Here is a 144,179-nt window from a genome sequence, read left to right as displayed (position 1 = left end):
TGAGGGAGGAAGAATGTTTCTGTTCCCATCTTAAGTTTAGCTGTTGAGAGGTGAATAGCAGGAAGCAAGTAGAAGAGTTTAAGTTTGGGGAGTAGCATTAAAAGGAAAAACTTGGGAGAGTTTTATTAGTCAAATGAAGGCATTGTCAAGAATAAATAACCTCAGAAACTCTTGTTTACAATTCCCCCACAAGGGAGATTTTCTTGTACAACTCCACTCACCAGGAAAGGTTTATAAAAGACTGAAGAATGAGATACAACGTGGTCCTTTCAAGTTGCCCAAATTGCACTTGGGAAAGATGTTAAGAGATGTAAAGAAGCAGGAATAAAGAATTCCTACCTGGAGACACTGCCAGTACTTGAAAGCTCATGCTAAATTGTTGTTGCTATTTGGATTTTTTTTTTTTTTTTTTTTTTTTTTTTGAGATAGGGTGTCTCTTTATAACCCTGGCTGTCTTGGAATTAGCTGTGTAGACCAGACTGGCCTCAACTTTCAGAGATCCACCTGTCACTGACTCCTGAGTGCTGGTATTAAAGGTGTGAGCCACCACGCCCAGCTCACATTAAAAAAAATATTAAAGACAAAATTAATTATGACTCTTTTTTCACAGAAACCTTGGATGGGGGGACACAGGAACCCAGTAGAAGCTGCAAGGGGTGATAGCTTTTGATGGCTACATCACACACAGTGCTGAAGTGAGGAAAGAGATTTGTAAGTAGCTTATGAGAATCAGGAAGTGGACTGAAAATGGACCACTTAACCTGGGTTGACATCTGAGCTTGGAGCAATACCATGGCCCACACGTGTCATGATTAAATAAGTGCCATCAAGAGAATACTTCTAGAGACTAGCAGTTTCCTCCCCAATTCTCTGGGCCTTCAAATCTAATTGTCAGTGTCCCCAGCTTAGACACAGCAGGCAGATTTACTTGTGGCATACAGAATGGCTGCCAGTGAATTTTAAAAATGCATGCTTCAATCCTTGTGTGTAGAGTGTATTAAAAAGCAGCAGTTAAAAATAACCTGGGAATCCATGCCTGTGCTGGATCTTTTCTGTCCTTTCTTTCCTGTCTGTTCCACTTATTGCTCATCCTAGAAGATAGGCCTGTATAGATGATGGCATCAACCCATCCACTGACCCCTCAATTCCTGTGAGCACTGTGATATCCCCACATTTCAGTGAAAGGAGTTGAGCAAAAGAACCCCAGTTAAGCTCATTAACCAACCTCCAACAAGGACAAGAGTCTTATATGGCTTGCAGGTGTGTGTGTGTGTGTGTGTGTGTGTGTGTGTGTGTGTGTGTGTGTGTGTGTGTGTGACTAACTCAAAAGCTAGGAATGTCATTAATGGCATCTTGGGCCTGTAGAAAAGCTCCCCCATCTTGCTGTATCCACCTATCTGATGGACTCACCAATGGGATTCTAAACTTGCCTTGATGTATAACTTCCTTTGTTCTATAAAACTATAAAACGTTACAAAACTGCTTCCACGTTGGGATATGGAATTTGGGGTACCTAAATCTGTGTTCCTGAGCCATGGGCACTCACAATGGCTCCAAAAGAAAGTGTCTCTTATTCCCTTTAAGATGAGAGCTGTGATTTTCCCATAGGTACAAACAAACAAAACACTTTAAGCAATAGAAAAATAGTTTAAATGAATGTAAAAACACCCTAGTCTGCTCAGTCCTTGACCCCAAATCACAAATCACCTTAATGCCACTCCCAAGGAGTAATCATTGTTTAAACATATAATAAAAAAGGAGAGAGAGAGAGAGAGAGAGAGAGAGAGAGAGAGAAAAGAGCCCATAGCTTGCCCAATTAAAATGAACAGAAAGGGATAGCACCTAAGTGAAATGGACTCAAGTTCAGAAGGATGCTCACAAAATGGGAAGCGGAAAGGAAAGGAGGTGAGGTTAGAAGAACAAGGCAGAGGAAATGCACCCACAGAGAGGAATTCAGCTCACTGGGGGGGGGGGGGGACTAAGAAGGGACTCGGTATCACCAAGTTTTAAGAATTGAAACTTCCAGAGAGAAGTAGAGACAGAGTGTGGTTCACATCACATGGGATTGTGAGGGCTTCTGCCGGACATGATAGGGTCTCCTGTGGCTGGATCCGGACGAGGGCTGGATCTCATTGCTGGGTATTCAATTTTAACAACAGCTGGGCACAGTCTACTCAGTGGCAGAAAGGAAGCAGTGGGGTGGGCTGAAAACAATTAGTAATACGATGTTAGGCACACAAGGAAACATCCTGCAAGGCGATGCTGATGCTGGTGACTTCCATGGTGCATTGTTGCTGTTTAATGGTTGAGGGATGATGATTATGTTTACAGGGTGTGGCTAAAAAAAGACCAAGATGTTTATCAAGTACTGCACATATGGAATTTTTACTGTTTGAATTTATGAGTACAACTTCTCATGGGGTATATTGTCTAAGGAGATTTATAAGTAGGCTTGTTTGGACTTCTTCCCCCAGATAACCAAAGCTAAAAGTATTTTTAGAGATCATTGCATTGGGATTGGGGCCCCACAGCCAGTTTGCATGAGCACAGAGGATACCAAGGTCCCACTCACTTTCACAGGACTAATTATGGGCTGCAACCCCTGCAGGAGAGACAGAGAAATCTTGAGGGGGAAGTGGGAAGAAAAATGAGGAACAAAACTGCAAGAAAGAGGTAGAGGAGAGATGTTTATGTTGGCTAACTTTTCATTATTGGTGCCTGAGTATGTTAAAAAAAAATTAATAGGTGCTGAACAAATAGGAAGCAGTAAGAGTAGAGAAAAGAATGGCTCCTCGCTATTTTATTACCATTGCTATTACATGGGAATTATTCAGGCTTGGAGATGGCCCAATCAGTAGAGTGCTGTATGCGTGCAGACCCTAGTTCAGAGCCCCAGTACCCATGTAAACAGCTGGGCCTGGCAGTACAAGTGGTAACCCCAGAGATGCAGATCACAGGCATATGGGAGACCAGCAAATCCTTGAAGTCTGTCAGCCAGTCAGCCTAGATGAACTCATGAGCTTCAGGTCCCGGGAGAGACCCTGCCTCAAAAAACAGACATGGAGAATGATCAGGGGATCGTTAACCTCTGGCATTAACCTCTACCTCATTTTATGCTTGCGTGCACATATATGTGTATGTCACATGCACTCTACACACAAAACGCTCATGTACACCATGCACATACAACATAAGGCACATACCCTACCCCCCACCCCCCCCTCCACCCCCCACCCCACCCCATCCCCCGCCAAATCCAATACAAACAAAACAAACACCAACTGAACTAGTGTTGCTGAAAAATTGAAAGATCACCTTTCTTGATTTAGGTGAGCTAATGTTAGGGTACTGCCCTCCAAGCACCTTCCAGAAAACCAAAGGAGACAAGAAGAATGTTAAGGGGAAGTTCAATGAAACTGGAGTATAGGAAAACAACAGCTTGCTTTGCAAGAGGTAGGAGGGCAGGCAAACTAGGAAATTAACCAAAAACTAATTGCCTGTGTCCACCAAGTCTTTGTCCATTGAGGCTCTCACTAACCTGGGCACATTCTGTCTAGGTCTATGTATTCCTTGAACATAAAACTTTTGCTCCACTCCCCTTGGCCGACCTAGGAAGAAGTGATTAACCATGCCCTGGTACCATCAGTTTGAATTTTGCAGCTGGCTAACAGCTGTTCTGAGAGAGTTCATCTTGTTTGTTGCTGTGACTTTACAGTTTAGTTTGTGTCAGCATTGGGCCATGGATAATTAATTCTTTTTAACGGTGTCCGTTGATCCTTCAGTTTCAGGCTGGCTTAAAGCCCCTGATGTTGGTCATCTCTGGCTCCACAGCTACAGGCCCCAGGATGCTCTTCTGGTCCATTTCTCACTAAGCAGCCAAGAGGACTGCTTGTTAAATGGTTAATGGTGGAAATTGCCAGTTTGAAGTGCCCAGAGAACACAGAGAACCAGCCTACTTTCTCCATAGATCTCCTGCCTCCCCCCAACACACACACACACACTTAAGTATAGGAACTAGGAAGCTAAAAGGCACAGTGTCTAGGAAGACACGTGCTGTCTTGTTTTATCTGACTTCTTTTCTAACACTTTCCTAACTTAAATGTATTTCAGCATTGGGTTAAATTTGGCTTTGGAAAGTTACCAGCTTGAATTCACACTAGTTATTCTGTACATGGATGCTCAACTGAGGAGCAGCGAACACCAGGAATTCCAAGCCAGCATTCCTCAAATGAGCAGATGAAGGTCAGTGAACAGGGATGCATACTGAAACATTAGCTATTTCCACTTGTAGACCTCAGTGATGTACATGTATGCAGACTATCAAATGGTGAAGGTCAATTGATCTGCTGGGTACAAACCACGCCCCTTCTCATTTTATTTTTGTTTTCCAATTATTTTGACTGAGGCTAGCCTTGAACTCTTGGACTCAAGGAATCCTCTGCCTCAGCCTCTTCAATAGCTAGGACTATAGGTATAAACTACCAAAGGACCTCTTGAATGAATTTAAATTTTGCTTTTAAAGGCTTGCTTGTCTTACAGCCTGTTGAACATCAAGAGTCCCTATTGGAGTTAGGGCTGTTCTGGTAGTTGGGGCAGCAAGACCGTAGACACCCCCAGCAGTCTGGTTGCTAAGGCCAAGGGGAGGTGGGAGCAAGCCAGCTGTGCCCGTGGCTGCCCTCCTGTCCTCTCTCCTCAGTCCCTTCCTCCTCACCCTGCCCAGCTAACCTCCTCTTCCCACCTTCTTGGGAATTCTCTTCCTTCCTTTGTCTATTCAGCTGGTCCCAAATCCCCTGCATGGCTCTGGATACTCCAGGCCTTCCCCCATCCTCCTTTGCATAGGCTGCAGTTGACCTTCAGTTGTTCCCTCTTCCCCTAGGTCCCTGGTCCTCCTCTTAGATGCAGCCTCTTTCATGCAGATTCCGAAGACTAGGACACTTGAGCTCCCAGGACACTGGTGGTAAACATTCCATCCTGAGCATTTCCACTCTGTATTTCAACTGCCTGACCGCCTCCCTCCCTCCACCCCACCTCGCCACCACCTCTCTCAGAGCAGGGGCTGTCCTTCATCTTCCGGTGTTTTATAGACAGCATAGAAACGTGTGTGAATGGCATCCTCCAGGGGGATGCAGAGCCCGTGTAACCTGGGGCTCCGTCAATATTTACTGAATAAGGGAGTATGTGACTGCTTGAGTCTGTTATTCACGTTTCTGTGTTACACGCCTGTTGTTTATGCTGTTTGTCTCACATTTTTCTTCCTTATTTAGGACATGTGTCAGATTTGTTTGAGTCTAGACAGAGTTGAAGTTCAGAATTCTGTAGAGCAAGCGATTGCAGGTCTAGTGCTAAGTAAAAAATCATAGCAGGAGAGTGCCTGGCTCATTTCTTGTGGTGGATTACTGACCAAGAATTCCAGCAGCAGATGCTATCTATCCCAGTTGGCTGGGAAACCACGCTTTCAGAGACACTCACAAAACTGGCTTTGTACGTCCCCGGGAGACAAGTTGTGCTTCGGATGTCAAATGACTCAACTGGTCGGTCTTCCTCCCCCCAGACTCTAACTCTCAGCTGGAGAAATTCACAGCACAGAGACAGCCATGTCTTGTGTTTCATATGTTCATGACCTGAGGAATGTTCCTAGAGACACATCCCTTTCAACAGACTCACAGACTTGGGTTTCACCCCAGCTCTTCACTGAGACTTCAGAAACAGGTTTTTAATGTTTCTGATTTGACCTAATCACAGTCTGCGAGCTCCGTGACTTGCCCCATATACACAATATAAAAATGGTCCATTTCAGTTACTGGTTTCTCCAAGAGTTCATTTCTATTCGCTTCAAATGAGGCTCACACTCACTTGAAGAAAGAGGGTGAAGGGTGGTTTTGAACCCGGCGTATTTCACAGTCTAGTACAGGCAATCCCATTCAAGCCCTCTTCTGTAAGTGCCAGATCTCATTTCTGAGCCCCACTGACATGGTCCCATGGGGGACTTATTATGAATTCTATGCATGCTAATGTCAAGGAAATTGTGTTCTCTCTCAAGCTGGAGGTAGGAAAGGCAGTGGGGTTTCCCCCTCAACATTCAAGGGGCACATTTTTAACTCACATGATTTTGTTGTCACTATTCTTCAGGTCCAAATGCCCTTAAGTACGAGAACCCCGTTTTTAGTCATTTTGAACTCTGTGCCAGCTTGAGAATTAATTTCGCCCTCGGCTGGTTCCATCACACTTGACCACAGGTTATATTTCTTGCTCGATCATCCTTCAACTCAAAATAAAATTTAAAAAGGAAACTGCATGAAAGCCTGATGGACACTTTCACATATGAGCTAAGAAAGTCTCTCAGAGACAAATATGGTTCTGGGGTGGGAAGAACAGAGACAGGGTCAAGCCACTCTTGATTAAACATGGCCAGTTAGACAGCAAGCCTGAGAAATAGATAATTACATGGGACTTTTGTTTATGATAGGAAGCTATGTGGCTAGCCACTGAGTATTTTGTTTTATTAATTTTGGTTTACAGATACACGTTTGTTTTGGATTTGACAAAAGCTGAAAAGGGGTAGCTTGTAATTAAATTATTTCCTTTTATAGTATAAATAACCCAACTGGTAGTATGTTGGCTGGTGGCCAGCTCCACTCACAAAGGTCCAAGCCAAGAGTTACTCTTTCCTTCTTTTCCAAAACTGTGGTTAGGAGCAACTGCGTGCCTTTTTCCCTTATAAAGGCTTGAGCTATAAAGGAATGAAGGGGAAAGGGCTTGTCTGTCAGCAGGAGCACTGATTATTCCATTCTAGAAAGCCAACTGGCACTCAGTCTGTCATTCAGAGTGGAAAGGCCGTGAGACACCTGGATCAGGTGCATCCTTCCTGAGTTAACAGACATATTCAGCCACTCTCAACAGCCTCCCAAATTCCCCTGCAAATCATCTGCCAGGCATCATCAGGTGGCTCCAAGAATAGCTTTTGAAGCAAAAATATCCACCCTTGTTTCCTGTCTCTCATGCTCAAAATATCAGCATTAAGTATTTCTGTGTGCATATCGAAGAGTCAAATTCACAAGCCAGAGGCTTGGACCCTGCTTTGCAATTGTGGCAAGTCAAATTATCTCATGTGTATAAAATCTGATTTATAATACCATTCTTCCGGTCATTGTGAGCTTTAAATGAGATGTTAGCTGCTTCCAAGCTCTCCACATATAAACATTATCTTGGGGGTTTGTTCCAAGTGTTAATTATTAGATTTCCTTCACATGATAGTGTAGACCAACTTCTTTTGTAAGTGCAAAGAGATGTAAATGTCTGAATAATTGCTCTCATCTGGTGTTATTCCTGGACTGGTTAATATTTTGAGTGGTGAGTGGCTCGTTTTGGTCTATCTTCTGTTCATGTAACAGAATACCTGGGATATTTGTAAAAAAAAAAGTTTATCTGTCACTGTCTTAGAGGACAGTAGTCATCATTTGAGGGCTTCCTGCTAGGGAGGACTTTGCAGAGACCCCGGCAACAGAGGGCTTCAGAGAGTGAGATGGAACAAGCCTGCCAGAAGCAGGTTCTTTTACAAAACCACTCTACCCATAACCACCATTCCAGGAGCTCAAAAAGAGACGAATCCATTCACTAGAACGCTGGCAATCACCTTCCCCAGGTCCTGCTTCTCAAATACCTTTAATATATGATTTTGGGGTTGTTTCCAACATGTGAAATTTCAGGAAACCTTCAAATTGTACACAGTCCGTTGCTCATCAGGGAAGAGTGGACTAAAGAAACAGTCCGCAGCCTTTGTCCAGTGGATTATATGACGTAGTTGCCAGTGCCCCGATTTTACAGATGGGGAAACCAGAAGCAAGGCTGAGGGAAGTTGAAACTCTTGTTCCCTATCATCATCTGAACAAGCTGACAAATGACAAGGTCAGTCTGTGAACCCACTTTTACTTGTTGCAAATATCCAATCTCTTTCCACTTTCTAGAGCTAATTTATTGATAAAATACAGAGCCTTTCTGATTTTTAAAAAGGATTTATTAATGGGTATGGGTATTTTTCCTGCATGCATGTATGTGTACCATGTGTAACCCTGGTGGCTGAGGAGGCCAGAAGAGGGCATCAGATCCCCTGGAACTGGAGTTGTGGATGGTTGGGAGCCACTGTGCAGGTTCTGGGAACTGAACCTAGGTCCGCTGCAACAGCAGCCAGTGCTCTTAACTGCTGAGCCATCTCTCCAGTCCCACAGAGCCTTTCTAAAAGGATGTTCTCTTTATATATATATATATATATATATATATATATATACATATATATATATATATATGTGTGTGTGTGTGTGTGTATGTGTATGTATATGTATGTATATATATTAAATAACATTTAAAAAATTTATTTTACATACCAACCAATTTCTCCTCCCTGCTCTCCTCCAGTTTTCCCATCTACCCTCCTCCCCATCCACCCCTTCTCCATCTCCATCTCCATTCGGAAAGGGACAGGTCTCCCATAGGCTTGTACAGAGTGTGGCCTATCAATTGGAGGCAGGACCAAGTTCCTCCCCTTATGGTGATTAAAGAATTACATAAACTAGAGGGTCTCGAGTGTGGGTCTCAAGTCCTTGACACCACACCAGAGGCTTGTTAGAAATGATTGATTTTAAGTCCTTCTAGACTTTCTGGATCATAAACTTTGGATGTACAGCTATGAAATTAGGGGCTTAGTAAGACCCCCCCCCCCATGATCCCAATACATACTCATGTCTGATGACAGCTGCTAGACCTGACATTCTGAGGGTGCACGTGTGACTTTGTTGTGTGTAGCAGGGGTGATGGTGGCGGTGGTGGTGGGGATTCTGGGAAGCAATACGAAGCGGAAGTCACTCTGAACAGAGAGAAGGTGAGTGAAGATGGAGATGGGCAACTCCAAGTAGATTCCAGGATCAAGTTCTAGTTCACATGCTCTATGCCAAGGAATGAAAGAATGGCAAGAAAGAAGTTTCTATAATATACCGATTAGCCGATTAGCTACTCTTTGATTTTAGTCACAGGAGATTTAGAGCAAGCCCACCAAATTTAACTCAATATCAGAATGACATCATAGTGAATGGAAACAGACACACACACACACACACACACACACACACACACACACACGAGAGAGAGAGAGAGAGAGAGAGAGAGAGAGAGAGAGAAAGGGAGAGAAGGAGAGAAAGTGAAAGAGAGAGAGAAAGGGAGAGAGAGAGAGAAAGGGAGAGAGAGAATGATCTTCTTTTCTTCATATTTTTAATATCACCTTTCCTATAATGTCAGGTCAGCACTAACAAGACTTCCTTTCAAATCTAAGAGTTCTTCCCTCAAAAAGTTAATTGAAGTTTAAAACCTGTGAACACAGAGATCAGTGATCAAAGGCACAAGTTCGCTTTAAAGAACATCGAAAGAACTCGCCAGTGGAATAACTAAAATGTAATTTTTGAGCTAGTTGGCTAAAGCATCAAACTTAACTAATGTGGTAGGAGTAGGCAGGCTTTCCATTTAAATTCTTCATATTTAAAATTTGTAGATTGGAGCAAGTGACCATATTGGCATAGTTCAGAAAATTTGAAGTTCAGAGAGGGTACAGGAAAGTCTAAGGCCATGGCCATGTACCTTCTCTCTCCACAGGTCACTGAGGCTATCAGCTTGTCATCCATTTCTCTCTGGAGACACTCTGCCCTACACATTTAGACAATTTGCCATGGTTTTCGGGAGGCCTTAGAGTTTGCCTCATTTCTTAAGCCTAATGATACATCTCTCAGCTCATTGAGATGAAGGATTCTGTATGAAAGCCGATCGTTCTACCAGTGCTCCCAGAAGAAGACAGATGTGAGAAGGAGCTCTCCCCAAAGCACTCCTCTGTGAGTGTCCTGCCTCTGCTGCTCAAGACAAGAGAGAACCGAGCAGCATCTCAGAGGAACATGCTTTGGTGAAGACCCAGTGCCTGAACAAGAAGGGGCTGCCATATGCTAGCATCCACTCCATATCCTGTTCTATCAGGAATTGGCCCAGCTCAGTGAGACTCCCAGAGAAAATTTATAAGCACCTATCCATTTTCTGTATTTTATTTATTTGGTTTTTTTTTTGTTTGTTTGTTTGAGACAGGGTCTCTCTGTGTGGCCCTGGCTGTCCTGCCACTCTCCCTATGGACCAGATTGGTCTTGGATTCAGAGATCCGCCTACCTCTGCCTCCCAATTACTGTGATTGAAGACATGTGCCACTACTGTTCTGTGAGGTTAACAAGCCACAAGACATGTGCCCAATTACTGTGATTGAAGACATGTGCCACTACTGTTCTGCGAGGTAACAAGCCACAAGCCTCATGATAAAATATAAACTAATAGAAATGGGTTAATTTAACTGTGAGAGCTAGTCAGTAACATGCCTGAGCCATTGGCCAGGCAATTATAATTAATATTAAGCCTCGGAGTGATTATTTTAGAATCACATGAAGAACTGGACAGAGTGCATAAAAGCTTCCCTTTACACCACTAGACTATTTATATTTAATTAATTTTATATGTTTGAATGTTTTGCTTATATATATGTCTGTATACTGACATGCATGTTCCATGCCCATGAGGCTAGAAGAGGGTGTCAGATGTCTTGGAACTGGAAGAGTGGCAGATGGTTGCCAGCACCATGTGGGGGCTCGGAAGTGAAAAGGGCTGGGCTGGGGTCCTATAGAAAAGCAGTCAGCACTTGTAACTGCTGAGCCATCTCTAATGCTTGTCCATTTTAAACAAGGCTCAAAAGAGTCAGGACTCCTATTGGAGCATCTCTCTAGGTGTCTGTAGAGAAAACCAAATTACTGTTCACAGAGTATTTGGTGAAGGTAAATCAAGCCCAGAGGCATTAATTGATCACATTTTTGCTACCCTACTTTGAGATAAGGAAGCTCTGGAACAGCTAATTTTTCAGACTACATAGTTATCATATATGCTTGTTATAATCAAACACTAGCCTCTCCTTACTCTAGCTGCCTTCATATAATGCCTTGAGTAAGTCTTAATATCCATGTTACAGATGAAGAAGGCTAAGAAGGGTTGAAGTGCTGCTGAGGAGTAGCCCATTCCTATAATCCCAGCACTTGGGAGGCAGAGGCAGGAGTACCAGGAATTCAAGACCATTGTCAGTTGCAGAGTGAGTTCAAGGCCAGCCTGGGCTGCATATGACACTGTCTAATAAAACAAAATGCAAGCAGACAACAGCAAAGGGGCTAAACAACTTTTGAAACTCAGACAAAACTCCTAGCTAGCTCTCTCCACTCCTTTGTAATCTCTGTGCACACCTGTCTGCTAATGCATCCACTGCTTTCACACGCTGAGGACTCTCCCAGGTCTTAGTGTTCCTTATTCCATCCTGCTACTGTGACACGGCTGGCTTTCTAGCAAGGGCTCATGCACGTACCCTGCATCGCATTGGGTACTAGAGATACAGATCAAAGGGCTCCAGTTGAGTGCCCTTGTCTGATGGTGTAGAAAAATCAATGTAGAGCGAAGGAAGCTTTTACAGAGGAGGCATATAAATGTTACCCTCAGATGTCACAAACGCTTCTGGTGGCTGACACGTCTTAAGTGTTTGTTACGTGACAGGCACTAATCTAGGTTCTTCTTTTAAGCATTTACTCAATCTTCTAAAAAAATCTCCCCAGGGAGGAGGGGAAGTCAACGAGACAGCAGTCACCTGGAGGCTATGTAACTGCCAATCATGGCACACATCGTAAGCTAAGCGTCATCTGTCGGGTTTTTCTCTCAGTTCAGTTCAGAGAAAAATATGTCTGACTTGTGGCATGTTCTCATGACCTTTGTGAGAAAAATGTGCTATGGCACTTGTAGTGAGATACTCACTCTGTCCACACCTGTGGCACAGACCACGCCCATTGGGGGTGGAGACAGGAGCGGACGTTACCTGGGGGAACTAAGTCTGAGGAAGGGTCTCCAGGAGCTCTCTTGCTTGCAGCACCGGCACAGCAGAATATCCGGAGGCAGCCTTGGGACCAGGAACCTGCTGGTGCTCATCTGTCTATGTTGTAAGTTATTACTCCATGAATAAACATCTATTCGGCCTATTTGTTTCTCCTGGTCCTTATTAAACATCAACAGGCACTTAGTGTTTGATGATGTGTTTGCTAACACAATTTCTACAGAGGAAGAATAAAATATGAAGATGACAATGTAAGAAGTATGGTTTTTCCGCCTGCCGCCGCTGGTCTTGGCCCTCCGCCGCGCCAGCCCCAATTAACACACAGAGACTCTGTATTAGATATTATACTGTTGGCCAGTTACTACTTTCTTATCGGCTAGCTCTGTCTTAAATATTAACCCATTTCTATGTATTTCCACGTGGTCTCCTTACCGGGGAGTGAGGCAGGCGTTTGGTCTGCCCGGTCTCTCCATGCTGACTCCTCCTTCCTACTTCCTCTTTCCTCCTTGTCTCCTAGTCCCACCTATCTTCCTTTGCTATTGGCCAACAGTGCTTTATTCAGTAACCAGTATGAGAAACATATATACAGAATGACATCTCCCATCATGACAAAAAAAACTGCTTTGATTTTTTTTTTTTTTTTTTTTTTTTGCACCTGGTAATTCATTCTATATAGGCTATAGAATCCATTAAGAATAACTTTCTCTCTCTGTGCCCCCTGGTCAGCCCCTCCCACCAGGAAGAGCCTTCTTTTGCAGTTAGCCTGTGCATGGTATCAGTCATTTACTCCTCCCCCCCCCCCCCCACTCGGTCATAGCAGCCTCAAAAGAAACTAATTCAAGCGACTTACCGTGACCTGTTGCTGCCACTAGAAAAGTAATCCAAAGCGGGATGTACGAGCTCTGGTTTCCCAGTGTCATTTGTACAAAAAAGCAGTGACATCCTAAAGGAGTTCCCTCCAGAATGGGAGTTTCACAGGAGTGACATGGGAGCCAGATGAACACAGTCAGAGACTCACATGGCTGAGACCCTTGGGGAAGGGGATGCAGGAAGCTTTTCAGGAATGGCTTGGTCTGTAAGGGAGTGTGAGGGTGGAGAAGGGCAGGCAGGAATGGCTTGTCTTAGAAGTTCCCAGGTTAGACTGTAATGAAAGGCGTCAGGAGAGTAGAGGCCCCTTGTTGAGATTTGGATATAAACTGTCCCACACAGAGTGGTGTTTTGAATGCTTGTTCTCCAGCTGGTGGTGCTGTCTTGGGAGTCTGTGGCCTCTTTAGGAGGCAGGGGCTAGCCCCAGGGAGTAGTCTCTTGGGGCTGACTTGCAGCAGTTACAGCCCGGCCCCAGATTCCTGGCTGGTGCAGAGCTTCCTGGTCTGCCATGATGTGAACGGTGTCTGTCATGTGTCACCAAGTGGGCCGCTCCCCTTTTACCACTGCCGTGCATGGAAATGCTTAAAAACCATCAGTCAGGGTAAATCGTTCCTCCCTCGTTCCAGGCAGGCATGTTGGCCACTTGTGTAAACCAACACGGAAAATTGATACCAGAGAAATAAGGAAATTGCTGTGACCACATCTGACTATTGTAGTCACAAGCCTTGGCAACTGGTTATAGAATTTGGAAAAGCTGGGAGAGGTACACTAGAAAATCCATAGAATTCTATGACCTGAAGTGAAGGGTGACTCTGATAGAAACTCAGAATGCCATAAGGTGTGCAGACAGTAAAGACTGCAGTCATGAGATTTCAGATGGGAACAAAGACCCTGCTGGGAACGAGATGCCATTCATGTTACTTTACTTTCTCTTAAAAAAAAAAAAAAAAAGTCTGCATTTTTCCCATGCCCTTGAAGATTTGACTGCAGCTGGACTCAAAAGCAATGGGACAATTAGTAATAATTAATAATTAAGATGGAATTTCACAGCATCACATCATTCAGATTGCAACATGGCTGTTGCCTGGCTGCTTTTAGCAGGGTTACAGTGAGGACCAAGAGTAAACAGCAGAGGGATTTTCAAATGTTCAGTCTGTCCAGAAAAGGAACAAGATGAAAGCTGTGGACCACACGTTGGTTTCTGTCCGGTATTTTGGTCCTAGTGAAACAATACTAAGACATTGACCTCTCCTTAGAGAATCAGATTCCCTTCACACATAGGGCCCTCACTTACTGTGCTGATTGATGTGGCCCTCCCCTTTCTAACCAGTTAACTTGGCAGAGCCAGTCAGGCTTGTCTCTGAGGGTTTCTCAAGTTCGAAATAAGAATTACAGACTGAAGTCCAGGGTTGGAGTTGTTGCTAATGACTGAAGCTGCCCCGTATCAAGCTGTCTTGCCGGCTGGTTGTCTAGCTTTTCTTTCCTGCTTGTTTATGTTTAAGCTAACTGACTTTAGTTCTATAACTTGAAACTAGCAGAGCTTTATCCAAAACAGCAAGAAAACTGGAAATATCTCTTCAGGCTTCAATGGTATATTCTCAGCTTTGAAAAAAAAAAAAAAAGATTTCTTCTAAGAAAGATTGACAGGTCAATTAGTTAAAAACTAAGAGTTCATTAGGGGTTGAAACTACTTGAGAGTGAAATCCAAGAAAAAATGGCTTACTCATTTTCCTTAAACCATTCCCGATTCAGGTAATAAGATTAGGGTCCCATTCTGACTACACCAACTAGGGTGTTGAAAACCTCACTACTCCATGATCTCCAGAAGACATTACTATTGTCTAAACCAGAGTTAATGGATCAGAATTGCCCCCCTCCACAGGGCCCCAGGAACCTGCATTGTAAGAAGTTCTCCCATTAACTTCTATGCCATTATTTAGACAAATTATATTTGGGGTGAACCCAGCTTTTCAGAAATGATTGCTAGCCACTAGCTTACTGTTTCACTTCCCAGGGTTTCCTAAACAAGTGAACACAAGCTAGGTCTCAAGCTCTGAAATTTGCCACAGATGCTAGCACTTGCTCTTCCCGGGGGAAGACTGCTTCCCAAGTCTGTGTCTAAACACATTTCAAACAAAGCAATCCATTAACACATGGTAGAGTCAGACCAAAGACTATGTCGTCTTAAGTAAATAAAGACTTCTAGGAGCCCTGGAAAGGAAGCGTAGGAAGTAGTTTTACGTCCATACGCAGCAGTGTGTTAGGGACAGCATGTCCCTTTGCCCCCGGTCCCTGGGCTCAGGCTCCCTTAGAGCATAGCATCAGAGGCCTAGCAAATCAAAGGTGCAGATGGCTCTGGAGTTCCCGTCACTGGACTCTTGATTTGTATCCCATTTCCCCAGATTACTTGAGTGATGACAGAGAGAGAATTGTATAGTCACTGTAAGGAGTCAGAGGAATTTTGCTGTTATGTGAGACTTTTGAGTTCCAGAACACGCAAAAAGTCTGATTTCTCTCTCTCTCTCTCTCTCTCTCTCTCTCTCTCTCTCTCTCTCTCTCTCTCTCTCTCACCAATATTAAAGAAGTAATGAATTTGAGAAGAAATGTAGGAGACATAAGAAGAGGATTGGGTAAAAATTACATAAACATAGTACTCATGCATAAAATTCTCAGAAAAAAATGTTTTTATTTTTGAGTGTTTGGTTTTTTTTTAAAGCTGGGCACGATGGCACACACTTGTATTCCCAGCAATGAGGAGGTGGAGGCAGGGGCCTACGGGCCAGGCAGCCTAGCCCACCTGATGAGATCCAGGTCAATGATAAACCTTCAAGACCAAGGTGACAGTTCCCAAGGATTAATACCCAAAGCTGAGTTCTGGCCTCCACTTGCACACACACATATGTGCTCCCAAATTAACACTTGCCTGTCCCTCATACACGATGATACCAGCCTAGGGATAAAGTGTTTGAGAGTAGATACCAAGTTATTTGTAAATACACCATTGTATAAAGGACTTGAGCAATGATAGACACTAATGTTGGTGCAGGTGTAACTTAGGACACCTGCAGGACCAAGGCTAAGGGAACTTGGAGGGAGAGATAAAGGTACTGAAATGTGACTGTTCTCAAGGGCTGCAGGAGAGCAGGCTCATGATATCTACACATGCGGAGCTTTTCTCGTTTAAGCTTTGATTTGATTGAACCAATCCTTCCTTCTATTCCTAACCTAACTGCTCAAAAGGAAACCTCCATTACAGTGGACTGAGACCCCAGCCCAGACTGGAAGTGCTGGGGTATTTCCAATCCTACTTCCCCTATTCAACACATCTCAGTCACTGATGGAGATGCCCAGAAGAGGCCTACAGATCCTTTCCCTGCTCTGCCCTGTGTGGATATTCCTATCGACCTGATCCTACCACCCCAAGCTCTGAGACTTGAGAGAGCTGTAAGGAAAAAGAACTTCTAGTCTTAGACTGAGCAAATAGGTCACTCAAATCTTTACCAGATTCTTACAGTTCAGGTTTTGCTCCAGGTACTGAGGGTGCAAAGTGGACATGGCAAATCCCTTCTTTACTACACAGACTTAACATCTCAGAGAGACAGACAACGCGTCCATCAACAGATTGTATTTCTCACTGCCCTGCAGTGAGCAAACAGCTTTGTTAGAATACATTTTGGAGGATCAGCTTTTCCATAATGTTTGCGAAGGAGCAGTTTCTTGAGACTGTGTTTCTGCGGCTCTTGCTCATCTCATAGGAGATGTCAGCAAGCACAGTGGATAAGGAAGTATGGGTGTGATGTCACAGGCAGGGAAAGTCTCTCTGTTAAGTGACATTTGAGCAGAAAACAAGAGCAAGCAGGAGAATGAATCATGGAACAGCCGAGGACAGAACATTCTAGGTAGAGGGCATGCTAAGGACAAGGGCCCTCAGTCTAGAGTAAACTATGACTGGTTTGGAGAGCAGCAAGGTCAGAGTGAGTGGGACACAAGGAGGCAGGAGTCTGTGACAGCTCTCCCCAGGGATGAATGCCGTGGCTTGAACTCAGGTAGTAATAGCAGGAGTGGCAGAAATAGGGACCGATTCACAGGATACTTAGGAGGCAGAACTTTTCAAGGTTCGATAATTTATAGGAGTACAGGAGATCAATAAGTTACACACACACACACACACACACACACACTGAGTGTTTCTTTGAGATACTGTTTATGTATTCAATCAGGCATGTAGAGAAGGCAGTAGACCTTACAGGCCTGGAGATACTAGCCTGAGACTTAAGAATATATATGTAAAGATAGGCTTTCATTTAAGACCAGGCTCGGTGGCACACAACTTTAATCCCAGCACTTGGGAGGCAGAGGCAGGAAGATCTCTGTGAATTCAAGACCAGCCTGGTCTACATAGAGAGTTCCAGCCCAGTCAGAACTACACAGTGGGGCTGTCTCAAACAAACAGAAAAACAAATATTGGACTGTTGTAGAGGATACCTAACAGCCAGAGGTCAGTAGGGTAAGAGGGACCAGGAGAGCAGATAGAGAACATGTCATTGATGAAGGAGGCAGAAAGAGGACACAGAGAGACCCAACACAAAGTCAGAAGGGTGTGACCTACCAATGCTGAGCAGAGAGTCAAAGAGGCCCAAGGATGGGGCAGGGACATGCATGGAGGAGGCTCAAACAAAGTGAAAGGGAGGCTTCACACAGGACAGGCAAAGGTTTGCTCTCCACCAGAAGAGAAAATGGAGCAAAGCTAAAAATGGCCAGGGAGTTTGTATTTATGGAGTGACATTATTAATATTTTTCTCACAGGTACTGCTCATTTATTTGTCATAAGAGGAAGACATGTTTGTTACAGTAACACTACAAAATTGATAAGGGAAACAAGAAGAAATTTTCTGAGAAAAACAAACAAACAAACCCTGTAACCCTATCATGACATTTGACCTCTGTAGCGTTTTGGTATGCAGCCTCCTAGACTTTTCTCCATGTTGTTCAAGTTGCATTGACATCACATTCTAAATACCCTTTTATGTCATGGCACATACTATCATCTTTATTAATGGCTAATTCTTATTTATTTGAATATACCTAGATCTACTCAACTGAGTATTTACATTGGTATTTCTCAGTGCTACCCTATTTCTTTGTATCTGCATTTAGTTGCATGTGTTTAGCAATTTCCTTAGGGTAAACCTGAGAAACTTAATTGCTGGAAGACAGTAGCAGTGTCCTCCTTGGCTTCTATTTTTCAAGAGAAAAACCAGTGTGCCATGAATAGTCCCAGGGTTTGAAATTCAGAAATTAAAATTAATCTAAAGGTCCCAAGGTTTTAAATCTCAGGAACCCAAAAGTTCTTTCTTTCTCCTACAATTCTGGAAACCAAGGATCTCATAAGAAACATTCCCCTATTTTACCTTCAAATATAAGAGTTTCTCGATGCTGAGGCAATCCCTAGTCCTCTGAGAATAAGGCCTCTTGGTTGTGTATGTGCACACATGCACTTATGTGTGTATGTGATCTCATTGAAGCATATAAAACTGCTCCAATATAAGAATAAAATACCTCACAGCCTTGCCTTTATCTGTGTGAAGAGAGTAGAGCCCTATGTGTTTCCTTGGAAAAATCTAGAGTGAGAGGAAGAAGACACACAGAAGACCACACTGTTACAAACACACATCTGTTACATGAGTTCCAGATTCAAAATTGGGTCTCATCTGGATTTCAAAGCTGAAGTAGTTGTTATCCAAGAGGAAAGGGTGGGCAGCAACGAAGAGGAAAGAATTCGTGTGAATGGAGATATGGAGGTGGTCTCCATAGTGCTGTCACAGGCCTGAGTGCCAGCCTGAGTGCTAAGTGCTGGACATTACTGGACAAGTGGACAGAATCACTGGGGTTCTAACATCTTTTCCCACTACAGACCTGTTTCTATGACGCCTTGTGTGTGATACCTCACCTAGATAGTGTCTGCTTCTTTGGAAGGCAGTTCACTGAATTTTCTGGAATATTAAAGCCAATATGGTACTCAACCTCCGGGCTCCAGGCACACAGCCTTCACAGCTGGAATTGCTAAACCCACTCACTGAGGGCTATTGAGGAACCCAGCTTGAAGGGTCCTCAAATTCAAACTTCTGTACTTCCATATCAAGGTGTTACAGGAGGCTCCATTTTACCTGTATTCCCTTGCCATATGACTAATGATGCAGACTATATTAGCTCACAAATGCAAGTGTCAGAGCTACCATTTAAAGGAATGTGTGTGGTGTTAATCCTTATAGCTACTCCTTTAAGTGGACACAAAGCTAGCAGAGCTAAGAGTTAAACTTAGATCGTCTGGCTGTATAGTCCATATGCTCAGTCCCTGGGGTGGTTTGAATGTGAATGGCTCCCACAGGCTCGTATATTTGAATATTTGGTTCCCAGTCCATGGAACCAAAGTTTGGGAAAGCTTAAGAGGTGTGGTCTTGTTGAAGGAGGTTTGTCGATGTGGGTGGGCTTTGAGGTTTCAAAAGACTTTTCCCATTCCTGGTCTCTTTCTTTCTTCCCTCTATCCCTCACTCCATCCCTCCCTCCCTCCTTCAATCTCTCCCTCCCTCTCTTATGGTTGTGTCTCAAGATGGGAGCTCTCAGCTACTGTTCTAATGCCTGGCCTGCCTGACTGCTACAGTGCCTCCCACCATGATGGTCAAAAACTCTAACCCTCTGAAACTCTAAGCCTCAAATAAACTCATTCCTCCTTAAATTGTGGTGGTCATGCTGTCTTATAGCAGGGGAAAAGTAGCTAATAGAGTCCCACAAGTTGGTAATCTTCAAACTTGATCATGCATTAGGATTTCAGAAGGTCTGCTCAGACAAATTGCTGGGAATCTCTGGCTCCTAGGTTGTAAGGAAGGGGGTGGGGAATTTTCATTTCTGACTAGTTACTATGTGATGTTTGTGGTGCTAGTTAGGAAACCACAATTCAAGAACTACAAGGTCAATGCTAACTGCCTTGACTTTCCACTCTCTTTTGAGACAGGGTCTCTCTATGTAGCCATGGTTGCCCTGGAACTCACTATGCACACTATAGAGATCCACACACCTCTGCCTCCTGAGTACTGATTTTAAAGACATGTGCCACCAAACTCCATGTTTCTCTTGAATCCCATTTCTTAATAGACTCCTTCCTTTGTTGCCTGTTTGGTATCCCAACTCCTTAGGGACTGGGTGGTTACCTCTCACTTTTAGATCTTCCAGAATGTTTCTGGGTCCATACTACATTGTCAGATGTACCTAACAGGACTGGCATTCATGACTTATGTTGTTATCTTCTGATGGGGGATGTCCTTCTGTATGCTGTGAATATGCTTTTCTTATTGGCTGATGAATAAAGTTGTTTCAGTCAATGGACAGGCAGGATGTAGCCATGCAGAAAGTATAGGCAGGGCTACCAGAATAGGAGAATTCTGGGAAGAGGGACACAGAGAGTGAGGAGAGAGAGAGGGGGCAGGGATATGTAGCTACTGGGAAAATAGGACTCTCTGGTAAGGCAAGACCACATGGATAGAAACTCCATTTGCAATTTTCAAGATGGTTCCTCCTGTTTTCTACCCACTTTCCCAGGCTTTCAGATGTTGGAAACTTCTCCAGCTGTAGTCACTCACAGTGAGCCCTTCAAGTCTGTGTCTCCAACTATGTCCTTTCCCATGACAAGTCTGTTATATGACAGTTATCACGTATATTTTTCTTTCCTTAATGTTCTCTGCTCCATCACAGTTGATCTAAGACACATACTTTCAGGTGACAGGGTCTTCAAACTTACCTGTCTTCTATTCCTGCTTTGGACTGACAATGCCCATATTAGTAAATGACACTCAGAACTTGTCACAGTGTTCCTTATGAGTTCTGACCATACCTCACTAAGCCATTGTAGTCTTTCTCCAAAACTTTTGGTGTGTGTGTGTGTGTGTGTGTGTGTGTGTGTGTGTGTGTGTGTGTGTGTGTGTGCGCGCGCGCAGACACGTGGGTATGGAGGCAAAAGGTCAACCTCATATGTTGCTTCTCAGTATGCAGTCCACCATGTTTTTTGGATACAGAACCTTTCAGTGGACTAAATACTCACTGTTTCAGCTAGGCTGTCTCACTAGTGAGCCCCAGGGAGCTAACTGCCTGTTTCTACCTACACTGGGATTACATGGCTTTAAATTTTCCTTCCTTCCTTCTTTCTTTCTTTCTCCCTCCCTCCTCTCTCTTATTTATTTATTTTTGAGAGAAAGAAAGCGCTATGGGGTCAAAGGAAAACTTGCAACACCTGGTTCTCCCCTTTGTCATGTGGAAGCCTGAACCCAGATAACCAGGCACGCCTGCAAGTGTCTTCACCCACGGAACCATTCTTCTAGCCAGCCTTGCCTTTTAAAACACTTGTTCTGAGTGCATGATGCATCCAGCTGTCCCTCTAGAAAGCACTAATGGGCTAAAGACTTCCCAACATTCCTCTCGGACACACCTTACCTCTTGCTCTCGCTTATGGAACTACACTTGGGCCAGGACTTTACTGCTATCCACACAGTTCATCTGGCTTATTTTTATAATATTTCAACTAATGGATCTTTTCTTTTTAATGTATCTTTTTAAATAGTATCTTCTTGTGAGAGGAATACTCATTGCAAGTTTATAAAGTGGAGATGAGCAGAAAGAACATTAGTATTTGTATTAAGCCACCCACTCAGTGTTGATCATTACGAACACTTTGATGTTCATCTTTCCAGAACCTCAATAAATGGCTTTTCAGTAGCCCACTAACTGATGCATCTCTGTACATGAATGACGCATAGAAGCCATTTTGTGACGTGTTTGTATATGAAGTGTACAGGCTGTTCCTTCTAGCGGAGTCAGTCTCAGAGTGGCTCCAGTATTCTGAGAGAGTTCTGTGGGGTGGGTAAGCCCAGACTCCTGCAGCACTGTCCACCGCCCACCCTCCTGAGCTGCTGACTCATCATGCAACACACATTGGGTGGGAGTTACCAACCAGGTAGAGCTGTGTTCAGACATTGTCTATGCTGTCCCGAAGGACAACACAAGGGGTTCTGTCTGTTTAAATCGGGGTAATCACTGTGAACCTGCAGAATTAGGACCCTTGGTGTCATAATTCTCAACTAATCAGGTCTGATGATGTTACATTGGTTACTTGTAGATCCCAACAACCCCCCCACCCCCATTCACCACCCTAACTTCTTTCAGAAATAAATCGTTTTCCAGCTGCAGCTTTCAGGCACTTGTCCCTATTCGTTCCTATTTCTCCAAAAAGAAACTGCAACAGTTCTGCATGTCTTTGTCTAATTACCTCAGCATCATGGGGTGGAATTCACCTGGGTCTGCAGAATGGAGCTCCTTGCAGACCCTGTTCTCAGACTCCCAGACTTCATGATGAATGTTCTACCCATCCTGATCCGAAGAAAGGCTTTCATTTTCACCGAGCAGACAGAAACGGGGAAGCATAAGAAAGTCCTCTCCCTCTCTCTCTCTCTGTATGTGTGTGTGTTCCTTTCTCCCCCCCCCCACTATCCATCAGCTTTGGAAACTGAGCCTCAGTGCACAGTGCTGCCCAGTTTTGCTCTAGCCACATCCAACAAAATACTATTTTAATGGTTCTAGATATTTTCTTTCTTTCTTTTATTTTTTTCTTCTTCTGGGTCTGACCTGACCATCAGACATTCATATTCCTGTCCTTCTTCCTTTACACTAAGATAATTTTAAAGATAATTTTCCATAGCTTTCCTAAGTCTTAAGCTATTCCTACAGTCATAGGTTCCAGCACTATCAACATATCTATGTCTGGCTAGAGTATTTGAATCAGATGACCACCTCAGAACTCCCCACTCTCCTCTTGGCTATCACAACATGGAACACTGTAGGCCTTTCATATGCAATAAGATTGCTAGGCTCATAGCAACAGAAACAGAGCATGGCTAAGTCAAAATGGAATTTGTTGGGAGCCTACGATGGTAAACATAACTGTGATGGTAAAAGTCAGAACTGAGCTCCAGTCAACCAAAGATGACTCTAGGACTCCACTACCTTCTAGGACCCTAGGACTCTAGGACTGATCTGCCTTCATGCCAACAAACCCAAGATTAGAAGTCCTAAGGGACAGAGTCTGAATGGTCAAGCTTCATTCCGATATGTGTCCCTTGGTCAGGGAATAGCAGGGAACTGTAAGACTACTTGTACTGGGAGAGAGACTATGTTCCTGGGAGGGACTGGGATAAATTACTCCTAGTGGGGCTGATATATGACAGACTGCTGTAGATCAAGCAATGTCCATTACCACTCCCAGAGTTCCCTTCACTTCATTTCCAGTTGACTGTTAAATTCTACCTTTTTGCTCAGAATTGAGTGTTGATTATGTTGCTTTTATTGATTTGTCTGCTTCTGGAAAAAATGTGTTACTAGTGAAAAACACCAGAAGTTTATGAGCACTTCCTTAATCAGAGCCATGCTTCCTGCAAGTATCTTACTAGGAGAAATCCCAGGAGCCAGCAACTTCCTCTCCTCTTCTAACAACAGTTATGTAATTCTATTGTCCTGAACATCAACAAACAAATGCATTTACCTCAGACTGACATATTGAATGAGCCTGGACAGTTGGCTCAGTGGCTAAGAGCATGCACTACTCTTGAAGTGGTCCTGGGTTTGGTTCCTAGCCCTCATGCACCATCATGTAACTCACAATTGCTCAGAACTTCAGTTCTAGGAGATCTGACTCTCTCTGACCCATGTGGCCAACTGAAAACACATGATGCACATAAATTCATAAACACACACACACATGCACATAGATAACACATACATCTTTTAAAAAGAAGTATTAAATCACTTTAACAGGCAAATTTTGGATTATTATATAGACCTGAGAAAAATTAATATTTGTAAGGAGTTGGGTTTTTCTGCCCGCCGCTGGTCTGGTCCTGCCGCCACGCCAGCCCCAAATTAACACACTGAGACTCTGTATTTGATATAATTCTGTTGGCCCAGTACTAGTTTCTTATCGGCTAGCTCTGTCTTAAGTATTAACCCATTTCTGCTTATCTATGTATTTCTCTTACCGGGGAGCCGGCCGGCATTCTGCTTTCTCCAGACTCTCCATCTTGACTCCTTCCCTTCCTCCTTCCTCTTTCCTCCTTGTCTCCTAGTCCCACCTATCTTGCTTTCCTATTGGCCAACAGTGCTTTATTCATTAACCAGTATGAGAAACATATACAGAATGACATCTCCCATCAAATATTGTTCCTAAACTTTATTATTATTTCTTCCTAAAGTTATTAACTTCCTCTTGGAATGATTAATTGTCCCTTTAGTGCCCATCTGGTTGTATGTTCCTAACAGTCTTCAATCTTTCAGCATGTCTAATGTACTTCACAACATTTAATTTGATAGTTTTTCCTAGGCTCTTCCTTCTTCTGCAACGTTTCAGAATTTCATTTATCTTTCCCTTATTATTTCTTCAAGACCTCATAAGTGACCTTTGACTTCTGCCAGAAACTTACCTTGATCTATGGTAGTTCAGCCCTGTGTCCAACCATTCTCTTCTCATGACCATGTCGGTTTAAATTTGGATGTCAACAAGAAGGGTTAGAATGTATACATAGTGGCACCTTGTCTTTAAACTTCCTAGTGAGAATTGGAGGTGAATGTCTCTCCTGGCCCAGTCATGAGCACACATGAGCGCATGAGCACACAGATACATGGTGGCTGACTTAGGCCAGGATGTGCATTCTAAACAGCTCCAAACAGACATTATTTATTCTAAATTGGCCAGGTTAACTGCAGGTGTATCATCACCATGGATACATTTCATAAAACACAGAACGTCAGTGTGCATGTAGCTATTGGAGGAATAAATGGCATGATCAGAACCATTGAGTCAAATGGGACTTTGTGGGAATGGTGGTAGGAAGCATGGGATTAATAAAAGAATATGATAACAGGAAAGAACAAATTACTTATTCAATTTTTAAAAAAATATTTTATGTATAGGAGTGTTTTGCCTGCAATTCTGTCTGGGCACTATGTGGGTATTTGATGCTGCAGAGGCCAGAAGAGGGCATTAGATTCCCCTGGAACTGGAGTTAAAACTGGTTATAAGCCACTATGTCAATGCTGGGAATTGACCCAATGCTCTGCAAAGCTTCAAATACTCTTAACTGATGAGCCATCTCTCAAGGCCCAAATCTCCCTATTAATGAGTTTTCTCTTGCTATCCCAGAGCTCTACTCCTTTACAATCATAATCAAGAACATTGTTGTAAAGCTTTCTGGTTTCCAGGTATTATTTTGAAAATGAGGCAGAGCACACAAATAGTCCCAAATGCCATATGCAGAGTCCTCATCCCCATGAAGGGTAAACCATAATGTCAGCTGATTTAAGTCTCCTGACGTTGGGATTTGTCACTAGAGTGACCCTTTTGTTTCATAGTTATCTTATGTGGACATCTGGGACTTGCTCATCATTTAGTTTTCATTTTCAGCCATCTATAATGAAGTTACAAGATCTGATCCTGGCCAAGCAGATATCCCAAGGCTTTGGCACTTAATAGACAAAGCAATTTTTTAACTGCTAGGTCACAATAATGATACAGAGACTTAATACTAATTTATGAAGCTTGGTCTTAGCATGGGCTTTTTCCCATCTAGCTCTTATAACTTAAAATTAACCTGTTTTTATTCATCAACATTTTGCCATGTGACTGTTTACCTTTTCTCTGCACCATATGTCTGACTTCTTTAGTGTCTGGCTGCCATCTCTCGGAAGCCTAGATTCCTCCTCAGGAAGCCTAGATTCCTCCCCAGTTCCTCTTTCTGCTCAGAAGTCCCACCTATTCTCTCCTGCATAGCTATTGGCCATTGAGCTCTTTATTAAACCAATCACAGTGGCACATATTCATACAGTGTAAACAAACACTATGCAGCAGCTAGGCTATGGGTACACAGAGAGCTGAGGGCAAAATACAGTTTGAGAGACTGCCAAGTGTGACTGTGGAGGAATATGATCCAGGGATTCAAGAAAAACTTAAGAGTAGAAAAGACAAGAATAATGAAATGCCATTTCTGCCATGAGCAGAGCTGGGGGACTTCAGCGCCCTCTTTTATATGAATGACTGCTAGGTCATGGCTAGGTCAGCCTGGGTTAAAGGCATCAGGTAATTTTCGTAAGGACCACTGTTTCCAAACAAAGAAGCAGTCTTCATTTTCTTTACCTGCAGCAAAGTACAATTCAAGAAACTCTGGAATCCCAGTGAGCAATGCACCCTAGAGCAGAAGTGGAAGTCAATGGCATGGTCTGCCTTAACGTATGCTCAAACCAGTAGCGGTCTTTGACATTTTTATAGATTTAGTTGGACTGTGCACTTTTATTTAGGTGGCTTGACACTTGCTGGAAATTAGATCAGATGGCCAGGGCCTCTAGCCCATCTTTTGTATCACTGTTTTTCACAACAGAATTCTTTACTTCAACCATGAGTAAGTCTTGCTGGAAAATATGTGGAGAGTCCATTCCGTATGGGTAATGCAAGAGCATCTTTATTGTTTTCTGTATGGACTATTCCACATCCACATAGTCTTTCCACATAGAGCGTAGTAGGAAGTGTTTCACTGAATGGAGCTAGTGTGCCAGTCAGCTTCCTTTCTCAAACAAACCTCAAACCTGAGGTGATCTAAAAGCAAAAGGCACTTTGGCTTTCCATCCAAGGCTGATTGGCACTGTAGGCCAGGCAGCACTTGGTAGTGGTAGCACATGGCAAAACTATTTACCTCACAGCTGGGCTGAAAAGGAAAATGAGAGGCTAGGAGTCCTGTAACCCTCTTCAGTGCCATGCCTTATCATGACTTAAGTAGTCCCACCAGGTCCCAGCACTTGAAAGGTCCATTGCTTCCTAGTGGCCTTATGGTGAACATTCCAGATCTAAACTATACAGGTGGGCATCATGATTGATTTAGATAATTACCCATGGATCGACACTGAGATTACTTTGACATTTCAAAGTATACTTCAAAGTAACATGTATACACAAGGTACATACATATCTGTGTGCCAATGTGTCTAAAAGCATTCAAGAAATCCCGAGAATTAGAAGTGTAGGTCGCAAGCTTTCCACCCATGATCTAGTGCTAATTTCTAGGAGTTACCACATCTTTTACCCACTGTCTACTTACCCTTGCTTCTCAACTAAGTTCTGAAACTTCTCAACTTCCTGGAGAATTCACTGTACCCATTAAACAGGAGCTCAGAGGAAACACCTGAAGATGGTCTGGGTGTGTTCCATTTCAACTCCATTTCAACATGCCATCAGTGTGTGCCACATAGATATCAGGCCAGTAAGAGTGCCCCAACAGTTTCCAGGGTAAGACCCAGAGAGATCAGTTCTGATCTGCACTCTTCAGGAGCAGAAACTCTATCCACTTCTTGGGACCCAGAAGGCTAAGTCTGTAAGCTGGATTTTTTTTTTTCTTCTCCCTGACATGGTTCTAGTTATCAGACGAGAAACTGCCATCATTCTATGAGGTAGACACTGTGGTAGACCTTCCCTCCTATGTGTAACAATATAAACAGAAGACATTAACTGAATGACAGGATTTTCTTATTGTCACACACTCCTTCAATCCTGAGTGAGTTTTGTTGCTTCAGTAAAAATGTCACATGTGTACTTCTCTGTGTCCAGCATTCAAGTGACTTTCAAACTGCTTTGATCATAGCCAACATTAAGAAAAAAACTTTTGACAATGTAATCCATCTCCATTGCCACACATCCAGACCCGAACCTCATCAAGAGTGTTTGGCTTTACGGTATTTTCTGGCATTTTCTACTGTAGTCTATTTTGTTTTGTAAAAATGTTGCTCTCCACCCACTTGATTTCATGGTCCTTTAATGAGTCGTGGATGTTTCAGAAACGATACTCTTTGTGCCGCCCACGGGTCTGACATATAATCCAGGTGTTTGCCTGTGTAACAGAAACTGAAAAATCTCCTGCCATCTGCCTGCTAAATTTGTCCTTTCTTTAAAAGTTAAGAGTTCCTCCAACCCAAGCGTACCAGTACCAAATGTACCAGAAGCAGCATCTCTACCTGAGGCTTTCTCCCTTACAGACACATTATTGTGCAGTCACCGTACAAGTATCAGCGAGTGCACCTGGTGATGCCATTCCGCTTGATTGTCTGTCACAGCTGGGAAGTTGTTTTCCCTGCAGATGCCCTTTGATGCATCTCAAAGGGAAGGGATGAATACAGATTGGAGCCAGCCCCAGCCAGGGATCCATCTCCCACAGCTGACTGGGCTCTTGACAGAAGGAGGCTTGTGTTGCTGTCACTCAGAGGAGAGATCTGCTTCGGGGAGAGGTCTGTGGCCTGGAGTACAAGGAGAAGGTGTGTGAGAGAGAGAGAGAGAGAGAGAGAGAGAGAGAGAGAGAGAGAGAGAGAGAGAGAGATGCAGACAGACCTGTGTGGATTCTCCCTTCTCTACACCTCTGCCCCAAGGCGGGGGAAGGATCTCACACTTGGAATTAAGTTCAGCTCTAGGACATGGGAAAAAGGCGGAGAGGATCACATGGTTAATGGCATCACCTGTGTCAGGGATCTCTCTCTGGCTCACACACCTACTGCGTGACCAGCGTAGTAAGTACAGCAAGGACTAACTTTTGCTTAAGTGTTTACAAGCATTCTCCCATTGCAACCTCACATCTCCATGCAACACAGCTACCTAGGTGAGAAAACCGAAGACTTCATGGCCAACCACCATTGTCCAAGGCCTGCATAGCTAGTACGAGATGGGGTCCAGACTAGGGCCTAGGCCTGTGCCTACCAGCACCATCTGCCATTATCTTTAGATTATAAATAGGAAGCCAGCTCAGAAACATTAAGCCATATGTTCAAGGTTCACAGCTAAGAGGTGACAGAACCTAGGTCCACACAAAATTTGCATTGACACCAAGTACCATGTTCTTTCAGCAAAACCTCCCAGCTCCTCCGAATCCACAAAGAACTGGGGGAATGTGGTTTCAAGCTTGAGTATATTAGGAAGAAGCAGGGTTGCTACAAAGACCCCTGTCTTGCTTGGTTAACTCTCTGCCGGTTTGCTGAGATGGAGAATATAAGAATAAGTCTCCCTGAAATGATTTCCTGTCTTCAGAGGAGTAACTGCCTAAGCTGGAGGACTTCTCTCAACTCCTTAAAGATCAAAACAAATCTGTAAGTGTAAAGCTTGATTCTCATAGTCCCTTTTTGAACTACCCGCTCGCTTTACAAGAGGTCAAGAAAAACATTACACTTGTTGCACGCAGATAAATAAAAGTAAACTGGTTATGGGCAAGAGAGCCTTGTTATGTGGTTCTTCGAATACTCAGCATCCAAAACTCCATTTCTGGTGGGTAAGTATAGCATTGATGATTAAATGACTCACAGTGGCCCCAAGCTAGGTGATCTTAAACAGTCAAGGTAACAATGAAAATTAGTCACCACAGGGCATCTCTTAGAGACAACATGCCCTTCAGTTAAAGTCATGGAACCCACAGCTTCTGTCTAGGCAGGATAATAAATGGCCCAGGTGCTGCAGGAGTGAAGGTGTGGATCTCCCCTCCAGCTGAGACTAAGAGAGTAGTGGAAGGCTTAGTGAAGAGTAATTATAAATGCTCAGTAAGGACACATGACCAGTTCCAGAAACAAGGATCTCAACTGTCCCGTGTGCTTCTTTCTTACTTGTTAAGAATGTCTGCACCCATATATTATTTGTGTATATTAAGCCTGTATCTTTGCCTTCTTGCCTCGCCTGGTCCTGCCATATAATGCAACATTGATTGAGCCGATGTCAGCACTTAGCTGTTTTTAAATCTATATTACTGTGTGTAAACTGTGGGATGTTAAAATAGTAAGCATTGCTCAGGGGACTTTCTATTTTGAGAGGATTAGCATATTTTCCGTTCATGATGGGATAATTATATTGGGCTAAGTGGAATTATGACCTTGTAATTGTCTTTATTTGGAACTTGATCATGGTATGAGGGGTTAGGGTTGGGTGTCAAGTCGCCAGGGAGTGGACCTGTGGAAACTGGTTTTGATAATCACCAGACACTTAGGAGTCCACCTCTGAACTTGTGGTTCTAGAGAAGATGAACTCAGGGAGAAGACCCACCCTCAAGGTGAGCCACACACCTTCCGGGGGAGAGCACGGCCATGAGGAGGTCCAGGGAAAGGGCAGCACATGCCTACCTTGGCTGTTTTTCTGAACGAGTGTGTCCACAACTGTCACCATCCGACACCCTCCACTGACATCACATTACAGCGTCTTCAGCCTTCCAGCATGGACTCAGTATCAGTGACTTCCAGGGGGTTTCCAGCCCATCAGCACTGGATTAGGATTGCTGATTCATCCAGGTTCATGACTGTCTACTGAGATCTCAGCCCCTCCAGAGTCTAGCTCCTATTATTTAAGGCTCTCTCTCTCTCTCTCTCTCTGTGTGTGTGTGTGTGTGTGTGTGTGTGTGTGTGTGTGTGTATGTGTGTGTGTGTATCCCTCTCCCTCCCTCAGTTCTGTTCCTTTGGATAATTCTGCCTAATAGATAGGTATAAAGTTTTTCTTCAGAATGATGCAAATTTCTTGGCAATGGATAGAGATGATGGTTATATACCACTGTGTGAATATACTTAATACCAGTGAACTTTTCACTAAAAATAGTCAAAATGGTGAACAATATAGCCTGTGTAACTCAACACAAATACATGGTAAAAACCTGTGATTTTAGTAATTACACTCACAGTATTGTACGGCCAGTTTCTCAAGCTGGCTCCTGACGGTACCCATCTCCTACAGCACAGAGCTGGGGAAATGGATGTGCCAATTTTGCCTGGCAACTCAGTTGACTTAGAATACCTGCCTTTCCCAACAAACTAGGTGAGGTGGGAGTTTCCCAGGTCAACTCCTTCCTGTTGAGCCAGGTCTGCAGATGGGGTGGTGATACACAACATCTGGCTTCTTATTCATGGTATTGCTTTTCCCGGTGGAGTTAGGAGATGGAAGTTATCTCTTGCCTCACTAAACTCATCTTCTATGATATTAAAATGGCAGGTGGGGAGCAGGCAGCCCCTGATCCATGATAGCCTCTTCCTATTCTTACTGAGTTGATACAGTTGATAACCTATCTCTTATACTGTTTGGTTAATCACCAGATCTTTGAATGGAGTGTGTATGCAAATTTCTACCTATTTTTATATGATGTCTCAGGTGGAGCAATGTTTCTAGATTCCTCATGCCAGTGTTCTGGAAGTTTTATCCAAACCCCACACAGTTTGAATTCAGCATTCTGAGGGACTAAGGATATAGCTAAGACGGTAGAGTGCTTGCTTAGCCCTGAATTGGAGCCTAGCACCCACATAAACTAGGCATGATGAAGCATCTCTGTAAGTGTCAGGACTCATGGGGTAGAGGCGGGAGGACCAGGAGTTCAAGGTCATTCTTGGCTATATTTTGAAGTTCAAGACCAACCTGAGTTACAATAGACCCTGTGTCAAAAAATTGCCATAGTGAAAGATGTGTTGTTTTGAATAAAAGCATTTTGTGTAAATCCTCTTGAAGACTCCCAGGTAAGTTCATACACCCATCTGTCAGTATTCTGACAATATCCCAGGAGGAGATCAGAGAGAGTGGCTCTGGCCAATGTCCAATTGCTCTAAAACCTGGCCAGGCTCTTTGCCCAGTGTGCTGACATCCGGAGTAAAGCAAAACATTTGAGTATAAAACTGAGATCAAAAGTATAGATCTCTGTGAGTTCGAGGCCAGCCTGGTCTACAGAGAGAGAGAGAGAGAGAGAGAGAGAGAGAGAGAGAGAGAGAGTTCCAAGACAGCCATTGCTGTAACACAACAAGAAAACATATTCAGCTTCGTGAATAGATGAACAGTGGGAAACACCCAAGCCCTTGACAATCCAGAAAATTATCTGCATCTTCAGATGTTGGCTTAGGATGACTCGGGCTCCGTCAGTTGTGTTCTCTTCAGAGCAATGCATCGTCACTTGATAAATGATTATTGAACATCCCCTAGAAAGTGGCTTTGTCACAAGCTGTTTCTAAAGTTCTGCACAACCTTGCCTGGGTTTTTGCTTTTTCTTCCCATAAGTAATTTTTCCACTACCAAAGAAATCATATTTCTTTTATTTTCAATTGACTTTTAAAGTGTAAGAAAGGGCAACTGACTCCAATTTGTATGTATACCATCTTGCAAAATGACAGCCAAGTGCTATATATATTATTCTGGCTAGAATAACCTGCCACTCCTTGTGAAGCCAATTTCTTCACTAGACTTGCTACAGGTTGGAAGGGAAGCCCTCTGTAGACCATGAATGACACAGTGACTGTCTCTGTAAATCCAGTGTGATTAATAGGATTTACCTCATGCATCCTCTCTTCTGACACAAGATTGGAGAATGGTTTTGCTCTTCCCACTTTCTAGAGGAAGAAACAAAATTATTCACCAGCTTAATATGATGAGTCACTAGCCTGGAAGCAATAGGCTTGTGATTCTTCCAGATGCCTCTTAATGTATCTCTTTTCCTTCCAAAGACCATTTGTTTATTAAGATCCACTATGTGAAAAGTCGTGCTACGTAAGCCAAGCATTGGTTAAAAAGGGTTCTTAGGTAGCACGCCAGAACAGCCCTCCCCCTTCACATGTCCTCTATCTTTATGGATAATTCCGCCAACCCCTCACCCTGCCTGTCACCTCCCCTGCCTAGGAGCTCTGTGGCTAACAATAAGTTGGGCTTGGATGTCTCCTTTGGGTCAGAGGATGTTCTTGCATTTCTTTCATCATGCAGTAAAGATGGAAGGTGGAGGTTGGGGGAAGTCTTAGAGATGAAGGTCAAATTGAGATCTTTGATTCTCGGCCATGGCTCCTTCTCTTTCCCTGACATAGAGATATTATTCTACCCATGTTTCCCCGTGCAAATCACTTTGGTACAGCATGACAATGCAACAGATACACAAGGACTTTTCCCACATCACACTACAAACACAGTCACCCTCTCTGGGGAACATAAGAGAAGTTTTTGGGCTACCACTTCCCCTCCATTTGTTTGAAGGATCAAGAGAACACAGTCCTCTTTCAACAAAAATTTAAAAAGGAAAATCATGAAAAGAGCCAACTTCTTTTTTTTCCTCTCTTCTCCCTTAATATATTGTTGCATCCAGGGAAGAGGAAGCAGTGAGCGCCACTGATACTGGGCCCCCAGGGATCCCGTAAGGGTCACGCCCCAGCTGCTACCACAGGGGCTCGTCTTTCTCCACTTGCAGAGGGAGTTTGTAATATGGGTGTGGAGGTTGCTCTTGGCTCTGCACTGATGGGAAACAAAGAAAAAAGAAAGAAGAAAAAGAAATGGGAGGGTGTAGGGTGTGTGTATATGTGGTGTGATGTGTGTGTGTGTGTGTGTGTGTGTGTGTGTGTGTGTGGTATGTGTGTATGATATGGTGTGTATGTGTGGTATGTATGATGTATGGTGTGTGTATGGTATGTAATGTGTATGTGTGTGTATGTAAGGATGGTGTGTGTGGTGTGTAATGTATGCAAGTGTGTGTGGTATATTGTGATGTGGTATGTGTGTGTGTGTGTGTGTGTGTGTGTGTGTGTGTCAGAGAGAGAGATGGTATGTGTGTGATGTGGTATATGTATATGGTGTATGTATGTGGTGTGTAATGTGTGTGGTATGTGTGATGTGGCATGTGTATGTGTATGGTATGTATGTGTGTGGTGTGTAATGTGTGTGTGATATGTGTGATGTTGTGGTATGTGTATGGTGTGTGTGTGGTAATGTGTAATGAATGGTGTGTGTGTGTGTGTGTGTGTGTGTGTGTGACAATGCTTCAGGTAAAGCAGGCTGTGAACACACCTAGGTTTCCATAGGGCAGAGAATCTTAGATGTAAGGCTCTGGGGATTTGGAGAAGGAACTCTACAGAGTCTTTAGCTATGTCCTGCTGTTCTCTGCCGTCTGGCTCAGATTTATGTGTTCCTTAAGGGTGGGGACAAATTCCTTCCCCATGTTTTTGTTTTTGGTTTCTTCTTAAAGTGCTATCAGGATGTCCAGGGACAATTGTCTCTGTGATTTGTAACATAACAACATTGTGTTGTGTTTATTTCTCACTTACTAAGGTGTAAGATGTGCATTGGACCAACATTTCTGCATAGCTAGCCTAGACTTGCAGAACCGAGATAGGTAGGTGTGTGTGTGTGTGTGTGTGTGTGTGTGTGTGTGTGTGTGTGTGTGTATTTGGGCAGTGAATTCTCATTTAAGAATGAAAGCTCATTCTCATGCGCTTGTTTTCCTGGCTGGACCACAAGTAGCTTCGAGAGCCATGGAGATGAAAAGGTCCTTCCCAGATGCTTAGGGTCTAGCTCTGCCCACTGGTCTTGTGGCTTTTCTAACTCTGTGCTCTACCGTTTCTTTCCAGCACTGTACCTGGGAAATCCTCATCTACTTCAGTTTTCACCTACTGAAGTCTGGAAGAGAACGGAACAGATGGGCTTAATTCTGTATGTGCATACACATGTATATGTTCATATGTGTGCATGTGTAAAGGCTACTCTCCATCAGGTGCCATCTACCTGGGTTTTTGAGACAGGGTTCGTTATTGGTCTGGCTTGGAGCTTGCCGAATTGCCTCATCCGGCTGGCCAGCAAGCACAGGTAGCTCACCACCTTTCCTGCTCTAGATTATACGCACAACTGCATCCAGACCCCGCCCCCAACCCTGCCCCTGCTCAGGGCCATCAAACTTAGGTGTTTATGCTTGCAAGACAAGCACTTACCAACTGACACGTCATCCAGCCCTCTTTTGGTTTTTGCTGTTAATTTGCCATGAGTATAATAAGTCAAGGGTATGTAGAATTCTCTCTCTCTCCTCTCTCTCTCCTCCCTGAAAAAGGCTTACCATACATGTAGCTCAGGCTGCTATTGAACACTCATCATCTTGCCTTAGCCTCCTGAGTTCTGGGATTACAGATACATGCCATTGTACCTATTTTTTTTTTAATTCTTTGTTATCACCTTATTCTAATATTATCTCTCACAGGATATTAAAGCTGCCTCTTGAGTATCTCCCAGCATCCTTCTGGCTACCTTTCAAACCATTCTCTTATATGGTAGCTAAAATGAGTTTTAAAAAATGTGAATATTATACTTTGCTCGATGACTTTTTATCGTCCTCACCGTGTGTTACTGTCCCTTTCCTATGTCCATGTCTTTCCTATGCCATACTTCTTCATACCACAGGACCTTGCCTACATGGTAGAAACCACCTAGAAAGTCCTTCTGTCCTTTTTCCCATTCTGTCCGTCAGTTTTCAAGTTAAATGTCATTTACTCAGAGAGGAGATTGCGATCCATGATTTCCCGACCATGGCAGACATGAAACTATAAGCCAAAGCAAACCCTCCCAACCTCAAGTTGCTTGGTGGCTGTGGTGATTTGAATAAGAATGGGCCTCATAGGCTCATGTATTTGAATGCTTAGTCATCAGGGAGTGACACTATTTGGAAGGATTAGAAGGATTAGGAGGTGTGGACTTGTTGGAGTTTGTCATTGGGGGTGAACTTTGAGGTTCAAAAGTCCATGTTATTCCCAGAGTCTCTCTCTGCCTGCAGATCAGGGTGTAGCTCTCAGCAAGTGCTCCAGAATCTGACTAAACAAAGTCATGCTCTATACCATGAGGGTAATAGACCAAACCTCTGAAACTGTAAACCAGCCCCAATTAAATGCCTTCTTTTGTTAAGAATTACCTTGGTCACAGTGTGTCTTCATAGCAATAGAATACTAAGACAGTCATGGTGTTTGTCACAAAAATAAGAAAAGTAACTAATACAGAAAACTTATGTCAAGAAGTGGGGCTGTTGCTGTGACTATGTGGTTCTTAGACCTTTGGAACCAATTTGGAGGAGGAATGCATAAGAATTTGAGATGTTGGGCTAGAAAAGCCATCAAATGCTCTGATTGGAGATTCACCATTGTGGTAAGAGTTAGGACTGTAAGAATTCTTAGAGAAATATGGACACTGGAGGTCCAGTTCCTAATGTTTAAGTGGGATACAGAGACTCTATCCAGAACTGAGCTACAGGTTATGCTTGCTACATTCTGGGGGCGGGGGAATGCAGTAGTAGTATTCATTACCTCCCAGCTATGTGAATGTGTGAAAATGAATAAAAGTATGAAAATCCTTGTATAACATGTTAATACCTGTCACTGAAGAGACATTCAGTAACATGTCAGCTAAAACAACCTTGCCAGTGGCCATCAGCCTCTGTCAATAGCTATTATAGTACTGGAATGAAGACCATATGGGGTGAAGTAGCCACAGCAGCAGAGGTGGGGGGTAGCCTGTAGGCTTGGCAGCCTGGACTGCGCAGATCAAGATCTAACTAGTTGCTCCCATTCTTGAATGGACCAGTAAAGAGGGATGCTGACCCCACTGCTCAAGAAGAAGAGCCAATCATTTGATGCCAAGTTTACCTTTCACCATGAAGGGCCAGCAGGAACAGACAGATTCCTGGTGTAAGTTGTTTTTTGCTGCATGCAAGAACTTAGCCATGTACTACTGTGCAAGTCAGCGATGGTGTGTTGGTTCTATTAGCACAGAAGGTCACACACCATCACATCAAACCATGAGCTTGACTTTATGGTAAAGCCAAGAGATGGGCCCACTGGCTCTATCACACATACATGATACCCAGGAGTGAATGCTCCAGAGTGCTTCTTAGAGGAAATAGTGTGTGAGGACTGGGTCCCATCCTTCAGTATATTCATGGATCAAAGGCTTTCAAGGTTGTTGTGTATCAGTAGGAAGCCTGACTTGCACTGGGACTAGGAGTGGAAGCAGGAACATCCCCACATTGATGCACTGCAGGTATAAGGGCTGCAGTTTACTTTCATCTTCCTCTTTTGAGATGCCATCTTGAAGAAAAGCCTACCAGACCGTGCCAGAGGAGGCCCATGAAGTGTCCTGGAGTGATCCCAGAGGTGGTATCACTGAGAAGCCCCTCTCCTCAGCTTCCCTCCAAGGAAAGGCGGGAAGCTGCCTTGAGAATGACAGCCTCCAGCAGTTCACCCCCAGGCTGAGTCTCAAATGCTGGGGTGTGCTCATCTCAGGGCAGCCCACCTCTGGTGATGAGTGCGGGTTGAAGATAGCTGGAGTGATGGACGTACGGAAGGCCTGCTGGTTTCATGTGTGTTAGTCTTAATAAACATCTTACCTCCATATCTGCCTTAGCATCTGCTTCTAGGGACCAACACTGTACCGGGTTACGTGCTTTGAGGCACATAAGAAAAAATTTAGTAATTAATTTTTAGGGACAAATTGTTTCCTTATTAGTAACATTAGTTTGAAAGGGATAATGTTAGCTTCCCGGGTTGTCAGGCTAAGATGAAATCTACTGTGTGAACTACCCTGCACAGTGCCTGGAATATGGCAGAGCATGTGTTGCACATCTACAGCGGTTTTAAAGGCAGCTCCTTGAAACAGGTGCCCACCTGTGCTAATGTGGGTTCTCAGTAGAGGAGAGAGAATGGAACTCTTCATTTTCTGGCCACAGTGTTGACCATTACATGCTGAACTCTTTCATAGCATAAACTGTGAGCCCAAGATGGTCTCATGTCCTCTGTCTTAGTCCTTTAACCCATATAATAACCAAATGAAGAACATATAACTCCTAGTCCTGGTCTACAGATGAAGAAACTGACACACATTGAGGTTCATGGATTGGTCTCAGGTCACAGAGGTTTAAAGCTGGAAGTCTGAACCAAACAGCTTGGACTAGAACCAGGGGCCCTGCTCTGATTTTGGAGTCTTCTGCCTCTTGTCTTAATTTCATTTTATAAAGCATTGGATGCAGATTGAGATCATCTTACCTCTTAACTCCATGAACCTGGAATGGGCTAAAACAATGACTATAATGTCATCTGTCTACACATGGGCTGACATTCATTCATCTTTTCCAAAGTCTTGGGGCAGGAGAATCCCAAATCCCTGCCTCCAGGCAGACAGAGCAATGACAGGATCGAAATACTGACAGTGGCAGCTTATGGCCCAATTTTCAAATACATGCAAATAGGTAACAGTTCTTTTCAACATTTTTTTTATTTGCTTAAATTAACAAAATAAAGGTTACATGCCATTTCCAGGTAGACTGCCTGAAAACAGGAAGCAATATTCACAACTTGAGGTGCTAGACACTTGGAGGCTTAGTTTTTAACTGACAAGCCAAAATTTTGTATAAAAAGCAACATTTTGGTGTCCAAGTATATGAAGGATTTCAAATGTTAGCCCGGTTACATTTTGTTTTAGCAAAGCAGACAAAGATCATAAATCAAAACACAATGTTAATATTTTATTGAATGTCTTTGTGGCTCAATAAATACAGTATGCCCACTGAGCTTTCTCCTGCAGATATATATATATATATATATATATATATATATATATATATATATATATCCAGATTTACCCGTTAACTCCTTTTGGCCTAGGAAAGGTTGGCTCCAGTGCCATGCCCAAAGGGATATACAAGTTTACAAGTTTAAAGAAAAGAAAAGAATGAAAAAGGGTTACAAAAGCAATGAGGAGAACCATCATACGCCTGGATCAAAAGGGTAAGAGACAAACGTGCCACTCGGCTGGATTGTTAGTTGGTTCCAAGTGATGATGGTCAAAGGCCTAGAAAGCATTCAGTTCTGATCCATTTCCAGAATTCTGTAATGCGACAAAGAGCATGACTTTGGAGTGTGGGTGACCTTGGATGAGCTTATTCTTTGGTTCTCTGAGGTAGGCCCCATAAGCCATACTTCAGATTTGTGCCTGGTTAGTCAGATCATGGATCAAGGTTGGCCGCAACTTTTCCAAACATACTGGGATACCTTGAGAAGTAAGGGACCAATGATAGTGGCTATCTTGGGCTAACGGGAGTAAAGGAAGACTGGCCACCTCTTCCACACATGAAACCTGGGGCTAGCTTCATTTTGGGGTCAGTGTTAGGTTGGTTTAAGACTAAGTCTTTTATACCTAGAAGTAGAATCTAGAGCCGATATTAGCATAGACCATACTACCATGTTGTTACTTTCCCGGAATCTTTCTTCTCCCTCCATGAAATCTTATTCAGGATGCTAACACCTATTCAGGATGCTAACACCACACAGAGGAAGCCAGCTGGAGTGAAATGGGCCTAGGGCTTGGGTATCTCCTTCCTTAGCAGCCCTGGAGAGCCCTGTGATGAGACTTCTCACTCTTCAAAACATGCTCGTGAACCACCATTCTAGATCACCCTTTGTCTGACACAACTGGTTCCTCAAACAGTCCCATAGGATTTGTTTGGGATGGACTGGATTCTGCATCTCTAGATTCTCATGCTTTCTCCTATTCTAACAGGACATACCCAGAAGCACCTGGAAGTATGTGGAACTGGTGTAAGGCACTGCACATAGTAGGTCCTCAACTCTTAGTTTCTGAATGAAGTCTCCTTGGCACTTTCATCAAAGACAACGAAAAGCTTCCTTCATTGTAAATGGAAGGAATCTTGCCCATCTGAAGACCGGCAACAATTCTGTGTCCCCATCACACACCCTTTGTAGGTATTGGGTCCTAGGGGTGTGCACAGGTGGCAGTAGGAAATGCATTAAGCGTTTGTACTTCTTCACAGTGGTAGTCATGACAGAGAAATGAATTGTAGGCAGGAGAAACAAGAGGTTGTCAAAGCACGTAGGTGAAAGGATTGGGGTCATGGAGATGCAGCTTGGCTGACAGGGAACACTGCATCCAGTTGGAGTTAGCCCAGATCTTCTAAAGGAATGTGCTGGCAGGAAGTCAGTCACTAGAACCTGGCTCTACCAAGAATGTTGACACTCAACCAAGAGGCAGGTTTTATACAAACACAGTCTTGTACCCATGAATGCAATGAATGCCATGAATGCAACCTCCTGTCAGTACTGCTCGCCACGGCGGTGGCGTCTAAGAAGGCCCACCCAATAGGCCCAACATGTCCATCGTAATGCTCACAGGTCACCACAACAACGGTTCAAGCTCCTGGGTGAGAATAAGAGTGGTCCCGCATCTTTCAACACACTGGTGCCTACAAACCTCATAGGCATTGTCTTCTAGTACACGCACCCAAAATGTGTATCTACCGTGTGTGTGTGTGTGTGTGTGTGTGTGTGTGTGTCCGTCCGTCCTTGGGGACAGTGACAGAATAAGAACAAAGGCATTGTGGTTGCAGGTCTCCTGTCCTCCTTGGTGAGTCTGAAGTCAGGATCAGAAATATGTACAAACAGTAGGAAGGAGTCCCAGCAGAAAAAACAGTGTGCGTCTTTTTCAAGAGGCACCTACAGGTGATGTGGACACTCCCAGTGCTGGGCCCCTACTCCAGATGTGTTAAACCAGAGCCTTACAGGATTTTGCTTTCTCTTTCTCCTCTCTCTCTCTCTCTCTCTCTCTCTCTCTCTCCTTTCTTAAGAGGTTCTACTTTGTAGCACAGGCTGATTTCAAATATGAGGCAATCCTTCTGACTTAGTGCTGTAATCCCATGTGCTGGGATTACAGTTGTGAGCTACCATGCCTAGCTATCAGTGCTTTCTAGATGTTCTTCTGGTTGATTCTCACATGTAGCCAGGTCTGAGAGCATACCTCAGGCCCTGCTTATAGCAATTGTTAGGTGGTCATTCCTCTACCCTAAGTAAGTCAGATCTTGTTTTAGGGAGAAGTCCAGACCCCTATTTCATAGCTCAATCTCCACTTCTCGGGGCATGAGGTCTCAGAACAAGGTGGCGATGGTTTCTGTGAGGAGGTTCTTCTTGGGAGAGGGATTTGTTCTGAAGAGTTGGAACCCCCAAAGCATTGTCCAGATATCTACAGGGGTACTACAAATCTCCCACTGACCAGGGAAGCTGAAGCAGGACAGAGTACCCATCCAGGCATCTGAGCTCTTGGTCAAAACGATTTACCTTCTCCTGAAACCCTAGCTCAGGTCTATAGGAACCACTTAAGAACAGGCTTCCCAACAGCTCATCTCTTGCATCACTTCCTGTGTTTCTATTATTTAATAGAGGCTATTATTATATACAACTGCTAATATTTTCATCTATGATATTGTAACCTTCATAAATGCAACTAAATAGTCACTGATAAGGTAACATGAGCACCACTGTTTTGCAATTAGAAAGACATTTGTCCGATTGCATGTTAGAAGAAAACAGTTACTGAAAGCACCTTGCGGTTCAGCTTGCAGTTAGGTATCTAGATGAAGCAGAGTTCACCATGTGGGTGATGTGTAAAATAACACCGAGGGGCCCTGAACCTGTATGAAATCGCCAAGTGCCCAAGTAATGAGCCGAGAAGCATTTGTGTAACCTGCACATTTAGTCTGAGCCATTTGTGAAGACCCACACCACTCACCTGTCCCCAGAAAATGGCAGTTCGGCAGAAAGCTATATTTGAACTGCCTAGATCTCGTTTTCCAAATGTGATTTTAAAGCCTTCCACTTAGATACCCAAAAGGACTGCTTGTTTTTCCATTTTCCTCTCCAGTAATTCTTTTAAACCCTCATCTCTGTGCTTGAAGTATACGTAATCAGAAAACGAGGGACCCTGCCCACCGCTGCCCAGGCGCTCGTCTCTGAGGTTGCAGTCTATGTCCCTGCCCTCGCGGTCCTCACCACTCTCCTCCTGCTGCTCTTCTGGAGCATCCTGGTCCCTGCATCCTTCCCCAGGGCCTCGGAGGACCTGCTCCTGCTTGGTGGACAGATCCTCTGGTGTGCAGAGCTGCTGGCTCTCCGGGGCTAGGCTGGGGCTGTAGGGCGCCACCTCATAGCAGTTGTCCTCATCCCCATCCTCCTCTTCCTCGTGGTAGACGCAGCCCCGTGTGCTGTCCACATCGGGCTGGAACACTGGCCCCTTCACATTGCGCTTTTGGGAGAGGTCAAATGGCTCCTCCTGCCCCAGGTTCCTCAGGACAGCAGTGGACTGCGCCAGGACAAGTCGTCCTCTGCCCAGACCTGCAGGACCAGAGCAGACTTTATGTGCCTGAGGGCATCCTGGTTGTCCATTTTTAAAACAGGGCGGAGCAGGGGGCGTGGTTCCCATTAAGGACGCAGAATGGGACACTTGCAGTCCTTGCAACCCATTAAGGCAAACCTAGCAATATATGCCTGACTTAGCAATATCTCTACTGAGAATTTAAAATATGAAAAAGTAGTGGGGCAGGGCAGGAGCACCACGTACTGTGAATTTTTTTCATTATAATGAAAATGTAAAAAAAAAAAAGTATCTAAAGTTTGGTTAAACACATAAAGTCTTCACTGACTGGGGCCTAGAGCCTTGGAGATAAATAAACAAGAGCTCTCCATTAGTTCAGCAAAGACTGGGCAGGAGAGACACAAACCCCTGCTCAGTAGGAGCTGGGACAATAGGGAAACTGCTCTTGAGTGAACAGGGAGGGAAACATAGCCCACTGCGAACACGTCTGCTGGTGCAGAGTATGCAGACCTCCTTTGTTTTGTCCTGGTTGTTTGCTTTTTTTTTTTTAAATGGAAGAAAAGTCCCATGTCTTCTAGCACTATGAGAAGTAGATCTAATAAAGTTGGAGTTGAAAAGGTCTGGGTTCAAATCCTGACTCTGTTTCTTTTTCATGGAGTAACTTTGGAGGTCTCCGATTCCCAACCTACAAAACGGAAACTATGGAAGTTCTCCAGCTGGGAGTGCTGTGAGGGTTTAAAAAGATAAAGTACTCCACGCAGCGTGTGAGACAGGAACAAAGGTACCACTGGCATCATTACTGTGACTTTTGCTCATGCCTGTCTGCTGTGATCATTAAAACACATCCGCTGTTTGGGGCAAGAATAACCCCACCCCTAAGAAATGCCCCCATAAGAGCACAGTCTTCTTCTATGTGCCACCCCCTGGGTTTGATGGGCAGGGCTCCCAACCAGGGTGGAGGGAGTACCTTGAGCATGAAGGCCTCGCTCCATCACTCCATGCTTGACCTTCATGTGGCGGGTCAGGTTCCCCTTCAGGGTGAACTTGCTGGGGCAGTAGAGGCACTTGAAGGGCTTGCTGTCTGAGTGCAGGTGCATATGGCCCATCAGGTTGTGCATCCGGTTGAATTCCTTCCCACACAGCTGTTGGGGACAGAGACCAGGACACAATGATCTTGCCAGGGAGAGCCTGTGTTCTAGTGGCAGGGGATGGGCAAGCAGTGGCCACACCTGCTCTGTGCTACAACTACTTCCAAAGACAATGTCCCCCCGGAAGTCAGGGAGGGGCCAGCAGTGGATCAGGGGGACTGGGTTTGTAAGACACGGGTGTCCAGTATCTCTAACTCAAGGACCAGATCTCAACACTTCTAAATTAAAGCTTGTTTTGTTTTGTGGTGGGGTCTCATGTAGTCCAGGCTGGCTAAGTAAAAGAAATCTAAGAAAGGGGTTATCTTTTCTCTGGGTAGAAATCTAAAGAAGTGATTTTTTTTTGGGGGGGGGGAGGAGTTGAGATAGAAAAAAAGCAAACATTAAAAAATATGTGTCTGTGTGTATGTCTGAGTCTGTGTACGTGTACCTGTGTGCACCTATGTGCATGTAGGTGACCAAGCAGTTGTGAGCCACCAATATGGATGCATAGACGATGGATCTCAAGAGTGGATCTGACACTTCCCTGCAGAAGAAAGTGCACAAGAGTGACTCTAGAGCACATTTTGTCCCTCTGCCTCAGGAGGGCAATGTTTGGGAGCTCCAGTCCGTCCTTGGTTGTGCTAAGAGGAAGACAAAGAAGGATTCTGCGGTTTTGCTTCATCCATTGTGTTACTCGATGGCAGAGCAGCCTCCTCCATCCTCAGCCTCTGAGGGGCAGTGGAGCCGTGGCGGCAGTGTGTGGTGAGATGTGGCACAGGGAGGGTGTGAGGCGCAGCATCTCCCGGGGCTTGCATAAGCTCTCTCTTCTCACTGAGAGAGATCATCACGGCCAAAGTGGAAGATTCTAGGCTGATTTTCTATCACCAAAGACACTATTTTCTTTAGGGAAGGGCAGTGGAGGTAACCTCGGAAGAATGGGCACAGCTCAAGATTGACCTTGGGAGGCTAGCACAGGGATGCTGGGTAAGAGGGGGCAGCTTGGGGCTGCACAGCGGACCCAAATAGTCCACATATAGACGATGAGTGGCTGGATCAGTATTGTTGAATGATTTGTGGTTGAAGATTTGAAGCACATTTCTCCCCTTGGATTCCTGGCCAGCAAGGACGAATTTGGTATCCTAGAAAGACTTCCAAGCTCAGAGTAACTACACCACACACATTAGAAGATGGTGATGCCCGAAGCCTGGGAGTGAACCTCAGGGGTACAGTGCTTCCATACATTTGTAAGCCACAGGGTTGAACCCCAGGATGGAGTGAGGGGAAAGAACAAAAGACCACACCCCAAGAGGTGGAAAGGATGAGAAAACGGATCTAATTCCAGCTGCCACTGGAGAAGCCACGGGAGGGATCAATTCTTTCCTTATTCCCACCAGACAGAATTCATGATGACACTGAGCTGTGCTCAGTTTTGCAGATGTCTAAAGGTTTTTGTAAAGTTATAATCTTTAGCTTAGTTTACCCACTTCCACTTCTCTATGATAGCTAAGGAAAAAGAAAACCCCCTCAGACCTAAAGATCCACATTACCTTTTGAGGAAAAGAAGCCCCCCATTATGTTTTGTGGGATGCTTCCTGGGTGTTTGGAGGTGTGTCACTGGTGCAGTTGTGGGACCAGCACTTGGTCAATACTAAAAGTATGCTTCCCACCCAGCAGGCTGAGTCAGTGAAGGCTCTGCCCGCCTTTTGATTGCAAGGTGCCTTGTGGGTGCTTGACACACAACAGGTCCTCAGTGCGGTGGGACATGTTGCAGGAGAAGAATTTTAAAAGCCCCAAGTGGGAGAGAGAAGCCAAAAGCAGAGGATGGGTTCGATCGCTGGGCAAGTCCAGGCATAGATGGTCAGATGCTCCACTCAAAGCAGACAGACAGCATTGAAATGACAGGGTGAAGGCCGTCTGCACTGGCTTCTGTGGTGTGAGACATCCCTCTTCCAGTCCTTATCTCACTGCTCAGGTGTCAGACTCTGGAGTAGGTTGAAACACTCCATTAGAGAGGTGGATCTGGGGCATCAGCTTGGCTGGTAAAATGTTTGCTGTCCAAGCTCGGGGACCAGAGTTGAACTCCAAGCACCTTTGTCAAAAGCTGAGTGGGGTGACATACCTCTGCGACCATAGTGCAGAGGAGGTGGAGGGAGGGAGAGGAGGAAGGAGGGAAGCAGAGAGAGAGAGAGAGAGAGAGAGAGAGAGAGAGAGAGAGAGAGAGAGAGAGAGAGAGAGGAAGATGGAGAGGAAAAGTCAGATAGATCCTGGTAAATGACATCTGAGGTTGTCTTATGGCCTCTACAAGAACATGTGCCAAACACACACACACACACACACACACACCACACCACACACACACACACACACACACACACACACACACACGAGCACACACTTGAGTAGTTTAGCCCTTACTTGAAGTATGTGTGGTGTGTCCTTTACTTTTTGCCTTGGCACAAGTATCAAGAAGTATCAAGGGATCTTCATAACTATTTGTAGATTCTTCAGTCTACATCACAGGTAAGGGAACTACTGCTGCTGTGGTGAGGACCAACTGCTCATGGCTGTCTTATCCATCCAAGACAAGGTCCTGCAGTTCATCTGTCCCATGGTCCCACCTATCAACCATCAAAGGTTCCACTTGTCAATCTCTCTTGCCACAAGTCTATGCTCAGAGGTGTGTGTTCATCATAATGGCCACCTTTGGGGTTCTGCAGGTTCTCCTTCAGTCTCAGACAACTGTGCTAGATAGATTTATGTCAACTTGGCACAAGCTAGAGTTATCTGAAACAAGGGAAAGGCAATTGAGAAAATGTTGCCATGAGATCTGGCTGTAGGGCAATTTCTTAATTAGTGATTGATGGGGCAGGGTCCAGCCCATTGTGGACCTGAGCAAGCCAGGGGGAGAAAGCCAGTAAGCATCACTCCTCCATGGCCTCTGCATCAGCTCCTGCCTCCAGGTTCCTGTCCTGACTTTCCTCGGGAATGAACTGTTATCTAGAAGTATAAACTGAAAAATAAATCCTTTCCCGTCCAACTTACTTTGGTCATGGTGTTTCATCACAACAACAGTATCTAGTATAGACAAGCTACCTTTTTGATCTTTTTTGAAAGCCTAGTGAATTGTCCTGTGCTACAGATTTTCTGGCCCAATTCTTTCAATATAAAACTTCTTGGGACATTTTATTGGTATGTGGGTACATTATATTTGTATTTAAATTTACATTGGACTTTAAATTACAATGTCAGATCTCTGTAAGTTTAAGGCCAGCCTGGTCTATACAATGAATTCCATGACAGACAATACTACAAAGAGAGACTCTGCCGCAAAACACAGAACAAAACAAGACACATTACATTGTCCTCCAAAGAAATTCCAATGGTCTGAAGGAAAGCCCGCTGTGGAACATGACAGGTCAGCTCTATTATGTCTGATGGTAAAAGAGGCTATATTTTGTCCTATAGGCAAGCTTCACTTTTTTTTATAATAGAGTTACCCAGCATGACTGATGGTAGCCATTGGGTGTCACAATGAAGATCAGTGGAGGCAAGTCAACTCTGAACTCCCAAAGTGTCCCAGGGAGTTTTCAGTTCAAGGGTTACCTCAATCTTCTTTGCAACCAAGCTCAATATCAGGCACAGGGCTACATGCACAATACCCTCAATGAGTAGTTAAACATTAGGCTGGGAGAATATATAAACGAGTCAGGAAATACTATCACCCCGTACAAAATCTTAAAGACTTTACTGGTCCCCACGAGCCTACAGGCACCAGTCTGTAGACTGAAACCCTCAATGACAGAAGGATGGAGACAGGTCACAAAGACCAGGAGCACATGGGCTCCATTCACACATCAGCTGTAGCTACTCAGCCTCTTCCTCCACCTCTGACCTCCAGAGCCCTGTGGTCCTCATCCACAACACTTGCTTCTCCATTGTTCCCAGAAGAGTGTCCTCACACGGCAATGCCCAAGTGTAGAGAGGTTGTCGTTTGTTTGTTCATCTAAGTCTGTGACACACAGAGCCAGACCCCTCAGACAGTGAAGAGAGGTTAGAGAAAGAGCCTGGGCTCTGCTCTTGATAGAGTCCTGGGGTATCAGCTCTAAGCAGAACTGGTCCTTGCAGCTGGGGAGGAGAACTAGACAGGAAGGAGAAGATTGTGGAGGGAACGGCAAAGCTCATTTCTTCTCTAGGAGAAGTCAGTAGCTGAAGTGAAGGCTTCCCTTAATCTTGAGTTGAAAATATAAGCACATTCCCAAGCGGGCACTGGATGAACGATCTAACAAAGTCTGCGTTAAAGTAAGAGAGACGCTGGTGCGGGTGTGGTGGAGGGCTGCAGACTTGGCTTCTGTCTTTCCAGATGTGAGCCACAGGACCCCAGCAAGGGTGCTGTTCTTTTCAAACATCAAAGGAACGGAAAGGGAATCTTCTGGCTAACCCCTGCCAGGTGACCTGGGACTGAATAGAAGCTCAGGCAGGAGGAGTCCTGGGTGGAAACTAAAGATTCCCTATAGATTCACAGGCTTTGGGGGAGCCCACCACATGGCTCTCTGATGTCCAGGGTGCCCTGGAAACAGCTGCCACGTGTCCTCTTTGCTTCAGTCTCCCTGCTCTGGCCTTCTGGTGCCCTTCCCATCCACCACCCCAAGGTACAGGGTCTGGAGTAACTGGCTTCCCATGAGCCCCTGCGGCAGCAGCTGCCATGGAGGTCAGCCGTGGGCAGAGATGGGGCAATGGTAGCAGCAGCCACTTGGCTGAGTCCAGAGGCAGAAGGCCAAGCAGCACGGGGCCTGGCTACAACTGTCTGAGGTGAGCTTCAGAGCTAAGGCGTCCCAGGAAGCTTTTCTTCCTATTCTGAGAAGAAAGGTCAAAGAGCTCCAGCCAGCCCAAGAGAATGGCCTCGGCTCAACTGCCCTTCCCTTACATTCTTTTCCCTCTCCCTCTTTAATAAGAAGGGTGTTCCTTTCCTCAAAGGGAGCGGGAGGGAGGGAGGGAGGGAGAGAGAGACTGTAAACTGTCCAAAAGGACCGTGAGAAAACAGGAAGCTCTGAAAAGTACAAGAGAAAGCAAGATGAAATCTATTTGCAGGCGGGCCCCTGGGGACATGCTAGGCATTGTTAAGCAGGCAGTTCATACAGCTATATCCTTCCTTCTGCCTAGGAGGAGGGCTTTGCTGCCAAAGGGCTGCTATCTGGTCACAGCCTTAACTCCCTCCATGCCAGCCTGAAAACTCTGACCCCAGGCACCGAGTCCCTGCAAACTGCCCAGTCTGGTCGCTCCCTTTCTGGAGCACCAAACAGCCGACAGTCGATTGGGAGAAGTCAAGACCATTTCCGAGGTGACTTCACCCCTCTGTTCCACTCACAGGCCTCCAGCCCTCAGCTCTCTGCTGTTGAAAAGTCTGTAGATGCCTGTGATTCATAACTTAGGCAGCTCCGGGCTTCACCCATCTCAAAAGAGAATTTGTCCCGGAAATTCTGGATGGAAGCTTTTCCTGGACAGGTTTTCCAAAGACGGCAGCTGGTTCTTTGCTATTATGGAGTGTGGCCACTACAAGGATAGTATCCAAATCAAGGCCCGTGTGCTTACGCAGAATCTGGGAAGAGTATTTGTGAAACATAGCTTAAGTCTACAGGCTGGGTCTCTGGATTAACTCCAGCTGGCTCCCAGGAGCAAAGAGTCTAGAAGTTGGGCCAATAGCAAGAGTCCAGAAGGGCAGTCATAAATAAATGTATGACATATATAAGTGTGTGTGTGTGTGTGTGTGTGTGTGTGTGTGTGTGTGTGTAAGAAAGAAACACAGAATGGAAACACTAATTTTCCATCCTGTTGTTAATGCTTAATTCTAGTGAACGTCTCTGCTCACTGGGGACAGCTGTTTCCAATGAGAGCTCGCCATGCTCCAGCAGGGGGAAGGATTTACATTGAGGAAGGTGTTTTAATGGCGAAAATCCCAAGAAATTAGACACTATTACTAAAAGAATCTTTCTTGTTGCAAATTTTGGGGGAGAGGCAATAGAACCAGCTCGCTGCTGAAGGGAAGCAAGCCTGGTCCTTTTCCCCAGCCATATCAATCATGGGATGAAACTAACTATCCTATGTTATGACTATCATGCTTGGGTGTAACTGCTTACACTTCTTCCCATCATCATCGCTATGTCCCTGGCCAGACATTTGTCTCAGCTGCTTATGAAGTGCGTGGCAATGAACAAGTGGCCTCCATCTCTCGTCTAACCCTTCCAATCCCCCACAACCTTCCACCCAGGGCCAGATTTCCATCCAGCTGAAAATGGATAGGAAGCAAAGTCCACAGGACATCTCAAGATCATCCTGCCCTTCTGAGTCCTGAACTGGGCCTTAAGCTCTGCACATCTCTTGAACTGGTGGTTCTCATGTACATAGACAAACCTGTATGACATGTAACCCATGCATGCCAGGCACATCTGGAGAAATAACAAAGACAGATGGTACCAAAGGCTAGTTCAGAGAATGTTCCAGCAAGGAAGCAGAGGGGAGAAGAAGGAGACCCTGGTGCATGTGTCTGGAGCTTTCAGGAAGACAGGGCTTGGTCAAGGTGATGCATGTGGACTGCTATTTCAGAAATGTCTAAGCGTTGGAGCAGGGCCAGCCAAGTTTGATGAGAATGCCTTTTATCTAACAGATAACACTCAGGGTGAAAAGCTGTATTCTGGCCTTCTGACAGGACCCAAACACCACGTAGAAGCCCTCAAAGCTGGGAGTTCACTTTTTTATGGGATCTGGTGATGTGGGCCAGACATCAAGAGAGCCCAAGTAACCCTAAAGGGAGAGATAAAATGAAGTTTCTGAGCCACACAGCTGACTACCCCATGCTCTTGGGACCATGTATGATGTACCATGGTTGGAGAGGAGAAGGGCAGAGGCTAAAACATCCATCGAGGATGGCTCACTGCAGCACTAGGCCCAACATGCACTGCTCTGTACACTTTCTGTGCTCTGGTTCGACAGAGAACTTTCTAGATGCTCACATACTATCAGGCCCAAGAGATCTTTGAAACAGTCCCTGATCCCACATTGCTTAGGCAGGCTCTGCCCTGACTTCCACTTCAGGCGCTCCCCCTAGACTGTATATCTGCACTGACCTGCCCCTCCATCTCAGGGGCTTAACCCCCAAGACAGGATCTTTGCCCTGACCTACCACTCCATCTCAGGGGCTCGCCCTAATTATGTCTCTTCCCTCATCTATCCCTCCATCTCAGGGAGGGATATCTCTACGGAGGGGTCAGAGGAGACACAGTAAGATGGGAGATGGCTTGACTGAGAGAGTGTATGTGTCTTTCGAGAAGAAACTAAGAGGTAGTTCCCTTTAAAGAATAACAATTGTACTCCAGCCACCAGTTGGTAAGATAATTAATGCAATTCATGCTTGACATCTAGGCATAAGACAGCATGCCTGCACCTCCACGCATAGGAGATAGTAAAATCTCTGCAGGAAGAGCCCCTGTAGATGTTGAGGAACTCGGAGGAGTCAACAGAGTAAGAAGGGAGTGGAGGAGTATCTGGAGAGAGAGAAGGATACTGGTAGGGCCCAGTGACTTGGAGCTGCATGCGCTTCTTCATCAGGCGGGTCTTGCCTTTGAATTAATGCTTTTCTTGCTCTTGAGATGGCGTGTCCCCTGCAAAGAAGCCTTGCCTTTCCATTCCCCACTGGGCCTTCCTGAAAGTGATGTCCCCATCGGACACACTGGTCTCTCCTTCTTTAACTGACACACTCAAGATGGACATAATGTGACTTTCAAAGGACAGAAAGCTTGGAGAAAAGAAGGGGAAACAGAGGTGGGTGGCAGGAAAAGGAGTGGGGGGGAGAAGGCCCCCTCCAGACAATGTCCGCACGGCCTAGGGAAGCTCTGCTTCCTGACCCCTCACCCTGCGGACAAGCTGCCAGCACAGGAAAAAAGTCGACTTCACAGGGGGTTCCTTCAAGTGGGGGCCACACTGCCCAGGGATGAAAGCAGCTACCCCCTCCTGGAAGGAGGGAATCCCATTGCAGGGATGCAGATTTGCAAAGTGAGTCACCCTCACTCTAGTCAACAAGCAGTACCAGGAAAGGAAAACTTAGATTTCACCCAGACACACTCTACTGTCTGAATGCATTATGCCTTCTTCCCGCTCTGCTCTCTCTTCCTGAGTGGGATGGCACCCACCCCTACAGTCTCCCATCCATCTAGGCCTAAGCAATCCTCTTGAGACAGCCCTGGGGCAGGGCAGCCTTGGGAAGCCAGGGTCTTGTAAGATCTCACTATCCTCTCAGCTGATAAAATAAGAATGAACAAAAGTAATCTGATGCAGCATCTGCAAAGGTCCTTAGACCCTGGGCCATGTGGTACTTAAGAATAAAGGAAAAACACTCTAGAAGCTGAGTTGCTCCTCAGTCCACACAGCTTTTCTGGGGTCGTTTGAAGGGTTAGCTTTGGATTCTACTTTTTCAGTATTTAGAATTGACACAAAGTAACTGTACATGTATGTTGGATATAGTATAATATTTAGATTCATGTATAGAACATGTGGTGAGTACATCATGGTCATTAGTACACTCAGAACCATATCTTGATATTGGGGTTGCTCAAAATCTATCTTTTAGGGAAATATCCAACAAAGTCTTGGTAACCAGCCACCTTGCTGTATTGTGGAACACTGGACCATACTCCCCCCATCTCCAGTGTCTGTCTCCTCTCCTTCCTCCCCTTCCTGGCTTTTAGTAACCACTGTTCTCAGTTCTACTTTTATGAAATCAATTTAACTCTTACATATGAGTGAGCGATGATATGCAATATTTGTCTCTCTCTGCCTGGCTTATTGCCCTCCAATATGGTCTTTATTCATGTTTGACATAGATCTAGGGTTTTGTTCCCTTTATGGCCGAGTAGTACTCCATCATGTATAAGGAGCATCTTCTCTTCACCTCATCCTTTTAAGGTGGTTCCACACCTCAGCTATTATGGTTAGTGCTGCAACTATCTTAAGAATTAGCAATCTATCCAGATAGAAGGAAGTTGGCACACCAGAATCCTCTTTGGGATGTCTACTTTCATGTTATAAGATTTAGCCCAAGTGTCAAGAGGGGAGGAGGGAAGACAAGGAAGGGACTCTCTCTCTCTCCCCCCCCCCTCTCTCTCTCTCTCTGTGTGTGTGTGTGTGTGTGTGTGTGTGTATGTGTGTGTGTGTGTGTGTGTGTGTGTTAGGTTTTCAGATTCCTTTTTATGCCAGCTCATTAGCTTATAATGGAAACAGGGTCAGCCTAGTTTTTCCACTCTAGACTTCCTCCTCTTCCAAGTCATTCTACAGTGAGCTTTCTATACCCAGACTTTTCATGACTGCCTGCCTACCCCATCCCCAACCCAAACACTAATGCCACAGTCACTTAAACAGGGACCAGCTAAGAATTACTGTGAACATGCATGGCAGAAACAGAGGCAACATGGTGGGTGTGACTTGAACTTGGCCACAGACCTACTGTGAGCCTCAGAGGAGAAGTTTCCCCGAGGTCTTGCCTGTCCAACCTTTGCATAGCCCCTGGGGTCCTCTCCCTTCTTCCTACCTTGCATTTGAAAGGCTTCACATCAGAGTGGACAATCATGTGTGCCTTGAGGGTCTGCTTCTGCACGAAGCTCTTGTAGCAGAGGTGACACTGATAGGCTCGGATGTTAGTGTGGATCAACACATGTCTCTTCATGTTGGCCAGCAGGGTGAACTCACGCCCACAGATCCCACATTTGTGCTCCTTCACACCCTGTGGAGAGGAAGGTTCAAAACAGTGAGTGTTCAATGTGTTCCAGGCTTCCATGAGAGCTGTAGAATGGGCCTCTTTGACACATGAATCCACAAGAACCTTGGAGACAAATGAGAACATCCAAATGGCACAGCTTCAGCCATGTTAAGTTGTGATTTCCTTGGAAGGTGATTACATAATCTACTATTCCCCCCCTCCAAACATCATAAACTAGCTGACCACTATAAGAAAAGAAAGCCACCGTGGTGTTCCACTACTGATGGGGTTAATTCTACAGCAACAGATTGGGAGGATTAATATAATTTTGGTAAGAGCCCTGCAGAATGATAAGAAATGAGTCTATAATTTGCCTTTGATGATGATGAAAAAGCTCTAAACTGATATTATCATTTTCCAGAAGGAAGCCAATGTCTCAGCAGTTCTACTAAAGGACTCAAAAATCCCAAAAGAGCCATTCATCCTTGCTTCAATCAATTACAACTACATAATCACCCTCTCCAGTTGGTCCCCTGGGTTCCCACAGGCCATGCTGACCCATGGGGGCCGTAGCTCTGGAGCCTTCTGTATGTAGTTCAACTGCTTCTTTTGGAAAATTTTTGGCATGGGACAACCTTCTAAATTGGAAACTAGAACAGAAGGTCGTCTGGTTTCCTCACTATGTACAGTGAGTGTTTAAAGGGTTTGAGTGCTGATGTTCTTAATTCAGAGCCTTCCCAGGCACTCCCACAAGGAATATCAGCTTTCTCAACAACCTTCGCTTCCCAGAGAAGTCCAGTGCCAAATGTGTCCATCCATGATGATTTAAAAACAACGTTAGATTTATTTTATGTGTATGAATGCTTGCATGTATGCATGTATGTATGTTATGTATGTATCCCACCTACATGCCTGGTACCTGAGGAGGTCAGAACAGGGGATCAAAAGTGCCTGGAACTGGAGTTACAGATGGTTATGAGCCACCATAACTATCTGTTATGGTCTGTGCTGGGAAGCATGCTCAGAGCTTCTGCAAGGGCAATATATTCTCTCAAGTGAGCCATCTCTCCAGGCTCTACAGTGACTTTTTGATACAGGGCTTCACCGTGTTGCTGAGGCTAGTGTTGTATCCCTGAGTTCAAGTAATCCTCCTGCTCCAGCCTCCTGGGTGGCTGGGACTACAGGTGTGTACTGTTGTCCAACGCAAGAATGACTTTTAAAAGAACCTTGGCACTAAAATGAGGGTTAGAACAAGTTACCAAATTTAACACCTTAAAAATCCATACCATCTGGTATCCATAAGTGACCTAAAGAATGACAGATTCCAAGTTAGCTCTGATTGTAGTTATATCGTCACTTATTCAAGTTAGAGTGTGGTGAGCCCAAAAGGGTGGGTTCATGTGTCTGTCCAGCCATTTACTGACTGTGAAACATTAAAGAATAAGTTCCACGGTCTTTTGTGGTGAAGATTTCTCCTCTCAAGATGGAGGGTGGTCTGGGTCCGTGACCCAGTTGATAAAGCACTTGCCTTGTATGCATGAGGACCTGGGTTGAAGCCCCAACTATACATAAACCAAGTAGAGTGGCACACGGTGTATGAGCATTCATGATGCTCACAGAAAAAGCCAAGCGTAGCAAGGTGTGTCTGCAATCCTAGCACTAGGAGGCAGAGGAAGGAGGACGCCAGAGGCTTTCTGGTCAGACTCTCTAGCCAATTGATGAACTCCAGTTCGGTGAGAGAACCTATGTCAAAAAGATAAAGTGGAGAGCAACAGTAGACACCAAGTTCACTTCTTGCCTCTACACAGGCACTTGCCTATGTATGCACATAAGCACAAAATAAAAAAAGTAAGTGAGTAAATAAAGATTTGGGTGCTGATGCGGGGTTCCCTGACAGACCTCATTATATCTTGGTGTCTTCACTTTTGGTCAGGGGCAGATCCCAGGGTCCTTGAGAACCAACATGAATGAGTCAAGAACCACCAAGCAAGTACTCAGTGAACTCTAGCTCCCACTGTTTTCTCATGTCTCTACTGAAAACATACGTTGTTTACAGATTTGAAGGAAATACATGTTAGACAACAGGTTCTTTCCCCCATCTGAACTGCATTTTCTATTGCCTGGCAGAATCCATATGATTGAAAATCAGTAACATCTGATTCCTTTTCCACAGCCACTGGTAGGTACCCTGAGCTAAGCCTTTGTGGCTAGATCTAAGCCCAGGTCCTCTGCTGATGGTTCCTGCTCTTGGCAGGCAGTGCCCCTCGGATGGAGCCTACAGGTGCCCTTTGTCCAGCAGGAAGCACATCTCTGCTGCTTTTGTCCTAACCTAACAAATGAAACCCAGGAGAGCCAAGTGGGTAGTATTACCTCAGCTGGCCAGTCCTCTCATGACCTTTAGGAAACAAAGGATGGTTTAGAGACACTGGCTTCCTAGAAGTCTTCCTTGCCAAGAAAACCACTGAGGTCAAGGGTGAGACTAGAGGTCAGTGGGGGGCAAAAGTCCCCTTTTGGCATTTCAAAGCAGGCCCAAGTCAGACCTGCCGGAGTAAGAGCTCAAGATGCCACTGGAGCCTTGCCTGTTTCTGCTTGATGACCTACGGAGCACCAGTTACAAATGAGGCAGAAATGGGTCGGTATTTCTCCACCAAGATCTGAGCCCAGAGAAATTAAAACCAAGCAAAGAAGGAAGCTCCCTCCTGCTCCCCACAAGGATACCACAGACTAGTGAACCCAAGCCGACAGGGAAGAGCTGGCCCTGAGTGACAAGGCCAAACTCTGCCCCAGTTTATAGCCACCTGAGGAAGCAGGTCTCACAGCAGAACCAGCCAACAAACCAGAAGTAGCCCCTGCTTCAGCTGGAAAGAGCTCTCAGAGAATCCTCTAGAAGATGGCTTTCATGTGCTATCTGATGACATGCATTCCCCCACCTCCTACACACACACACACACATGCACACACATGCATGCACACACGCATGCACACACACATGCACAAACACACGCATGCACACACGCACGCACACACACAGACACACATACACACGCACGCACACACTCACGCACACACACAGACACACATATACATACACCCATGCACACACACGCACGCGCACACACACACACACACTCACACACACACACACACTAGCACCCTAAAAGAAGTTTCTAGAAACAAAATTCCAAGGCTTCTCGGGGGCTAAGCAGAAATATCACAGCAGCCAGCTGCTTCCTTCCTCCTTCCTCGTGTCCTCTCCAAATGTCTGCATTGGTAATTTCCAGTCCCACCTTGCACTCTGAGGCTATTCTGGGAAAGGGCTTAATTGATTGTCCACTGTCATGTTGCTCACTGTTTGCAATGTGAAGTTGGGAAGAAGCCCCGGGGACTCAAGTATGGCGAATGGAGTATCTTAGCCAGGGCCACACAGCGTGGATCTCCCCACCCACAGGTCCCCAGCTGTGTTCCTTCGCTGCTGGTCTAGCAACACCCCCTCCCCACCCACTGACGCCCCTCCCCCATACCTTGTGGGTGAGCGAGTGCTGCTTGAGGTGGTGGGGCTGCACGAACTCCATGCCACACTCAGAGCAGATGTAGGGACGGATGTCTTTGTGTTTCATCATGTGATTCTGCAGCTGGCTGGGGTACTGGAAGGTCTTGTCGCACTCGGAGCAGTGGTACTGGATGGGGCCGCGGTGCGTAGTGAGATGCCTCTTCAGCTGAGCCAGGGTGGGGAAGTCGAGGCCGCACTCCACACAAATGTTCTCACGCCCGCTGGCGTGTTTGGCCTCGTGGGCCTTGAGCTCGCTGGGGTAGGCAAAGCCCCGACTGCACACGCGACAGTTGTGCGGCTTCACCTCGCTGTGCTGCATCATGTGGCGCTTCAGGTGGCTGGTCTGGGTGAAGGCCTTGTGGCACACCTGGCATTTGTGGGGCCGCGTGCCCTGGTGTGTCAGCATGTGGGTGTGCAGGTGGCTGAGCTGCTTGAAGAGCTTCCCGCAGCGGGTGCACGCGTGCGGCTTGATCCCACTGTGGCCCAGGATGTGCGTCACCAGGTTGTACTTGGAGGTGTAGGACTTGTCACAGGTGGGGCACTGCCAGCGCTTCTGAGCCCCACCCACGTCCACATAGTAGCTGTCATCGATCTGCACATTCACGTCCACCCTCTCCACCTTCTGCTTGGTCTCCTCGCTTTCCAGGGGCTCCACTTTGCGGGGTAACACTGGCTCGGGGGGCTGCTTGGCCAGGAAGGTGTGCCTGCTGAAGGGGAAGGGTGAGGACGAGGGCATGAAGAAGGGGAACATGAGTCCCGGGTGGACTTTGGGGTAGTAGGGGTAAGGCGCAGGCAGGAAGGCAGGGGCTGCCGGCTGGGGCCACACGGCGCTGGGCTTCACCGGCTCCTGCTTGACCGCTTTGCCCCCCAGGTGCTCCAGGGTACGGTAGAACTGCAAGCCCACATTGCACAGGTCGATCATCTGAGAGTCGCACTTGGGGCGCGGTGGCTGCGGGAAAAGCAGAGCCAGGTTGGGAGGGCCCAGGTTCTTGTTCTCCTCAGCAGTCCCGGCTTCTTCAGCAGGGTGGTTGTAAGGCATCTTTGTGGGCATGCTCTTCCGTTTCCGGGAGCCTCCTCCCTCGAAGACCTCGGGGAATCCATCAAGGTCTCCTGGAGGTTCATATCGAAACTGGGGAAAGGGGCCTCGGAGAGCTTCGGGGAAGGAGTGTCTTTGGGGAGCCTTCCCTCGGGAAGCCTCGGGCTGAAGGCAGCGGGGAAAGGAGGGGATGTTCTTCACAGTGGCGTGGAAAGGTCCATCCTCATCTTTGACCATCTTCATTGCCTTCTGCATCCTTGGCAGGGTCCCTTTAAAGAGAAAGACATTGTTGTGTGGTTTTGCTTTGCTTTGTTTTCAACCTTTTCTGAATTAGGGTTTGGGTTATGGATCAATACTAACTTATAAAGAGTAATACTTGTTTATATTGACCCTTTGAGCTCTTCGGATCTCACCTGCTAATGTGGGGAGCACTGATCAAGAAGAGTGAAGTCCGAGGACCTATTGCAAACTACAGAACCACAGATCTTCAGTACCGTAGAGGCTAGGAGTGGATCTGTCTGGAGGAACCCTGAAACTCATCTGTCCCTTATGTTGCCCTCTTCTCCTCCCTTCTATTTACAGTGAGGGCCACAAAGCCCTGGAGATGAACTGATGTGTTTAAGTTACACAGCTAGCTCCTCAGAGGAGTCAGAACTGGGCACATTCTGCCCCGTTTGTCAATCTGAGTTGCCGTTGTATCTACCCAAGATGGTTTTTGTTTTTTGTTTGTTTGTTTCTGTTTGTTTTTGTTTTGTTTTTGTTTTTTGAGACAGAAGTTCTGTATTGCTTTGGATCAAGATGTTTTTAATGTGCTTCATCCGTCAGTTTCCTGAATATGAAAACTGTCTTCTGCTGCCAATGCTTGAGTGCTACGCCAGATTATGATATTCAAAGACCATAAAAGAAGACTCCAATGCTGCTCTCAGGCATAGTGTGGATGAGTATCCACCCTGATCAAGGTAAGCTGCTGAGTAGAGGAGACTGACATGAAGGGAAAAATGTGGGCACTTCCATGTTCTGAAGACATTCTGTCAGTCCATACACGTCTAAATCTCAATCAGAAGCAATTTCAAGGGGGGGATTCCAGTGCTAGGAATCTGTAAACCCACACCTGTGATTCTCTCTTCATGCAGATGTTCACATCAAGGGCAGCCCATGGGACCTGTCATGTCACCCACTAAGCCAGATCCTACACCATGATGACCCTCTCCGGCACTGCTACAAGAACCAGCAGACCAAAGCCTGGACCAAGGGATGTGTGTCTTTTCATGGATCTGCTTGTCCCTGTTCTCCTTTTCCACTAGAACACGGATAGAATAAACAGTGGCTGTTTCTGCCTTTTCAGTGAGGGTTCTTGCTACACAAACCTTTTGAGTTGTGATAGCCTCCCTGCTTGTTAGAGGCTCTCAGGGAGATAGGCTTGCTACATGTAAGGGCGGAACTAGAGCCACTGGTTAAGGGGCTGGAAGAGGGACCTAAAGTGCCTGGAGGCTGTGGGTAAGAGTGTAGGACGAGGGTCCTAGGATGAGACATCTGCCATCTTCTCCTCATTTTCTAGAACCTTTGGTGACACATTGAGTTTTTACAAATATATAGACATTCCCAAATTATGTGTGAGCTTGTTTTGTTTTGTTGAGATGTTTGAGAAGTATAGTGCAATTAAGATAAAAATGGATTTTTAATATTTGAATAGCAAGTTCATACACTAACAATCTATTGAGGGGGAAATATCCTTACTACATAAATATTTAAGCACCATTTAAAGCTCTTCGGTGAACTATCCCGAGAACTAAAGTAATAGTAACAATGATGGTGGTGGTGATGATGATACCTACTAACATTTATTTTGCATTTAGCAAGTTGGGGTGGGGGATGGCCCTGTTTTTTTGCTCTTTCTTTGGGCTTGCTGCTTAGTAATTAAGAAAGAGAGATGTGTGTCCAGCAAATGCAAGTCCTGCTTCCTCAAGAAATTCTCATTTACAAAATGCAAGCTCTTTAAGCACCCCAGGCAATTGTAGGAAGTGGAGGGTTGGAGGAGGAGAAAAGCCTTGCTTTGTGTCTCCCAGAAAATGTAGGTGGCCATTCAAACAAAAGTTGGGCAATGCTACTGTCAAGTAGCCAGAGGTGGGGACCTTACAGGTTCCTTGGTGTCTTCCCATGTTTGCTCTGGTCTCTACATTCACAGAGCTATACGAGCATGGTCTGAACCATGGGTTTTCTAGATTAGCCTTCAGGAAAGGCTATGGCATTGAACAGAGCAATAGTGATTCTCTGTGGAGTTTCAGGGAGCCAGAGCTGCTTTCAGAGTCACTTTACAAAGAGAGATTGCCTTTGGCAAGGAGGCCACGGGGACTGAAAAGGATTCTTGAAGGTCAGTGCCTGTCACTATCTGAAGAGCCCACCCCGAAGCAAAGTGGTCTCTGGTTCACTCCAGTGTGGTTAAGACAAGCATTTTTCTTAGTTCATACTTGACTTGAGAATTTGTTACTAATGGACCTGTAATGGGGTCTGTTTTGTTAGGTTATTAAGCAGGTGCTTGGAAAGTTGTGGCTGGGGATACCAGGACCCTTTCTTTCTGTCACATGTTCTTCTATGGGGAATCTGTTTGGACAAGAAGGTCATCACTGACTTTGAAACTGAAGGTATTTTAGTTTATTCCCTTTGCTACTGTCTTGTTTAATATTAAGTTTGACATTATGAATTGGTCACACTAATTGTGACACTCTTACCATAAAACTAACATCATAAGCACATGTTTGCATTTTTATGTTGTTACTGTTAATCTGGTAAGTCAAAGAAATATTTTGAACTAAGGTTTAAATATATATATGTGTGTGTGTGTGTGTGTGTGTGTGTGTGTGTGTGTGTGTGTATGCCACTATTATGTTCCCAGAGGCCGAGATTTTATATATGTATATCCTAATATCATACTTGTTTTAACACCTTAAAATAAATTTCCCCCTGTTTTGACTTTCTAGTCTCCCATTCCTAAAAGAGTGTTTCATGTATGCTAGAATAAAGTTGGTGACCCCAGGAAGGTTTAAAAAGCAGGGATCCACCCATGGCTGTTTGTTCAGATCTTTAAAACAGCAGGCCTCTTCTGCTGAAGGATCTTAGGGAACACTGCCAATCCCTACAGAGGTCAAGGGAATTAGCCCTGCTTCCTGCTTGGCCTTCTTGGAGAGCAATCAACTGAGGCTGCTGCTAGCTACTAATGCCCTGGCTTTGAGTACCAGGTGCTAGGAGAAGCCCTTCAGAAAACAAGCAACGCTGGGGATGGGCGGTGCCAAAAGGTGAGCTCATCTCCAGAGGCCATTCATCTTGAACTTGGTCAAGTACGATTCTGGGAGTCCTCAGCAAAAAAAAAAAAAAAAAAAAAAAAATATTATTAATAGACCCTCCAACACCTCCAGTTCATACCACCCTGATTCCCTCCTCTACTTCTAAAAATAGATCCACAGGCATCCAGGCAGCTGCAGGATCCCTGTGCAGGAGGCAAGAGAGATTTGAGAGCAGGTGACTGACCACGAGATCCGCATCTGGGAACAGCAAAAATTCTCTACTTGGTGGTCATGGCACGCTGCTTCCAGAACTCTGGAGAAAACCAGCAGGCTGTAAGGCAGTTTCCTGCCTGTTACATGTGTTGAAACAACACACAGAAAGGAAGAACTGAAATTTTCAAGTGGACAGCTGTGGGATCATGAAAGAGCATCGGTCTGAGCCTGAGGGGTTTGGACTTGAATGCTGGGTTTATCAGTGGCTGTGGAAGATTGAGCAAGTTAGCTTTGAGGTTTGCTGCCCATCTGTCAAATGGGAGCCTGGATATCCCCATATGGTTAGAGGCTTAAAATAGAGTACGAGAAAGTATATTAAACGGCGTGCTTTCGAGAGGTAAGAGAGTAGATAGCATAGAAGGGCTCAGGTCCATGACCAATGGATTGCTACTGGCTGGAACTTCTGTTTTCCAAACGGACACTGTCAATCACCACCGACTGGCATCTTATCCTCTACTCTACAGGTTCAAAAACTAAGGCTTTACCTTCTCAGGCTGTGTTGGTCTTGTGACAGAAATGAAGTTGTACATACCCAAAGAGCCAAAGGGCTTACTGGTTGCATGTAGTGATAGCCTTTGAGTTTAGCAATACTTCCCCATCCTTCCCTGTGCCTCTTTTCCTCTGTTGAAGATGTCCTCCTGCCTACATCAATACTGGAGTCGAACTGAAGGATTGGGCGCTACCTTAGCGTGTGTTAGAGACTGAAGGATTGTCCCTATCTAACATTGGAAGTCGCTTGTCTGGGAAATCCAAAGGTACAGTTGCTGGGACAGTGCTGGATCAACATTGACAGACCAGCTTGCAGGTCCCTATAGACTAGTGGTTCTCAACCTGTGGGGTCATGACCCCTTTCAGGTTGAACAACCCTTTCACAGGGGTCACCTAAGACTATTGGGAAAAACATAGACATTTACATTTACAATTCATAACAGTAGCAAAATTACAGTTACAAATCAGCAACAAAAATAATTTCATGGTTGGGATCACCACAACAAACTGTATTAAGGGGTTGCAGTGTTCGGAGGGTTGAGAACCACTGGTCTAGGCTGTGAGAAATAGGGAGCCATTCTGTTTGGTCTGATGCTGTGTCTCTAGACTCCACCATGTTCCTGGCTCAAAGCAGCTTGCTCAGTAAGGTGTTTGGAGAGAGGTGATGAGTTAGTCTTGTATGTAAAGCCTTCATATGAAGCCTAAATTTGTGCTGTTTTATCTTGCATGATTCAGGTGATGGTGACTTTTGGTATGTGATGAGCATGACTGGCGGAACACTCACAAGCTCTAGGGCTGGCTCCAGCCCTCCCATTTCACCCGCTCTCTTACCCCACGGAGGGCACACTGCAGTACTGTAGGAGGTACTCTGCACGCAATCCCGTGGTGAGTGGTTGATACCTGGCTAACCCTCACATGCAGCATTAGCTACACTGATACCATTCTCCAAGTATCACAAAGTTCTACAGCCTAGCCAGGGAACAGATTCCCCAAAAGCCGCAATAGGCTCCTGCATCTACAACAGCCTACATGCCCTCTCTACACACCTTTACCCTTAGGAAGTAGTCGGCCCTTTGTAAAAACAGGAGAGACAACTGTAGAATACCTATTTCTCAGTTCTCTGAGCAGAGAACAATTTGCTCTCAACCCCATTCCCTCCGTAACCAGACTCGGTGGGCACAGAACCAGGGAGCACCGTTTGAGGAGGGAGGGATGGGGTTGATTTGTCCCAAAATAGTCTAGAACTTACAATGTCTTCTTGGAGAGGCTGTATTTGTGGGAGTCAGTTATGAGGAAATAGGGAATGGGTGAATTAAAACTAGTAATTATATTTTTTTTCCATCATGTGGATCAATTAGAAGGGCAAATCCTAAAATGAAACCACGTGGAATTTGGAGGGAAATGCTTCTAATAATGCCCTTTCATTAGGAATTCACCTACTGTACCAAAATATAAATATTCCCCCAAATAAGATTACTGGTATTTTGCGGTTCCCATATGATTTGAAGGTCACTGTGGTAAGTGGTATTAGGAGAGTCACAGTGACTCAGCGTGCCAGGGGCAGACTTATCCCCTCTACTCCACACTGACTTCTGTACATCCTGAAACAGAGCAAGCAATATTCACGCCCACGTAAAAGAGAGGAACTATGTTCTTTATTCCACGAAACTTGCCAATGTTCTGTGGCGAGAGGCGACGCGTTAAGAAGCCCCGTGGTTTGCTTCTGTAGTTTATCATTGCGCTCAGTTCTCAACAGGGGTAAAGCAGGGAGGGGATGAGGGTCAGGGAAAGTGTGAGGTGAGAAGCAGAGGACAGAGGAAGGATGTGTGTAGAAGAGAAGGCAGGGAGGGATAGTTCATACAAGCTCTTTGTTCATACAAGGGACCTCGTTATAGGTCCCTCAGGAGTGAGGCTCTGATGGTTTCCCTTTCTTTCTGAACCTAGCTGGGGACTTTGGGACCAAAACACAGTTTTTAATTGCTCACAAAATGAAGCAGGAGACTGTTGAGTCTCTCTGAAGGTGATGGGAGGCAGTGGTTCAGCCTCATGCTCTGGGACGGGCAGGAAATGCAGGATCTCCATATACGTCCTGCAGGTGAAGCAGTGTGCCCTCAAACATTGATCTGCTTGCCATGCTCTATGTCAGCAGCAAGGCCAGAAAGAGGTGTCCTATGCCTAGTAACCAGATGCCAGCACCTTCCATTCCAGATGCCTTTCTCGTTCCCATTTACCTTACAAACCTCATTTCTCCTACTCGTTTAAAGGAAATAGTTTGTCAGCCGATGGTGGCCACATTATCTGGTTGTAAGATTTGGTCACATACAAAACAGTCAATTGAATGTGCATCAGAATTCCTCAGTATGGGCCTGGTGGGTTAAGAGGACTGGCTGCTCTCCAAGACCACCTGGGCTCAATTCTCAGCACCCACACAGAGGCTCCCAACTGTAACTCAGTTACAGGGAGTCACAGGCACCAGGAACACATACATACACACCCTTTCTGGCCTCTGCAGGCATAGGCACTCATGGTGCACAGATATATATGCAGGCAAAACACTTATACACATGAAACAAAATAGAAATTTTAGCCAGTGTGGCACATGCCTTTAATCCCAGCACTAGGGAAGTGGAGGCAGGTGGGTCTCTAAATTTGAGGTCAACCTGGTCTACAGCACGAACTCCAGCTCAGCAAGGGCTTTGTTGAGAGATCTTGTCTGGAAAAAAAAAATCAAACCAAAACAATTCTTCAGTACCCACCAAGAGACAATACAAAGCCAGCTGGAGTCTTGTATTGTTCAAAATCTCCAGAACCAACATGGATATACACTGTTTCATAAATGTCTAAGAACATCTTAAAATGATTTTACACTAGTGATTTTGTGCATGTGTTGTGCAATACGCTAGTGCATATGTGGTTGTGTCACAGTTCACATGGAGGACAGAGTACACACCTGTGAACGCAGTACTCTGCTTTTACCACATGGGCTTCGGGGATCCATTCCCGGTTCTTAGGCTTGGCAGCAAGGACTTTTACCCTTGAAGCATCACATCAAACTCCATTTTAAAGAAAGCCATTTTACACACACACACACACACACACACATCCTCACATGAATTCAGACACTAACTTGCACAGATCATATATAGTTCTATCTAGGGCTCCTTTGTGAAAAGCAGGGTTAGTATGGTGGCTTGGGTACTTGAGCAGCTGGGAGTTTGGGGTTATCTGTGTGCGTGTGGTTTATTTAGAGGAAGGAAATGAATTGAAGATATGGCTTACAGTTCTCTTTCCCTACCCTCAGAGTTAATGTATCTCATTTGGATGGAATTTGTCTCTACCTGTCTAGGAAAAATGTCCTTAGAATATCTGTCAACTTTTTGGTTTGCTTTATGTACATAGAGAAAAGGGGCTTAACAGATTTATTTGTAGCTAAGCAAATATGTGCATGCATGTTAGGAAGATTCATTGTGTCCATCTGCAGGTATGGCAGTATGTTATGGAGGAGGTTGGGATATATGACCCTCTCACTGGCATGCAACTGTTGTGGGCTCTATGTAGAAGAAACTTATTTTTAAAATGTCATTCAACAGCATTTCTCTTGGCGGGGGCAATACAATGCTTTGTATTTTGATTGTGGAGTTATACAACTCTGTATTTGTCAAAGTTTGTATAGCTCATATAAGAAAGTATCCTCATGTATTTAGGAATATACATATAACAACAATTAACTAAGGAATTAATATAACGACTAATTTTTTAAAAAGAGACCATGAATTTGAGAGAGAGCAAGGGGGTTGTATGAGATGGGTTGGCTGGAGGAAATATAAGGAAGGAAATGATATAATTATATTATAACTTCAAAAACTAAAAACAAATTATGCTGAATATAAATGTAAAATAAGTTCTAAAAAGCAAAAGAATACTATTTATGTATTATCATTATGAGTAACTAAGGATATTTGTCAAATGTCCAAACAGTAGTCATGGTGACAAAAATCATTCTAACAAAGTCTTAGCTCTGGAATGTGTTTAATAATTTGCATTTGGTTTGTAGAAATGGGCATGAACTGGGTCATAACAATTCAATGATTCCTACGCAGTCTAAAAGAATTTTAAGTAACAGTGTATACTCTGGTGTGTGTGTGTGTGTGTGTGTGTGTGTGTGTGTGTGTACCCAATTCAACAAGAATTTTGTAAGGCAGAGATGATGTACTTGACTTGAAGGTCTTCTAATCTCTGGGCCCTGATTGCATGATCAGTAAGCAATCTTCTCTACTTGCTCCAAGGGTCTTTGAAATGTAGTCTGCCATGAGTGGATAAAATCATTTTGGTCATTAGAAAATATACTCATTCCTCCCGTAAATCAGTTGACTGATATTAATATCCAGGCTGGCCAATCACTCTTGTTCAGCATTCTTTGAATTTGATTAACTGAGTTCTGTCATAAGAGTGGAACTCACACATCTCTAAATCCGTAGGCCACATGCTGAGTCCTCACCAGGCCCCAATCTCCCATGAAGCTTATCTGAGCAGACATCTGCCCTAGTGTCATAACACATTGCATCTGATATATCTGGGTTGGTTTCTGCAACATTTTGTGTGTGTGTTGGGGGGGAGGATATAGAAGGACTGCTGTCCTGGAAATTTCATGGGAACTTAGAGGTAAGACCTTTCTTGCCACAATCCCTCTCATCTCTGAATTCTATCACTGACAGCTCCTCCTCTCTTGTTCTCTCTCTCTCTCTCTCTCTCTCTCTCTCTCTCTCTCTCTCTCTCTCTCTCTCTCCCCCATCTCTCTCTCTCAAGTGTGTGTCCTACATTTGTAACATAGCATACTTAGAAAGTAAAAAACTCGGTGATCTATAAATGTGTGGAACCAGCAATTTACTCAGAAATACCACACTCCAGCTTTCTTTTCTTCGTGATCCCAAACAAATGTGGGTGTTCTCTGAAAAAAGGATTAGCTGTTCAATTTGTTCTCCTCCAGTCCATCCATGCTAACACATCCAAGCTAACCTCATTCAAATTCACTGCCAAGAACATCTCTAATGAGGATGATGTATTAGCCAAAGTGTATCTGGGACTGTGGTAGCTGCTCAGAAGCTCCCAAGAGCCTCTGCTTCATCTTGGCGTGGGTTCCTTGGTGAATGTATGCCATATTTTTTTTTCTGTCTTGAAAGAATATTCTTTCTTGTTAAGGTAATATAAATTAACGTGGGAGGTCTCTAGGAACACTCAAGGTGACAGTGGTCAAATGCCACTGAGCCTCTAAGAGAGTGTTTCACCCCAGAGTGTCCCCAGAGGGCAGGCCATGGTGATTTGTCTGTGAGTAGCAGCTACAGCTTTCTGTGACTCTGTAAGTGCCTGCTGGCTGTGGGATGCCCATTGTAATGGACACACAGACCTGAGACCCTGATCTTTCCTTTCATTCATGTGGGTTGAACCCACACTCCGTTTCTGCTGCTGGTGATGAGACATTTGCACACCTTTACTCCGTCCTCCGACTTTTTACTTCAGTATGGTCTCTCTCCTCTACTTCATATTGAGTTTTTCTATTGCATCTGCTCAACAAGCTCACTACAGAAAATGCAAACACTTAAAAAACATGTATGCAGATCTTCTTGGGTACATGTATACATAGCCTCTCCCTGGAAGGAAATACAAAAGCCTGATGTGTCTGAGGAGGACTGAGTGGCTAGGAATGGGTAAGCTTGGGAGCTAAGCAACAGAGTTACTGGCTTTAGAAAAAACTGTTCCTACAGGGTCCCATGGGAAGGTGGCCCCGAAGCTGAACACTTCCCTGGGTGGGGTTAATTTGCACTTCTCCAACCAACAGCTATGGCATAGTTGTCCAAACATGTATGCATAAAAGCGTGAATTCATGTTGACCATCAAGCATCAAACATTTAGACAGAGTTAGATACAGCAGCCCACCACGGGCTGCCTCAGAACTCTGCTTTTAGACAGTTTGATCTAGCTTCCATTTCCTCCCCCAGGTCTTTTGTTGTGACGACAGAGTTCACCCAGGCCTATTTCTTGGGTATCATGATCCAGGCTCAAGCCATCAGGGAAATAAGTATAAATTGCAGCTAAGATGGAGACTGTGAGGCCCTCTCCTTAGACATCTGTCTCGTAAGCAACTCTGTGCCTGCCCTATGGTAGGTGCCGGGAACACGAGGCCCTAGCAGTAAACATGTTCAGGCAAGAGAGCAGGGGACAGCCAGATGTGGAGGAAATCGTAGGTGCTACAGTGGAAGAATGCTGACTTAGAAGCTTGATTTTCTGAATACAACAGAACCAGAACTCTGCCCCTTTGACTAATTCAATGAGCGGCTTTCTCTCCGACTTGACCCTTCTTTAACCATAAATAACCAGCACACCTCATAAAGGGGGAAGGGTATTTGCAGATGTGAGAGGAAAACAATCCTCCCTTTCCCCATCCAATGTCTCAGCTTCGCTCTCTGTGGGCAACAGAGGAAGACCCAGGAAATAGGGCTGCCCTCAGGAAGCCACATTCGTATAGGAAAAGGACAAAGTGAGCTCAACTCTGAGCGTTCAGATAGATGAGCGCAGTGTGAAGATTCCTGGTCATGGCAGAACTGCATACTAATCCGGATTCCGCATCACTCTCATCCTGGAGCTTGTCCTCCACAGTCTCTCTCATCATGTCAGGTCCTCTCCCGTGGCCCCAGTGTCTCCGGGATGCTTTGGAACTCCTTTCAGGCCCACATACTACTCCCAGCTTTCTGTGCTGCTGTTGAAATGTTGAAGTGTGAAGCCTGCCGCCAGCTGGGTCGGTTCCTCTTCTGTCAGCATCCATGGTTTGCTCAGTGGCTTGAGGGAGCTTCTGCATGGGGCACTGTGATGTGCTGCTCCCCACCCCCATAACCCTGCGCCTCCCAAGGCCAGAAGCACCTCTCAGCCTGTCTACATCTGCCCTCTCTAGTGCTACTGTCGATACTTTTAAGGGACATATTTTCACGGCCCAATCATTTTCTAGTCATAAGTTTGTGTTCTGTTCTTTTATAATTAACTAGTAAATAAAACCTTGAAAGAAAAAAGTCTGGGAGATTCCTTCCTTTCCCCCCTTCCCCTTTGCCCTGATTCCCGCAGATAGGCCTAGCACTGTCTTTGTTGAGGATTAGTCATGGGAAGGAATATGAGATGTTTCCAGGCCCGATTCTTAAGCACAGATGTATTCTGGGGGTTTACTATTGACCTGCTATGGGATCTGAGGATATCTCTGGAAAGAAAGCACAGTCTCCAAGACGGAAGACTCCTGTAAAAATCCTTCCTTGGGTGGAATCCTGTAAAACCCCTCCTTGGGCCCTCTCATCCTTTTCCTGTCCTTAAGATATTCTCTGTGTTAAAACACAGTAACACCCCAGTCTGTGACTGTTGCAATATTTCTTATTGCAACAGTTTTCTTTGCCAACTTCTTCCTTTTAGCAAGTTCTCTCCCATCTATCTCCACATGTTAGCTTTGTGCATAGAAAGAAAATAGTGGGCTGGTAGTCAGTTTATCAGCACTGTCCATCTTGCCCACCTGCTGGGCAGTTATCACAAAATCATGTGATTGTTCCTAGGAAATGGCTGATAGCCTGCCTTTTTCTTCTCATCATCACACCCAGAACTCTAGTCCAAATGTCCACTTCATGCCCAGCTCACTTCCAACAGCGTCTAGCCATTCTCCTGGATATTCTTCCCTTTCCTTCCATGTCCCTTTTGTATAGTGTTCAATCTACTCCCAAATACATTGTTAATTCTTCTAAGACAGTTCTGCTCAGGAATCTAGATGGTAGCACATAAGGGTTGCTAGACATACTGTGTGGGGCCTGCTAATTGACCTCAGATGACAATGTATCTGCAAGAAACACCAGCCTTCCCAATCAGCGAGGGTTGCCTGACAGCCAGTCATATAGAGGACCCCACGCGAAGGCTTTCCCCTTCCCTGCTTCCCTCCTGTCTGGAATGTGGAGAAGAAGAGCCTGGAGCAGAACAGCCATGTTGCCACCATGAAGCAATGGGCCAAGGAGCCCTGCTTCCTAACAAGTAAGCTAGAGGAGGAGGAGAAGTAGGCCTTAAGGAGCTCTGTGTCCACGTGATGCTGGCCATTTTGCTCTTTAAGAAAATGCATCCTCTGTTGTGTTGATGTGTTGAGCAAAAGCATTCAGTTAGAGAACCTCTACATGAGTAAGTCAAGTGCCAACTCTTCTTCCTGGTTTTCCAGGGGGGAGATCCCTTGTCTCTAATTCCTCTCTGCCAAGCGCTGTTTTGCTTTAGTCAGCTCACTGTGTTAGGCAAGCCGATCAAGCCAATCAACCTACCTCATAACCAACCTAGCCTTTGCATAGGCTAGATAGCCATTCAGAAAATGCTTAAAAGTTGATTCACTACATTCCTTTTAAGATGACCAGAATCCGTTTCCACGTTCATGCCTAGTTCTATCTCCTTTCTTGCAAATCCTATTGTAACCCATTCCCCATGACTAAGCTCAATTTTAAATACAAGTTTCCCCTTACAGTTCACTCAGATTGTTTTGTGGGTAAGTTCTGTTTTCCCAACAGTTGCCTAGGCTTCCAGCATCTGACATTCAAGCTTCCCTGAGTTGGCCATGTTACTGCTGCTTGACTCTGGTTGTCTTATTATGTGCTGTTGTATTGTCTTAAAGCGAATCTGTCTGTGACTTTAAGAGCATATATGAATTGCAAGTTGTATCACCATCTGATAAATTAATGTTTGCATCAACTGACAGTTCAGAGTCAGAATGAATTAATTCGCCATGTGGAGAAATTTGCAAAGGCCAACATGATTGCTGTGTGTTATTTCTTGCAGTGGGAAGTATGTTTGGATGTGCATATTGTTTATAGGGCAGATTTTGGTGTTGACGATAAACCTCTAACTCCTTAAATCTGGGTTTCTTAGCACCAAAGGGAAGTGAGATCAAGACTATGGGATCTGACATTAAAAAAAAAAAAATCACAACAACAATTAAAAAAAAAAAAGAAGCCACAAAACCCTTTTAAAGACTCTCAGCTACCTTGATCCTGTGTGGGCCTGGGGCAAGACCACATTTCTGAGCCATCAATTTCAAGTGCTAGGTTTTGTCATTAATGCAAAAGACCAGAGAAGAGGAAAGAGGGGACAGATGCCACCAAGTTAACCTCTCAGTTTAGTCACTCTTTGAGCTGACTGAAATCACCTTGGACTTGACCTCTTAGAGAATGTTTCTTTGTCCTTGGGTTATTAAAATGTCTTAGTTTTCTGGGGTTTTGTTTTTTTTTTTCTTTATTTTTTCAATGAAATACCATCATAGTGCACACATTCATACATGCACACAAGCCTTAGAAAAAACGTTTTATACAACCTGCCTTATTGTTTGTGTTAAATTAGCACAATTTATTATTTCCTTTGAAGATAAGAACCTTACCTGAACTTCTCTTTGTGTGGAATCCTCCACTACCTTAACAACAGAACATACTCCATTAAAATTCTCAATCTGCCTTATTGAATAATGAGTCCTAACCTGAGGATTACAATGACTCTATTTTGTGTTTTAATTTCAACTTTAAAAGAAGAAAAAGATTAGTTAGAGAAAAGAAAAGTTGCGAGAAAGAATGTTTCTTTTGAAAAATTCTTTCCTAGGGACAAATGCCCAGGTGAGTTCTTTATAAGTGCCTCGGAGGTGCTCTAGGGCAAGAGTTCTTCATGGAATGGCAATGCTGCTGCTGGGGACTCCCCTGGGAATCTTGGCAAAGCCTGGAGTTGCCATCTTTGCTTTGACACAGATGATCCTGTAAGGCACCCCAGAGCCTAAGCAGAAAACCTTCCTGGGCCTTTAGGGACTCAGAGACGACTATCAAAGTTGGGTGGCCTTCATCCCCACACGCAAGGCTCCTGACAGGTAGGAGAGAAAGGATTCTAGACAAATTGTGTGAGAAGCTTGCATTAGTGGAAGAAACAAGTGGAAATTGCTTTTGAGAAAACAGAATAGTTCAGGATGTGCCCTATTGGGTGAAAGAGGGTCCAGTGGGTGAAAAGGAGAGGCCTCTGAGAGTCAAGGTTGCCTTGTGAAAGTGCCCTTGCTAATATTTATCAAGCTGTGAAACCTGGGCTAGGGGAAGGCAAGGGGGCTAATCCTGGACTGGAAGCATGGTCTTGGAGCTGGTCCTGGACACTAAGAGAACGCAACAAGCAAAGAAGCAAATTCTGAGCCAAGAACAAAATTACAAGATACCCTTACCCCAGTCTTGTTCTTTTATAGCCTCAAGTGTGTGTGTGTGTGTGTGTGTGTATGTGTGTGTGTATGTGTGTGTGTGGGTGGGTGTGTTGCACTATCAAAAAAGAGCATCTTGGCCATTCACTTATTTATTATCTGGCTTGCCCCACTAGATCAGAAAGTTGGCCAGTGTTCTTTGTTCCATTCCCCTAGAAGAGGGACCAGCACATAGTAGGTCTCAATGTATTAGAACCACTTGGAGAGTTTTGAACATGAACCATTCCTTGCCCTCTTTTCCTCTGTAGAATCAACGACCCGAGGGTCTTTGGGCAGATTCTCAGGCATCCATGTCTTTAAAGAGCTGGGTAGGTGGTCCTCATTGCCATTCATGTCTGGAAACTACTGAAGGGAAGTACTCACTGAGTCCCTGCTGAACGGCAATGGCAGAGTCCAGGCAAAGGGAAAGCAGTGTGACAGGGTGCACAAGTGGACATTGGTGACAAAAGAAACACTCTGAAGGGGTAAGCCCTGTGACTTCCCACGGTCCCTGTCTTCCCACTCCCTACCCAGGACACTGAGGATGGCAGTGAGGGACAGGAGAGCATTTCTGTGTGTCAAGTCTGAGTTGATGAAGTCTATACTTTGGCCATGGCCATTCTGGGTTGTACAGTCAGTTAACAGAGGCGCCCTGAGCCAGACTTGCTGTACCCTGACGGTGGTAGACAGTGCCACAGATGAATTGCTTTTGTGTGCAGGAGTCCAGTTAGAGACATTTCCTCACCCACACCCTTTTTTTCCCCCAGGTAACCCTTCTTGCCAAAGCCCTGCCTGCTCCAGGTTGGGCTGCTTGTTTTTTTTTTTTTCCTGGTCTGCAAAGGTTGACAATGAGGAAGAGCCGGAGAAGGCTTCTCTCTGCATGACTGTGATGCTTCTGAAAGGTTGGGCTGTGGGATTTCATTTTCTTTTCACTTCTCTCTTGGAAAGCACCCCATCTGTGACAGGACTTCAGGATGAAGCATGCTCTTCACACTGAGCAAGCGTCTCCCACTGTGCAGGGGAGGCTGCTGGGTTTTTCAGCTCCCTAATAGCTTTTGGTGCCATTTGTCAAGAAGCTGATTTTTCTATAAAATTCTTTTTAAATTTTCCTCCCTAACGACAGCAAGTAAATTCAAAATATCCTCTGGTACTTTGATTGATGGTTCACACTTTTTTGGAATATTTAGCTCATATTTTGAGAAAGAAGCAGGTGGCGGTCTTGACATTTAATTCTAACAGAATGTCTCCCTCAATCTCCCTTCTCCTGATAGGATGCACAGACTACTGGGAAATATTCTATGACACTCGTCCAAACGTCCCCACGGTGTGTGGAGGAATGGGACAGTGTGCTGAGCTGTTGGCACTGAAATGGCTGGTCTTAAGAAATCACGCTGGTGGCAGGGAAAGGTGACCAATTTAGCTGTAACGACATCTTCGAGGGGGTAGTTGAAAACCTGCCTAAAAGATTAACTGTTGAGCAGTGTCACTACTAATACTTGTCGTGGCTATGGTCAGCCGAGGATTATCACATGCAAGTCTCTTTCATGAGCTATCTAGTTTAAATAGTATACCTCTGCTATCATTCATTCATTCATTCATTCATTCATTCATTCATTGAGACAAGATATTGCTATGTAACTCAGTTTGGCCTCCAATCCACCAGGTAGCCAAGGTAGGCTTGAACCTGTTCTGCCCCTTGAGTGCTTGGATTGTAGGCATGAATTGCCACACTCAGCCCATTTTTTATACATTAAGAATCTAAGGCACTGTGCGCATAAATGATCTGTGTAAGTAAGGTCACAGGACATGGAAGTAACAGGTCTTCACTAGAGGCTGGCAAATATTTGCTGTAAGAGGACAAAGGGTGAATGGTTTTGGCTTTATGAGACACACAATCTCTTACTGTGGCTGATCAACATTTCCATGAAAAGGAAGCAGCCCAAATGGTGGGGTAAATAAACAGCAGTCTGTGTTCTAATAAAACTTTATAAAAACAGGTAGTGGACTGGATTTGTCCTGAGGGCTGTAACTTACTGACTTCTTTCCCCTTTCAATCTTGACACCAAGTTCTCTTTGGACACCTCTTTCTGGAACCTTCCATTTCAGTAGGGATCATTTACATGCGCTTGTGAACTCTGCCGAGCAGCCATTCTCAGTTCACAGTATCTATTGGGTAAATAACTGAGCTCTTTCAAATGCATCTTATTTCTCCGTGCATCAGGCCACAAGGTGTGAGTATAAAGCCACACCAGGACACATCCAAGGAAAGTTTCCAGTGCATCTTGGGAATTTTATGCAGCACCTCTGCACAGCTGATTCTCCCTAAGTTTCCAGACAGCATTCAAAACTGCACAGCACCAAAATAAGTAAATATAAGAATCAAGGGAAGTGAAATATTGCATAACTGAGGCCTCACATGAATCTAGCAAGAGAGGTGCCGCTATTCCATTCTGTAGGGGAGAAACAGAAGCACAGAGGGGAAGCTACCTGCCTGAGGTCAGAGCGTGTGTGGTTGAGCCACATGTCTGCCGTGTACCTTCACTTAGGTCGCTAGGCTCTCTACAACGGGCTGCATGCCTTACCTCACCTACGCCAGTTAAAGTTGAAAGCCTAGTTCTTCTTACTCTCTACAAAGAACAGGAAGCCCTGAGGTAACCCATGTCTTTTACATGGTTGCTAGAACAATTAAAGTCTGGTATGTGAAAGATCTTTGTTGGGGTGGGGAGGGGGTGCGGGGAGAGGCACTTTGTGGACATGTTAAGTAAGGGACCTGCAGAGAATTGGCCATGGGACTCAGGCCAGCCTTTTGCTTCCTTATAGCCTTATGGCCCCAAAAAGGACTTACCCACCCACCCCAAGAAATTCCATCACTGAATCATTTGGGTTAATTTAAGCTTGGGGAGAAGTCATCCCTCTAAACTCAACCCGACACCCAGGAGCTTGGTAAGGTTATAGGACAGTCATTCAGTTTCCAGTCACATACCTGACTCTTGTAAGCACATACATTTCTTCTTACAGCTGTCACCATCACTACCTTCCCACTTCCTTTCTTTCTGTTTCACAGGGCTTTTCCTCCCTAGGATGAGTTTGACATTAATCCCTTCTCCCAGACACACACCCCTGCCCAGATGTTTAGACAGCAGAAACCCACAGTGGCACTCTGGACCAGCTTCATCCACAGTAGACTCTATCACTAAAAGACAGATCGCTAGGATCTTTGGCTTAAACCTACAATTGCTTAAGCCTTTCACTGAAGTAAGAACTAGAAAATTGGATAGTATACACACATAAGAAAAAAAATCACATATACCCCAAATCACACAAAATTCATAAGAGACTAGCAGACAAAAAAAGTTTACATCATTTGACAAATTAAGTAGTTCACCACACGCAGGTGTGGTCAGGGAAGGACCTTCTGTTAGCTCTAAACGATTGTATGGCCAGGTGACATTATAGCCCCACAGGCTTGTGCAAGTACACTCTGAGAGGCATGCAAGATGATGAAACTGACAAACAATATCTTTTTCAGAAAGTATTTCCATCATTAAAGGACATGTAACAGTAATATTCAACATCCAGGTCAGCCTGGATCAAAGAAAAAGGGGCGGGGGGAGAGTAAAAAAGAAGGGAGAGGAGAAGGGAAGAAGAGAAGGCCATGCTGCTAACACCATTTAACAGTGCATCTTAGACACCCCCTTTCAAGTTTTATATTGATTTGTGTTGGTTTAAGAAACAGAGAACTGCTCTAAGACAACTAATGTAGAAGAGCAAATGAATAACAGAGACATTTCTATGTAGCATCTCATGTGGCCGAGGCACTTCCTCCTGTGGACCTATTTGGTAATAATAAAATATTAAATTCTGAGTTTGAACACTTTATTACATGTCTGAAACTCCCGGCATTCTCGGAGTAAATAGCTATCTATCAGTGTGACATCCGGTATAAATGTAGGGAGTTCCCGCTCTAGAGCTTCTCGGGGAGGATGGAGCAAACTTGAATTTGACAACAAATGACCCAAGGAGCAGTCTACCCTCGAAGGAATGGGCTGTGAGCTAAGTAACAGCATGTGAACTTCATGTGAAGAAAAGGCGTGTAAGACAGAGAAGGGAGAGTCACAATTAGACACCCTGAAGTCACCAGGGCTCAGCTCTTTGGGTGCCAGAGAGCTGATGGGGGGGGGGAGCTGTAGCATAAAGCTCACACAGAGTGATGGGAAATGGAAACTGCACAAATGCAGCAGCAGAGATACCCCAGCTGTCATTGGTCATGACATATTGAACCCCAGAAGATGTTGGCACCAGCATGTGATTACGGTAAAGAATTCTACCTAATTTGCTTTTAATGACTTTTAAATAATATAAATCCATTAGCACTGTAAAACTCAATACTGAAGAAGAAAATTAAAATAATCAATAATCCCAAAGTAGCTATGCTAATGTTTTAGTTAGTTCCTTTTACTATGCATGAATGTTTCCTTTGACAGCACTATTTAATCTAAATCTCTGTGCAGTGCACAAATAAATATACAAAATAAACAACTTCATCCATAAATCTCTTGAGTATTATTTCCTCAAATTAGATTCTTTAGAACTAGCGCTATAGAGTAAAATTCCATGAGTTTCTGGGTCTTTGCATACAGTGCCAAATTACTTTCCAGATAAATCTAATTCATATTTCTATTACTCATCTCCTTAGATGTATCTTTTTACCTTTTTTTATGGCTACTTTCATTGTCCACCTGAGATTGAGTAAGCTCCCAAATACAACCAGATATCGAAGACAGGGTGCAATCCTGAGATCATTCTCAACATTTTCAAGAACTAGCATGGTCACAATCACGTCTGAGTCTCCCAAGTCTTCTTGAGAAGAAGACTGTTCATGGAAGGGAAAAGGGTTTCTAATACCATCTCGTTCAGATTTAATGGATGTTTCCATCCGACAGTAGCGTAAAGAAGATACGAAAGTTGTAATATTCTAGAACTCAGTTTGTTTAGAATATCTCTGCTCATGTGTTACTTTACACTAGAGCAGTGGTTCTCTACCTGTGGGTCTCGACCCCTGTGCGTCGAATATCAGATATCCCACATAGCAGATGGTTATATTACAATCCATAACAGAGCAAAATTGGTTAAGAGATAGCAATGAGATAGTTTTATACTTGGGGTCACCTCAGCATGAGGTCATGGCATTGGGAAGGTTGAGAAACACTGCACTAGATGACTGTGGCTCTAGCTTTGTCACTTTGAAGTTCTGTGACACTCACAATTCACTCCTCCCCGTACTGACTAACAAATCCACCAGGAAGTATATGATTCGATTTCTCTCTGTGGCTCAGGATGAGTCTCAGTGGTAGAGCTTGCCCAGCAAGCATGAGACTTCTCCTTCTGTGACAGGAATAAGAAAGAAACTGGAAATCTGGAGTTGGAGTCATAAAGGTTGAACATTCTTGAGATGAGCATCTTAGCGTGGCGTGGATGATTTCCTGGAAGATCCCCCAAGAGTGGAGGATAATAAGCCAGCAACAGTGAGGAGGGTCAGCTCTGAACTCAGAGTGAACTTGGTAAAAAACAAACAGTTCAAGGGAAATTTTGGAAGAACACGTGCAGTTTCAGGCCTGACGTGCTTGAGTATCAGATGACCACAAGGGCTGGGTTTGTGAGACACAGAGGAAGCCCATGCTTCTGGCTACTTCTCACCTGATCACAAATGAGGTCTTTTAGTAGGTTGTGGAATGTGTCGAAACTGTCAAAAATCCTTCCAACCCAAAGTTCAGGACCTTGGTTCTGTGCAGAGTCATAACTCTTCATCTGAATAACTAATGAGGGGATTAAAGCCTTAGAAGTGCAGGCAGCACTGTTGATGGTGGTTGCCCTATCAGGGATCTACCACAAACTACTCAGCAGCTGCCTCATTTCGTCTCAAGGGTCAAATTCCTTTTATTTAGAAGCCCCATGGTAGCATATCTATGGTTTTTCCGCATTTGGTTTTAAACTTGGAGAAGTCGTTTCTGAAGACGTCTGACATTTAAGAAAATCTGGCACCACGTTGCTACCAATGGAGCCAAACGTCCTGTGTGTAGAAAGTAATGCAGTTCAGTATGATGATTATGACAAATTATCCTTAACACTAACACTTTTGCCGCGTGTTGGTGCCCTAAACTCAATAACCCTTTGGCTGAAATGCAAAAAGAAAACAGTCAGACTGAGTCCTGTTCGCTATCTGTGTAGACATTGTTCTAAGGATGCCAGCGGCTGGATTCCTTCATACTTGTTGAGAGGTGAGGCACAGGAGTGGGCTTGCCAGTCATGTTGGCTGAGGTGACTGCCCAGCCATATTGCTCTCTGTTCCTAATTTCCTGGTGCAGCTCCTCAGGTCTTGGGCCATATCTTGGAGGCTGAGACTGACCTCCTCACCCTCCACCATGGCATTTGAGAAAACAAGACAGCAGGAGGGCAGACTTCTTTCACTGGACTCAGCAATGGCCTTTGTCAGACACTCAGACGCTGTGTAGTCAACTAGGGTAAGAGAGCTCTGTGCACATCCCTTCTGGTCCCCAAAAGCTGACCCTCTGAGATGCTGAGCTCGCATTCCTTCTGAGTCCCTTGCTCAGTAGACTCTACCCAGCTCTGTCTCATGTTGCCTCCAAAATGCAAGAAGGAATAAATAGGCTGGTACCATCCGCATATCAATACCATCCTGAATGCAATATGCTTTGTCCTCACAGTGCTATAGTGGCTTGGGCACCAGTGTGGTTCTGCTGGTAATTGGTTCTCCTTGAATCATGCGAGCATAGCCCTCCCCCCTTTAGGTATTGATTTAAGCAGTTTCAAAGGAAAGGACAATGAGAATAAAGTCATACTGTCACTAAAGTTAGTAGAGATATTTAAACTATGATTGGGGTCATATGCCTGGGGCTTCATTCCAAGGTATTAAGGGCTGTGCATTGTTGGAGTCCCTGTGACTTTTTTTTTTGATGTAACATGAGGTATTCACAACACTGAAGGAGAATATTTGAAGTCCAACAAGTAGTAAAACCTAAAAAGGTCCCAATAGTCTGATTTATAAAAACAACAACAAAACAAAACTGTTTTGTTGTGAAAACAAAAATTCAACCTGTGAAAGTTTTAACACATGACCAATTTTCTTTCACTCCTAACTACCTATTCTGCAAGCAGAGCTCCGTTAGTTCAAGGCCAGCCTGGTCTACAAACTGAGCTCCAGGCTACCCAAGGCTACATAGTGAGACCCTGTCTCAAATGAAAATTAATTAATTTAATTGGCATACTGTTTGCATATAACCTACACATTCCTTCCATATAGTCATCTCTAGACTACATTTTCCTAATATAGCATAAATGCTCTGCAAATGACTGTTCATGTTCAATACTGATGCAGTTTGAAAACTTTCTTTTCAATTCAAGGTTGGTTGCTCTGTGGAGGCAGAAGCCAAAGATGTGAAAGGCTGATTATATTTTAAGCTAAGCTTTCAGTCTGAAATTTTTGCCACAGTACTGTAGATAAGAACAAGAATAAAACCAAAAAAAACAATAGCTTCATTAGTGTCTAGTCAGTGTTCAAATTTCCCTCAAGAAAATCCTTTTGTTGGTATTTTTTGTTGTTGTTGGGTATGAGAAGTCTCCTTGGGGCTCTGTGACTTTTTTTATAGGAAGACAATTCCCCATTTTCAGTTGTCATAGAAGAGTCTGCAAAGAAAGGGCAGGACTAACCACATGCAAGCTGAGAGGGAAAAACCATTTGGACTTCCTCAGCCTAGAGTCAGTGATGAGAGCCTTCCTTATGGAAGACTGAGACATAGCCTTACACTGATGTCCACAACTCCCACACCTCATGGATGACAAGCTGTTCAGTTTCCAAATGTAAGAGGCACTGCTATTTATGGCATGACTTATTTTCTACACTACTAGGGGAGGGCCTGCACTTTGGTGCTTTGAGCGTGGAGTCTAGATTCTGTGATGGCTATGGGTACAGAACTGTGCTGTCCAGTCCAGGCCTCTGGCCGTTTGTGCCTTTTGAGCACATCAAATGTGACATTTCATTACTGAGATATGCGGGGCCTATAAGTACACATAGGTTCACAAAAATTTAGGAAGAAGTAAAATCTCCCATTCATTATCTTATGGATGGCATACTGGAATATTTGTCACTTACTGAGTTCAATAAAATAGATTATTCAGCTGTTTGTTTTTCACTGGGTTATATTGCTATGGGGACATACAGGATTAAATCGTGGCTTCCATGAGGTGGTTTCAGGTGGACAGCAGCTGGGGTAGACAGCATTGGATGCAATGTTCTATGATGTCATCTCACACATGCTGTGTGGTAGGAGAGGGTTAAACGACTCATCAGCTTTACTCCTCTCTTTATGTAAGGCTGAACTCCGTACCACCTGAGAGTCCATTTTATCTTTTAAATACTGGTTAAAAAAAACATATATTTCCCCAAACTCCTGTTGTTAGCCTCATTATTCCTGACTTTCCACTCTGTCAAACCTCATGGCCAATCCAAAAACAAGTTCAATTCCTTGAATGCCTTTTAGATTGTGTCATGGGCCCTTTATCATGATCTTCCACCAATGCCCTACAATCTCACCTGCGCAGTCACAATTGGTCCATAAACGATATATCACCCCCTACTCACCCTTAATTTGTCCTCCATACCACAGCCATGGTGAGCTCATCTCAAGCATGTGTGTCTCAGGCAAGCATGACCCTACCATTCCCCAGTCTCCAGTAGCTTATTGTTTATCTGGGGATGCAATTAGAAATCCATCCAAGAATGGTAGCTGGAGTCTGTAATTCTGCCACTGGCAGCTGAAGCAGGAGAATGACCATGGCTTAAAGCCTAAAAACAAAACAAAACTCCGATATAACCTACAAGCCCCGCCCCCATCCACATACAGTCCCCCAACCCCCGAGTCCACTCAGGGCATCCCCAGAACCTTTGTCAAATTCTTCCCATTGTCTACAGCACCATACCCACCTCCCCAGCTCTCTTTGGCTGAGATGACACACATCCAAGTATCCCTCCTGCAAGCCCAACCAGAACAGACACAAGTGTGGACACTTAGACAGCAAAGTAGTAGGCAACATTTATTTGGGGGGGGGTCTCTTACTCAACATCTGGTTCTCTCGGTAGACTGTTTGCTCCATTGGGGTAGGGATCTTGTCAGTTCAGGGTCATTTTCTATCTGATACATGACTGACTCTCAACAGGAAGGGACGAAGGAAGGAAGAAGAGACTCCCCCATAGCTAATGTACTTTCTTCCTTTGTTCCTCAAGTGGGGAGGGGATGGACAGCCTTCATGGACATTTATCCACAGATCATTAGCCTGACTTTGAGATGCTTTGTCAATAGGTTAGCCAAGCCTACTGACTCTATTTATTGTCACACCTTCCAACACCCTATGTCCTCATTCATGGATGCTCTGCTAGAATGTAGGCTCCATGAGCACATGGACATTGACTTCCTGACCTGTCTCATCTTGAGTTTGACCGTCCATCCTAGACATGTGGAATGGGCCTGTATCTTCGGGAGCACCCATTCAGGAAACTTGGCAATTTCCTAAGCTCAGATTGGCTTAGGAATCTCCCAGCACAGCACTGTGCTAATTTCATTCCAGACAGAATATAAAGGACTCCTCCCCACATCCTCTCCGGCTCCCCTTCCTCTTCCAACTTCACACAAACACACCACACAACTCCCTCCTTTCCCAAGGACACTGCTGGAGCAATTTCTGAAACCGAGGCTCTGATCCAAACAGTAGCCAATGTGCAGTGCATCTCCCTGTTCACAGGAAGACAGGAGGCCTCTGAGCAATTTCCTGGCCTAGGTTTTTCCATTCCAGTAAATGAAGCCTTCTTCGGCTCAGGAACCTGTCTCTGAATGCAGCCAATGCCCTAACGGAGCATGTCAATTGTGACAACCCCCCCTGGTGTCTTTGTTCTTATATTTTTTCCATTTTTAGTGATCAACACTGGATCCTCTGCCCTGGAACTTGGACAACTGGCTCTTCTAAGCGATGATGACTCGTTAGGGCAATGGGATGTGACTGGAGAGTTTCCTTCCTAAGCAGACATTTTGGTTTAATAATACATGATACTTAAATTGCACTCTTCACCTTGAGAGATTTTTGTGCTTTTATGCTTCGTTAGGTTTGAGCAACCCCTGAGCTATGGATTGGACACCAGCAAGGTTAAACCATTTGCCTCAACCCACAGCTTGCTTCACTCCTAACAACGTACTTTGTCTTTTTTAATGTACAAAGGAAATATAATGAATAAAAAATGTAGTTCGCTAGCAATGCATTAATCGGTAAATTGGTTCCAAACTATTTCCATGTACTTTCTCGGCCATGTGAGGGACTCTCCTTGTCTGTACTGACTCCTCTTTGTCCCCTGATGCCATTTCATAGTCCTCCTCCTGCTCCTTCTCTGGGTCCTCCTTGCTCCTCCTCCTGCTGCTGCTGCTGCTGCTCCTCCTCTTCCTCACACACCCCTTCTCTGATCTCTAGGGTGCTGTAGCTGTTAAGGTACACACTCATATACCACACACCTGACAGCAATCCTTGACTTCCCCGGATTCCCACTTTCAGACGGTGAATATTTTGTCATTACAGCAGGGCTGTTGGGGGAGGTAGAAAACACAGAACACACTCTTCCGTAGTGTCGATGAACTGAAAACATTTTCATTGAGAATACAAGTTTATTGTAGATAACAGAACATAGGAAACAGTTTAAAGTCTAATTCAGCGCTGCACTTAACAGACAACTCAGGCTTTCTTCTCAAGTTTTCCACTTCCACTAGGGATGCTTGGACTAGAAAAGTCAGAGGAGAATTGGCTTAACTGGGCACTTCCTGACATAACTGTGCCCAGGGAAGTGAGACACTAGGGTTGATTCTCTAAGAACTGGTCTTCTTTATTGTTCTATTGAGCAAGGGTTACTCCCCTCTAGAGATCCCTTTTGTTTTTGTTTTTTAAAAGTAACTGAAGCCCTCTGAACTCATTTCTTCTGGATGTGGAAGATCCACCAGTCAGACCCCTTGCTGAACCGAGGAAAGAGTGGCTGCTTCTCATTACTCAGCAAATAAAAGCAGTAAGCAAAGAACCCCACAACACCTGAGATGTGAAAGGAAAACCTGCTGTGTTTTCAAAACTAAAGGTTCTGTTATAAGACATACTAGATGTGTTGAAGCCCTTGAAAGGGACCCAGAATGGAGGGGGGAGGATGAATATGGCTGAACTATAATGATTTTGAGTTAGCTCTAACCCAGACATTCTCAAGTGCATATGGTTCAAGGTTTCGAAGAACCATGAAGGGACATCGTGTTCAGCATGGAGGGAAAATGCCCAGAAGGCAATGATGACCCTGACCTTCTCAAGGGGCCTTTCTTTTCAGACAATGGTGTACATGGAAATTATCTGACACCACTGCCCACCACCAACCACTACATGCCAACAGTATGCCTTAGTCATGACCACCAAAAGCACGCTCCTTACTCCTACATGTCCCCTGGGGGTGTTGCATTGCTCTTAGTTGAGAATCATGAGCCTTGAGTATGAGAGTAGTTGGAAGCCAGGCAATAGAAAGCTCCCAGAAAGTCATAAAAGACCTCACTGAGGAAGAAAGAGCCAAGGAAAAAGCCCAAAGATGATGTTCGTCCCTGTTTGCATCTTGCACTGACATATGAACTTGAGTTCAAAGAAAGCAGGGCCGGCGTAAGGTGCCGTGGAGCTCAGAAGACAAGGTGTGGGATGGAGTAGAATGACTTGGGGAAAGGGAAAAGGACAAGCAGAGGGGCTGTTCAGAATGAATACTCTGACTTTCCTTGGCCATCAACTAGCTGTCCCCATAGCTGTTGCAGGGACCTTGTAGGCTGGACCTTGGGTCACAGAAGAGCCTGGGATTGGGAAAAGTATCAATTTAGCATTCATAGCCAGTGCCTACATGGGGATCTGCCCCCCCTGAGAATCTGCCCCCCTGGGGATCTGCCTTGCACATTGGAAACTCTTTTCCTGTGTTTAATGGGGGGGGGATGAAAGGATGAAAGAAGAGAGGGCAGAATTTACAGCATTTACCTATATATGGCCTGGCAAGGTTCCAAGTATTTTGAAGCATGTTACATCACAGAGCTTAATAAATAAAGAAGGAACATATATTTAGAAGATAGGGGCCTCGGGTCTGAATTCTGGCTTCTTACCAACTATAATAAGTTGCTTAATCTTTGAGCCTTGGAGATTTCTTTTATGCAGAAAACAATGAGTATTTTTTAAAAACCCAATAACTGTATTGGTTTTATTGCAATATTATAAAGCATGGACAATAAAGGATATCAAACAAGGAAGTAATTACAACTAACATTGGATCTTCCTAACAATGCTGGTCAGATATTCTCGGGGTATGCAAATAACAGAAAGAGACTGGAGACAATGTTAGGGAAGGAGACTTAAAAAGTCTGTAATTTTCATTCCAAGATTCTTGTTTGTCCACTTCAGTGCTCTTCACCTGGGCTTTTTAAACAACAACAGTGGTTGCTCTCACCTTGAAAATGGGCCAGGATGCCTGGTTCTGCGCTTTACTGGCTAAAACCATCAGGGTGACAGGGTGGGAAATTTTCTGGGTCAGCTATGATGGACATGATGAACAGAGCATGCACATGAATGCAGTTTGCTGGTAAGGAGACATGAAACCACACCCTATGGACATGGCTGAGGTCATCTGTGGGTGATGGAGTCATGTTAGAAGCCTGGAAACATGGTGTCTTGTGTTTAAATATTTGGAGAGATGGCACTTAGAAAGAAACGGGGCTGGCAGAAGCATTCACTCGAATCCCTTTTCGTATTGCCACTAATTTTCCAAAAGGCTTGAACATAATCGCATTTATTTACCGGTCCCTTGCACCAGTATAGAACCTCCCCCACATGGGGTGGTCAAGGAACAGCAGTTGCCACAATGAGAACAATTATTCTCAGGAAAATGACTGGTTATTTCTTCATTGTCTGACAATTCTGTTTTGAAAAATGATGTCAGCCTGCACCAAACTCAGGACAAAGTGGCCCATTTTAAGCTCTACCATTAGGTTCTTTTCTCCTTTAGTCAAAAACCTTAACTCGAGTGACACCCCAGTAACACATTCAATTTTTAATTAATTAAATAGATTTAATTAATAATTTATCCCCCTTGCAAACACCATAACCCCCAAGCCAACTGTTTCTGTCAAGCCAGAATGTTGCTGGTAATAACAAAGTTAAATATCTACCCATGAGATGATCTAGAAGTGAAATTATCAGCTGGCTAAATATCAAGTCTGCTGTGAAAGTTCACTTGAACTTCCCATTAACCCTCTGACAACTGTGGACCTCAGCATTTTGGTTTGAGCAATAGAGTACCACCTGGTTCTCTCCTCTGGTGCAGAGGGGCTCATGGGGTTGTTTCCTTCTGCAGCCATCATTGATGGGGAGAAAACTGTGCTTCGTACAAGCTCTAGGCCCAAGCTTAAGCTGCTGGCCTCTTATGTGTGGGTTTTGATGCATCGAATACAGTAGAGATATGAACATGGAAAGGTGACTGAACCTGAAGATCCAGGAACATGCCTGTCCTCTAGCCTGAGCTCACCAAAGTGAACACTCCTCATCAGAAGCGTATGTGCAAAGCTCATCTTGCTCATCTTCCCTGCCTGGCTGGGTCCAAGGAAATGGTGAGGGACTGAAGATCTTCAGATGCTCTGCCGCCTTCTTCACATTTCCTCTCATTAACTCTATGCCAGAATGTCTAGTTAGCCTCAATAGTGTGTCAAAAGCAGTGGTGCCTGCCTAAGCAGTATTTGCTGAGTGTTTCCTGTGTGACAAGACCGTGTTGAAGACAGCACGTGTGCTCATTCATATGACTGTCATAGGCAGCAACATTCTTTTCTTCATTTTTCAGTGAAGGAACTAAAATACAAAGAAGCTAAGAAGGTTGCCTAAGGTCATATGGACAATAAAAGAGGGAACAATGACTTCAGAGATGATTGACAGATAGAAGAAGAAATAGGGCAATAATAACAAATACTAGCTGGGCAATGGTGGCACACCCCTTTAATTCAGCACACAAGAGGCAAAAGCAGGTAGATCTCTAAGTCTGAGGCCAGCCCAGTCTACAGAAAGAGTTCCAGGATGGCCAGGGCTACACACAGAAACCCTACCTCAAAAAACAAATAAAAAAAAAAAAGAAAGAAAAAGAAAAGAAAAAAGTAATAAACACTTTCAAATACTTTGTCAAACACACAAAGATGGGAAAGCTCGCTATCATCAGAACCCTGCCCCAAAAGCCCCTCTACAATGTGTTAGTGAACTCCAGATTTGGTCCCAGGAGTGGATCCCAAACTTCTCAGCATGGGGACACTTCATAAATATGCAAAATAAACCTATTTTACAAAGCCCTAATGAGCCTGAAAAAAATACAAAATAAATAAAAAGCTATTTTTTGAATATTTACATTGATTTTAAATAATTAATTGCCACGATAGAACTAGATTTGAGTAATACAGCTATGTATCCCTCCAAAACAGCTGGCTTGCAGACATTGGGAAACTGACCCCTGTATACGCTCTATGGTAACACTACATTTAAGATCCACTGTGCTGACCTCTGCTGAGGTGATTGTTGTCTCCGAGCCTCAGTTTCCCCATTTCTAAAGTAGGGTTGATATGAGATGTTGTTTTAAGCCTCTCACAGAATTAGTGTAAAACCATCATGAATTCAGAGGGCTTCTTCCTGGGACAATACAAAGATGGTTTGCCCTATAGTCCCTGGCCTGTCTAGCTCTCATGTGGTTCGGGACAGCAAACACCCCTGAAAGCACAAAGGACTAAGTGTGTTCTCTAAACTCTAGGTGGAGAATGGAACATAGTGTGACAGAGGGGCTCACTGATGCCTCACAGGCACACAAGGAACATTAGCCTCAGAGCATCAGCGATATTTCCACAGCAAGGTGTGTGTTGGAGTGCTGGGACATTGCTATGTATGGCCAAGATGCTTGAAGTAACAGTCACCCACAGAAAACCATCTGAATGTTTCCTCTCTGTGAACTAAAACTGCAGTTGAAACAGGCATTGTATACCTCATGGTGATGGGAGATTTTTGGCTTTCCTTTGCACCATACAGGTTGGACATTATTCCTAAGAGAACATATACATTTGCACAATTCTGCCTCCCCTTGTTATTTATTCAGCTTTACTGAGGCATGATTTACATAGTATGCAATCAAGTGTTCTTAAATATCCAGTGTGTGTTTTAGAAAGTCCAGCCATCACTAAATTCCAACTTTAGAATAATTTCATCAATCTCATGCATTCCTTTATACTTGTAACAGTCACTCTATACCCCACTTCCAGTTCCAGAAAACTACAAATCTAATTTCTGTCTTTATCTTTTTGTGCTTCTAGAAATTTCATAGGAACAAAAGCATTTCTTGTGCATAGGTCTCCCTCAATAATGCTGTGCCTGACTCTTCTGATCTGGAGGAGGATTCCTAGATTTGCCCACAGTACCACATGTATAAGAAGCCCCTTCCCATGCCTGAGCACATCCCATTGCACAAGCATGCCGGCTGGCATCTATCCAATAACCAACTGATGGCCCTGTGGATTATTTTCAGTTTGGAATTATTGCAGACAATTCTATTGTCAAGTTTTCACATAAACATTATTTTAGGAGTGAAGCTGAATTATATGGTGAGTGCCTTTCTGTACCGCTTCCCACAGGATCAGTACCCCGTCAGGTTCATACCATCAGTGTCCAGTGAGAATCCAGGCTGCTCACCCTTGTCATCACTTCACATCCCCGTGGCCTGGAACATTTAACTGGGCACACGCAAGCAGGCGGCCCTGCACAATCCAAGTCTGCATTCTCATAATGTAGCAGGTGCTTTTCCATTCCTGTATTTCCTCTTCACTTACACATTGAGAAAATTTCCCCCATTTTTAGTTGGGCTAGTGTATCATTATGAAATTCAAACAGTTCTTTATATATTCTCTCGAAATAGGGCCTTCACCAGATAAATGTTTTGAAAATATTTTCTCCTAGTTTGTGGCATTTCATTTTTCCAGCGGTATCCTGCGTATCCATTTTTCCTTTTGCTGGTGTGTGTGTGTGTGTGTGTGTGTGTGTGTGTGTGTGTGTGTGTGTGTATGAGGGAGGGGGGAGGGAGAAGTAGAGGGAAAGAGAGAGATTTTTAGTTTAGAAATCTGATGTTTTAAGCCACAGTCACAGCAGAGCGCACACACAGTGTGCTCCATGTATCTATCTGGGTCTGTCAAGGGGGAAACGGACATGTGGGCTTTAGTTTGGGTTTTCCTGTCATGAAGGAGGCTCAGCACAGTTGTTGGTCTTTTAGTTGACAAGTCTGCTACATTTCATTTTATGTGAAATATGCTTTGTGTTCTTTCCTGGTGTTTCTGTTCCCATTAAACGTCACGTGACACACTCTGCAAATGCCCCCCACCCCGCCTGGTTTTCTGTGTTTCTTTATTGAGTTTTGACCTGCTGTAATGCAGCAAAATGTATAATACATGCTAAGGTTTCTTCTGGGTCAAACTGGAAAGAATCTCCCTAATCTTGATGTCAAAAACATAAACACCTCTTTTTTTTCTGGTATTTTATGCTTTCATTAAGGGTAAAAGGTATATTTTCATACAGGGTCTCACTATGTGGCCCTGATGGCCTCCATAGGGAACCTCCATATGGAAACCAGGCTGGCTTTGAACTCACAGAGATCTGTCTGCCTCTGCCTCCCAGGAGCTGGGATTAAAGGTGTGTGCACCACCACACCATCCTTACAAAAAACATTTAAATTATGTGTGTGGCAGAGTTGAGGGATGCACATTGAGCGCAGTGCCCTGGAGAACAGATTCCCCAGAGCTAGAATTACAAGCAGTCATGAGCAGTCTGACGTGTCTAGACTCTCCCTCCCAAGACAGCCAAAGCAACTGAAGCATGGGTACATTCAGTACTTTACATCCAGAAAACGAAATGGGATTAAGGCCACATGAAGCGTCTTCCCCAAAGGCGTGCACTAGAGATGAGAGGCTGGCGGTCCTCCCTTAGGACAGCCAGAGGGTAGTGTCAGTCCTGCCATGCTGCCCCGCGGCAGGGACAGGTGTTGAAGACACAGGGAATGGGCTCACCGTCTTCCAAATACTGGGAAACCCGGGCTGCAGATCCGGGGCAGCTAGTGAGCCATGAGTCTATGGGCCACATGGGAGGAGATGCCCACATGAATATGCGTTACCAGGTTCGCTAGATGGCTGGAAAGACCATACACGCGGTAGACCTGCCTTGTAAAACCTACCAGTGAAGCCCCAACACTTCACGCGTGCTTCTTACCCCCCACAAAATCCAGTTCCAGTATTTCAGGACCCTCGTCTTTACAGAACTCCCAAGTATTCAAAACGGATCAAGATATACCTTTTTATCTTAATGCTAGAAGATCCTGCTCTGTGCTCTGCCTCCAGAACGTCGGGGGCCAAATGGAGGCGCCAGAAGTAGGAGACCAGCTAACAAGAAACATATTGGCCGTCCCTGCAGCAACAGTGCCCCACTAGACAGCTGAAGCCCGAGTTCCTCTGCTCCCTGCACTGCTAGGGAAGGGACGGGGAAAGGAGCCACGGGTCCCTCCAGGCAGAGGCCCTCTTGGGTCCCAGCTGCAGCGAGCACAGGCTCTTCCTGCCCTCTCCCTCGCTCTTTCCGCTGCTTCCTTTCCCCACCCCTCCAACAATAGACCCTTCTTGATTTCTGTTCTGAGAGAGAACGGTGAGTCCCCAGCAAAACGGAAACTCTAAGGATTCTTTCCGCAGACTTTTCTAGATGAGGGGACTGAGGTGTGTGTCCTGGCATCTCTCCTGTGGCTCTGATGCTGGACACAGAACGGGATTTCTTGTCCTCCCTGTGAAACTTCCTAGAGAAGAACCTGGAAGAGCCCCCCCCTCTCTCCTCCCCTCTCTCCCTCCATCATTCCTTCCCCCTCTGTCTTCTGTCTGCCCCCTTTTCTCCCCTTCCTCCCCCTCCCCCATTTTAAATGTCTTCTTTTGTGCTTGGAATTGAACCCAGCAGCATCTTTAATTGGTTCTCAGATTGTTGAAAAGGCAGAGACTCTCTTTTAGAGTATGGTGTCCCCAAAGCATCCGTCACCACTGCTTGGCCTTTGGGTTTCTCCATCCTGAGCTGCTGACTTGGGTAACCAGCAGAGCCTCACTGCTTCCCATGACAAACCCCTGCTATCTTCCAGGACCAGGTATCTGCACTGGCCAACTTTGCCTTTTAGCACACTAGAAACACAGTGCCCTGCAGAGTCAGGGCCTTTGGGACTGGGTTCATTTGCTGGGCGATGCCACAATATACATGTCAAATGTTGCTCTAGCTGAACAGAGCAGAAACCAGTGTGGTAATGCCCCTGTTAAAGGACAGTCCCAGTCCGGTTGTCTTAGACAGAGTCACAATTAACAGATGGTTTTGTAATGCCTTGAAATGGGGACCTGCGTCACGCTGTACCCAGCAGGCCAACCCCTGCTGGATTGGTGCTGCTTGGGTTCGTACAGGTAGCAGAATTGTGTGGAACTATGATTTGGGGTTCACCCAGCAGGTCTGGGGTGGGGCCTGAGGCTCTGCCCTCCTAACAGGCTTTAGGGTAATATCCTGTTGAGAATCCTTGGGCCACGTTTGTGGGGTCCTGCCTGAAGGGATGTGCCAGTTTTAAAGGTGTATCAGCTACAGATGCCCTTCCTTTCTTAGCAAGGAAGGTGAACACAGGCAACATCAATTCAGGGAAGCATACCACTTTCTCTGGCTTGTCTGCCTTTCTTCGAGTCAAAGACGGAGACCCAGACACCCGCCGCCATAGCAGAGCTCCGATGCATGCAAAGTGCTGGGAGGGCCCCAAACCTGGTGACCGACTCTGGTTACATCATCATGCCCTGACTTGGTATCCACAGGCAGAGAATGAGGTCAACATGGGGCTGTGATACATAGAAGGAATCAGGGAGTGGACCAGAACAGCCTTTGTGTGTGGCCCGGAATCTAAGGAGACAGACAGAGCTTTTTCAGGCTCTACTGCAATAGTAGAAACGCTGGACACTGTTGTCAAACGCAATGAACATCACTCCCAATCCCAACTTGCTGCTAAGCAATTATACTTTCCCCACTAAATTTGCCAAATAAATATAAGACCGGTGCAAGCCATTTTTGCCTATCTTCACAGATTTTGGTCAAGTGAATGCACTCAACAGGGGCTTCCCATTTCCCTCCCTGAACTCACCCCACAGCGTTCTGCGCTCTCACCAGACAGAGCAACCCTTTCTTTTGCATGCACAGCCTTGCCTACAATGAACTGCTGTGATCATTCTGTCAAGGCCAAATCCTGGCTCTTAGCTCTCCAGTCAAGAGAAAACAAATAATCATCCTAGCTCTCTTGCCAAAAACAATTTGCTAACCCATCTTCTGTCCAGAAAACAAATGGAAAATAAAATGCAACCAATAGTCTTCCAGTGTATCTCTCTGATGTTTATCTCCCGCGAACAAGTAGGTGGGTTGCCTGCCAGCATGACCCTGTAATACGTGTGTAGCAGCCCCATACACACCAACAGAACAAGCCTATAGAATTCCAGTCAATGCTAGTGTGGAATTGCCAAGCCAGCAGTGTTAGCAGGGTTAGCTAGAGCCTTCTTTGCCCAAAGCTTGACTTGTGTTTCCCCCCCTAACTAATTAATTGCCTCATTTGGCATTATATAAAGATGGCACATTTCACTGGACATCCGTTTATTCATAATTAACAAATATTTCTTATGCATCTATTTCCTGTTGTGTGCTGTTCTAGTACTGGGCATGTGACAATTGACAGAAGCAAGTCCCCCTCCTGTGGGTTTTCTCACTTACTCTCATCACTGACTTTATCCAGCTCAGTCTCCAAAGAGAAAATGGAGACCCACACACGTGAGGTAGATCTGCCAAGGCAGATCTGTTCCGGGAGCAGCTGAGGTTGGATCAGAACATATGTGTTCTGACTCCTGAGCTGGCCTCTTTCTCCAGCACCACACCACACTGAAAGGCACCTTTAGCACAATGGCCGGGGTGCCCGGCCTCCATTGTGTCAGAGTCTTTACCCCAGTGAAGGAATCTCAAGAGCTTGGGCTCTGGGTGGTAGAGGCTGGGTCCTTTTTGCTGTTATATGTTTTGTTTTCAGAAAGTAGAAGGAAGTTTGGGAGCTAAATAAAAGTAGTATTTGTACTTGATGAGCTAATAGACAGGCTGGTTGTGAGTTTAGAGATCCATGTCTCCTCTCCCTGCGAGCTGACACCTTCTCCCGATGAGTCTGTGGCTGTGAGGGCTTGCTGCCGGAATGCTTATCGAGAGGGAACTCCACGGCATGTGCCTTCCACTCTTGTCCCTTGTCTAAGTGGTGACATAGCCACCATCATCTCCAGAATGAGTGTCTATACTCCTCCACGCCGGGGAAAACGTTACCCACATGGGGAAGTGGGTGACAGGAAGTACAGATGTCTGCAGCATCCCTCAGTTCCCTTCCCACGTGGAGAAGCTTGGTCCCAAAGGAAGCCTCTCCCAGCAGAGAAAACTGGAATGCAGCTGTCACTCCACTGAGGTCTCCATTTCTGCCATCAAGAGAATGGATAGCCAACTGATGGTGACACAGCCTTTAATCCCAGCCCTGGGGATGCAGGGGCAGAAGGATACTGCCAGCCTGGTCTACAGAGCCAGTTCCAGGACAGCCAACGCTACACAGAGAAACCTTGTCTCAGTGAAGAAAGAAAAAAAAAAAAAAAGATGGACATGAGCATGTCCAGCAATACCATCTTTTGTTTCAGGTGAATTCTGGCTCAGGATATATGTGCTTGGTGTGTGCCTGGCTTGAAAACTATAAGGAATAATGCCTTCTGCTGTCATTGGTATGCAGACAATGGAATTTTAGTCTAGCCTCTCAATTCATCAAAACATAGACCACCTAAGTATTAATATGTGACTCTGAAAAAAAAAAACCCACAGCTGACAGTGATTGACACAGTGACTTTCCGGGCATTGCACTAACTGCGTCTTATACATAACTCCATTTAATCATCAGAATATATTGTATTAATGCAGTTTTACATTTGGGGACACAGATTTAGGTTAAAGACCTGACCTGAACCCCCACAATCAGTAAGTGACAAATTTGAAATTCAAGCTCAGTTTGTATCGCTACAGCCTGTACTTTTCATCGTCCACTCGCTCTCCTTTGAGTCACACATGCACACACAGCCCCGTGGGGCACACACCATGCATGACGCAATCTAAACTATATTTAATTGAAGGTGGGGCATAGACCAGTGGAAGAGTAAGTGCCTGGCACACACCGTAAGTTCAAGCCCTGACACCCCCACCCCCACCAATGCAGATGACATACTGGTAATTTAGCTTTTGGTATCATTTTGGCAGAAATTAATTGAAGTCTTGTATGAGTTACTTTCTGGATCGCTCCAAACTGGAATTTCCCTAACGATATCAAAAAAGGAGCCCATGATGTCCCTAAAGAAGAGTCACTCTGGAAATTTCCACAAATGCCAACTGGCTCTTTGGAGCTGAATAAAAGACAAATTGAGTAGCAGTGACCTAGGTTAACGTCCCTCAAGGATTTTCTCCTGAGCCTTCCCCCACCCCCACGGTATCCAACAGCTATCCTGGCAACGGCTTCACTACCCTAGCTCCTTAGTCTTGGCCACCATGAAGGGGCACAGCAAACATGGTCTCCCCACTTTTGCCCTGTTTGTCTTTAAACAGAGCGACCGTGAAGCCATTTGTCTCCCATCACGTCACATCTGAAGCTTGTTCTCAGATAGCAAAGTCCCATGCTAGTCTTTTAATTGGGCAAACATTAATACTACCAGGAGAAATGAAACCGAAAGGAGCCTAGTAGGATCACACACAGTCCTGCATTTCTTCTGGGGTCACAATTGCCCAGAGCGAATGCAGAACGCCCAGGAGGATCAGACTTGAGATGTATAGGATGGAGGTGACTGGAACAGGTGTGGGAGGGCCGGGTACCACTTGCCACTGCTGTTACACACTCATTAGCATCTTTAAGTGGGCAACTCCTAACCAAGCCTCTTTCATGTAGCTTGCTTTGTGGGAATTCTAGGAAAACATTTTTTTCAAAACAAAGAAAAATAAGCCTGTGAATCGAACAAACCCAGCATTAACCATCCAGTCCGACAAGATTTTCTGATCTTCACTAAGCTGATGGCACGGTTTTAAATAAAGATCAATTACTTGATGGTGGTTAAAATGCAATCCAGCCAATTACTCTTAAAATGGGCAGCGACCTTTATTACTCTCTTCATACCCTGAGGATTTCAACCCATACATATCATAGAGACGAATAAGCCTGGGACATGTGCACGGTCATTGCACACCATCCAGCACCTCACTGGATTAAATTATTAATACCAGCAGCCATGCCCCAGTCTTGGCCTGACCTTGATGACCTATTTTTGACAACATGATCCTGGCTCCCTCCTGGCTTGCCATATTAAGTTCTTGGTAACATTATCCTCTGTGACAAATGCAATGGAAGTGAGTTAGACACTTAAACTCTGGTGGCACAGTATATGCGCCCAACTACCTCCCAGTGTTTTATCTGGTGCTTAGAAAAGCAGGCTCCAAGTGACAATTTTTCAATTGCATCCATGGCTTAGTTTTTCATTCTCCCTGACACAAGCCATCAATCTAAATCCTCCCATTCCAGCCACACACCAAATTTCAGAACTGAAGCCGTATGCCCTCGAATCTTTGCCTTCTTCTGTGTAGTACATGACCCCCACCCCGTCGACAGTGGACAATACATTCGCATTTACCCCCCCCCCCCATGTGGCACCTCTCCCATAAGCCCCCCACTTCCGGCACTATTTTAGAGCAACAGTCCCCTCCTTTCCCTCCTACTTTAGTGACAGCGATAGTCACACACCAACAGTCCTCTTTGGGAGGTGGAGTACAGAATGGAAAGAAAAAAGCAGAAGGGCACCTCAAGCCAGACAACTTAACAAAACCCCCGAGCAAATAGCAGTTCTCCACAGACACCCTGAGAGGGCTCCCAGGATGCAGCACTGGGGAGCGGTGATCCCGTCAGCGGGGCACACCACATGTCCCAATGGCTCCTCGGTAACCCAACCAAGTTGTCTGTGCCAAAAAATTCAGATTTAACACAGCGTCCTCCTCAACCCCAATACAATTCTATTTCCAGCTCTGCCAGCCTCGGCCCTGCCACACATTCATATTCTCTTCTGCAAAGAGGCGTGAGTTTACACTCTGGGCCATCCATCAGTCACACCTTTAGGTTTGAGAAGCAGCCCGGTGGTTTCTGTGGAAGACGCCGGGTCAGCCTCCATCGCAGGGACATTGAAATGAAGGTAGAAAGAAGTATGTGGTCACTTACCAGCTCCCGAGGGCTGAGTGGCTCTGGCCCCACTGCTTTACCTGGTTTCTGGCTGTCTCTGCCTTTCCCTCTCTCTCTCTCCCTCTTTCTCTTGTGTACAGATTGCAGGGGAACTTAAAGAACTCGCAGGGACAGTGTTTCAAATGACTTAAGAAGGAGAACAGGAACAATACTTCGTTCTCTTTTTCTCAGATGAGTACCTTCGGGAAGAAGGAAGGAAGGGAGGGGAGAGGGAGGAAGTCAACAACCCTTCGCTTTCCTGAAAAAAAATAAGGAAACAGAAGATAGACATCTCATTTTCTCTTAAACAAAAATGTTGTGGGGGGGGGAGGAAGAAAATCTTTACAAAAAAGAATTCCTCAAATATGCTCACTGCCCTGGGAGCTTTAGTGAGATGAAACTCCTGAGTGGCCCTGTCCTGTCCAAACAGACGCAGGCTCTCCTGAGTCGCAGCCTCTGGTATCTGGCTTGCAGAACTAACACAGCCCAAAAGGAACAAATCATGTCCTGTCGACTCTCAGCCCGGGGAAAGTGTGGGCTGCTGTAGTAGCCAAAGGGAACCTGCAGCCGTTAACAATGGGCATGGTGGCTGGTCACCCAGGCCTTTTGGCTCTCCCTAGCAGCTTTGAGAAACCACCGTGGCTACAGTTCTTGGCTGACTCTAGGTTCTTCGCGATTGAACAGCAGATTTATGCACTGCTCACTAAGCTCTGTGCGGTGGGCCAAGTCCAGCTCCATCTTTCCGATGGACGAAAAAGGAAAAGAAGCAGCCACTTAGCACAGTGCTGCCGGCCATGGTTAGTTCTGACTGTTGTTTACACTGTCCTGTCGTTCTTGGATGTAGTCACCTCTGGAACTCTGGAAGACAAGTGCTAATTTGTTTTGAAAATACTGCAGAACAGCTGAGGTCTTAGATAAATCGATCTCTGTTTTTGAAGGAGGATGGGAAGGCTGAGTAGGAGCAGAGAAAGTGGAGTGAGCATCCTTTACCGAAGACAGAACTGGTGCTCCATGGGCCTGCCTGGGCTCCCTGAGGGATGCCTGCACTTACTGAGGGAGTTGGGGATCAGTGGGCAGGCCTGGGCTCCTTGAGGGATGCCTGTACCTACTGAGGAAGCTTTATGAGTCTCATGCCCTCCATTCATCCAGTTAAGCCCATGTCACCACAAACAGGAACAAGTAGCTGTGGTCCTTTTTGATGGCATGAGAAATATTGTTTATAAACTGCTTCCTTGATTTACTTGATAGTGAAAAAAAAATGGAGTGAGGAGTATACCTGATGGATGGCCATGGGAAAGGTGTGTTCACAGAAAGTGAGGCCTAGGTTCAGAGTCCATATGACACTTCCACTGGGTACTGCCATCTACAGCACGGAGTGTTCATCCGTGTTTTCTTTCTACGTCATTGTCTCTGTCTGCCTGCCTATCTACCTGTCTGTCTAAATGTGTGCAAGATCAGAGAGGACATGTAAGAAGCATAGTCTGGATGTTTCTAAGAACTGGGAGGATTCCATTCTTGGCATTTGTGATGCATCCAACTTTCCCACAGAAACTCCTGCCGTGAGCGAGCCTGTCCCTGTGGGTGAGAGCACCAACAGCCAGCAAAACTCCTCTGCCCTTCAGCCAAAATCACACAAAGCAGCAGGCACCAAGCACTCATCAGCCTCCTGGGTCCTCTCCAGGGCTCTTGCCCTCTGCTGGCCTTCCCCTGCATCCTGCCTGCAGGGAGGGGAGGAAAAGGAAAGCCAGGGAGGCAAGAGGGACACTGGAGAAGGAAGGAGGTAAGAGCAGAGGGGAGGCAGCAGTGGACACACCAGGGAGGAATCCAGAAGCTCTGGAGCACAGGGCTTACCATAGGAAGCCATCATGGAAGAGAGGCCTGTGGGACCCACAGGGAGAGAGTGGGCATCAGTCAGCACAGCAACAGGGGTGTGTGTGTGTGTGCGTGTGCGTGTGTGTGAGAGAGAGACTGGGAACAGACAAGGGTCCCTGCAGCCAAGAAACCTTCACCACCCGAGGGTGGCCCTTCCTAGTCCTTATTCTTCTTGCAGCCTCAGGCCAGGCCAGGCTGAGCCCCAGGAGTCCAGACCCAATCCAAAGGATGTCCCTTTCAAGTCTTTAGAACGTGGGGACTGTCACGTTGGACCCTGCTGTTTTCTCATGGCTAGCCGACCCACCCAAGAGAGCCTGGACAGGGGCATGCCCATTCAGTGTGCTGGGCTTGGCTTGCAGGCATCAGCCTCTAGTAGGCTCTTGGGATGCCCTGGGCTTCCTGAGGTTGCTCCATGCAGACACCTGGCTGTAACCTGCCTGCTGGAGCCACAGTTGGGGCTTCTTCCTCTTCCCTTGCTCTGCAGTCATATGGAAAGCCACCTAGGAGCCTCCTCCCATCACCCACTGGGTGTCAGAAACTGAAACTTCCTCAGTCCCTCCCACTGGGCCTCCTGAGAGAGATCTGGGTCAGCCTCTAAGCTCTGGGGAGCTCCTGGAGGCTGCTCTGGGTCCTACTGAGGGAGGAGTATGGGCACCTGTGCTGAGCCAATGAGCTGATGCATGTGTGGCATGAATGTAACCTGGGCTTAGATCCCCACCTTCATAATCTTCACACAGCATGACTCATTGTAGAAATCATTTGAGTTGGCTAGAAAGGGCCATAGACCCAGGTGACTTGGAGAAAAGCAATGATGGGACCAAAACAGAGATTTAACAACACAACAGCACCAGCTTCCTCTCTCATGTGAACTCACTCATCACAGCTTCCCATTTCTAAACCATTCTGATTCATGGACATACATCTCCAGGTATGGTAACAAGAACTCGGGGGCCTTCTGTTCACCCTGGGAGTAAGTTAGTCCCAGATCATGGAGGTGGAAAGCCAAGGTGAAGGTAGGATAGAGACAGAATGTACATTTTGAAAAGTGAACCAAGAGCTTCATGTACTGCTCCATGAATGTCCATAAATACATCTGTCTGTGTGGTCAGCGTCCACAGCCAAAACAGGGCTTTCATCCTCCTACCACATCTGTGCTCAGGGGACATCATCTTCATGTCTAACCACAGTTGCTTTGGAAGTTGCATAAAGTATGAACCTGGCTTTTGTTTATCTGCTTGGGGTTTCTTAGCCTTGGCATTTTTTCAAGATTCCTCCCCAGTGTTGAGTGTGTTTGTAGTTCATTCCACCTCACTGCTGCCTGGTACCACAACTTACACGTCTGCTGTTCTGAGTCATTTTTAATATACAGCATCACATCTGTCCCTACCAGATGTCTTCTTAAAGGTCAGAGGCAGGTCTCATTTCTCTCTGGGAAGAGAGTTTTCTCCAGTGACTCACTATTTTTTCGGTTGGTTGGTTGGTTGGTTTAACTTCCTTTGGCATCCAGTTCCTCGCACCTGGGATACATGGTGTCAAGGTTTCTTTTTTAATCATACGGATTGGTTTGAGGGTACGGTGATACCTCAGGGACGCTGGCAGAGTTCCTGAGAAGCTTGAACGCGTTATTGGAATGCTGTTCTCATTCCCTGCAGGGACCTGGAGATGGTGGCTTCTGATCTCCAGCCTCATGGTGCGGGCTTCATCTCTTGGGTTCTGTGGACAGCAAGTCTCTGTTGCCCTCTGGGTCCACGAGGACATGCAGAGTTCTATCATCCTAGTGTGCCCAAGGGTTGGCCTAGTGTGCCCTAGCCTGAAACTGCTCTGAAATATCCATTGTCTCTTTGGTTTATTCTCTCCCCCCACCCCCGTCTCTCTCTCACACACACACCAAGCCCTGGTGTTTATTCAAAATACAACTCAAAACCTCGGGAACATGTGTGTCTTTCTTCCTTTTTAGTTTTAGTGTGCTGTGTTTCGTTTTCCTGAAAAGCGATATGAAGGTTCTGGGGAAGGAGCTCTCTCATATCCATCATATTTTTTATTTGCATCAGGTGGCAATGTTTACTCTTTGAATGTCATGATCTGTCTAAGGATACAACAGCTCTGTGGAGGAGGTGCTGCCACCCTCCAGCCCTCTGTGATTGGGAACATATAGTCATTGCACTGACACACCATTCCAGCATCATATCAGTAAGATTTCAAACCACCATGAATTCTGTTTCAGAACCCTAATTTTTTTTTTAGATTTATTTATTTGTTTAAGTATTTGGGTGTGTTGTCTGCATGCCCATCTGTGCACCAGAAGAGGGCATTAGATCCCATTATAGACAGTCGTGAGCTCCTATGTGGATGCTAGGAATTGAACTCAGGACCCCTGGAAGAACTTGCCAGTGAGTGCTCTTAACTGCCGAGCCATCTCTCCAGCCTCAGAACTCTAATTTTAAGCCACAGAACCAACTGGTTTGCCTTCCACATAAGCAACGCCTGTCAAGTAGTAAAACCACAGTGAATGGTTCCTAAAATTAATGAAATTGTGCTTTATATTGTAGAAGCAAAAACTGCACGGCCAAGAAGCTCACTAGGCAACCATGTAGTGAGCAAGTCTGTGTGCCCAAAGGCTTCATGCTGCAAGTAGTCAGTGTGCTTCTGGGTTTTGTTTGCCTGATAGAGGCGAGAGTTATATTAAGCAAATTAGACAAATCATGCCTAGATACCTAAACAATTATCATTGCTTAGATAGAGAGTCTTTTCCAGAGAAACCTGTATGTCAACTGAAGTCCAAAGAGCAACCACGAGCCAAGTAAAGATGCTAAGGGAAACTCATGTAAGGGCAGCATGGTAGGTCTGAGTTCAGACTCTGTTCTTGGTCACAAGAAGGATGGAAAACGTTAAAGCTTTCACAGGAGATATGAGAGTACCTCATAGGCATTTCAGAAAGACTAGCTTGGTCCCTGTGCAAAGGTGGGTTGTGGAGAGGCAAGAGTGAATGTGGACAGGCAGTTGTAAAGTGTAGGCTATGTTGATGGTCCTGGTGAGGACTACCAGATATCCAGCCAGGCAGGCTAATGCCTGGACACAGGATAACCATGGCAGCTTGACAGGTGTGTTGATAGGTTGTATGACAAGGGAATGAAGATAGACAATGTGTGGTGTAAATAGCTTATAAAAGATCCACACTGTCAAAAAACATCTTCCACCATGCCTCTGATTCAATCCCCATTTCCGAATCTGGGTACTTAAACTGCCCCTATTCTGCTGCAACATCCAATCAGCTTGCCTGCCCCAACATGTATCCTTACACCTAAGCTTATCCATAGCCATGCAACAGAGTTATACACACCCAGTGCTGCTGCCAGAAAGCTATCAAGTGTTCCTAAAGCTTGCCTGAAAGTGGCAAGTTTGAGTGATGTATTCAAATTTGGTGAAATGACCAGAGTCAGAGAATACATGTTAGCTATTCTGTGATAGAATGAAGGTTGATGTTGTCTAAGCAAATTCTGCTACACATGGCAGATTGGTAGTATTAAAACTGGCACACATAGTTGTAAGCATTATCTACGACGACGAAGAAGAAAAAACAGACTCAGCTTCTTGGTCACACAGAATACTTACTACATTTTCAAGCACACACTTCCCTTCACACCAAGCAAGCAAACACCAGGGTCCTCTACCTGTTCGACCCTGACACAGTCTACAGAGAGAAACCTCAGTCTCATGCACCTGCTCACTGTTCCAGGCACCAATTGCAAAACAATAGGTTGTTTTACATGAGTTTTTAACCAACTGCCTATTTGCTGGGTCCTTCACAACCCTTTCTTTGGTTTAAATAATTTGACGGAGCAGCATTAGAACTCAGGAAAGCACCAAGCTCTTCACTACTTAGTTATGAAGAATGTTACAAAGGATGCCTATGCATGTTAGATGAAGATGGATAGAAAAGGATATGTAGAAACAAAACAACCCCTCCACACTCTCTGAGCACACATTATCTAAGAACCTCTATATTAGGCTATATTCAAGCTCTCAAACCCATGGGAGCTTCATTTACATGATCATGGTTAAATTATTGGCCACTGGTGAACTGGATCTTCAGGAAGAATTTTAGGATATATATTCAGGAAACTAAAGGTAGGTGTGTGAGTGTGTGTGTGTGTGTGTGTGTGTGTGTGTGTGTGTTTATGTATGTGTGCATGTGGGTGTGTGATTATATACATATAATCTGTATATAATACTGTCCCTATCTGCATTCTAAAGTAACTGGTTGTATTATCACTCTAGAGGTTAGCACTCAAGTCCTCCTGTATCCACATCTGTAATTCAGAAGAGCCGACTTCAGTGGTGGCAAGGCCTGTCTTCTCCTTACAGGCTCTCTAAGAACGCTCCAGGAGCCTGTGTCTGTACCACACAAGAAACAAGAAAAGACTTCTTTCGTAGACATTAAACTGACTGACAGCTCTGTGTCACTATTTTTTCATTGATCCTCACTCTCTGTTTAGTTGTTAAACAAAGGACACAAGACACAAAGGGAATTAGCATTGAACCTTGGCCTGATGTGGACTGAAAAGGCTGGCTGGCTAGTTTGTGGCTCCATGCCTTCATCGTCAAGACTTGTCACAGGAACATGCATTCAGAATGCCAAAGACCTATTAACTAAAGCTGAACCCTTTCCCCAAAGACACGAGGTCACCGCTACTCTAATAAAACTCAAGCCCAGTTGAGTTTCTTCTCTTAATCTTTTGAGACCCAGCTCACCCAGGGTCAGGGCCCTCTCTTCCTCAAGCCCATCGTCTAGCCTCATTATTTGGATTTGTTTTGGACATGCAAATACGTGAATGAGCTGAGCAGCTAATGCAAACGTGTAAAATCATGTTCATGTGTAATACAAGGGGGTGTGATGGGGAGCAGGGTTAACTGAAGAGTTGTGAGCCATCAAAGGTCTGTAACTATGTGAGAACACAGACCCAGTGTGATGAGACCTTATCCAAAATCAAAAGACAGAGCTGGGCATGGTGGTACACACCTTTAATCCCAGCACTTGGGGGGAGGGGGACAAAGGCTGATGGATCTCTGTGAGTTTGAGATCAGTCTGGTCTACAAAGCAAGTTCAAGGACAGCCAGGACTACACAGAGAAACCAATTTCCGAAACACCACACCTCCCTATCCTTCACCCCCTCACTTCCCCATCCCTGCCACCATTACCAAAAACAAACAAACAAACAAACAAATAAATAAATAAATAAGACAGAAATAAGAACTCCTATGTGGAATTCCTATTTTAAAATGTCAGAAACAGGTTGTTTCTTTAAATATTATGAAACTATCACTAATTTTGTTGACACCGTAATGAGATGGTGTTTTTGCTTCAAAAATATTCAGTAAAGTATCAACAGATAAAACGATATTTTGGTGCTGGAGAGATGGCTCAGTGGTTAAAAGCACTTGTTCTTGTGTTTGTTTCGGGTTTTTGAGACAGGGTTTCTCTGTGTAGCCCTGGATTTCCTGATACTCGATCTATAGACCAGGCTGGCCTCAAACTCAGAGATCCTCCTGCCTCTGCCTCCCAAGTGCTGAGATTAAAGGCATGAGCCACTACTGCCCGTAAGGGCATTTGTTTTTGCAGAAGACTTGGATTCAGTTCCCAGCACCCACACAGCAACTCAATGCCATCCACAACTACAGTTCCAGGGCATCAGGCACCCTTTCCTGACTTCCGTACTAGGCATGCACAGGATATACGTACATACATGCAGACAAAATAACTGTACATACACATTAAATAAACAAATATTTAAATTAAAATTTACAATGCCACTGTACCTGTATTGTGTTATAAAATTCTCTAAGAAAAATAAATACTATATGTAAATGAAATCTAAGGATAATCTTAAAATATGCCGGCAAATTCTTTGATATTATTTTATTTGCTCGAAAGCAAATTCCCCATCCCTGCCCTGTGGCAGGAATTGGTGATTTATTCCTAAAGGAAAAATAAATTAGGTAAAAGTGGCATCGAGGGACCTGGGGACAAGGTCATCATCAAAGGCACCATGGCTTCTCACCCTCGCATTCCTGCCCTGTGGCTCTAGGGAATGCGCTGCTTGTGACCACACCCAAGCAGTCTATGGAAAGGACCACATGGAGAAGAGGGAGGCCACCTGTTATCTGTACTGGTCCTGTCACCCATGGTCCCTTCAGATGGCAGCAGCCCTCTGGCTCCCGCCATTCCCACTATAACCCTCATGACAGATTCTGAATTCCTGATCCACAGAATCTGTAAGACAATAATCACTTTATTTCCATCCATTTGCTGTTGTCTGTGTAAAAGAATGTTCGTTTAGCCCATGGGTCTACTGGCTGTGAGTCCAAGTTTGGGCTAGCGTAGCTGGGGAAGTCCTCTCTGTGTCTCAGTGTGACAGAGAACCACACGGACAAGCAGGCACTTGTGGAGGAGACAAAACACGGGGTGGGGTAGGGGGGGTCTCAATTCATTATAGCCCATTTTTGTGGTGGCCAATCCAGCCCTGTGAGAACAGCAGGACAGTCAATCCATCAATGAAGACCTGTGACCTAATCGCTCCTGAAGGCCCTACTAATTCGTAATATTGCCACCCTAGGGACAAACTTTCTAACACATGATTTCTGGGGATACATTTAGACCACAGCACTGATACTTTGCTTTTGTGTGCACTGTTGCTGGTTTTAGCGTAATCTTAGTGCGATTTGCTATGCAATGAAAGATAACTGATACAGGTAGCACCCAGAAGGCGTCTGGTTTACAGCTATTGGCTTGAACTTTTCTACTCAAATAAACCAGTGGAGAATCTGCACAGGTTTCTCTAAAAGTCTGAATCTGACACGAAACAGGACTGCTAACCATTGGATCCTGAACAGTAACCAGGAGCGATCGAGTTCAGGCTTCTCATAGGGTTCAAGTACGTGCCATGTGAGGAACAGGCAGATACAGACCAACACCCATGCCATCTTCTTCTTGACTTGTTTACTCTCCTGCATCCGTGGGGTTGGGGAAGATGGAGGAGGCATCTTATTTTTTCTTGGCAGGTTTTAAGTTGTGAATTATTAATTTGTTTTATACAATACACACCCATTTTACGCACACCAGTTAACCCTTATAAAGTTAGATATTAGAAAGGTGTAATTATGAAAAACAAATCTGCAGAGCTCTTTGTCCAAATGCTTACATTATTACTTAAGAGTGAATATAGACAACAGAATGTTTCATGGGAATTGAACAGGGCTGCCTGTGCAGTGTCAGGAAGCCACTTATGGGGACACGTTGCTCCACAATCATCTGTTGAGTGGCTGACTAAACAAAAAATAAAAATGATACCAGAAAAAAGAGGGGCTCAGTGGAGCCCTGTCCTCCAGCCACTCTCCCCGAGTCCCCTTCAGTCCTATTTTTGGATGTCACTGGTGCCCAGCCACCTGTGGGGTGAGCCTCCATGAAGTGGGAAGAACTAGGCTAGACCCCTTCAGACCCGCCTTCTGGTCCCATCTTTCCTGTACCAGCCACCAGGCCCTGGCAGGGGCCACTGCTGTTCTCTACTTCTTATTTCTTCTTCTTCCAGCCTTAATATCACAGGTTTCGTAACTGTGGCCCAGGCTTCCTCTTTTTTCACTACTCACTCCGAAGGAGGCGAGATACCACTTGCAGCAGGGCTTTGAAGCTAGCTTGAAGCTAGCAAACGGGAGCCGTCAGAGGGATGTGACCAGAGGCACACAGCTTGGCAGGTGACCCGCTATGCCTGATGTTCAAAGCGGCTGTGGGTGAATGGAAGGTAGCCTGCACAAAGGAGCCAGCCAAAAATAACGAGAGAGATGAAGAGAGAAATAACAAGAAGAAAGCGTCACATCATCACAGCAGGGTCACATCACAGCAGGACAGCCTCTGGGGTCATTGTGTCTCCTCTGGTCTAGCCTCCTCCCTCCCTTCCTCCACCCAGTCCTCAACACCCCCCACCCCCTTCCTTCTCCAAAAGAAAAGTTAAAAGCTTTCTTTTGGGAACAGAGAGGATTGCCCAGACTTCTGCTGTTTACCTTTGGTAGGACAGCCATTGGTGGCAAGTTCAAACACAGGAAAAGACCTCTGGTTACAGGAAGGGCTGCAGACGAGCTGGGAGGTTGGCCTTGCTTCTGCTGGGTCCTGAGTCTCTGAGGTGGTGTTCAAGTCTGGGATCTGACAGCAGGCCTTCGTCTTGATTGCCATGAGGCACTCAGCCTACAGCTATTCTTCAGATTGTTTCCTTCCCGTAGGGATATTGCTAAAATATAATGCTGGTGAGCAATGGGGAGTTGGGCTTGGGGTGAGAATAAAGAGCCTTATATTTCAAACAAAAGCTTCATTACCTTTCCCAGTCTCTGTGTGTGTGTTCCTGTGTGAGTGTGTGAGCACATATGTATGAGTGTGTGTGAGTGCATATGTGTAAGTCTCTGTGTGTATGTATGTGTGTGAGTGCATGTGTGTGTGAATGCAGGTGTATGAGTACATGTGTGAGAGTGCAGATGTGTTAGTTGTGTGTGAATGCATATATGTGTGTGTGCCTGTGTGTCAGTGGGTGTGTAAGTGCATGTGTGTATGTGTGAGTGCACGTATGTGTATGTTTCTGTGTGTGGATGTGTGTATGTGAGTGCATGTGTACGAGTGTGTGAATGCATGTGTATATATGAGTGCATGTGTGTGTGTGTGTGCCTCTGAGTGTGTGTGTGTGTGAGTGTGTGTGTGTGTGAGTGTGTGTGTGTGTGATATATAGTGCTGGGATCCCAACTCACCCCCTGGGCCATCTCTCCAGCCACTTTCCCATTCTTTTATTGAAAAGATCATCACAAAAGAGCAAATTCAGGAATTGTATTTGACAGTACGCTCTGTTTCCAACATGGGACTCCATTTACAAAGGGGGCCACAGTTATTAAAATGGGGTGACAACCCAGGGAAACTGACTTCTCTGAAGCCACCCCCAGCTGTGATTTGTTGGGGAAAGGGCAGGGAGGGGTCCGCCTTTGCACAGTTCAAAGCTCCTATGCAGGAAGCTCCCAGATGAGGGCAGAGCACTAACTGTGGAAGGGAAGGGAGTCTACTGAGAGACAGCCCCTGTGAGGCAATCAGAGCCTCTGGGTTTTCCCCATTCCACCCCATTTTTTTCCTCTGATTCCACTTCAAAAGTCCCCCCTGGCTCCAAGAAACACAAGACTTTCTGGACAGGTCACCTTCACCCGATCACCGAGTCTCACTTCTCTCTCCCAAGCGTGTCTCTCTCTCTCTCTCTCTCTCTCTCTCTCTCTCTCTCTCTCTCTCTCTCTCTCTCTCTCTCCCCCACCCCTCTCTCTCTTTGAAGACAGTGTTTCTCTATGCAGCCCAGGCTGACCTCCAACTCCCAATCCTCCTGCCTTAGCTTCATTTCTGGTTCTAAATTTAAACATTTGTTTCAGAAAATCACTACCCTATCTTCCAACAAGCTCACAGCTGCCTGTCACCACTAGCTGTGCACGCTTGGAGTCCTAGGGGACAGTAATTCTGTCTCCACTCTCCCTCAGGAACTCACCATGCTGTATCTTATTTAGTATGGAATGAACCCATGATGAGAACTTTGGCGTTCCTTCTGACTTTTTGCCTTAACTTGGTCTTTTGTATTTACCTCAGGCATCTCCCCTTTGAAGTTTTTTCCTCTTTAAAAAAAAATGAGATTTCATATAATGTGCTTATGTCTGTGTGCTTTGGGTGCAGAGAATTGCACTCAGGTCCTCTGAAAGAGCAAACAGTGCTCTTAAATGCTGAGATGTCTCTCCAGTCCCCTCTCCTTATGTTGGCATTGACATCTTTTTCTGCATGTGGATATTTTCCGTTTTAAGATGTAAATGTCTCAGGGTTTCAAATGAATAAGAGTGAATATTACAAAGCCACCCGAGGTCTTCCCTGGAAACACACACAATGTCATTTTCACTGTGTTACACTTTGAATATGATGTCCCCACATGGTGGGCTCTTCATGCTATTTCAGAAGCTTGTGGAACTCTTTCCAGAATGGAAGCGGGTCACGAGGTCGCGGGATTTATGGCCCAGACCACTTCTCATCCACTGCCTGCTTTCTGCTCTACAGAGGTGCGGCAAGGTGAGTAGTCACAACTTGGAGATACTCCCTCCACCATGCCCTCTCTACCACAGCAAACGCATCCTCAGTCCAGCAGCCAAAGAAAAGCCCTCCTCCCTTGCGTTGTTTCTAGTAATCCTTTGTATATGAACAATGTCCAGTAGGGACTGACAAGTTCACAGTCATGATGTGAGATTTTCCTTTAAGGCTATCTACGGAAGGAGAAACTTCTGTTTGCAGTAATTGAAGGCTAAGAAATCTGGACAGGTCTCCCATTAAAGGTGCCTAAAGAAATGGATGAAAAGAACTTTTAATAGCTTAAAGGGGTGAAGTATTAACAAGATAGTTAGGGTTTGCGAAATGAAAAGCTAGACATGAAAAACCAGAGAACAAAGCTAACATTCAAACTGTATTTCATCCTACAGGCACTTGCCAATCCTTACAAAACCGCCTCTGCGTTGTCGCTAGGATGTCTGTGGGAGGGAGACAAAGCCAAGACCTGCTGTCCCCCAGAGGTGAGGGTTCTAATGGGCCACACTGCTTAAAGCTGTGATTTCCAAATGTCTGCTGCTTCAGACAACATGAATTGTGGGTAAACTCCTGGACAGAATTCCTGTCCTGACTGATGTCACATAGATGGTCCAGGGAGCCGCTAGCCTTGGATTTTGATTTTGATTTGAAGTGCCTCAAGTATCTGTTAGAGGAAAATAAAAATTCTCCTTGGAAAAAGATGCTATCATCTTCACAAATATCTTAAAGCACAAGTGTCATGAACCATTCACACACAGACATAAAACACATTTAAAAACAACAACAACAATAGAAATAACAGGCAACACAAACAGATCCAGGAGCACTGAAGATGGCCGCTGCCGGGTCTTAGTCACCAACTATAAGGCAATTTACAAACTGACTAAAGACATAAGTCCATCGATTCAGGAAAACTAGACTGTCAACACCGTGCACTCCCAGAAGCATCACCGTGAACCTGCAGGGAACTGACGGCGTGTGTAAACATAGGATAGAGAACACATTACCTTCAACAGAGTAAAAAAGCTGACTTCCCAAAGTCAACAGGCATCACAAAAGAAAGAAAACAGAAGCCCACTTAGAATCCTAAAATTCTATGATCAGAAATCGTTATCATCTGTTTAAATGGGGTTTGGAAATCCCAGAACTTGTGCTTAAGGGGGAACTGAAAGGACCCAGATGGAAGACTCAAGATACAAAAAGAAATGAAGACAAAAAAAAAGTACCTGTGGATTTTAAAAATGTATAGAATTAAGTTGCTAAATAGCAAATTAGTTGAGATGTGAGTGAATGGGATTTAAATGTTTTGTGTTTCCAAATTATATAATAAACATCAATATTCATATTACATTTGAATAAGTTAATGCAAGGTTAAAATGAAATAACAAGTAGCAACTATAATTTTAGACTAGCTCCCCAGAATAGATGATATCAGGGTTTCTGAACAACTCAAAGAGAAGAATAATGCCTAAAAAAATTTTAGCCAGAGCAGAAGTCAAGAAAAAAGACAGAGAATGATAAATGAGGTAGGACATTCCAGAATCATCAAATCATATGATAGGCGGAACCTCCAAAACATGAGTAATTACATTAAATGTAAATGGGCTAAGCTTACTCTTGCTTAGTAAATGCACACAGGGCTGGGGGGAAGCAGGAAAAGATACACTAGGTTGACGATAGGAAGCCTGGATTCCAGTTCTCAGCTGGGAATCATCAGAACATGGGATCCTGAGCAACAGTCACACAGGAAATGAGGTCATTAGGTTGGATAATGAGTGTGCTTTAGCTGATTCTTTCAGATCTTGAAACTGTTCTTATGCCTTAGTCTTCAGTGACTAAGAGCTGGTTATGGTCTCAGAAGGAAAGGACACCCTCTGCTGAGATGAAATGGAATTGTTTTAAGGCCCAGGTGTCGTATGGGGTAAAATAACTGAGAAGGCACATGGAAACAGAATAGGAAGAGATGGGTAGGAGGGGCATTGCAAAGATGCCATCGCTGTTAATGACAGAGATGAAGAAAGGCAATCCTTGCACAGTTCTATTTCCCCTGGACATTGACAACATCTGGGTGTGACCCTTTAAAGTGTCACAAGCCACAAACTTTGAGTTGTGCCAGATGAGGGCAGAATGGGAACATGACAAGCATATATCAGGACCCATGAACGGCTGTGTCAACAACCTGCATCAAACCTTGGAAACATCACATCTTTATTCTGTATACTACACTCAGCATGGATTATGTCCTATGGCCTGGAAACTTGCTACCTGCTTCTAACTGTGATCAACAGTCAGAGGGTCACCCAGCCCAGTGCTGTTGAGTACAAATAAACATTAGTGATATATATGGATCTAGGCGTTTTAGTGACCACATTAGAAAGAAATTAATTTCAATTATACATTTTATTCAACACAGTATGTGTTATATATTATCATTTATACAATCAGTACAAACGGTGTAGAGATACTTTACAATCATTTTTGTATTAAGATTTCAAAATTGATGGACATTTTACCCTTAGCACAAGTCTTTATTTAGCGTAGCCAGATATCAGGTCCTTTAAAAAGTCATACATGGCTGCCCATCTAGATGGTTTCTCCTCAGGACCAGGTGGCACTGCAGCTGCCCCTGCCACTGCTGTATCCAAGGTTACCAGCGAATGAGCAAATGGGCATTTAGGGTGGAGTTTGCCTAGTCAGCATTGCATGCCTCGGAAGCCAGGGTGTGCTTGAATTTCAGCCTCCTCTGAGCTTCTCCCAGAAACACCAAGGCTGGGAATGTGCCCAGGTCCCTGGCAGGCCTCTTCCCTGGCTGTGGGTTATTCTGTGGAAGAGTGATATGTCCTGCTTACATATTAAAGTTGTGACTATGCTTAAAATCACAAGGACTTCTGCTACGGTTAATCTCCCTTGTCAAGTTAAGTGATTGAAAAGCACCTAAGAGACAAAGCTCTTAGAGCAGGTTTGCGCATGTCGCCAGGGCACTTCCAGGGAGGGATAACAGAGGAATAGATGTGGTGGCACTGTGGGCTGGGTCCTTAGACCCAACAAAGGCAAGGGTGGAAAAGCAAGCTAAGCACCGACACCAGCTGCCTCACACCCTGTCACCATGCTTTCCATCATATTGCCAAACCCTTTCTTTCATACATCTCCACACATATTATTAAGTAGACTTCAATTTTAAAAACTATTTATTCTTTCATAATTTCATACATACATATATATATACATACATATATATAAAGTATTTGTGTTATATTCACCACCAGTTACCCCTTTTTTAATCTCCTTCCTCCCCGCTAAACCCTTTCTTCCCAGCAAGCCCCCTCCCCGACACACACACTTTCATATCTTTCTTTGCGGCCCACTACATTTAATTATGGCTGCATGGGTAGGAGAGTTTTCATCTGAACAAAGACAACTTCCCGCACTAGGGACTATATACCACGAAGGAATGTGACTCGACCTCCCCAGCACCCACTAATTGCCTACAGCTCCTCAGTAAGAAAGGCTTTATGTGCCCCTCTCCCGTTCAGGATGGAATATTAATGCAGCCCATCTAAATGCAAATCTATAACCACCCTGTCAGATCCACACAATAGTGTTTCCAATGGTGTTTCTGGCCCTTCCATTCTCCATACCCCTCTCCCACAATGATCTCTGGGGCTTTCGTGGGGCAGTATAGGTGTCCTATTAGACGCTAATCACTTGTTATCATCACTTTGACCAATTATGAGTCCACATTAACTGTCCCCCACGGCAAACAGAAGTGTAGACAGGAGTTTCTGTCCTGCCCAGTCCTGCAGCCATTCAGTCCCAAATAAACACACACAGAAGCTTCTCTAACCAAGGCTGGAAGCCGCACTAACATGGCTATAAACGTAAATGTTTAGAAGGAAATGTTGTACAGTGTAGTTTAGCAAACCAACAGTAGTACGTACATACTCACCTAGGGCCTACGCCTCCCTCACTGGGATTTTGAGCAGGGTTACAGTGCCAGGCACAAACGCCTCTTGTGAAATCGGCTCAAAGCTAACCAGGAATTGGTTGTCCCCACAGAAGTCATGCCACTACTGCACAGGTAGGTTCTCCTTGCCTGGGAGCCTTGTGGGTTCCCATCTGGGTAGAACTGTTGATGACTTTTCTCCCTCGATGGCTTATATATAGAACCTTCTAGCGCTATGAAAGCTACCCAGCAGGGAGGCAGCTTCCATTTCAGATTCAGCTTGATTTCTCTATGTCCAACAACCACATGTATGGTATCTTCAGCAATGGAGTACTAACATCTAGTTCTAGTGTTTAATCAAAAGCAATGGCAACAGCTTGCGTGGATTTGCAGGTCTCTGGGCATTGGGATTTTCATGTAATAACACATGGCTTTCGTGAGCAGCATTGTCTGCATATGCAAGGTACCTCCCTTCAAGCTCTCCTCCTCCTCATCTTCTTCTAATATATTTTTAATTAGTCATCAAGTAAGGTTCCATATATCTTTATTTTTGATTAGCTTTCCCCATTCCACCTCGCATCTCTCCCATCCTTCACTTCAACATCACTTAAATCTTTGCCTGTCCAGTACTCTAGCTCTCGTCTTTCACATATGTGCTCTGTCCTCCTTCCCTGGAGGCCTGTGTCCCCACCCCCACCCCCACCCCATGCCTCCTTTCTGGCTTGCTCACCTCTACAGGTACTCCAAATTAATCATACAAATCTAAACATGCAAAGGAAGGCTCTACATTTGAAAAAGAAATGCAGCATTTGCCTTTATGGGCCTCAGTTATCTGACTCAGTAGTATTTCCCATTTCCATCCATTTCCTGAAGATTTAGTGGTTTTGTTTTTCCTTTACAGCTAAATAAAATCCCATGGGATGTGTATACCACATTCCCATTATCTATCTGTTGATGGATATCTAGGTTGGTTCTATTTCCCAGCTATTGTAAATAAAATAGCGGAGAACACGAATGTGCAGGTAACCCTATAGCAAAGTGAGTCTCAACATTCCTAATGCTGCCACCCTTTAACACAGTTCCTCGTGTTATGATGAGTCCCCCCCATCATAAAATTACTTCGTTGCTATTTTGTAACTGTAACTTTGCTGCTTTTATGAATCATAATGTAAATATCTGATATGTGGAGCCCAAAGGGGCCATGACCCCCATGTTAAGAACCACTGCCGTGGTGGGTTAGAGAGTCATTTGGGTGTGTTACCGAGAATGAGTTACATGGCAGCTCTATCGCCGTGGTGGTTGTGGTTGTCATCATTGTTATTGTTATTGGGGGTATTTGGGAGTATGTGCATGCCACAACACATATGTGGCAGTCAGTAGGCCACCTTCATGAGTCAGTTCTCTCCTTATATCTTGATAAGGCGGAGCCTCTGCCTGTGATTCTGTCATGCTGTGTGTTCCAAACCAGCCGGCCCACATGCTTCCAGGATATTCTACCTCGCATCTGGCTATAGGAGGACTGAGGAACACAACACTGAATCTGATTGTGTGTGTGTGTGTGTGTGTGTGTGTGTGTGTGTGAAGACTCACCGTCCATTTCTACTTTTTATTGTGTTATTTTCTTGATCTGTTTTTAGTTCCTTTGATAGCCTAGTTGTTATCCTCTAACAGGTAAATACCTGGTGGCTGCTTTCTCCCATCCTGTAAGTCGTCCCTTTACTCACTTACATGTTGTTTCCCTTGCTGTATGGAAGGTTTTGAGTTCCATGAGGTTCCAGTTGTCCCATTGTTCATTATGAGAAGCTGGAGATGAAGTGGGGACAATTACAGCAGCTGGAAAGTGAGGGAAGAAACTCTTGTGAGAAATTTCAGTGAGGGAGAGCCTCACAATCTGTTTACAAACTCTAATCAGAATCTGCCTGGCCCTGACTCACTCATGTGCACAGACTCGAAGGGATCTGATTAAGGCCAACCAGAGCTGACGTGATGCTCAATGCTTTGCTTCTACCTGCTTAAAAAAAAAAAAAAAAAAAAAAAAAAAAAAAAAGCCAATATCCTATCCTTCAAAGGAATAGCACAGAATCAAGTATTTCAATTATGTGTTTCTCATAGTGTTGGGGATTCGATAGAGATTATTAGATATACAAAGAAAGAAGAAGATGGAACACAAATCAAGAGAAAAATAAGATAAGGGAAGCCAGCCAAGGTAACCCAGATGAAACTTAAAATCCCAGGCCTTTGAAACCACCATTAAACTAGGCTTGACAACTAAGGAAAATATGCTCCTATGGGGAAAAGCAAACTTTTGATGGAACTGTATAATGAACATATAGGGAAAGCTTGAAAATGTTCAAAATGTTTGAGGTTATAATAAACCTAAAATTTCCTATTATAGAATCCTACTTTGCTAATATTTAGCAACATTTTACCCATCTTGAAAAATCATTTTTGTTGTTGTTTTGGTTTGGTTTTGGTTTTTAGGGTTTCTCTATGTAACAATCTTAGCTGTCCTAGAACTTACTCTGTAGACCAGCCTGGCTTCGAACTCACAGAGATCCGCCTGCCTGTGCCTCCTAGGTGCTGGGATTAAAGGCATGCACCACCAACTCATGAAAAATCTTAATCAAACTGGTACTTGATTAGCTGTTGAGATGGATATATTGGGGGATGTTACCAGCATGTTTTCCTACTGGCACAGTCCCACAGCAGCGTCGGGCCCAAATAACACACAGAGACATTATATTGAATATAATACAGTTGGCCTGTTACTATTGTTTCTTATTTGGCTAGCTCTGTCTTAAATATTAACCCATTTCTATCAATCTAAGCATCTTACCGGAGAGAGGGTCCCGACCTCTACTCTCTTGATCTTACATGTTGAATCTCCCTACCTGTCCCTGAAACCTCCTTGTCTCCTAGTCCCCCTATCTTCCTTTCCTATTGGCCAACAGTGTTTTATTCATTAACCAGTATGAGAAACATATACAGAATGACATCTCCCATCAGGAGGACAATATGGTTTGAGTATAAAATGTTCAAACACAGGCTTGTGCATCTGAGCACGTGGTTCCCAGCTGGGGGTGCTGACTGGGGGTGGGGTATAGGATCTTTGAGGAGTCAGGCCTCACAGGCACTGGGTCATTAGAAGCAGGCCCTGGGGTTACTACCCCAGACACATTTCTTCATCTGCCCCTGCTTCCTGATCTGCCCAAATGTGAGCGAGCAACTTCATGCTCCTGGGAACTGTTCTGGTCACAATGCCTTCGCCAGGGTGGCGGACTATTCCCTCAAAACTTACCCAAACACACGCTCCCTCCTTCAAGTTGCTTCTCGTCTGCTATTTTGGTAACAGCAATGAGAAAAGTAACTAACAGTGAAACGAGAAAATAGATAATGGCTGGACTGTGCCAGTGTGCCGGGATGTGTTTCTAGTGATCAGGTATGTGCAATAGACAGTCCATCTTCACAGTTGTCTCCACCTCATCCCTACAGAAGAGGAAGAAGAAAGGTGGGGGAGACGAGGGAGAAAAAGATGCAAAATGGAGGGAGACGAGGTAAAACCCAGCAGCAATGGCAAGGACGTAAGGATGGTGTCTGATGTTTGTGCCACTCAGCTCTTCGGCCCATGTCAAAACAGCTGAGAACAACTTCCAGCAGGCTTGCTGTGGTCCAGAGGTTCCAGCCAATAGCTGCTGGCTCCATTGTTTCCAGGCTTATCAAAATGCAGAGTATCACGGCAGAAAACGCTCAACCTTGATGGACAGAAAGAGAAGCAAATGGAGAGAGAGAAAGAGAAATGAATAGGGGGCGGGAAGGGAGAGAGTAAGGGCCAAAGGGCCAGGGACAAAATGTGCCTTTCAATGACCACTTCCTAATTGTCAATCCAAGGGTGAACTCATCCATGTATTAATCTACTGAGATGAGATTAGCTTCCTCAGGATTTTGTCACAGCTTACTCCAAACACTACTGTGATGGGAGATGTCATTCTGTATATGTTTCTCATACTAGTTAATAAAAAAAGCACTGTTGGCCAATAGGAAAGGAAGATAGGAGGGACTAGGAGACAAGGAGGAAGAGGAAGTAGGAAGGAGGGGCAAAGATGGAGAGTCTGGAGAGAGCTGTATGCGGCAGCCGGCTCCCGGTAAGAAGGACACGTGGAAATACATAGATTAACACAAATGGGTTAATACTTAAGACAGAGCTAGCCGATAAGAAAGTAGTAACTGGCCAACAGTATAATCTCTAATACAGAGTCTCTGTGTGTTATTTGGGGCTGGCTCGGCGGTGGAACAAAACCAGCAGCAGGAGGAAAAACCGTACTCGTTACACTACTGCGAGGAGACTGTGCCTTCGGTATGCGAGTCTGCAGTGGACATTTCTTACCCTTCTTTCAAGGGATTGTTATACTCACCTGCCCTTCACACAGGAGAGTGGACCCTGCACCCCACCCGGGCACCACACTAGGGTTCCCTGTTCTTGGGGGGACATAGGTGAGCCAGCCCTGAGTGCATGAGAGCACACACACACCATGCCCCCTACAGCAAGCGAGAGAGATGGCTCTGCACCTTGCCTGACCAAGAGTGGAGCTGGCCCCGGCGGTGTGAGCGTGGGCAAGCCAGACCAGCAAGAGACCTGCCCGCCTCCTTGTTACAGGCCGCCTTGGGTGGGCTGACACAGGCAGTTCTGGAGAGCTCACTTGGGTTCCAGAACCAGGGCTATGACTTGGCCTAACCGCAACAGCCACCGCATCTATGAACTGTTGGCAATGGGGGATGCCATTCTGTCTGCTGTGAATATATACTTCTTTACTGGTTGATGAATTAAGCTGTTTCAGCCAATGGACAGACAGGATGCAGCCAGGCAGGAAGTATAGGCGGGGCTACCAGACCAGGAGAATGCTGGGAAGAGAGAGTCTTGAGGGAGACACCACGTAGCTGCCAAGACAGCAAGCGGCCTGGGCATCACCGATAAGCCAAGACCATATGGAGTACACAGATTAATAGAGATGCGTTAATAATTAAGAGAGAGCAAGCCAGTTAAGAAGCCCTAGTCATCAGACAAACAGTTTATAATTAATACAAGCTTCGGTGTGTTTATTTGAGAATAAATGGCTGCTGAACCCAGCAGGACAATCACTTCCATCCACACGTTGGAGCATGTGAAGGGGACGATCGATAGATTCAAAACTGCAGGATCTCCATGACACAGGACAACAGGCTGTCCAAGGAGTCCCAGTGAGAGCCCACTATTGGTGGTTAGCAGAAGCCAGAGACCTTGAACCAGACCAATGACTCATAGCACTGAACACTTGCAAGTCAAGACCAAAGGACTAAAGGATTAATTGTGTAACTCGAAGGCCACACTACATGTAATGTAGTGTAGCTCCAAAACACAAAAAAGGAGATTCTTCTTTTTTGTTTTGTTTTGCATTTTGCTTGGTTTGTTGCTTTTGCTTTGTTTTGTTTTGTTTATTTGGTTTTGGTTTTTCTTTTAAATTTTGTTTTGTTTTGGGGGGAAGTCCCAAGGGTGGAGAGCAGATTGGGGGGTTGGGGGGAGATGGGTTGGATCGGGATGCATGATGTGAAATCTTCAAAGAAGCAATAAAAGTTAAAAAAAAATAAAAGAAATACATTTTTAAAAAGAAAAAAAAAATTAAGGGCTTACCCACAAGTTCAGGGACAGACCTGGAGAAACAAATGGAGTAAGGTCTATCGTATACACTATCTGAATTCTTTTAAGTGAAAGCTTAACTGCTTTTCTTTAGGCCATGGTATGTTTGTCAGGTCCAAAAGAAACTCAGGACAAAGGGCTACCTGTGGTTCCCATTAGCATTCCAAAGTACACAGCACACGCATTGCAAGCACCTGTTACAGAGTCCATACTGGCATCCTGGGTGTTCTCACCCCACTCTCTACCCTAAACTTCTCCAATTCATGGGCATCCCAGCTTCTCATTCCCGTAGAGCCCTGTCTTTTTGGCCGGGTGGTCTCTCTTGTTCTCTCGGCTCTCTTTTAGTGCTTTGTTGGCCCCTCGGCTGTCCTCTCTCACCTCCCCACACTCCCAAACCCCCCAATGCCCCCATAGCCTGGTTCAGTTGTGCTGGTCATGTCTAGCCCACTAACCTCTCTCCCTGCTCTGGACTCTTCCAGATGCCTCTGGCTGCACTCTCCCTCATAACTACAATTAAAACCTTCCCTCGACCACACCTTAGAGGGGTCATGTCCTCACTATTTTATACAGTGTGTGCACTCAAAGTTAATTCTTACTAAATCCGCTTAGGACAGGTGCAGTGCCGGACCTTCGAAATAAAGTCACATGGCATCCATAAGAGACCCAGGCAGGGGCTGAGAGCGGGAGTGACGAATGACAAATGAGTCCCGTCTTCTTGAGCTGTCCCATAAAGACAACTGGAATGCCGGAAAATTCGATGGCAGATTCGATGGCCATTTTCTCATGTGGGCACATGAGAGCATACTTTTTACAGTCTAGTGTAGTGACAATTGTCCAAGTCAGTATGCTTGGCTGAGTTGTATCTTCCTACAGATTTGCCTAGTGTTCCTCAAATAAGGATGCTAAAAAAAAGACACCGGTAGTAAGAAAATGAGTTGTAAATAAAGGGTTCAATGATAGAAGTCCCAGTCTGAATTCTTTTCAGTATGTTGTGGGAAAACTTTCATTCACCAACTCCTCAGCCAAGGAACTAGAAAAAAAATTAAATTAAATATAACTACAGTTAGGAGGGATGTGCTACAACAAGAAAAGAAACCGTAGAAAATAACGAAGCAGGGGCAGGCAATGCCTAAGTAGAGTGCTTAGGCTCCACGGATGTGGTCCACAACCCAAGGCTTGAACAAGAAAGAGCCAAAGGAAGAGGGTCATGGGAGAGGAAGCCAGAGGTAAGGATGCAGTAAGACAGGAAATTGCTTTGTATGCTGAAGCCCCCGGGAGGGGACCAGGTGGCCAGAGCAGGAGGTCATCTAGGAGATGGAATGTGTTCAAAGGAAGAAGCGAGGATGGCAGACAACAAATAAAGGCTGGCTGTATTTATTTGCCACTTTTCTGCTAGTGGCAATGTAAAGTGGTATGACTGTTGTGAGGAAATGGTTCGCTGTTTCCCTACAAAAGCAAGTGTACATCTGTGATTGACAAGAGCCAGGCATTTCACCCGCTGGTATTTGCCAAAGATCGTGTCTGCATAAGGAATTTCAACAAATGCTCGTGGTGGCTTTATAGCTCAAAACACAGAGTAACCCAATTTTTTTCTAAAATCAAATGCTAATGAATATTTCTAAAGAAAGAAGATTTTAGGGGGGCACAATGGTGGGATGGAATAAAAAATGATGTTTATAGTGAATACAGTTGAATATATAAAAAATAAAAAAGTACTAAAAATTCTACAAATTAATGTGTATTTAGCAAGGCCACATGCTTTATAGACAAAAATCATATCCATTTTACATACTAAAAGAAAATAGGGGAAATAAAAAATTTTAAAGTGATTCCAAAATATTATCATTCAGTCTAGTAATTGAATTAGCAATAATAATTATTATATTCAATCTATAGCTCTCTAAAGACATGAAATACTTTTTGATCAACTCAACATAGCATATATGAATATATGATACCTATACACACCAAGATCTAAGGCAGACTGTAAAGAAAAATTATGGAAGATTTAAATAAATTCAATAATATGACAGACCTCAAACTAGATATGAGGTGAATTCTCCTCAAACTGATATATAAATTCCAAACAAACTTCTGGAAGGTGTGCATGCGGGGGTAGAAACTCAATAACAGTTTATTGCTATTTACTGGGAATGCAAAGAGCTTACAGAAACCAACTCCATTTGACAGGGAGCACAGTCGGAAGACCCTCACTAATTATTTTCACTAATTATGAGAGCTACAGAAACCAAGGAACCAGAAGACATACAAACTACTGGAGAGGTCAGAAATAGGCTTCATTGATACGTAGATTTTTTTTTTTTTAATTGTCATAGCAATTCAATGGGGGGGAAAGATAATCTATTTAACGAATGATTTTTGAAACAGAGTTTAGTAGGCGAAATGAATCTTGACCAATTACCTCAAAATATTTCCTGGACTTCATGCAGTGACTGAAAGTGGTTTGTTCCCTGAGTGTCACATGTTGTTGGCCTGAACCTTAGTGCGGCTCTGTGTACTGAGGACGTTTAAGAAGTATAACTTAGTGAGAGGGCCTTAAGTGGACTGGAGGTGTGCATGGAGAGGAATCGTGGGCTGATCTCTCTCATTTCCTGCCGCAAACATTCTCCCTCTTACATGGGAAGTGCCCCTGTCATTTGGCGTTCGCCATGAGCGCTCTCCAGAGTCTGTGGTGGGCTGTGTCATTTGGCGTTCACCATGAGCGCTCTCCAGAGCCTGTGGTGGGCTGTGTTTGCATTGCCACCTCCAAGGGCTTCGTAAGTCTTGCCAGGGAATCAGATGGCCAGCATACCACATGTACACTAAACACTCTCAGGGCCCGACTCCCACTACATACTACAGAGACGGAGATGTTTACGGACAGGCGTCAACTCTTGATCTGACTCCAGCACACATTAGCCTCGAGCTTCGTGTCCTTCGTTCCTCAACTGTGAAAATAGCATCTGATTCCCACTCTGCCTCAGGTGTCCGCTGCCGGAATCAATGTTCAAACATCATATTTGGAAGTGTTCTGCTAAGGGCTGTAAACCCTGAACAGTGCAGAGTTGTTTGAGGAAGCCAAGAAGCCTTGGTGAAGGTGCCGTTCTCTGTGTGCTGTCTTTGTTTAGAGTCTCAGTTAAGTTTGGAAGAACTGGCAGGTGTCCAGTGAGTCTGCCATTGTAGATGGACAAGAGAAACAGCCGCCTAACATTGATTCTTACTACATGCTCAGTGCTGCTTCCAGGCCATCACAAACAGATGCTTCAGATCTTGCCTTCGAGAGCTTACAGTTTAGTCAAGGTTAAATATCCCATGAAGCAGCGGGAGTGGCTTATCACTGTGCAGAAAGTGGGTTGATCTAGCGGGAAGAGTATCTTGGTAAGAATAAGATGTATAAGCTGTTTCCAGGAAAGTTTTAATGGCATATCAGAGAAAAGAGAACTCGATCAAGTATTGGAAAGTTAAAAGATGAGTTAGGAAAACTAAAGTAAAGGCAATGTGCCTAAGTCATGGTCCATGAAGAAATCTAATGTATCAGTGCTATCAGTATCAGTCTCCATGTAGAATTGGTGTCAAGACACTCCCTTGTGGATACCAAGACCCACCGTGGCTGAAGTCCCTTACATGAAACTGTTGAGATTTGATTAGATAGAGTTCACTAGCGTATTATCTCTTCTGTACATTCTAAATTTTTCCACCATTAAAAACCAATACAAAGAACTCACAACAGTGTAAGATACAAGGTCTCACTGTGCAGCCCAGGCTGACCTTGAACAAACAATCCCCCTGCCTCATCCCCCAAACACTGGGATTGAGGTAAGCCCTGTGACTCCTGGTCCTGAACTTCTAATAATACAATACAGTGGTATGTTATTTGATTATAGGCTATACAATCTCCCTGTATGCTTTCAAGCATCTCTATATTGACTTATAAAATGTCAAGTAATTAGTTGTCAAACCATATTGTTTAGGAATTAATGTCAAAGTCAAAATTTGTATGTGTTCTGTATAGATATGCATGTTTTTCTGATACCTTTGACCCGTCATTGGTTAAACCCTTAGCTGTGGAGCCTACAGACATGGAAGGCTAATGATACTTAAAACAGGACTACATCAATGGAAGAACCTTGTGGTAGAAAAGAATCTTCTGTATATCTGTATATTCTGTAGATCTGAGCTGGAACCAGAGTCCACCTGATCTCCAGTTTCCAAGCTGTCTTCTTAAAGTATGGACATGCAGGCTTCTACAAGTGCGGCCACATCCTTAGCAAAGACAGTCCTTTTTCAAGATGACAGCCCACCATTCGCAGCAAGGCGAAATTTCAGCTTAGGGCAAATGGCTACAATCACACAGATAGATTTAACATTATTTGCTTATATTTATATTTACCCCCCCTCTCCATCTGTCTCCCTTTCTCTCTCCCTCTCCCTCCCACTCTCCCAGCCAAGCATCCCGAAGGAAATTAAATAGAAATCCCTAATAATCTTCCTAAATCCAGGAATGATGTGAGGAACCACAGTAGACATGCATTTCAGGCTGGTTGAATAGCAGTGGACAAGGAGAACTCCCTCCTACATGGAGGAGTTGCAGCAAGCACCTAGTCAGTCGAGTCCTGGCCTTTTAATTCATGACTTTACTATTTCATTTGACCCTGGAATTTTACAGGCTTCTAGTTATTTTCATAAATAAACAAATCTACTAATATATCTCTTAAAGTTAATTTTGAACATTTTAATTACTTTAAAATTTTAATGTATTATACCCTTGTGTCCCACATTCAGCATGATCATAATCAAAACTGCCACTTAGAGGAAATGTAATGTACTTGTCAATGTGTGTGATTTTCCATCTTTTTGGACAGAGGTCTATTTATATATTGTCTTACATAGCATCAGAGGTAAGGATTGGAAGGAAACGTCCTGGAGACACTCTAGGTCTCCCAGAAGATGGTACTTAGACTCCTGTAAATCACCTGCAAAAATTCCCAGATAAGCACAGAAGAAAGACAAGATAGCTCAGGCTTCAAAGGATGGCATGGGCAGCTCTACATAGAAGGAAGGATCACCCCATTCTCTACAGAAAACTCATGGCTTTTAAAGACATCGACAAGGAAATAAAGATCAGGATAATGACAGAGAAATTTAAAGTAATAGTTTCTAAGCAAATTCAGGAAAGAAGTTAAAACATTTTGATACAATTGAAAATGGAAGGCACTGTGGTAAAGCCAGCCAGTGCAGATGGATGGATTTCTCACTTCTGGCCAGCTGGCCCAGGCAGACTCCTTATCGCATCTTCCAGCACCACCTGCCACTTTCCCATGGACCCTTTCCCTCTGGTCCTACAAAATATTCCCTGACAGTTGCATAACTCAGATTTCTCAAAAATCAGTAAGCTTCTCCAAGAGGGGACGCCTACTGGCTTTGCAATAACCATGCCACTATCCCAGCATTAGGAACAAAATAGCCAAAAACTGTCTCAAGGGTGGGGGGAAAGGTAAGAGTGTGTCTCCATGAGTCCACAGGAAATGGTGGCTTCCAAGTGTGGGTCACAAGTCTGACTGGGGTAGGGGGGTGCATAGCTTCTGCATATTCTCTTTAAGTTTCCACATCTGTAGGGAGGAAATAAAAATGGCCTCTCCGGAATTTATAGTCCGAATCAACTTAGGTTAACATACACCAAGTGCCCCATGCAGAAATTAAGCCTTACACATTTTCTCCTCCTTCCTACTAGAAATTGATCCGTTTCGTATGAAGGCATAAAGCTGGGTTGCAGTGTGGTCTGGAGTCCAGAATAGATCTGATATTCCCTTTGCCCTGGGTGTTGAGTATTCACACAGACTTCTCCATTTACATTCTCTCCTTTCTCCAAAACAAAATCCCATCTCTATGTAAATCATTCTGAGAGAGAAACATGTATTCTAGCTCACTCCCTGATGTTTGGGGGGTAATCAGAGCATGCTTACATGTCAGCTTCTGAAACATAGAAGAATGGAGGTTTGGTCAAGCATAAAGGAAATGGTTATTTGGGCATAGATTGTAGGGGGATTTACAAGGTACAGAGTAGAAAGGAGGTCAAGTTTCACACAGTGTTCTTTGCTAGAATATTCTGCTCTCCCTCTCTGCCTCCCTCCCTTCCTCCCTTTTCCCTCCCTCCCCCCCCCCTTTTTCCCTCCCTGCCTCCCCTGCTTTCCTCCTGTCTGGTTCATTTAATACAAGGTCTCTGTGGCTCAGGCTGACCTTGGACTCACATTCCTCCTGCCTCAGCCCCCAAGCACTGGGGCTTGGGTGTGGTGTGCCCCACGATGCCTGGCCCTGAACTTCTATTTCTATTCCTGCCTGACAGCTCCAGAAATCTCTGATTTGCTTTGATTTACTCTCCCTGGGTGTCGCTGTCACATGCTTGGTCTGCCTTCACCGCTTCGGGCCTCCTGTGGCAGCAAGAGAAAATCAGTGATTTCAGCACAGCAAGTGGACTGTGGGTCATACCCGACAACAGGAGCTGCCAAGGGAATCAAAGCAAACACACATTCTGACTACCACTATCGAGGTGAGAAACAGACAGAGATACCAGGGACACAGAAACAGACAGAGGTCATCGGGGTGTACAAGGCATTCCCCACTGTACAAGGCTACGGTTTGGTAAACTCCACAGCAAGGGCCCATGTACTCAAGGCTTAGAGAAGTAGACCGCTAGGAGGGTTAGCGTTAATGAGCTGGGGGGAGGGGGTGGCTGTGCACACACTTAAGTTAGACAGTGGGGCCCTTTGGCTTTCTGGCTGATGACTTAGTGAAATAAGCACGGTTGCTTTTCCATTTGATGGCACTGTAATTCCCTACCTTATCATAAAGCACAGACTAATGAGAGGCTAATTACGGAGAGGGAACTCCAAACAATGAGACATCTAAACCTTTCCCTGTCTAAGTTAATAGTCCTGGGCATTCCATAATAGCGACAGAAAGCTGACCAATACACAACAGCTTTGGCACGGCAGGGGCTCCTGCCGTGAGCGAGCCTGTCCCTGTGGGTGAGAGCACCAACAGCCAGCAAAACTCCTCTGCCCTTCAGCCAAAATCACACAAAGCAGCAGGCACCAAGCACTCATCAGCCTCCTGGGTCCTCTCCAGGGCTCTTGCCCTCTGCTGGCCTTCCCCTGCATCCTGCCTGCAGGGAGGGGAAGAAAAGGAAAGCCAGGGAGGCAAGAGGGACACTGGAGAAGGAAGGAGGTAAGAGCAGAGGGGAGGCAGCAGTGGACACACCAGGGAGGAATCCAGAAGCTCTGGAGCACAGGGCTTACCATAGGAAGCCATCATGGAAGAGAGGCCTGTGGGACCCACAGGGAGAGAGTGGGCATCAGTCAGCACAGCAACAGGGGTGTGTGTGTGTGTGTGTGTGTGTGTGTGTGTGTGTGTGTGTGTGTGTGAGAGAGAGAGAGAGAGACTGGGAACAGACAAGGGTCCCTGCAGCCAAGAAACCTTCACCACCCGAGGGTGGCCCTTCCTAGTCCTTAGTCTTCTTGCAGCCTCAGGCCAGGCCAGGCTGAGCCCCAGGAGTCCAGACCCAATCCAAAGGATGTCCCTTTCAAGTCTTTAGAATGTGGGGACTGTCACGTTGGACCCTGCTGTTTTCTCATGGCTAGCCGACCCACCCAAGAGAGCCTGGACAGGGGCATGCCCATTCAGTGTGCTGGGCTTGGCTTGCAGGCATCAGCCTCTAGTAGGCTCTTGGGATGCCCTGGGCTTCCTGAGGTTGCTCCATGCAGACACCTGGCTGTAACCTGCCTGCTGGAGCCACAGTTGGGGCTTCTTCCTCTTCCCTTGCTCTGCAGTCATATGGAAAGCCACCTAGGAGCCTCCTCCCATCACCCACTGGGTGTCAGAAACTGAAACTTCCTCAGTCCCTCCCACTGGGCCTCCTGAGAGAGATCTGGGTCAGCCTCTAAGCTCTGGGGAGCTCCTGGAGGCTGCTCTGGGTCCTACTGAGGGAGGAGTATGGGCACCTGTGCTGAGCCGGTGCAGAGAATGTGTGCAGGCATTGGGGGGGTGGCCTTGGCTCTGACTTCCCAGGAGAACTCTAAATCATGTGCCATTTCATAGCTTGTCCAAGCAGACAGAGGTCTGGGCCCTGTAGTGTAGCAAGGAGTTGGAGAAGAATGCATTTTTTTTTTTTTTTTTTTTTTTTTTTTTTTTTGGAAAAATCATGTAGAAGCAATAACAGCAGAACCTGAAGAGACAGCAGAGAATCCTAAACAGGCTTCCCATTTGAGAGACACCTGTGTTTCTACTTGTTTAGGTATCCAGACCAGCTGGCTGATCCTTTGAACCTTTTACTAACTTAACACCGGTAACACCAGCCCACTGTGAGTTGTTATTGTTGTTAAGGTGTGTGTGTGTGTGTGTGTGTGTGTGTGTGTGTGTGTGTGTGTGTGCCTGTGTGTTTGTGTGTTGTGATGTTATGAGTTTCTGAGTCTCTGAAGAGGCCTGGAAGAAGGTGTTATATCTCTGGAATTATGGATGCTTGTGAACCACTGAAATGGCTGCTGAAAAGTCAGCTCCAGTCCTGGGCAAGAGCAGAAAGTGCTTCAACTGCTGAGCCTCCTCTTGGACCCTCGTGGGGTTCTCTTTTCAACTGTTATTAAAATGCACACAAATCTTAAGTCACACACTCCTTACTAGCTTTCACAAAGTGGGCACACATCTGCAGATCCTGTCCAAACTCAAAGGAAGCCCCTGATGAAGCACTACAGCCCTCGGAAGCCTCTGCGCAATTTTCAGTCACTGGCCCCTCAGAAACAAGGACCCTGCCTGACTTCTGACCACCGCAATCTGTTTTGTTTGTTTCTGGCCTTAAAAAATGGAATCACAGTTGATGTCAGTCGACGTTGTGTGTGAGGCTCACTGCATTGCTCATCAGGGTAGCTTGTTGACGTGGAGTATGTAATGAACCCTCTGTGTAATGAACAAGTCTGGGAAGCTCTATATCTATATGCATACATTTTAAGTCGGTGAGAGTATGCCTTTTTATTTGCCAGTTTAAATAAATACAATTGGTGTGCATTCTTATGTTTCTGTAAGCCAATGATTCAAATAGTGTTTGAAACAGCAAGGAATTTGGCCAATACAGCTCATAGAAATTATCTACCATATTATCATTTAAAAAGCTGTTCTCAAGTAGCAAAACCAGAATCACCATCATTCATAAATACCTTTGGGGGGCTGGAGAGATGGCTCAACCCTTAAGAGCACTGACTGTTCTTTCAGAGGAAGGACCTGAGTTCAATACCCAGCACCCACGTGGCAGCTTAAAAATCATCTTAAACAAATATATATCTCTTGGCAAATATTACTTATAAATATGAATTTTGAAGATGGATAAAAAGATAGATGGGTGGATGGAGGATAGGTAGGTTTCTTGGTGGGAAGGTGGATAGGTTAGTGGGTGGGTAGGTGGAGGGGTGGAGGGTGAAGGGGTGGAGGTGTGGAGGGTGGAGGGGTGGAGGGTAGAGAGGTGGAGGGGTAGAGGGGTGGAGGGGTGGAGGGGTGGAGGGTGGAGGGTAGAGGGGTGGAGGAATGGAGGGAGGGTGGAGGGGTGAAGGAGTGGAGGGTGGAGGGTAGAGGGGGTGGAGGGTGGAGGGGTGGAGGGTAGAAGGGTGGAGGGTGGAGGGTGGAAGGGTGGAGGGTAGAAGGGTGGAAGGTGGAGGGTGGAAGGGGTGGAGGGTGGAGGGGTGGAGGGTAGAAGGGTGGAGGGTGGAGGGGGTGGAGGGGGTGGAGGGTGGAGGGGTGGAGGGTGGAAGGGTGAAGGGTAGAGGGGTGGAGGGTGGAGGGGTGGAGGGTGGAGGGTAGAGGGTAGAGGGGTGGAGGGTGGAGGGGTGGAGGGTAGAGGGGTGGAGGGTGGAGGGTAGAGGGGTGGAGGGTGGAAGGGTGGAGGGGTGGAGGGTAGAGGGGTGGAAGGGTGGAGGGGTAGAGGGGTGGAGGGTAGAAGGGTGGAGGGGTGGAGGGGTGGAGGGGTGGAGGGGTGGAGGGGTGGAGGGTAGAGAGGTGGAGGGTAGAAGGGTGGAGGGGTGGAGGGGTGGAGGGTAGAGGGGTGGAAGGTGGAAGGGGTGGAGGGTAGAGGGGTGGAGGGTAGAAGGGTGGAGGGGTGGAGGGGTGGAGGGTAGAGGGGTAGAGACATACAAACTCACCAAATCATTTTCACCTAAATGAAGCGAAATGTTGTACCTTCAATATTGCCTCTCTAGTTTTTCTTCTTTTTGGTCTCTTGTTTTGGTTAATGTTCAGAAGTCTCTAACCCCAATCAACAAAACTCCAAATAAAATCCAGAGTGAGAGAAGAAATCTGTTTTCCTCTCTCCTAAGGTTATGATGGAGAAAAGGTGGTAAGAAGCTCGGTTCTAAACCCACTTGCTCTATGCTTTTATAATCTTTAAAATCCATGCCAAAAAAAAAAAAAAAAAAGATGCATTTTGAAAATACTAGTCACTTTATTTTCTCAGGCCTCCAGGCCAATTCCTGACCCTCAGTTCTATTATGTCAGCTGTAAGTGACCCACAGCAGGAGAGAGGATCAAATGCCCTGTCCCTCAAGGAAACAGACAATATGAGGTTTCCTAATCACACTTGTTTACCTGCCACATTTGGAAGCTTAACATGCTTCTTCTGGGTTATTTTTCATTTTTGTTTGTTTATACTGTGCTCAGGTGTTTTCTAGACCGTGTTAGAATCAGTTCTATTACTGTTTTATAATTATCTAACGGTTTTTATTTGTTCATTACTTGAGGTCAGTTTTTAAATTGGGTTGACTTTTCTGGAAATTTAGCACAATAAACATCTTGACTCATTTGCCCCCTGCAGCTCTACTGGTCTGAGCTTACAGAATGAAAGCTAATTTTAAAATAAGCAAGGGACTTTGAAAGGCAAGCTTTTGCTGGCAAAGGAGGAAGCGGGAGCATGTGGAGAAAGAAGAAAAAAAGAAAGAACACAGCATTAATAGCCTACTGGTATTCTTCAGACAGCTGGTGCTCTCTAGTCTTCAGAAAAACTGCAAACCAAAATCCCCCCCAGAAGGCCTTTGGGAGAGAGCAGCCAGCGGTTCACTCTGGGAAGACGCAAACCTTGAAGGTTACAGAAGACCAAGTGGCAACTGTTTCTTCCCTCAGGACAGCAGCACAGTGGCAGAGGCCATAGAAGACAGTGACGGAAAACCAGAAGAGAGCAGTAACAAAAGAGAAACCAGAGCAAGACATAGACATGTTGATGGCTCTGAGATAAATATAAGTCCCCCAAGAGTAAGGAGGTACTTAGGGGACGCAAACTCGGCTATGGAAGAGTCACACCCGACCCAAGACCAGAGCAGATAGGAGATAGCAGCTGCCTGGTTCCCGGAGGCATCTCTGCACAGTGCATCGTGTGAGAGCCTTCCTGCTGCAGGAAGGAACGGAGATCTCCGCTTGCGGGTACCTCTGTCTCCCGCAGCCAGCATTGTGCCTGCATCACCTCAGTGGCTGGTCCCCTCGCCGCTTCTCTCATAAACAGACCATCATGGATTCTTCCGCCCCAACTCTTAGTTCTCCGGGGCTTTGCTTCGGCTTCTATCACACAAGGTTACCTCTTTGATCACTGAGGACCCTGCTTGGCCAGATGAACTCTTGAAGGCCAACTGTAAGTCACCAGTCATTGACCGGCCTGTAGACTGGCTAGTGTTAGAAAAGGTCTCCATTTTTAACCAATCACTTGTAACCATGTTGGGGGAACTGTATGACTCAAAACATGGTCACTCGTGGGTGGCTGCCACTGGCAGGGACAGAATTGAGGACGCATTGTAAACCTATGTCTAGTGAGATCCTGGACCCCCTAGAAAAGCTAGTTTGGTTTCATGCATGTGTTTGAATGTAAAAGTGGCAATACAATCAACGAAGATTAAAGCTAAAGAAATAACTTCAAATCATGTAAAAGTTGTAAAGGTTGGCTTACTCCAAGGACCATGTGTCTGAGGGAGTGGTAGCTGTCCTTTCCTGGGGACTCAGAAGATATCAGTATTTTTTTTTTTCTTTAATCCGTAAGCTGAAATAAAGTAACTGTTGTGATGTGATGGCCACTCCTTTTCTGCTTAATGCAATTCTCTCTTCCAACTGGAAAGGTTGAAAACCTCCCTGCCAATGCTTCTAAATCCATTTTGCCTGCAGCTTGTCACAACTACAAGAAACATGACCCACATCTTTATTTGCTAAAATTGTCATACTACAGCAAATTAACACATGTGTTGATAACCGAGCATTCTAAGTTGCTCTCTGTAGCAACTTAGAGGCGAGCTGAGTTCGTTTCCGCTTACACTTCCAGGCCACAGTCCATCGCTGAAAGGACGTAACAGGAAGTCAAGGGTCCAGAGGCAGAAACCGAGGGAGTGCTGCTTAGTGGCTTATTCCCTCTGGCTTGCTCAGCTTGAACTCTTATACAGTCCAGGCGCTCCTGCCTAGGGATGACACCACTCACAGTGGGCTTGGCCTTCCCACAGCAATCATCAATTTCTCAGCTGAGTTTCCTTCTTCCCAAATGATTCAGTTCATGTCAAAATGACAATAAAAATAAGCCAGTATACTGGTTAATATGGTAACACATTTCTCTTCGTCCTTCCAAACAAACAAACAAACAAACAACAACAAACCCATGTTATCACTAAAAACATGAGCATAATTTAAAGGCCCGTGAGAACGAAGCTGATATAAAACATTACTGCCTTCCTCTTGTCCCTTTGTCAAACCACACCTTCCAAGACCAGCCAAGTGCCACTTTGTCTATAAGAGTCCTGGAATGGGAAAGGTTGAAACAGGAATAAAAGGGAAAGGCGCTAAGGAGAGGTTCCTTCCCAAAGCCAATAACAAAGAATGATTCTGGGGAGTGTCTTAGTCACCGTTCGATTGCTGCGAAGAGACACCGAGACCAAGGCAAATTTTATAAAAGAAAGCATTTAACAGAGAGCTTGCTTACAGTTTTTTCAGAGGTTTAGTCCATTATCATCATCACAGGGAGCATGGCATGGAACTGAGGGTTACATCTTGACCCTCAAGGGGGGGGGGGTGGAGAGGAGGGGGGGGGGAGAGAGAAACTGAGCCTGGCATGGGCTTTTGAAACCTCAAAACCAAACTTCAATGTCACACTTCCTCCAGCAACACCATACTTCCTAATAGTGTCACCCCCTGGTGACTAAACATTCGAATACTTGAGGCCATGGGGGGGCATTCCTATTCAAACCACCACAGGGAACTACATGGCCAACATCAGGAGGGATCTCAGTGGGCAGCTGGAAATGTCCTCAAGAGCAGCTGCAATGGCAATGTTGAAAGTTCTACAAGAGAAGGAAGGGGACATTGAGACCCAGGCTACTTCAGCAGGTAGACATCAAGGATTTCCAGTGAAGAGATGGAGATCCTGGCCTGAAATACAAAGTCTAAGCAGGAACAACAGAGAGGACAGGATGCTGGGCTTGCTAATGGCCCAAGGATCAACAGATGCAGGCTCTGGAGTTTGAAGTGTGGTTGGGCAGAAAGAATGCACTGGGTTATTTGAGCCTATCTTCTTCCAAGTGTTAAAAAGAAGTGTAAACAGATCGAGATTGTCACTGACCCCTTGTCTTGGAGTTCTTATGTGTTCTTAATATCCAGTAACATAGTTTAGCACTTATTTGGCCTCATTTTGTCTCCTGCAAGGGCCAGACACCTATTGAAATTAGCTCAAGCTAAAAGGATGCTGACTGTAGGAATTCAGGGAGTGGTGAGACTATGAAGATGACAGCCAGGAAGCTTGGGGACCTGCCATTCTTTATTTCCTCTCTCTGATGGATGCTCCGCTTCTTTATATAACTGGTCAACCTACAGAGCTATTGTCCCTGGCCTACTCTGACTGTGTACTTCTATTCTTCAAATCCAAATGGCCCCAATTACCTGCTCAAATCTTACATCATGATGTCTCATGCAAGACCTCATCACCAAGTTGTTGAGTATCTTTATTTCTCAAGGGTAATTCTGTGCTAGATGAGTCCAACTGACCTGGCTTTTCTTTTCCAGAATGTTCCCAAGAAATGGGCAATTGAGTGTGAGTTAGGTGCTCATTTTGGGTGACCTGGGAGAGGGACAGAAATCCTTGATTCTAAACAATGATTTCAGGCAGAGACCAGTGAGGTAGCTAAGGCTTGTGGAGGTTATATTTCTAAAGCATGCTTTCAAGTGTTGCAGGATTCTGGAGGGCTAGGGTGGCAATTTATCTGGGGTACATATACCGGAGAACCCCTCTTCATCAGCCTCCACTTAACTACCTCTCTGAGCTTCTCTTCTCTATAAAATTAATCACCCAGTGTCTACAGAATAGAGAAAGTCCTCAGACTGTCTCCTTGCCTTCCCCTTTCATGACTACCAATTTGAGTTGTGAGCTTGCCAAGAATCAGCCCTGGTTGTTACCATGCCTGTCTATACCAGTAGTGCTTTTATTATATTAATTGTGTGGCTAATTAACTCAGAGCATTGATAGAAAAAAATAACAGTTTCTATGAAAACCAATTTGAGTGCTTTGAAAAGACTCACTGAGTTGAATTGAATACATATACAAAGCTTTGCTATAAATTAAGTGTGAGAAAGACAGTCCTTAAAATATTGAAAGGAATATGTATAGCATAGCACACACACACACACACACTGATACTCTGTACTCAGCTTACTTGAAAAGTGTTTTTTGAGTTATTGATTCACTTGAAAACAAAACAAAACAAATCACTGAATGACTCCCTCATTGCCAATAGGATTTATTATAGAACTCTAATCTGCTGATCTAGAATTAAAGCAAAAAGTTTCAGCCTTCATGAAACAGCAGAAAGGGAATTACATTTATATGCATTTTGCAAGAATTTTTGTATTTGCATTTTGCACAGATTAATACAAATTAATTTGCATGTGCAGGCTTGTGTGATGGAACCCTTGGTTCTCAGCTGCTGGTGTTCTCTGGGAGGTCATGGAACCTAGGACTGTGCAAAAGAGAGTTGCTAGGAGTGAGCATTAAAGGTCATACCTGCTTCTGGTTCTCAATGCAGAAGACCTTCTGGGTCTACCAGGATGTAAGGCACTGTGTCTCAAGCCTTCACTTCAGGCGATGAGCTACTCCAGCTCATGTGCCTTCTGTACCATGGCAGACTGTCCCCTCTGAAACTGAGAGCTACAATAAACCTTTCCTGTCTGGAGTGGCTTCTGTCAAGGATTTGTTTGGTCCTAACAATGAGAAAAGCAACTAATTCATGTGGATACTGCTCAGTGATGTGTTACTATTCAATAGTCCCAGACCGTCAGTGCAATCAGATTCATTCATTAAGCAGACTTCCACTGTCATTTTTAATCTTAGCCAGTGCTGATATCTAAGTCACCAATAAATTCTTGTTCTTTGACAATCTCAAAGGAATCCTTAAGCTAAACAGTGAGAAGCAACACTAATTATTTTCACAGCCCAGAGGTCCTTAAGAACTGAGGGGACTGCCAATAGCAGTAAACTGTCATGTGGGTGTGGAGGGGGGAGGGTAGTAGCCTCTTGCTTTGGATTCCTTGCTAGAAATGCCTGTTCTAGCTGGGAGGTGGTGGTGCACGCCTTTAATCCCAACATTTGGGAGGCAGAGGCAAGTGGATCCCTGTGAGTTCAAGGCCAGCCTGGACTACAGAATGAGTTACATAGTGAGATGCTGTCTTGAGAGATAAAAAGGAAGGAAAGAAAGGAGGAAGGGAGGAGAGAGGAAGGAAGGAGGGAGGAAAGAAGGAAGGAAGGAAGAAAGAGGGGAGGGAGGAAGGAAGAGGAAGGAGGGAGGAGAGAGGAAGGAAGGAGGAAGGAAGGAAGGAGGAGAGAGGAAGGAGGGAGGAAGGAGGAAGGAAAGAAGGAAAGAAGGAAGGAAGGAGGAAAGAGGGGAGGGAGGAGGGAAGAGGGGAGGGAGGAAGGAAGGAATGCTAATCATTGCTAGGAGAGGAGGAAGAGGAGGGTTATCACCTGCAAAGCTGAAGCTGTCTTCGTGCCTTTTGCTATCTGTAAGGCAAGCCCTGGGATTTTTGAGCAGGATCAGCAGTCAGCCAACCAGGGACAGAGTGGTCTCTCTGTTCCTCTCCCTGTGGTCATCTAGTAGCCCCAAAGGCCACCCAACCCTTCATTCCCTGAGAGCCTCTCTGCCTCCAATGCCCAGCCTGAGTCCCCTGAGAGTTTCAGAGAATTCAGCTTCCCTCCTTTCTCAGGACATGTCTCCTGGGTAAGCCATAAAACACAGGAAGAGCTGTCAGGAGCTCTTTTAGTCTGAAGCTTGCTTTTTTTCTGATCATAAAGTGTGCCTCTAGTTTCCTACCTGTTTAGCTCAGGGCAGCCACCCTGCTCATCCCCTCCTTGTGTGACCTCAAGAGGAAAACCCTGGCCAGATAGTTTCCTCATGGGCTAATGAGACTTCTAAGGTCCTATAAGGCTTTGAAATTGAGGGGAACTAGGTTTGGGTTATTGTACAGAGCCATCCTGGTGATAGCATGGGTTCTAAGTACAGTTTCAGGGGTCCCTGGAGGGTGAAATCCATGGGAGAGTCACTAGGAAAAGGGGCGGGTAATGACCCCTGGCTTCCTCTGTCTGGGACACTAACTATCAGTGTCCCTGATGTTGGCCGAGGTGGGGGGGAAGGAAACAGCCTTTTCTGTAGGGTTAACTTTGAAAAGGACTTGTTTGATTTTCTCTAGGATATTATGGGATACCAAAGCATAAAACACTGAAGTAGTCCCTCAGAACATGCCTTTTTACAGATGACTTTAATAAAACACAGGTATTGGCTAGCAAATTTTAGGTCATTTCCCTGAGCTGGCCTAGGAAGGGCCAAGCAAAAGATATAACTGCATATGTGGCTAAGAGCCACACCAGAAATGACACAGCTTCAGAATCATTTATATGTGAACTTGACTCTGCGTCTGTCATTTTGTGTCTGGCCGACCTTGGAAAAGTTTCTTAATATCGCTGATTCTCCACATTTTCTATTAAATAGGAGCAGTGCCTCTCGGCCCATGTAGCTCAGCTGGGACAGTGCTTGCCTAGCTTGCTGGAAGCCTTGGGTATAATCTGCCAGTGAGTGATGATTAAAAATGGTCATAGCAGTGAAGGCCTATGAGGTTAAGGGCTAGAGGATCAGAAGTTCAAGGTCAGCTGCAGCCTTACCGTGAACTCAAAGGCAGCCTTGGTTGGTTATGTGAAACTTTTCTCAGACAGAAAATAAAGGGGAGGGGCTGCTGGTGGTGAAGGAAGGAGGGAGAGAAGGCGGGTCCTTCAGAATTGTTAATGGCAGATAACTGACTTCTGTTGGTTTGCCATATTAGCAGTCTATTGAGGGCTGCTGAGGGAGTGCAAATCTTGGGAGGACCAGGGAATCCAGTCTAGATGCTTCCCAAGCTCCGCCTGCCACGGAACCTGGCAGGGGCCAGCTCTGCAGGCAACATGCTGGCTCGTGCTGCTGCTGCTCCTGCTGATGCTTCTGATCCTTCTTAGACCTCCAGATCAACCCTGCACGACTATTGGTGCCCTCTATCATTCCTGCAACTTTCTCACGGACCCTGGGAAAGCTCACCTCCTCCGTCCATGCCGTTTGATTCACTCGAGACAGCCATCTGTTTGAAGGCTCCTTCAATGTTTACGCTCCTCTCTGGGGACAGAATGGTATGGCTTGGGCAGCTGCTTTCCCTGTAACCTCACTATTCATCCTTTGAGCCCCCAGCCTTGCCTGTCCCTGCGGCCATGAGAGACTATCTTTGGACCACCTGCTGGATCCCCACTTCTTGTTTCCATCAAGTTCCTGTTACCAGCTGAGTCACCACCTGCCTGGGCCTTTTTGCTCAATACCCAAAGATGCCTGAGGCCCAGACCCGTGGTCTTGGTCTTGGCTGCAAATTTAATAAAAGGGAGACTGTGATCGAATTTGGTCTGGAGTGAGTCTAGATGTAAGCATTTTTAACAACTCTTCAATTTATTTTAGCACGGGAACTGTCTCCCAAAATGCCATCAACGTTTTGCCTCTAACACCAAAGTCTTTAAGCAAGGAGCAAAAATTGAAAATGTAATATCAAACAGGAGTGGAAGAGGGTAATGTATTCCCAACCTCGCATAAGCATCTGCAAATACTAACTCCTGAACTGACAATTTTGCAAATAGGGGCTGCAAAGAACCCTTTTTCAGGCTTCTCACATTCTAGACTTGAAAGTCATTTGAATTCTCACAAGGTCATTGTTATCTATTAAGATTAAAATTAAATGGAAATGGAGATGGGGGGTACTTCATGCTCTTCCAGAGGACCCAAGCACTATCCCCAGCTCCCATGACTGTCTGTCTGTAACTCTGGCTCCAGAGACCAGATACCCACCTCTCTCTCTCTCTCTCTCTCTCTCTGGCTCACACATACACATATAACACATACACACACACACACACACACACACAGAGAAAGAGAGAGAGAGAGAGAGAGAGAGAGAGAGAGAGAGAGAGAGAGAGAGATCTTAAAAAGGAAAGGAAAGGGGAGATGAAGGGAGATGGGCCCTTACAGGATGTGACCTGTGACATCTTGTTGGGTTATTCGGTCTCTCTGAGACAAGGGAGGACTCACCATGTCTAAATTCTGCCTATTTCAAATGTTTTGTTCACTCAGTGGCACCAGCTATTCGATGACAAACATCGCAGTGAAGACGCTGACAACTGGGAAGACCCTTGCTGTGAATTTCCCTTTCTCAGCTCCAGGCATCTCTTGTCCATTCACTCATATATTTATCCCTCTGAATTACCAATTATTATGAAATGAAAAGAGCAGAAGGAGGGAATCAATAGGCCCTCACCTTCGGGTTACATGGAATGCAACGGAGCAGTTGAAAAGTCCGGGAAGACTGTTTGAACATGGCTCTGTCCGTGTACAATACCAGATCTCCCGAGTTGTGAGGCTATGGGGTGGTAACCATGGGAACCGCGGATTTTCTATGCTGATAGTGCTGCCACTGCAGCTTCTGAAAGCCTCTTTAGCTCAAACTGCGTTTGGAAAGTAACCTGGAAGAACACAGATGCTGAGACGCAAAAGGTCCCCCAATGTATGGTCCAATTAATGTGGGGTTTGAAGCCACCCTGGCTTTGTATCTCTCGGCGTGGGATGCAGGGAAGTCGAAAGAGGAAAAGCGGCACACGGCAAAAACTGTGCCTTGAACTGGGAACCGAGGGAGCAACAGTTCATAGTTCTATACACATTTCTTAATATGCGAATTGCCCCAGCATCATTTGTCCTACTTCCCACTCTTTGATCGTCTGCTGATGGAAGCAAAACAGTAACAACAGAAGGAAGAAGTTGGAGGGTTTTGTTTGCTTGCTTGCTGGCTGGCTTGTTTCCCCCAAATTTTGATTAGTGTTTACTCCTCCAAGGGACAATGCGCCAGGCCTACCTCTGTCAGGCTCTGTGCTAGGCCTGCTGAGCCCTGTGAAAGCCTTGTCAGGTGAACTTGGTGGAGAGTTCAGCTAAGTTCACAGGTGAAGGTGCACGTACCCTGCTGGGTAGAGAACCAGTGTCTGCTGGATAACCACTCCCGGCACGGTTTTCCTCGCGGCTCTCCACCTGTCTCCACTCTGAGCTTATTGTCAGCCTTTGACAAAGTCCCTCCCCTCCCTGGGTACCCAGACAGGCAGAGCCATACCTCACACGGTGCACTCACTACCTCTGTCTCTGGCCTGTTTTAGAGGCCTTACCACAATGCGTAACTGTTTCATTTGCTTCTGCTTACTTTGCCCAACCTGTGTCCTCTGCCCTCCACCACTACAATTGTGCGCATGCTCTGTAAGTTCCAGCAATTGTCCTCCTAGCCTCCGCGTCTGGTACCTGCTTCTCAACAAGTATGAGCAAATGCTGAATTGGTTTACCTCTTGGCTCTAAAATGGTGGGCCTTTTGCTTTTTGTGCAAGGAAGGGGACGAGGGTTAGAAGTGAGTAGCAGAAAAGAGACAAACACACCCGTCACAGCTTCTGCGATTTCCTGCCATATGTCCATTTGCAAGGCCCCACCGTGCTTTTAAGATCACTGAGTGAAACGTTTCCACCTTAAATGAGAAAACCAGTAGCTACACAGAGACCGCTGAAGTTCAGAGGTCACTAGCGAGAGCTGGGGTTAAATGCGGTGTGATTTTCCGTCCTTAGAGAAGGGGGGGGGGGAACTTTGATGAGAACAGATCTGAAAACCTCTTGATCTCTATGAGGGGAGACAGGCTGGATCTTTTCTTCTCTGCCATTTTATCGTTTTGATTTCAAACCTGAAATTGTTCCCTGGGCTTCCAATTAAACCACTGCCTGTGTCCAGCACACCCCTCTCTTTCCGACTGCTTCCAGCAACTCTTAGGACTAAAAGACTTTGAAAAGAATCTTGTCAATCAGTCTTTTGTTGAAGAGGATAAAGAAGGCCAGGCTATGTTGAGAGAGGGTCTTAGGACTCAGAAGGAGTCCTAGGTCTCTGGACGCCCCCCCCCCCAACTCCTCCATGGTCCATTCAACTCACATTGACTCTGCCCCTCCTGGACAGGGAGGGCCTCATCCACATCCCAGCCCCAACACAATGGCTCAGGAGGCAGGAGGCAGCTGGCCTCTACCCTGTCTGCTCTGAAAGCCAGGACAGCCTCCCAGATGTCAGTCAAGAGTGTCCTTTTTCTGGCCACACTAAATGAGCCTGCCTTTCTCCAATCAGCAATTCGCATAGCCCCATCCCGGAAACCGGCCCACGCTTGAACAGGCTTCTTTTTCTTCTTCACCAAGCTGGGTTATTTGGTGGCCTCTGGAAGTGTGACACACAATGGGAACAGGTGTAGGCTCAGGAAAACCCCACAGTTTACACCCAAGCCAGAAAGCTTTGATTTCCCCGGATTGCCAGGGCCAGGATGTTCCCCACCCCAGAAGTGTGGGCTCCCACAAAGGCTTTGTTAATGAGCCTGTTACATAGAGGGGAAGAGGGAAGACCACGTCCCCCTCATGGCTGCTGGAAAGCACTGCTGTGGGCTCACAGTGGCCCTCAAGTGTGGCAGGCACAGCTGAGGCCCTGCCTTCAACTCCTAGGTGTTCATTTCTAGAATATGAACCGTTCCCTCTCCACGAGTCTGCTTACTTTCAATAATGTTTAAGGGCAATTAAGAGATTATTTTTTGTTCACTTAGCATGGTTTCATATATCTAATCCCACTATAGTCCTGAAGTTTTATTGATTTGGCATTTTTTTTTTTTTTGACAGGGGGTGGGCAAGCAGGAATTGAGCTCTTTAAGACAAAGTTTCTTGATGTGTTTATCTAAGTATTCTTTTTCAATAAAAACTTGGGAGTCAGTAAGAACCTGAGCGATCAGAGAAACGGCAGAGAATCAGTGATCTCCACTTCCATCCAAAAGGGCTGAGACCCTTTCTAAGCTCCGCCCTACTACTTCCTGCCTCTCTATCTGTCCTCAGTCCTCCAAAAGCTCTATGGTTAATTTTGGCCAGCTAGAAACTAGCTCTACCCTCTGAATCAAAACAAACTTTGTCATCCTCCACAGCTACAGAATGCAATCAAGATATCGCACTTCAGCTTCTCACCCTCATCTCAATCTAAGAATGTCTAAACTCACTTTTCCTTCTCCACTCTGGCTTGTGACGTACTTGGAGAGTTTCACTTGTTCTAATTTTCTGTTGTCTTGGGACTCTTGTTCTGTTTCCATTTGGCTGGACAATTATTGATTTCCAGATGAGTTTACCTGCAGCTCATCCTCCAGAGCTGTCCATCTCAGGATAAATGTAGATTTGCCTCAAAGTACTGCAGACTTGGAAATCTGAGCCTTCTTCTTGGATCGAAGCATCACGGTGGTCAATGGCATGATGAGACCAAACAAACATGCTAGTTCAAGTCTTTCTTCATCTTTATATAAAACCACTAATGCTACCTCATGCTGTCATCCAACCTCAATTACTTTCCCAGGCCATCCCTCCAAACAACACCACCAACAAACATATTTTGGATTAAGTTTCCAGCACAGGACTTTGGAGAGGGACATTCTATATTACACACCCCTCAAGGCTCCTAGCCTCTGTGGTCTTGGAGCTTCATAGCCTCTTGGCCTGCAAATTGGATCATCCTCCACCTTCCCCATTTCCCTGTCCTTGCTCATTCACTTTTCTTCTAAGTCTCTCATAGGAACTTCATTCTAGAAACCTCCAGCATCTCTGAATGACTCATAGATTTTAGGCAGTGTTGGAATGATGGAATGGTGTTGTGAACTCAAAAGCTGAGGCTTTGTTTTGCTCCAAAAGGATTGCTGTATGAGAGAGAGAGAGAGAGAGAGAGAGAGAGAGAGAGAGAGAAGAGAGGAGAGAGAGAGAGAAGAGAGGAGAGAGAGAGAGAGAGAGAGAGAGAGAAATCCAAAATTCACTACCACACTTAAACAAGAAGCATATTCCTGTATAGTGTAACCAGAAGAAAAGCTCCTGGGGAAGGGGGTTGTTAGTATTCAGGCATCTGTACTGGTCTGCCCTTGCGTTCTGACAGAATATGCCTTCAGCTGCAGCCACTAAGAGCACCACCTGTGCACATTCACTATGTTCCCTTTTAAAAGGGCTCTGCCCAACTCCCAGCTTTCTCTCTTTCTCTCCCTCCCTCCGTCTGTCTGTCTGTCTGCCCGCCCCCCCCCCCCGTGTGTGTGGGAGCAGAAGTAGGACAGAAGCACGGAACCCTTGGTTGCACCTCTGCAGGGATAACTCTGGGAAGCCATATTTTGGTACAAATCACCTTACTCACTCTCTCCAAAACTACTGAGTGAACCAAGAGTGGGCCCTTTCCCCCATCAGGTCCAAAGGAAGCTCCAATTCCACTCACTCTAAAAGCCTGTCCATATATCCAGAAACGAGCTCAGGCTGGACTATAGGATGCCTGGTGGCTAGGGAAAAGCCAGCATTCCTCGGGAACTTGTGAAACTGGTTCCCATCTGTCCAAAGGAGTCATTTCCATGGCTGTAATTCTGGTACCTATGTTCTAAAGACAGAGCTAAAAGGATGGTTGAATCATGGAGAGTTCTCCAGACTTGTACAGACTGGTAGTGTTGTCCAAGGGCAAGCCCAAAAGAGAACCTTCCTCACTGGGCCACTGCTCCAAAGACCAAGGGAGGTCAGGGGAATCCCTTCCTAAGGGCTGCTCCTGGCAGCACATCCCTTATGCCTGTTCCGACTCTGCTTCTATTTATTTAGTCCTGGACTTACTGCTGAAAAGGAATCCCCATGGTGGGAATGGGCACTGTAGGGGCAGGTTGGAATTTCAAGCTGCTCAGCGGGCATGAAAGCATACAGTCCTTTCCTAGCCCTTGCTTTCCTGGTTTCCCCAGCTTGACGGGTTCTTTCAGGATAATCTGGCCTGGCTGTACTCCGGGGTGTACTTTGTGCGTTTCCTCGCTCTTCTTCCCTCCCTCCTTACTCCCTCTTTCCCTCTCTATAGCATCCCTAGATTCTCACCTAACCTCCAAAGCCAGAAGGCTCCTTCTATGCATATATTAATATTATTGTGTTGAGCTGGATATGGTGGCTCACACCTACAATCCTAGTGCTCCGGAGGCTGAGGAAGGAGAACCAATTTTAGGTCAAGGCAGGTGCTGGCTGCAGAGCAAGACCCTGTCTCAAAACTCCAAAATAAATACATACAATTAGTCACACACACACACACACACACACACACACACACACACAAACACACACTCACACCCCTCTGCTGCTGGTCATCTAGTCAATGTCTGTATCAACTCTGTTCAGTGCTTTTCTGAGGCCTATATTATCACACCATACTATTGCAGTTTAACAAGGATCAGGATAAACAATTAGGCCAAACAGATGTTTATTCAGGGAGAAATAACTCACAATATAGACAGATGAACACCAGCAGGTTCCTGGTCCCAAGGATGCCTCCAGAAATCCTCCTGTCCCCTGCTGCAAGCAAGAGCGATCCCCAGCTCCTCCTCAAACCTAGTTCCACAGGTCACTTCCGCCCCTGGCTCCACCCCCCAAAGGGCGTGGTCGGTGCCGCAGAAGGAAACAAAGTGAATATCCCACTACACCACACTGAACTCATAGGAGTCTAGAAGAGAAGGAATATCATATTTTCAAAAGAAAAAGTTCTGATAAAGAGAGCATAAGGTTCATACCATCCCCTCTGAAAATAAAATAATAAAAAAATGTATCAAAGAAAGGCGCATCGACTTTCAAGTCTTCAAATAAACCATCGCTGATCCCCTGATTGCAAATGCCCCTGTGCTTGCTCTGGGCCTTGTAAGCACTACATCCAGTCCATTCGTGGGTAAAGGCTGACACTGTCAACATTCAGTTAGAGAGAACGTGATTGGAAATATGTTTGATTCTTCACGTTCCCAGCATGCATTGCCTCACAACACTGGAGTCTACATCCCAGACCACAGTTGAACTATCTGTATGATACATGTAAAAATAGCCCAGTCTTGTCGAAAAAACTGGGTGTTATCTTCGGCATCTTTCTTGCAAACCCTCCAGCAACCGCCTCCTCCATGCCATCTGCCTTCTCATCTTGCCGGGTTTATTTTCCCCTCAGACCGTCAGTGGTTTCTCCCTCCTTTCCTTTTTTCTCTCGAAGGAAAGCTCAGTGTTAATAAAGACTAAAATGGATGGCCATATGTCACAGAGAACCAACTGGCTGCCCAGGCTGTCTCCTTAGCTCAATGAGGGGGCAGCCTTCCACTCAGATAGGACAGACTTGCACGAGGAAGGAAGGCCCCTCACTCCAGCCCCACCCTGCCCCCACGGGAGCTAGCCCCTACTCCTCTTCAGTTCAGTCTTGGGGAGGATCTCTCCAGCCGCCAGCCTAAGTTGGGGGTCTTCGCTTCCATGTCCACTTAGAACCCCTGTCTTTCCTTAACACCAGTTATCACAGATTATAAATGTACCCGCATCTATGTCTACTCCAGGAGCCCGCTAGATCCACGAGCGTGTATGTCCCTAACTACATTCAGCGACAGTGGATGGCAGAGGGAGGGTGCTATAAAAGAAAATTGGTAAATGTTGTGTTAAACCAGGTTAAGCAATTTTCATTGCTGGTGGGTTCCACAAATTTCAAATGCTGTGATGTGTTGTACGATCCAGGAAGCTTGCACTAAACAAAAGTATTATCACTTATGCTGAATAACAAAAAATTATAAATATATAATTCTAGCTTTAGTTTTAACAGAGAAGTATAGAAGTACATTATTTCAAGTGAGTGCCTCCAAACTTTTATGGGAAGGGAGAGGATGGTGAATAAGTATAGAAATACTTATTTTAAGATGAGTGAGTTTACTAGGCAAAAAAATTTATCTCCTGGAGAGAATCTTTATAGCAGTGGTTCTCAGCCGTCTAATACTGTGACCCTTTAATACAGTTCCTCATGCTATGGTGACCCCAACCATAAAGTTATTTTTTGTTGCTACTTCATAACTGTAATGTTGCTACTGTTAAGAATCATAACGTAAATATATCTGGTATGCAGGATAGCTGATTTGCATGGAAAGGTTGTTCAACCCCAGAGGGGTCGTGACCACTACTCTGGCAGGTAGCATAGTCTCCTGTTTTTGTTCAGTTTCACAATACAGCATGTGATCACATGTGAATAAAGAAACAAAGAGCAGAAAACGTATTTGGAAATTAACACACATTTGGTTTTTCATTTTTAGCCTCTCAACTCAGATGGTTGTTTCTATTGTCAGGACTCAAAACAGCAAAAGGGTAAACTTTCCCTTTTCAGGTAAAAAGAGAGGATGTGAAAGTTAGTTGTGAGAATCTGAAGGCTCTGGGCCATTTCGCAACTGCTGCCGAAGATACTTAATATAGGACAATGTGAACACCGGTACTTGGCACAGCGGTAGAAGGAGGAAAGAGTTTTGGAAGGAGGCTGAGTGGATTGGGTTAAACTGGGGCTACCCCAGCACTATGTCTTCAATCCTTCTTTAGAAAAGGTTGAACTGCAAATGAAGGCAGCCCTTTAAAGTAATCCTTGACACCTGGATGTAAATGCATTGAGAAAAGATTTGCTTTAAGCCTCTGAATTCATTCATGACTTGAGGCTGTTTCTTTGAGGTCTGAGCTGAAGTGCCCAAGTTCTAAGCTAAAAGTAGGAGCATGTTCGTCAGGAACATGACATGTAGTGTCTCAAAGGAAGGAGGAGTAACTTGATCTGATGACTGAGCAGGAATCCAGTCTGCCTTCTCATGCTTCTATCCATCTGCCTCTCTCCCATCTACCCAGGCTCAGGGAATTCCCTCAGCCCTACCTTCTGGGACACTGCCCATGCCACAGTGAAGGGAGACCCTACCTTTTCTCCACCCTTGACTTCCAGAGATACTACCCAGTCTAAACTTCCCCTTCCAGAAGTATGTGTTCAGTTAAGCAAAGACAGTGTACATATGTGATAGCCCATGTATATGTATATAAGCACTGGGTGTGTGTGTGTGTGTGTGTGTGTGTGTGTGTGTGTGTGTGTGTGTGTGCATGTGCATAGACTGTGAGCACTTGCTTCTTTGGTGCACACCTTTACAAAGATAACCATGGCAGTAGAAGCAAAGAGCCACTGGATTCTTGTCATCACTTGGCATCCTGTTATAAGAGGCCCCTGGTCTCTAAATAGACTTCAAAATCCACTTAGCTGGGCTCTAGGAACAAACAAAAGTCAGCCTCAGCCTCCCACCCAACACCTCCATTGTTTGGAAATTTCCAGTTTCTCTACATATTCCTCGGACCTGCTTGCTCCCAAGCTTTCTAAACACGCCTCTGGCTGTAGACACAGCTTTCCTACAGACACAGTGCTGGATGGGTTGCCCAAAGAGCCATAGCTGTAATGAGACATTCTAGTCCCTTCCAACAGAAGCAGTCCAAATCCCTTCTAGAACAAGGCCTCCAGAATAAGGGGTGTCTAGGTCATGACTTTAGGAAAAGGGTTTTCTCCGTTCCACCTTCATTTGCTGACCTCCTCACCATCAATAAGTTGATGTCAAGCCCCATGGCCAAGCTGGAAGCCTCCTAGTGTTCCCTGCAGAGACTGCTGCCTCCTACCCCTCTGCAGGGCCCTGTGGAGAGGCAAGCCTCCCCCTTCCTCCTATGTGCAGCCAGGTTAGTCGACAAAAAAGAGGAAATGAGGATTGGAGTGTCTACTGTTTGAATTTAGCCTAAACTTCTCCTTCCTGCTTTCTCATCCAAGTCACTTGTGGTCAAATCATTCCACGGTCTCCAGAGCTACTTCCAGGTCATCTTAGACCTTTACAATTGAGATGCCCACTGAAGAACATGTCACTATGAGGGGTCCTTTCAGCTCAACTAGCTGAGGACGACACTGGTTTCTCAGCCAAGCCTCTGTGGAGACTAGAGACAGCCTTTCTACCACACGCTGACGCCAGAGCCAGGCCTTGAGTGCCACAGTCTGTTTCCCAGCTTCCTGGCCTTAGATTAGGATCAAGCTGAGCAG

General features: G+C 45.2%; 1 protein-coding gene across 1 annotated transcript; it reads right to left on the bottom strand.

Moving 5' to 3' along the window:
• Positions 1-40,568: 40,568 nt before the first annotated feature.
• Znf366 (zinc finger protein 366) lies at positions 40,569-95,496 on the bottom strand. The gene is made up of 5 exons (XM_051182828.1): positions 95,052-95,496; positions 56,213-57,546; positions 52,524-52,715; positions 42,787-42,961; positions 40,569-41,839 (listed from the first exon to the last, which is right to left on the bottom strand). Exons 2-5 carry the CDS (start codon positions 57,530-57,532, stop codon positions 41,328-41,330), a joined length of 2,199 nt encoding a protein of 732 aa, XP_051038785.1. The 5' UTR covers positions 57,533-57,546; positions 95,052-95,496; the 3' UTR covers positions 40,569-41,327.
• Between the last annotated feature and the right edge of the window lie 48,683 nt (positions 95,497-144,179).

The sequence above is a fragment of the Phodopus roborovskii genome, unplaced genomic scaffold, assembly GCF_943737965.1.
Source record: "Phodopus roborovskii unplaced genomic scaffold, PHOROB, whole genome shotgun sequence".
Classification (NCBI taxonomy): Eukaryota; Metazoa; Chordata; class Mammalia; order Rodentia; family Cricetidae; genus Phodopus; species Phodopus roborovskii.
This window is presented reverse-complemented; position numbering and strand designations above follow the sequence as displayed.

Excerpts from the sequence above, each read along its gene's own strand:
- Znf366 (XM_051182828.1), bottom strand. The coding sequence starts at position 57,532 with ATGCAGAAGGCAATGAAGATGGTCAAAGATGAGGATGGACCTTTCCAC. Across the intron at positions 52,716-56,212 it reads AGCACTCGCTCACCCACAAG|GGTGTGAAGGAGCACAAATG; the intron begins GTATGGGGGAGG and ends TCCTCTCCACAG. Across the intron at positions 41,840-42,786 it reads GCGAGGCCTTCATGCTCAAG|GTCTGGGCAGAGGACGACTT; the intron begins GTACTCCCTCCA and ends CTGGTCCTGCAG.